A 144179-nucleotide genomic window follows, 5' to 3' on the forward strand; every position below is an offset into this window, starting at 1 on the left:
TTTTTGTCTGTAAAAATAAAACCGTAATTTGTACTTGATTCCAAGTAAGATATAATTTATTCTTACTGGAGGCAAAACAATCCTATTGGGTTTAAAGGAAAAAAGGTTAAAAGTAAATAAGCTTTATCAGAGAGGTCTATACAGTCATACAAAAATGTTTTGAAACCCCTCTTAATTCTCTGGAGTTTTGTTTGTCATTGGCTGAGCATTCAAAGTAGCAACTTCCTTTTAATATATAACATGCCTTATGGAAACACTAGTATTTCAGCAATGATATAAAGTTTATTGGATTAACAGAAAATATGCAACAAAATTAGACAGGTGCATTTATTTGGGCACCATTTGGGCACCCAACAGAGATATTACATCAATACTTAGTTGAGCTTCCTTTTGCAAATGTAACAGCCTCTAGGCTAGACACCTCCTATAGCCTTTGATGAGTGTCTGGATTCTGCATGGCGGTATTTTTTGACAATTCATCCATACAAAATCTCTCCAGTTCAGTTAAATTTGATGGCTGCTGATCATGGACAGCCTGGTTCAAATCATCCCAAAGATGAATGCATGTTAGGGCTCAGGGGAGCCGCAGGGGAGCGCAGGAGTAGACACATTCAGTTTTTTTCAATGGGGCTGCGCCAAACTCAGGTTGAGACGCAACATGCTGCATTTTTTCTGCATTCGGCGCCTAAATGCACCTCTGTGAGTACAGCCCCATTGAAAAAAACTGAATGCGTCTACTCCTGAGCTCCCCTGTGGCTGAACACATAAAAACGGAATGCAGGGAAGCGAAGCTTCAAACGCTCGTCTGTAAGAGCCCTAACATGCATTCAAATTAGCAAAATTACAAGGGTACCCATTTTTTGCACAGACAGTTTTTAAACTGAATAATGCTTCATTAAAAATCTTTGTTCATAAAACACCCCAGATGTTCCTTGGAAACTAAAGACATATCACTGTTATCTTTTTTGTTGTAAATTATTATGCAGGCTGAGAGGTGTTCCCAACATTTTTCATATGATTGTATTCCAGTGTATATTTAAGCTCAATGATCATAATGCACAACACAAATTACCAGTATCAGTGCAGAATTGCACCAGTCAAAATATCATTTAATAAATTGCTTTTGTCTGTATGCACCAATATATCCATGCACCAATATCCCAGTTGCACCTGACTTGTAGAGTAGGGTGCAAGACGCAGCACACTTTGACCCTAAACTTTACACCTACCTTGTGCAGGGTTACATAGTAAAAGTAATGGTCTCACAGACACTGAGACCTCTTCCTCGAGTTATGACTATAGCTAAATGATGAAACGTTTGGCCTTCTTAGTTTCTTAGGCCTCTAAGAATCTAAGAATCTCTAAATCTGGCTGGAACAATGCTTTGTCTTTTAGTGTATCTCTTGGAATTTTGAGAAATGCAACATTCTAACAAGCCATGAAGGGTTTACATATATCCTGAAGCAGAAATGTTATTTTCTTTTCCTGAGCTGCAAGAAAATGCCCATTCCTCTGTTATCCTTTACACAATATTTGGAGAGATTATTTGGATTACAGCAGGCTTTATAAAGATGTAACTCTGAGGTGTCAAACTTTGTATGCTCAGATATAGGACAGATAAGAACAGAAGTTGCTATAGTTTGCACAACATTAGCATGATGTGGATTTAAAGCTTTTAAAAATAAGGATAAACTATAAACACATAATAGGGATTTTGGTGAAAGTGGCCTTACATTTACTGGAACAGTTATGGAATCTCACCTTTAGCAACACTTCTGTTCTAAGAGGAGAACTTTCAATTCAGAGTTTGCTGATATTCACAATGTCTAAAAAAAAATAAAGTATACACCTAATAAAAGCACGGGTTTGGTTGCTGGATGTAGTTATAGGTGACATAAAATGTTCCCTTAAAGGGAATCTAACTAGAGTTGCTCAACCACACATTACTCATTTGTTGCTGGACAACAAATCCCAGAATACTTTAACATATAATTGATGTTTAACCATTTGCCTGGCACAGTTAATTTTATGAACTGTCCATAAAAGCCTCTGCTTTCCACAGGTCATAAATTTTATGATCTTCAGCATTTCTGGCCTAAGAAACACAAAATTAGCTTTTATAGCTGGCCCAGTGTATTTACTCCTGCAGGACATTAGACATATGGAAAGTATGTGGCTGCATTTCCTGAACCTCCAGTGCCACCCCCACTCACCATCTAGGGCCACATGGTGGCCTTCCAGTGTCTCCTGCCTCCTTGTCTGCACCTGGTCTCACACAGTCACACACGTTACACTATAACACATGAGAGCTCATTTACAGATGGTGGAGCAGGGTGCAAAGTACCATAGCGTCAAAGCTGTAGGTTCAGTGTCGGACTGGCCCGGCAGGATACTGGAAAAAAACCCGGTGGGCCTGACCCTTAATCAGCCCAGTTGGACCAGTCCCCTCTCCCAAAAGGATTTGACAAAAAAAAGTTATTTTTAGACGCCGCACTGTGCCATCTGCGCGCAGCACCTATTCACACAGCAGGGCCGAGCGGCGACTTCACACAGGCGGAGCGTGGCACCTATTCGCGCATGTCCTCTTGGCACATCATAGTGGGGGACGGGGGGTCGGAGTCCGACCCTGTGTAGGTTCTATGGTTCTGGACTGATTCATGCTGCGCTACACTACTGGCAAAATCTGGAATGGCAATATGAAACAAAAGTGGCACTAAAATGTTCAAGCATGCTATCAGTGATGGACTCTTAAAGCAAAATTAAACCCTTAAAATTGATGTATTTTATATACTGAACTTATTGCATCAGCCTAAACTTTCAGCTTCTCAATAGCAGCAATGATCCAGGACTTCAACTTGTCACAAGCGGTCACCATCTTGGAAAGTGTCTGTGACACTCACATGCTCATTGTGGGCTCTGAGCAGCTGTTGAGAAGCTAAGCTTAGGGGTCGTCACAAATCATCAAGCAGAATATGAGGTTAGTCTGGAATATAAACTGATGTTACAAACCTGTTGCACTGGTTTCTGTGCTGTTATATAGTAATTATCTGTATTAAATACTAATCAGCCTTATATTGTGACAATATATCCCCTGTGAACTGTATACTTTGAGCCAGTCCCTAAGCCCAGTAACTAGCCCTGAATAAAATTCAGGGGCATGACTACAGAGGAAGCAGATGCTACAGATGCAGGAGGCCAAGGAGTGTAGAGGGGCCCTAATTAGTGAGTCATTTCAATATATCTTAAAGGGGCTGTTTACCTTTCTACACTTTTTTCAGTTCAGTTGTTTTCAGATAGTTCTCCAGAAATAAAGCAGAAATAAATCAGAAATGAATTTCCAATTTCTATTTGTGACCAATTTTTCTAATATTGAAGTTTAAAGTTAAATTTTTCACCTTCTTATGTCTTTCTAAAGCAGCTTGGGGGGGGGTCACCCTTTAATTGAACGGACCAACTTACAGATGTCTTGGGTCCCTAAACTGAATTTCCCGTGAACCCAGTAACATCTAGTTATATCACTGATAAAATTGTAACGGTTGGTCTGTAACATGCTTTAGTAAAGTCAGCCAGAGGGCTTGCTTAGTATGGACTGAAGCTGCTGATGAAAATTGTCAGCAAAGTATATATGAAATTGGAACAGTTGCTTTATTTAAGCTTCTATTTGGTGGGGTGAGAGGGTGCTCACTAGGAACTGAAGTGGTTGAGAACTGACAGCAATTAAAGTATCAAATTGTGAAAGCTGCTCTGTATAACTTACAGGGGATATATAAAGACAACATTATTCTAAATAAATTTTTAATATACACTAATTAAAAATCTCAGCCATGTAAAAGGGAACTTGCTACTGAAAAGCATATCTGTCTATCTCATTCTATACTCTGCATTGCTTGTCCTGACTACTCATACCATTGAAACCTACTGAGTACAGATTGTTCTCCCGACAAGACTCCAATTCCTAAAAGTCTTCAGTGTTCTTTGATTAACAGACACGAGAAAAAGGGAGAATAAAAGAACTACAAAAGCACACTGATTTCAATAGTAAATACATTCACAGACAACTTTAAAATCATCACAAACTTGTAATTAATGTATATTGGAACGTTATTAAGGTTGGCGTCTTTAAAAGAAATGAGCGCAACAAATGCAGATTAGAGCCTGGAGAGCCAAGCATAAAGAGTTGCGACTGAGAAAAATGAAATAAGGGAAATCAAAACTATTTCCTATTCATAACATACATTGTACAAAAAATGTAAAAGAAAAAAATGAAAACTGAAGAAATTATAAATTATTTTCTGTGTACTGTTTCAGTAAGATTTGTTAAAAAAAAGTTGAGGGTGTGGCCAGCAACTAAAAAAAAAAATTGACAGCAAACAACTTATTTCACATGAGAATCAATGTTACACCTCCGATGTCTGTGATTAGTACAATTAAGTGTGAACATACTGCACAGCTCAAATCACACAGTTCTAAATTTCAGGAAAGATAACTTCTCTTTTACTATTAATTATAAGCAAGTTTCCAGTATATGCTAATTACAATTTTCAATTATTTTAATGCTATTTATAAATACTAAACACAGTGTTTGCATCTTTATGCTGTGTATTTTTGCCAGCTGTGAGAAGCGGATTTGCTCCCTGCCCCTGTGCTATTGAATCTGATCAGCTGCAATGCTGTTTGACCTCAGCTTCAGCTCCGCTATGTGTGAGTGACATTGCAGGCTGATCGGTTTCAAGTCAATGGAGCACGGTAAAGGAGAAGATCTGCTTCTCTCAGCCTGCAAAAATACACAGGCTGAGAACAACTGAGGCCTTCAGATTACAATATGCAGTGTCGGACTTGCCCGGCGGGATACTGGGAAAATACCCAGTGGGCCCCGACCCACATGGGCCCTAGCCGGGCCAGACCCCCTCTCCTGTTGCTCGCGACACGCAGCACTGTCTGCGCATGCGCACTGCTGGGGAGCCTTGTGTGCATGTGCACTGATGGGACGCATTATTCGCATATGTGCAGGGGGTGCTGTGTAGGGGGACAGGGGGCCTGTAGGGGGGCCCTGGACTGCAGTCCCCCAGTCCGACCTTGACAATATGTGTCCATAGCCTTATCTGTATGTTTTTGAAGTGTGGGTGGAAAATCGTGTACTCAGAGGAAACCCAGGGAGTTTCCTTGCCATTTGCCTAATGTAAATCTAGCCAACTTTCCAATATGGATTCATTATAGGAGAACTAAAAGTATAATCACTGGTAGGTACCAAATTTTTAGCCCCTCCCCAGTGATAATAATTAATATTAATTAGCTGGTACCCTGACCAGTACTCCTGTTTGTATAATAACTGCACAGGTCCGGGGTATTTTGGTAGACTCTAATTTGCAAGTAATCTTCTTCCTATTCAGTCTTCTTTTCTCTGAGCCCAGGAAGGTGTATGCACAGAGTAAAAAAAAATAACAGCTTTTTACATTTAAAGAGGCTTTTCATCTGCCAAACACCTTTTTCAGTTGAGTTGTTTTCAGATTGTTCACCATAAACAAAGACTTTTTTGAACTGCTTTCCTTCTTTTACGTTTTACCGTTTTCCCAAAATTGTTTAAAGTTTAATGTTCCTGACTCTGGTGTCTCATGTGTCAATCAGACAGCTCAGTGATCCAGGAGCAGATTCTGAACTGTTACACTTTACTACATTTAGTTGATACATTTCTCAGCAGTGTTTTTGAAATATTGGCAACTATTGTATCAATTCTAACAGCTGCCTTTAATGAAACTCAGGGATTCTGCTCAGCAGGGACAAAAATAACAAATGTATCAATTTGGAACAGTTAAAGAGTCGGCGACCCCCCCTCCCAGAGCTGCTTTAGAAGGTGAAAAATGAAACTTTAGAAAAACAATCGCACATAGAAAATATAAAGTAATTGGAAAAGTCTTTATTCGTAGTGATCTATCTGAATCCAACTGAACTGAAAAAAAGTTTTTGATGGTGAACAATCTCTTTAAGTTCAGCTTTTAATTTATTGTGCTTTAATGATGTGATGATGCGGGACCCTCAGGTTTCTAAAGATGACAACGACGAGCTTCTACTGAAATACCCCAGGCTAGTGCAGTTTTCAACTAACAAGATCAATGGCTCGGGGGATCAGGTAAGTGATTTTATTCACTAGGGGTGCTTAATATTTTGGCACCAATTATTATACTTTTTGTTCAGCTTTTAAATATTGAACTTTTAAATATTTCAATATTTCAATATTTCAAATGCAATTACATTTATTATTTAATTGAAAAGTAAGCTGTCCCTTGCTATTCCCTGTACCCTGGTTCTGACTTTTCAAAAAGTAAACAAAAAAAATACAAGGGGGGCACAGGGGGTACTCCCGAAGTCGAAGTCCTGAAGAGCCGAGGTCCCAAAGCCACGAAAAGATGCAAAAGTCACGAAAGGAGCTGAAGTTGAAGTTTTGAAGCAGTGAAAAGACCTGAAGCCACAAAAGGAGCTGAAGTTGAAGTCCCGAGACAGCAAAAAGACCCAAAGCTGCGAAAGGAGCTGAAGTTGAAGTCCTGAAGCCACGAAAGAAGCTGGACAGTGGCGTAACTAGATGTTGCTGGGCCCCACAGCAAATTAATTTTAGGGCCCCCAACATATCCAGTGTTTGTCCTGTTTTACCAATATATGTTCAAATTGCTCATCAATGAGAGCCTCATGGGGCCCCCTGTACCTCCTGGGCCCCCCTGCAGCCGCAGGGTCTGCTTCCTCTGTAGTTACGCCCCTGAAGCTGAAGTTGAAGTCCTGAAGCCACGAAAGGAGCCGAAGTTCATGTCCCAAAGCCACGAAAGTAGTCAAAGTTCAAGTCCTGAAGCCATGAGTTCAGTTCTACGGAACACCGGAACACCCTAGCCACCAAAGTATTATTTTAATACTCTATAGGCCCCTGCCACCAATGTTTTTTTTTTTTTAAATATTTTCTGGGGCCCCAGTTGTTTCTTTTTAACTTGTATGGGGGGCCCTGGCGCAAATATTTTTTTCTAAAAAAAACTTTTATGGGTAGCCCTGGCTCTAAATTTTTTTTTAACTTATGGGTGCCCTGACCAACAATGATTTTTAAAACACTTTTATGGGGGACTGTGGGCGCTGTTTTTTTTTTTTTTTTAACTTTTGTGGGGAGACAAGAAAATTTTAGTGTACGGGCCCCGTAATTTCTAATAGGGTCAAGGTTTGGACACCACAGGGGAGTATCTTCATTAGGCTGTGTGTATGGAGAATTAGGCAGATATCCCCAGTTAGAGACCTGGCAATAAACTGAAAGCAGTGCAACAACATAGCAAAAACCAGCAGATGGACATAACTGTCTTGGCTGGAGCATAGATGCCTCTAATCCTGTTCAATAGTCAGAACCAGAAGTGCAGAACGTGATTAATAAACGCTACTTTTAATTGAAATCACATTTAAAAAACAAAGTACTTGCAGCCTACACAATGTGGGGGAGGTGCTACAGCCAAACTGTTCCCATTTCAGAAAAGATGTAGTGTATGGGTTTAACAGGGTCACACAGATCAGTCTTTCACAAAAGTGACTGATTTAGTTGCCCAGCCAGTGCAAGTCGTTAAAAGGTCCTGCACAACTAGGAGTCTGGAAACATTTGTATCAGGCAGGAGGGGCTGCGTTTCGTTGCGCTCCAGGCCATGTGCAGTTCATGATGAATTAACGGGGGTAACTGTACAGTTAGACTTTCATCAGCAGGGAACGCGCGCTGGAAGTGCTAGGGCTGGAGAAGACCTCCCAGAGAAAGCCCCGCACTGGGAATCACAGGGAGTGGTCCGAAGCGTGGGCGGAACAATGGAAGGGAGCCAATCAGATGAGCGAGACGGTTAGGGGGAACGTTGACTTGATGAGCGTGTGTTCTGGAGATACAATGAATCCTTAAACTTCTGGAACTGATCTAGAGAGGCGCCTGGCCCCAGGGAACCAATACAATCAGTCGCTGCTTTATCTGTGCCGCTGCTGACACGGGGGTCGTTAGATTTGCTGCTGGGATTTACATCGCTACTGAATCGCTGCGGCATCATCATGATACGGGACTTGGGGAAAGTTGGCAAAGTCTCCCTGCTGCTGGATCACATCTGGACTGGGATCCTTCTGTACACTGTGACCTTAACGCCTGCTGACTGTTACAATATAGATGAATCCAGCCCAATGCTTTTTAAAGGGTCGCCCGGCTCCCTGTTTGGGTTCTCAGTGGTTCTTCATAGTAATGGGGATGGGAACTGGTGAGTAGGGATTTTATCATTTCCTCTGCAAAACCTTGTCTTCACAGTACTGAGACTGCAGCTTTGATTTTCTATTTAGGGATGTTACATTGTGTAACTGGGAGTCAAATGTCAACTCATCAGACAATATACACTGTTTATAAACAGGCTTTATTATTTTCCAATTATTTCTCCTTCACTGAACTTGTGAATAAATTGTGACAACATAATCCATTGTATGTGCAGAACATTCCTTCCTGAACCTCTTGTATGTATTCATCATATACAGCGCTGCCATGCTGCTTGCCTCTGTAGAGGAATTGTCCATAAAATAAGGGGCAGTTGGCCAGTTGCTTTCACATAGGGCATAGATTGTAAGCTCATACGCATAAGGACATTTAAATTGATTAATGCTTGATATGTTCACACTTTTGTCTCTTTTAGGATTGTAGTCGGTGCCCCTCAGTCCAGCTGGACTACAAAAAACGTGAGCAATCCTGGTGCTATCCTAAAATGCCGAATTCAACAAAACCCAAATAGGACATGTGATGGGCTGGAAATGGGTGAGTTCTGGGCTGTGAGTTCTGTTTATATATATATATGCTTTATTGGTACAACATAAAGTATGGTAGGGGAAAAAAGGTTTTTATATAAAGTAGGACTGTAGGACCTTTGGCCCATCAGCTGTTGTTATAGCCCAGTTCTCATCATGCTGAGAGTTGAACTTTAAACAGCAACTGAAAGAATTCTAGTTGGATAACACTAAAATAAAGTATTATGGAAGCAATCCTGCTTTGCCGCTATACCTGCCATCTCTTCACTACCTTCATCATTCCACGCAGGGATAATGGCAATCAAGCACTATGTGCACCCCTGAAAGTAATGCAAAAGATATTATCCTATAGTAACAGATCATGTTGCATTGGATTATAATCAAAATAAATACTAAGAAACAACTGCGGCCCCCTGGATTAAAAAAGAGAAAAGTATGCTGCACACAAGACCCAGACGTTGTAGCACAGCACAATGAACTTTCTGTGTCGCATCCAGATTTAGTAATGGCACAAGCCACAAGGAATGTTCCTGTCACTGACACTGCGCCGATTAAGGATTTTCTTTCTCCCATTTGCTATTTTTGTAACCCTATTCTTTTTGGTAACACTTATAAAACTTGTCAGTGGTGCACGCATGGCTACATGCTGTATAATCTCTACCATTCTGGTTTCACTTCCTTCATTTCAAGGAATAAAGAAAGAATGTGATATTTATTTCTTCATTTATCGAAATGGAAATAGACTTATATTAGAAGGCGTGCTGTACTTCTGTGTGGGTAGTTATGCTGTGTTGGGTTATTGTACAGTGAAGGATGAATTTAGTGTAAACAGTGACTTAACATGGATGGAATAAAGTGTAATGATGTGAATATGCAAGCTGGGCAGCTCACTAAAGTCCCTACTAGCTGTTCATATTACATCACACGGTCACCCCCCAAAGAGGTGCCCCTCCTTGTTATTACAACTGCAGATCTATATGGAGTCTCCAGTAGTGAGCTCACATTTCCTGACCATCATAAGGGGGCTCCAAGGAATAGCCCAGCCATAGCTTTAAGCATAAAGTAACTCACAGGTTTGGGGTAGGGAGTTGATATTGATAAATGTTCATTTTCTGCACGGAATTACAAGATACCATAGACTAGTTACACACAGATCTGCTTCCTTCAGGTTCTTGCATTGCTGATTATGTCTAAATAATTCAAGAGGCTGTGACCCCCAAAATAATATTTCACCTGATGAAAGAAAATGTTATTCTAAGCAACTTTCCAGTATATGTTAATTCAGTGGTTGTAAAGTTATAAATAGAATAGCAATTGAAAGGGGAATTTGTCTACCCCTTTCGGTTTTTTTGCCCTCATGGCTCTGACTTTTGAAACACAATGGTAATGCTCATGAATACATTGTTTCTGAACTGAACTAGCAGTACAGAAAGGTACAACCATTGCTTTTAGTTGCAAATATATTTACAAATAATGTAAAATACCATGAAAATATGAAATTAATGTGTATTGGAAAATGTATTAGAATTATTATTTTATTAGTATTATTATTATTAGTATTATTATTATTAGGGAAAATAATTATGACTCTTGAACAATCCATGTGTAATTTATGTCTAGTTCAGATTTATTTTAAAAAAAACTTGCTTATTACCTTTGAACAAATCAGAAAGTGAAAGCCAAGTGTAAACAGAACAGTCAGGATACCCATTGGTGGATCATCTAGCATCTACTAGCCACTTGTTGACTTTTAAAACTTTTTCTGAGTGGTATCCATCTCTCTAGTTGCTGGACTACATCTCTCATAACGGTTTAACCCATGATAATCCACTGGCAGCGGCTGGGAGTTGTAGTCTAGCAACATTTGTATGGTGTAACTCTCCTAAGGAAGGTTATGTCCTCTTTCATTTGTGACATATGAGTAAAGGGTTTCTTAGGGCGTTGGATCCTTGTATGTGTTTGGAATAAACATCTATTCCACGTATCGGAGTGCCGTCCTTTCTTCTGTATGTCTATGTAAAGGGTTTCTTAACACAAGCGTATGTGCTGTTATCAGCAAACTGAAGAGCAAATGTCTGACTTCTTGTTCTGCTTCAAACTCCTGAGCAAAGCAGTTATCAACCATTTCTGTTCTCTCAGTCAGCTGACACAGCACCTGCAAGTACAAGTAGGCATGAGAGTTTTGGGGGAAATGGATACACGGGTGTTTCATTTTTGAATTTGCTGTTTGCCTTTAAAGCTACTCACCCTTGTGAATTTGTGTTGCTTTGAAATTGTGCCGCAATGCCAAGGATCTGCCTAGCTTCACAAAGCAAAGTGCTAAGATAGTTTATGGGCTTTATACACAAAGTCAGACAGCAGCGGGCACCCTGAGGCATGTGCATTTACACTTTGCTAAATAAGGAATTCTGAGACCTATAAATCACTAGAGGTACAGCACATTGCTATGCAGTAAACAAAGTCAGTAGTGCAAAGAGCCTTGTGAGGCTATCATCCTCGCCTGCCAAACAAAATCTTGCATGGTAGTTTTTTTAATCCCTATATTTACAGGGGAACATGAAATATTTTTTGCTTCTATTAGTTTTTTTATATGCTCCTTTCCATGACCAGTTTTAGGCCTGTTTGTTCAGTCCTATGAGCAGGTTCGGACTGGAGTAATGGGAGCCCGCCAGGACTGCCACATAAAGGCCCCTCCAGGCAGTCACTGGGGCCCCCCTCCCGGCTTCCCTCTGTGCACCTCAGTGAACGTCAGTTCGGGCGTGGAGGCGCAGCAGCTTAAGTGTTTTTTTCAAGGGGGAGCCTGATCGGGGGAGCATGGCTGGGCTGGCTGGGCCCATGAGGGCTGACGCCCACCGGGTTTTTCCCAGTGTCCCGCTGGCCCAGTCTGACACTGCCTATGAGGCATGTTTGTTGCACCACCTCAGAGTGCATCAGATTCTCTGCACCCCAAGGTCTGCACTGTGTGGTTGTGCTTCTCCAGAGGGAGAGGCAGAGAGCTAACAAAACTGGCAGGGAGTTTGTGTCAGGACCAGGGTTGGACTGGGTGGCCCAGGGGGTCTGTCTCATGGCACCCCTCCAGCCCCCACCCGCTGTGCAGCCGGCTTGAAGAAAGAAGGTCACGGCAGAAGGAAGCAGCGCAGGGTGAAGATCTGGGTGGCGGGGCCCACAAGAGCTGGGTATTTCCTGTTATTCCTTGTATTATATCTGTCTCTACCATTAGAGTCCTATTTTCTGAAGCATTTTGGCCACTCACTGGCCATATCCCTGCCAAATTGGTCTGTATCTGAGGTAATTTACAGTTGTAGGCCTTTTCAATTGCTTTGGTTAACATTTGATTCAGATGCAAATTACTGTAGCCAAAATATGGTGACTCCCCAAAGCATGTCTTAATTTGCCATATCTGGATGACCTGAGTAATTTTAATGGCGTCTCTCTAATTACAATGGATTTAAGTCTCCTCTTTAGGGTTACCCCTATAAAGTAGGACACTTACTGAATGCACATGCTACAAGTTGGATGCATGACTGCACAGAAATCCCTGATCAATGCCTCCAGCTTGCAGCATGTGTATTCAGTAAGTGTCCTACTTTAACGGGGTGAGGTGGTAACAACTCTTGAAATGTATCACCAGACTTATGTGTGGATAAAGCAGAGTTGTCAACTTTAAAGGGGACTCCGCCTGTTATTTGCATAATAAAAATATTGTTCTTTCATTGTGCTGGGTTGTTTTGTTTTTTTGGTGGAGTTCACCTTTAAGGAGTCATGTTTGTGGAATGATTTTAGTTTTCGGCTCTTTGTGGCTATTTAACAACATTGGCATTTACGGGTAAGTCTCTGTTGCAGGGATACTTCTGTAACTGTTGCTGCTTTTATCTAGACAGTTGATATCCTGGACATAAGGTGCCCCAAACTACATTCTATCAGCCAGTAGTGAAATCTGCCCCGTCTACTCACTTACTTTCTTCCTTACCTTATTGCCCCTGATCCACTTCTGATCCCTGAGATACTGTATGTTGCTGCCTCTGCTTCATTGTCAAAATAAATACAATTTGGTTGCATTTGTCTGCTGAACATACTGATATGTGCCACTGAAATGGAACCACTACAAGTTGATTTAAAATGTGTGTTTTAATTGTATTTTAAATCCTTATGAAGCACACCAAATCCTTAAAAGTCAGTTACAGCCCCTAAGTTCCATTTAAATTAGGTGAGCCAGAGGCCTTTGATATAAGATAGGGTCCATGACTGATGTCCATGTGTAACAGAGCTACAAGCATGACAGTTATCTGTGCCAGCTTTAGATTAAGTGATCTTTCAACATCCTTTCCCAGCACACACTTCCGTCTTCCTATTTATCAGGTGGCTAAGAATTCCTATTCCTCTTTCCTCTAACAACAATAACATCCTTCCTGGCGATTTGCTTTTGCAGTGCTACAGTTATAGATCACTAAAGAGGTGGTTTGTACACCGGAACTAAAATATTCATATGTACATTTCATTAACTGTACTGAAAACCATACATAACAGGGAATGTATAGCACAGCTTTGGATGCTTTATGTATCCACTTACAGGTTGGCGAATCTCTGGCATTTAAGAAGTTCCAGAAAACTGCCCCACAAATGTCTAAAACATCACTTACAGTAAGCAGTGACTGCCGTGTGTTAGAGTCATGCAGCTAGCATATAAGTGATAGGGTAAAAGGGTATAGGTTATTGTTCTGTGGGGAAAAATAAGTATTTCTATTAAAAAACACGTATAGGCTCTGTCTTTTATAATAGTTGTGCACAGTTGCGACTTGCACCTTGGTTGTTCCAAGGTGTAGAACATCTATAACCGCTTTCACATGCAGTTCACTTAGCAGAAATATGAAAAGGTTACTCTGAAATTATCATCTGCTAAAGACGGGAATAAAGTAAAGCATTCCCTTGGCCAGATAGCATAAGACTTGGTACACAATTCTGCTAAGATGATACAACCACAGTCTTGGCAAATGGTGCAGTTATAGACAAATGGTAGTAGATGGAAGTGCTTAAAGGGATACTGTCATGGGGAAAAAACATTTTTTCAAAATGAATCAGTTAATAGTGCTGCTCCAGCAGAATTCTGCACTGAAATCCATTTCTCAAAAGAGCAAACAGATTTTTTTATATTCAATTTTGAAATCTGACATGGGGCTAGACATATTGTCAATTTCCCAGCTGCCCCAAGTCATGTGACTTGTGCTCTGATAAACCTCAATCACTCTTTACTGCTGTACTGCAAGTTGGAGTGATATCACCCCCTCCCTTTCCCCCCCAGCAGCCAAACAAAAGAACAATGGGAAGGTAACCAGATAGCAGCTCCCTAACACAAGATAACAGCTGCCTGGTAGATCTAAGAAGAGCACTCAATAGTAAAAACCCATGTCCCACTGAAACTCTTTCCGTTACATTGAGAAGGAAAAACAGCAGCCTGCCAGAAAGCATTTCTCTCCTAAAGTGCAGGCACAAGTCACATGACCAGGGGCAGCTGGGAAATTGACAAAATGTCTAGCCCCATGTCAGATTTTAAAATTGAATATAAAAAAATCTGTTTGCTCTTTTGAGAAATGGATTTCAGTGCAGAGTTCTGCTGGAATAGCACTATTAACCGATGCGTTTTGAAAAAAACATGTTTTCTGATGACAGGATCCCTTTAAGTGATTTTTTTCATGCATTTCTCCACTGATTTTTGTTGTCTCAATATTAAAAAAAAAATTTTGTTTAAATAAACTTGCTGTTTTTCAGGTTTTTTTTGTTGTGGGTTGTTTTCCATAACCAGAACAGTTAGACCTGTTTTGTTTTCTTTGTATAGAACATCTATGGACAGTTTTAAAATAAATGAAGTAAAATTCTCTGTATCAAACTGCAAAGGATCAGCACAGACCACTTCCCAGCATTACAGTCAGGGTCGGGCTGTGTCGTCACGCACGCAATGTTTTTGCCGCTAACGCCTGGCAAAGGGAGGTCACGGCAGGAAGAAGCCACGGAACTGTTATGGAATTTATTAAAAGATCGAAATATGAAAAGTATGCATGAAAAACAAGCGATGAACGATGCACTAAAAAAATAAGAATAGCTTGAAAAATGTTTTTCAGACAATTTCTATTAAAAAAATCCGGAAACCTCTCAAAGCTCCAAATTGATCCAATAACATCAGCACAGCTCCCATTGACTTCTATAGGACCTCGACAAATCGTACTTGACAGAGTTTTGTATTAGAGATTTTTGTGTTTTTTACACTTAATAAATCTTACATTTTTAGAACCTTTGGAACACCACAAATTTTTTGAGAATTGTGCATAAAAAAAACACAATTAGATTGTTAAAGTAAATGGGTCCCGTAGAAAATGAGTGTTTAGCTTATTATCTACTCAGAATTGTGAGTGGGAGGAAAACAAAATGTCTTTGGCCTCTGTGATCATGTATATATTATATATAAATACTGCATGTATGTAGTAAATTAACCTGGTCTACATAAAGTAAAAATAAGATCAGTATAAGAAGACAAAACACATAGCACGTACTGGTTTTATACCAGCATAGACTGGTTTTATGTTCAGGAGAACAAAAGTGGGTACTCTTTGGCAGTACAAGTATGTTTTTATTATATAAAAGAGCTCAGAGTCATCTAAGTTTGTAAGAGATGGAAACAAAAGTCAGAATATATTTCAACAGAAGCACAAATTGTTGTTCTGTCTTTCAAAGTAACTGTATATTTCCACCTTACTCAATTGAAGATTGTTCTTTCTTTGCAAGCACATAGAATTACTTTATTCCATCTTTAAAAGCGTTAATTTAAGCAGGCAGTTATTTTGTTCAGTTACATTTACATTTACTCTTTTGTTAAAGGAACAGTTCAGTGTGAAAATAAAAACTGTGTAAATAGAAACATAAGTTTCGTAATGGTAACAAACTGAAGATAACCTTTCTGTGGGTACTCGGAAAGTGTGAAGAAAAATGTAATTTCATTACTACATTCTTCTGGCTTTTAAAACAAGTCAAATACAAAGGTTTCTTTTTCATTTTTATTGAATGAGTAGAGTACAACAGATACAAACACAGTTCATTTATTGGCTTTAGTCTGAAGATTAATGACATGTTAGTACATTTATAAGGGTATACTGCAGCAATATTAGAATTTATCTATCTGGAACTTAAGGCACTTTATCAAGGCATTTCTTGAGCATTAAAACATAATGAAATGAATGCTTTGCGGTATGTTTGCAAGGGATGGTGTCAGCAGGCACTTCAACATTCTGTGCTGGGTAAGGAATGTTGGGAAAGATGAAGATATAAGAAGAGTAAAAAATAACAGTGTAAGGCTGACAGGATGAGATGAAAGAAGTAAAGGGGAAATGTAAAGTGATCGTACTGGTAAGATATAGACAAAGAGAGTGATACACAGAGAAACAGAAAGAGTGGGGGGGAAACAAAATGTCTTTGGCAACTTGAGTAAATATTAAAAGAGAGAATGAGAGGTAGAGATATCAAAAGAGTTGGAGTTTATAGGAAGTGTGAGGCAAAGATATAGTTAGCGAGGGGAAGAAACAGAGTGAGAAACAAAAGCTACATGCACAGTAAAAAAAGGAGATATGGGAATAGTAGCAGAGAGGAAACAGTATATTTTGATGAAGAGATGGGATGTGTGACAATCAGAGAAAGAGGAAGAAAGAGTGAAAATGACAGGAAGAGATAGTCCATGTAAGATCCAAAGGAAGTGTGCAGTAATGTGCAATGCCATTAAACAAATTTGAGAAGAGAAAAGTTGAGAGTGAGAAGCTGAGAGTTTATGCCATGGATGTGCATTGAATTGAATTATCTGTATGTGCTTTATTGTGGGTTTTGTACCCAAGCATTTAACTTGGTCTGGATCTGGATTCAAAGCATTCAGCTCAATGGCAATGGCGTGGATGCAGTGAAGACAGAAGGGAATATATAGAGGTTTAATATCAACTTATCAATAGCAACTCTTATGCCACATTTTGCCCTCCTCTTTACAACTGTATCTGATGGACTATACATATGTGTAATTAAAGAGAGGAAGGAAAATTATAATTTTCTTTTACACATTCACCCAGGACTTTAAAGCACCCAGAAGGGGTAGAAATTTATTTAAAGACCACTGCATGGTACTTATCTGCTGCCTTTAATCAGCAACTGTTGGACTGCAATTCCCAGCACTTTGCGTGCTAAAGGAGAAAGCTGATTATTAAATATTGCATCAGAGAATGCTGCATACATTCAATCTCCTGTAATGGGATTCTTTGGGGCAAATTTACTTACCTGCGACAACACTTCACCAGGCGTAAATTCGCCTGGAGAACGCTAATTCGCGAAGATCTGAAGTTGCACACAGGTTGCCGAACGCTTGCGAAGTTGCTCTAGTGAAAATACGATCAGCAGTTCGAAGTTACGCTAGCGTTGGCTAATTAGCATACGACGTGCAGTTAAAGTACAATGGACGTATATGCTGCAGCAAATACATTACACTGTACAAGGCCAGGGAACCTTAATAACATTATATAGATTTGTTATAATGCCCTACACATGTGCCCACAGTTTAGTTTATGTGCCATATGTTATCAAATGTGGGGGGGAAGGAGGGTACCCCAAAAAAAAATTCGCTCTTTTTCAACCTATCACCCTGTTAAAAGGAAAAGACGCCAGCGTTTTTTGGGACTTTTTTCCAACTTTTTTTTGACAAACTCTTATCTACTCTATTGCACTTCACAAGGTCTGAGGTGGCGAAGGCAAGTCTGGCGATAGAGGTAACAGTCAGTAAAATCAAAAACGTAGTGAATTTGCGTAGTAAGGCTCTTTCGCCAGAGCGAAAATTCACCTGGCGTTAGAGTGCGAAGTTGCGCCAGAGTCTATCTTCTTCGCTAGTGTAGTTAGTAAATTGGCGACGTGCCGAAATGACGTCACGCTGGCGAATTTTCGCCAGCGTCAGCCACTTCGCCCTTTAGTAAATTAGCCCCTTTTTGTATAGGATAGCCCATAAATGAGTACAAGGCACTAAATGGCAGATTAATTATGTTGAATAATTTGCCACACATTGCCGTGTAAAAAAAAGGAGTAAAAATGTAGTCATTTTTAATGTGCTTTTACTTTGAGCAATTTCCACTGGAACTTAAAAAAGGTCTAAAGCCATGCCAAATAATGGCGGCAAATCTTGCATTCACATGGCGTAAAATGAAACACACCTTGATAAATTCACCATTTATTTTACACAGCTTTTTATGCCTTCTTTTGACAAATTTCATTTTACACAGCGTAATAATTAGGCCCCTGAGTAAATATTAAGTTTTGATTTTGTTGTTATTGATTATGCTGTATTTCTTTCATACTGAGCTTCTACATGATACAGATCTCCATACAGTTTTAATTGAAACTGATGTTGCCTGCCAAAGATACAATTGAAAATGTGCACAAAATACTTTGTAAGTTGTCAGTTTATAAATACGTTTGTTTGTTTTAGGTAATAACATTTATGAATATGTCCTTTCATGGTCCTTGAAAGACACATTTTGGAGGGTATAACACAGATGTGGAGATTGTATAAAAGTATGTTGAAATGTAGAATATCATGGCCCAACACAAATAAAACATTTTAGGTTATTTAAGAAAGTGCTCACAGGCCACTGTTTTATGCAGATTCCTAATGAATGTAATGGGAAGAGATCAGAAAAATAATATAGCTGTATTTTGTCTTTGTGATTTTTTCTGGGAAAAATGCCATATAAGTGATAAACCTTAGGGGAGCCAATGCCTGACAATGACATATAAAACAGGCGAGTTCTTTGCACTGTTTAGTGTAATACTAATTGCTCAATATAAGGTGAAATTTCTATATCCCTTGCATGGAGGTCTGTTAGATAAGATCAGAACTCTATGATGTGTTAAAATTAATTGTTAGTGAGGGAGGCGGCTCAATTCTTTTTGCTTTGAACATACTTCCTGCAGTGGTTTGTGTTACGCATTAGAGGGGCTGTAAAGAGGGATGTATGTCACTTTGTGAAGTTTCACTAAAACAGCTTAACTGCCTGTTACATTAGGAAATGCAGCATAGAATTTAACAGCACATTTATTGGCACAAATGCTTAGGATAGTTGTGCTCATCATTCATTTCCAAGTAACCAAAGTACTTGTAGCTGCCCAAAATCTAATTCTATACTTTCTCTGATATTAGACTTTTATGGTCTCATTTACATCTGTTGTTTTATATGTCAGTCCACTCTGGCATCTATTTTTCATGAGAGGATTACTTGCCACCAATTGATGCTAGCTTAGTTAGGATCAAGTAAAAAGTAATGTTTTATTACTAAAGAGAAAAGGGAATTTAACATCTTTAAATGATTTGCTTAAAATGGAGTCTGCGTAAAGACAGCCTTCCTGAAAATCTAGTTTGCAGATAAGAGATGTCTTACCTATACTCACAAAGCTGCAGAGAGCTTAAAGTGATACTGACATTAAATAAGACTTTTTAAAATATGCATTTATATTAAAAGTTACCTATGGGTCATGTTGATTTATTTTCAGGTTTATTTTAGTAAGTAATTGTTCGTTGAAGTTCCTAAACCTGACTGTTTTGCTAGCCTGACTGTCCCGTCTCAGCCTGTCAGTTAAAGTTTCTAATGCTAACAGACTCCTGCTGCATAAACATGGCAGCCCCCTTTATACAGGGACATAGGCATCAGACAGGTAATGTAAAAGCATTATGAAAATACTTTATGGCAAATTTATAAGTAGCTTTCAAAGGCAATATTATGCTAGATGTAAAAAAAAGTTTAATCTCTGGTGTCAGTATATCTTTAAGTCCAGTGACTTGCATTGAAATCAAGGTGCATGTTTTAGTGACCTCATAAAATGCACTGCCTTTTGCTATTGCAGAATTGCAGCAGGTGGGAGAATAGAGACCTGCAGGCAGCTACCCTGTAAATAGAATGCTGTCTGTGTTTGGCAGAACTTTATTCAAGATGATGGGTTGGGGTGTTATGTAGGCTTCTCCCACACCCTACTCACAGAAGAGACCCAAGCAGCAAAAGGACAGGGCTGGCCTCTGCTTACTGATATTGTTCACCTTGCGCCTGATTTTTTTTATTTGGCACAAGTTTGTGTGGATAAAACTGAACAGCTGTGTTTTTTAATGTTTTTTAAGTTTGATATCCCAGAGAGATTGCCCTTCCTCATTGAATACTTGCAACACACCAGATATCTGCTGCAAAGAAGGATTAAAAATGAGCTAGTTTGAGCAGAAAGTCTAATATAATACCAGTGTTTCAACTTGGAAAAAGGTTGGCAGGGGAAAATAAATAAATATGTGTTTCCCCCCACCTCACCCACTGAAATAATACACTTTTTACAGAAGTTGATAAGATGTGATTTCTGATAGGACTGTACACTTGTGCAACTACATCACACTGTCCTAGCAGCTTCAGGAAGAAGTATTCTTTTATGGTAAATACGTTGGGGGCAAGAGCAGAGCCATGTGGGTGGAAGAAAATGCTGGGAGATGCACCTAGCCAAAACACCCTTGGGAGAGCACTGATAATACCCTATACTGTATGGGTTTAGATATATAGACTTTCTTATATATTTAATATATCTATATTTATATATCTTTTCAGCAGCTAGGATTGCTAACTGGCTGGTATTTTACCAGCAGCAAGTAAGCTGATGCATATCTTAGAAGAAGAAACATAACATAAAGGCCAGCTGGTATTTTTAATCAGAAAAGGTAGCAACCCTAACACCTAACACTACCTCACACAACTTGTGGTGGAGGATGGGCCCAAATGCAGGTAGTTATGCCAGTGTTTGTGTCTGGCAGTTGATTGCTGGTAGGAATCACAGGCTTAATAAGATTGTTCCTGTAAAGTATGATATTTTTATTAGCTGATTAATTCACTAGTATTCCATATTTACAGCCAATGCTACAGACAAGAAAAGTATAACTCTAGCCTGTTGCTGTTTCCTTTGCTTGTACATCTATTCCCATTTGTCATCGGCAAACATTTAGTCTGCCAAGATTTTTGTACCAGTGGAAATAAGTGTGAAACAACTGTCCATACAAGCTGTCATTAACTGTAATGAAATGACCAAATTCCATTGTGTATATTCCAATTACAGTCAAAGACAAGTTGGCCTCTTAAGTTTAGGTGTTTTTCTGGTAGTGCAGAGAGAGCACCATGTGCACAAGAAGCAGGAGTAAATACTATAATAAAATAAGAGCATTGATATTTCCTTGGAATGTTATTGTAGATCAGCAGGGAGGACTAAAATATTTACAGAAAAGGGCAATTGGATACAGCGGGACACAGTTGAAGGTTGTATCTCATTCGAGGCAGATTGTTTTTAGTGATGGTTGCCAGCAAGAGAAAGTTTCCAGCCAGCTATTTAACATAATCAAAACAAAAACATGGGGTAAATAAAGTGTCAGTTTGGAGTGGTGTGTCTGATATCTGATGAAAGGGATGGAAGTGACAGTATCTTCTGCATCCGTCTCAATTACAGATCCTTAGTCAGATAAAACTTAAAAGAGTCTGTAAACAAAGTGTGCTCCTAACTGAGGCTGATTGCTGTTTGAACCATTCTTTTAGACAGTCTCACACCGAGCAAGAAGGAAGGATAAAGAGAGCTGAAGGAAGCTACGCAATGGATTCAAATGAATTCTAAAAATACAGCCTTTTCATAAATTCAACATGCTTTGAATTTATTTTTTTTTTTAGAAAGGCAGCTATTTTAGTCTTTGTTTTGGGGGATTTTTTTAATGAATGACTTTTTACTTTAAATATTTTTCTAGGCCTTTGAGGGTTTGCCGAGCTTCAAGGGGTGCTTCCTTATCTAGTAATGATAGTGACATTCTGGTATATGTAATCTGCACATAAAGCTGCTGCATTTTCCTTTGCCAAACCGACAAAGTTTGCAGCTGAATTCTAGATACATGCACCAATGTACAACTATCATATCTTGTCGATGCTATATAAATAAATGATGATGATGAATTATCATGTCTCCCATTAGCAGGCAGTCCCTAGTGTTATAGATGCCTAACCAGGTCCTAAAATGCAGTTAGGTGGGGGGACTTGTTCATATTCCTGCTTAAAACTATGCCCCTTGGTGTTCACATAGTGACCGGTAGATGACAATGTCTAAAGTCCTGGGTAGCCATGTGCTCAGGGTCCATCTTGTGCTAGCTCTGGCCTGAGCAGGCAGATAGAGCTCAAGTGGAACCGAGACAGGTCAGGTATAGTAAGGATAGGCTACTCGCCTTAAGAGGTCACTCTAGTAGTGACAGACAGACAGGCTATGTAGCTGAGCAGCTTGAGGCTCCTCCAAGGAATGTGAGTGGGATTATGATCCTGGGTACTAATTGCCCAGAAGTAGGGACTAAGTGTACAGACCTAGGGATGTGAGTTCCCCTCAGGTTCTACTTAGGGAAAAGGCTGAAAGCTGGGTGTACCCCGAGCAGCTATTGTGTACATGTTCCCATCCCTGTGGGGACAGCTACTGACCAAAGGTGCTGTAAGTATATGCCTATCCACTGTGCTGTTTCATCCTGTTTGCTCTGTATGTACACTCTATTGTGGATGTTCTTGTACAATAAATATGTTCATTGGTAAAGTTAAAAGAACCACTGGCCCAATTATCGAACCCTACATCAAGTTACAGTTACACTACACCCTGCCTCCATACCGTTTGCTAGGGCTAACTCCCTAAGAATTAAGGTCACTTATGGAGCAGAATATTGGGAGTGTAGCTTATAGATAGAGAACGGTGCACTCAATTTACTATAGTGCTACACAAATATTGACAGATAAAAAAGACGCTGCTCATTAGAGCTAATTTAGAGTTAAATTGACTGTATGATTTTGGAGCGTGCTTATGGGACTCTGCCAGCCTGCCCTAAATAAACGCTGCTGAATAGTGCAAGGTCCAGGACAGTTGCAAATGTGCAAAAAAAAAAAACTTGGTGGTTTGAGCCTGTTTATTGTCCTTTTCACCCTGACCTACACTTTGCAAATCAGGCCCATAATCTTGTGGGTAGGATTTTAAAATCACAATGCAGAAATGACTGACTTGTTTCTTTGTTGGCACAGGAAATGGTTGGAAACCACTGAACTGATGTGTCAAGTTATCTGGGTATTTGATGATTCATGAGCAGAAAGGAATAACTGTGAAAGGTGAATGTGCCCGATCATTTCTTCCCCAGTTATTCTAAATACCTTCTACCATACAATGTTGCTTTCCGTTTCCTAAGTGTGGCTATTACATAAAAAGATAAACCATAATCACCAAGTGAGTGTCAGCATGAAGGGCATTTCACTCATCATTTATAAAGCCTGTTAATCCAACAGATAAGATCCAAGAAATAAGACAATTAGGAATTCAAATAGATTTGACATCCTACAAATCTATTTGACCCTCTAAAATCCTTGCACTATCTTTGGCATCATGTTAACATGCTGCTGGAAAAGAGTCCATTGCATAAATGCAATAAATATTCAGGATGCTTCTATTCTCATATGCCTTTCTATTTTAAACAAATCATTTTGCTATAGTAAAAAGTCCTATTTTATGATGTCTGCATTGACAAGATATGGGTTTATCTATCATGCTCTCTGCTTTCCCATGATGTGTTCCTACATCAAATCTAAAACACCTGCTGCAAAAGAAAAGAAAAAAAGACTTTCCTTTGTATTCCTGCCTACGCCTGCTGTTAGAAATGGTTAACTGGCAAGAAGAACAGTTAAATAATAAATCATTTCTGGCATGTTTTCAGAAACCCCAATATTTTTGCCACTGCATCCATGGCAATGTATTATAGAGTTTTAATAACACATAGCAATTGTATCCATCCATATTATTCGTGGTGATGCCTAAACTCAAGTCTCTTTCTTATGTTTAGCCAGATATAATTTGTGGTTTCTTTCAAGTTGCTTACCCAAGACTTTCTTATGAACAATAATAAAGCATGTGGCTTAGCTTTATAATAAACAGAACTTCTAACAAAGATTTTCTTCTTATTCTTGCACACATATAGCTCTCAACTGTTAGCACACTGGAGTCTATGCTTTAGTTAAGTGCCTTATATTGGACAGTTATATGGTATATCAGTTGATCAGTCATTTGGTTAGAACAGTTTGTGGCATTTGCTCTCACATGTGAATGTTGTAAATTACACTGAGCTCAATAACCAACAAGTGGGACAATTTTATCTGCACTACTCGGGGAAAGTGTAGCCTGTGCACACAGACAAAAGTTGGGCTGGAATGATCATACTATATTTAACAGTTGACCTATTGTGAATGTAGCTTACCTGGAGTGCTAACGTTCTGTTCAGGTAAAACTTAAGACATTATAGACAAACAGTATTAGACAGTCTAATTAAATAAACCTATGTTCCACCGCAGAGACTGATGGAGTTGCTTTACATTCCTTAAAACTGTATTTAATGAAAGAAGACAGACATTTCCATTCTAGAATTTATAGAAATGTTATTCCTTATGGATTCTTGAAACGTACTTGCTGTTATTTACATACATTTATGTTTTTATATGGAATCATCAATCATATGAAATAATCTTTATCATCAAACCTATTTCTTAACCCCAGGTTTTGTGCATTGTAGATTTATGCAACGTAATCCTGTTAGGAGGATTAAACCCATTTATATGGAAACACCTTAATGGGCAGACATAGAACCATACAAAACACAGCTTCTGTGAAGTCTTGAGGGACTATTTGTTATGTTAAAATGAACTAAAGTAAAAGTTGCTTATGGTTCGGCAGAGGTGGCAGAGGTCTTATGAAACCAGACCAGAGTTACTGGGAAGGCCAACAAATACATGAAGATAGTGATGTGTGATGTTGGTACCAACTTAGCATACTTCTTGAGCTGTGCCTAGTACATCATTCCTATAGGAAGTGTTTGATAGCAATACATTTCTAAATATATACCAGAGGAGCAGTGTTTCAAGAATTGGTGAGATAAACACTGGCCATTTATTGCTGGTTTAGAAACTCATGTTCTGTGCCCTGTCTTCATTGATTGCTCTTCTGTCTTCTCAATATTTGTTTCATAATCAAAATCTTACAGCCAGTTTATTGCTAGACAAGTTAACATACACAACCATGGATATACCAAGAACAAGTCTAAGAGTAGGACTAAAATGTAAAACGTTGCCTCAGCTAGTTTAATTAGGTCAATGGATGGTTTTCCTGTTTTTTTAACAGATCCTAATAAAAAAAAGAGTTTTACTGTGTTATTGCTGACATTGTTCGGCACAGCAGTGCTAGTAAGTAACTCTTCTGCAAAAGTTATCAGATCATTCAGAAACAGATAATGCTGACACATGACTTCCATTACTAAGAGTAAATGTTAAGCAAAATAATGAATCCCCTGCTGCATGCCTGGGGTCTGAAGGTGGTTTCCTTAAAATCTGCCCTGGCCTTTGTCCTTGTCTACTATGTTTTATACATCTGGCCTTGTATATAGCAAGAGATGCAGTTCATAGCAAATTTATTCGCTCTAACTGAAATGCAGTGTGCTTGGAATCGAGGAATCGAGGAATCATATCAGTGTCAGCAATTAAGATGACATATAAATTAACTTAGTCTTGAAATTCTTGGTCATTTTAAGCATATGCGTAAAGTAAATCAAATCATTGGACAGTAGGGTCAGTCTAAAAACTAGTTAGGGTAAGATTTAGGGTAAATGATTTTGTTACCCTATATATTCCTGTAAACCCAAGCTGTAGGTCAAATTGGGGTGGAGGGAAATCTGAGATCAGTACTTTTTACAGCCCGAGATTACTGAAAAGCAGTTATTAATACAGTATATCTGTTAACATTGTAATGATGTTCGTAAGGGGTCCATGGCCATAGGCTGATCAGGAAGGGGGCTTAAACACAAAACCCTAAACATCACTGAAAAAAATTACAAAAATTAGCATTTGGAAAATGTTTGGCACACACTTTCATGGGTTAGGTATGACTTTTAGCAAACCTTTAGTGATTCTTAGTGCATGCTTATTCGGCATGTTTCTAACCACAACCTGGAGATATATTCAATGTTCTACGAATATAGTAGGCTTCCTGTTTTCTTCAGTTGTTTTCTGTGTATGCAGGATATAAGGCCAGTGTCAATCATACCAATAGAGACCTCATGTAGGAGAAATTGCAATGCTGCTTGGAGTCGAGTGTTGTAATACAAACCCTATGTGACACAAAAACAAAAAGTCAAAGTAGGTGTTTGACACCTGGATTCTTATTTTAAAGATCATCCTAATAAGAAATGTATGAGAAATGTGTAAGTGCTATTTAGGACAGTGTATGGATACAAGAAGAGGCTGGTGATCATTTGAATAAGTGATATAAATTTAAGGTTATAAATGACACGCTCAGGAATGTTGGGAACACTGGCATAGCTATAAGACAGGGATCGCCAACCTTTTTCACCTATGAGCCACATTCAATTGTAAAAAGAGTTGGGGAGCAACATATGCATGCAACAAGTTCCTGGGGTGCCAAATAAGGGCTGCGATTGGATATTTGGTAGCCCCTAAGTGGACTGGCAGTCTAAAGGAGACTCTGTTTGACAGTACACCTGTTTTTAATTTAACCAAAACTTGCCTCCAAGCCAGTAATTGAAAAATAAGCTCCTGCTTTAAGGCCACTGGGAGCAACATCCAAGAGGTTGAAGAGCAACATGTTGCTCATGAGCCACTGGTTGGGGACAACTGCAAGAGAAAGCACAAATTGCATCAATGTTTGATGTCAATTATAAGAAGTCATCAACCATCTGTCAAACATGTGATAAAGCCTCATTCACACAGGGAAATGTGTTGCAGCTGCAAACTGGTTTCAATGGTAGATCAAACTGTGATAATGTGGGAGCTACTACAACATAAAAAATGAAACCTATTTCTAGATGTAGTAAAGTTTGTAATGTAAACCATTTAAGCCTCGTAACATGGGAGGATTACAGATAATATAAGACTACATTCTATTTCCACACATTAAAAGCAAGTATGTGTATCTGTTTATATGGTTCTTAAATGCAAATTATCATGTATTTAATCTTAATGAAACAAATTGTATGTGGTACTAAACAGCTACTGGTGTATGCAATTAATGTATTAAAACTAAACAGTCTATACATGATTAGGCAATGTCAGACATATTTTAATAATATGGCTGAAATCTGCCTGTGTATTTGAAGTCCAAGTGACCAAATCCTTGGCAGAAAGTTGTGTAGATTCCTGTATACTGGTTGCTTAATCCCTTTGCTGATGGTAATACATCACTCATATACAGACCATTGGCTGAGCTTATTAATAGGATCATCTATCTGACCAGATCAGGGCTTTTACAGGCCAAGTTGGCTCCTATGGCAAAAAGTCACATTTTAAATTGATTTAGCCATTTAGCTGTAGGGGTAAATTTAGCAGATCGACTAGTATGTTTCCAGCATTTGTATTACAGATTTGCAACATGAGTTCTTACTAAACTTATGTTGAAATGTTGGTCAGTGGAGAATTCTATGCCACATGTAGTGATCTTTGTGACTTTTCTGGGGGGATACGTTGGTGAAAAGCTAGTGTAATTTTAGGCTGATAATCACACGTGTGTTTCATACTTACTATCCTTGCTTTAGTCTTTATTGTGATTCTTTTGTGACAAATGTAATATGGGCCCATAACATTGCCAACTTTTTCCCCCTAGGAAATCAAAATGGAGCTAAATGTGGCAAGACCTGTAAGGAAGAGCAAGATAACCAGTGGCTGGGTGTTAGTTTATCTAGACAGCCAACAAAAGATGGACAGATATTGGTGAGTAACACTGGTACACATGTGATTAATGAAAGAACTTTGTATAAGGGATAGCTTATTTTTCAATGTTGGTAAAAATGCCACTGCTAATACCAGCTAGTGTGGCATATCAATCCTCATGAGGGGATGGTGCAGTTGTGACACCCAATACACACCTCATACACAAGGAACAGAATGGACAGATCTTAGTAAATAGTACTTCACTTATGTTTTGTCATTGTAAGTATAGAATCAACTTTCAACAATGGGCTTTTCACATTCAATATCAATAACCACACCCCCCTCCCATACTGACCTTAGGGTCTCATATACAGAGAGAGAAGGTCGTGAAACACATTTGTAGGGCAAGTAAAAGTTTGGCCACAACAAGAAATAGGAATAACAACTGCAACACAGGAAACCTATAATTCAGAAACCTTTTGTTACCTTTGGTTACCTTGGTACAATTTTGTCGTTTTTATTTCTTGTATCTGTACACAGTACACTTTATTAAGGATTGTTTTCTTCTTTCAACTGCAAACGTACTTTCACCATGGTTGGGGATCCAATAATAATAATAATAACAAAATCACTAAACAGAGTTCTGATTCTGAAAACAAGTTTGAATGGCATTTCATCATACGTAGGTGGGAACTTACAAGATAAAATGTGTAGTAAAGGTCAAAGTTCCCCCTTTTCTTTTGACTGCAGTTCCTAGAGACATATTTATCAGCAAGTGGCTGACATATTTAGAGGTCACTGCTCCGGAAGTGAAGACAGATTTACTCCTCTCTGCTCTGAATCTGCAGGGAAATTGTTTCAACACTTCTGAACTGAAAGATTTTCTCATTAAAGCACAGGCCCAGCTGCACTTTAGTATATCAGTTGGCAAGGCAAAGTAGCTCAGCCTCTGAAACTAAAGGACACAATGTATATTGTCTTCTAATATGTCTGCCTAGTGGCTTGTAAAAGCATTGAGCCTCCCAAAACCTACTATACACAAGAAGCATTGCAGTATCAAAGTATAAGTTTGGTTACCCCATTGATAATGAGGATTTGCATTCAACTTGGTTAGGCAACCATGATTCCAAACTTCCCAAGGCTTCAATAAACTTAGGCAAGGTTTTTATTAAAAGTAGCAGAGTGCTTACTTAGCTTTAACAAGCAATAACTTTTCGATACCCTGCCCAGAAGATTGCGTGCAACTTGGATCTGATTGAGAACCGGTAACAGATGGATACTGGGTTACCATAGTGCTCTCTAGCTGGAGTTATTTGGGTTGATTTCTGGATTCCCCGAAATAGATAATTGCACCCAAAATGGCAAATTTAAGGGGGAACAAAAGGGAGTTTCAAAATGCAGAATTTTCGAGTTAGAATTAAAGCACAGTGTCTGTTCGTTGCCTTGAAACCTAGAATACAACCCATCCACAGTGTAATGATCTGGACACAGTGTTTGGATAAAGTAATTATGGTTGGCTATGGTCTGGCATAGAACAAGACAGTATGTTTTCTTTTGATTTTCCCATTAACTAAAAATGCAGAGAAAGTACTAGAGATCAGAAGTCATGTATTCCTTCATGTGTATGGAGGGAGCACTTTATCACACTACCTACTGCCTGGTTCTAAGTGGAAAAAGAAAGCTTAGTTCCTATTTGTATAACGTTTTACTCAGTGTCCACTGTTTATGGCCAGCAATTAACATGCCTTAAATTCAGTTTACTTTCCCCTTCAAGATTTTGACAATGTACTACTGAAAGATTATTTCACTTACATACTTTGGAGAAGAGCAGAACAAATGGATTAAAGGCTTCTGTTCGGAACAAAGGCTTTCCAAATGAAGTTTGTTTTCATTACAGCAAAAGAAATCTTTGTGTCAATGTGGGTAATCTGTACAAATATCCCTAACCTCTGTACAGGGAATATTCAGATGAACTCTTTATTCTCAGGACTATGCAAGCCACCCATTATAGTCATACATTTAAAGGCATACAGGCTTTAATTTACACAAACAAATAGCAATGTGCTGCTGTCTTTTAGGGAGGATATTTAAACAGTTCTAATTTTGTATGTGCTTTTTCCCCAAATTATTTTCATGTCGTTTGTGAACCATCATTGATACAGTAATGTACTGTGCATAATGAGAATCTTCAGTTTATGCAGTTGTTTGATATATTATTTTTGGTTATCCATATTCACCAGTTAGATTTGTTCTTTCAAACTGTAAACTTGACCATACACTTTGAGATCTGCTGGTTGGCAATATCACCAAACAAGTGGATCGCTGCCTGATTTGTCCACCAACACACTAGGCCTGATCTGGGTTGGTACTGTAGGCTAATGAAGATTTTCAGCCAGATATACTGTACATAGAGCAAGTCACTGGGAGCCCCCCCCCGATTCATTTATGTTGCTATTGGTAATGACGCTGTTATATTGTTAATGAGCCCTTTTAACTTAAAGCCCTTGATGGAAGCAGACTATCATATGGCTACCAGAACATACTTTTCACCACTGGATCTGTAATATATTTCCAATTCTGTTTCCTATTCTGTTTTTATCACTGTAAGTGGGAATGTGAGCAGGTGTAATTGGGCTAAGGATAAGCAGCTTATCAGAGCACATCATTAGAGTGAACAACTTATTGCCGGCCAATCACAGATGAGTTTGCAAAAAAATAGATGGTCAAGATGCACTGACATGACCATTGGCTGTAGGTGTTAAGAGTTGTGCTTCAAACAGTAGCTGGAAGCCCCAAGTTGCACAAAACCCATATAAAGTGTTTCTGTCAAAAACTTTCCCTGACAGCATCCAAAATAACTACTATACACTGCTGTTCGTACCAACTGCTGCTGCCAATACCAATCGCAATACCCTATAAAGACAGATCTGGTGTAGAATGTGCTGTTTTTACTGTTATCGTTTATTGACAATTTTGAAAGCCAAATGTTAGTCATACTATATTACAGCTTGCTTCTCTGTCCTAGGCATGCGGTCACAGGTGGAAGAATACACATTTCATGTTAAGTGACCACAAGCTTCCTTATGGTGTATGTTATGGGATTCCTGCTGATTTCCGAACTGAGCTGAGCAAGAGGATTTGCCCATGTTATAAAGGTATCCATACATCAGTGATCCCCAACCAGTAGCTCGTGAGCAACATGTTGCTCTCCAACCCCTTGGATGTTGCTCTCGGGGTCCTCAAAGCAGGTGCTTATTTTTGACATTCCAAGCTTGAAAGCAAGTTTTAATTGCATAAAAAGTAAGTATTGTGCCAAGTAGAGCCTCTTGTAGGCTGCCAGTCCACATAGAGTCTACAAAAAAAGCCAATCATAGCCCTTATTTGGCATCCCAAGGGACTTTTTCATGCTTGTGTTGCTCCCTAACTATGTTTACATTTGAATATGGCTCACAGATTAAAAAGGTTGGGGACCCCTCCAATACATGAACAGAAGTCAAATTTTAAAATTGTTATAAATAAGCAAAATTGTTGGTTAAGACAAGATTCTATCTAAATTTAAAGGAGAAGGAAAGCTAACGAAGCAGTTTATTGGCAATAGATTAGCCACAATAGTGCAAGCTATAACACTATATTTATTCTGCAGAATGCTTAACCATACCAGGGGAAATGGCAAACATGACATGTTTCAATACCCTTTATCAAGTATTCACTTGATAAAGGGTATTGTACCCGAAACATGTCGTGTATGCCACCCCTCGGAATTAAGAAGGAGAGAGGAGCAAACTGAGCATGCTCAAGCCCTAGCCTTGGAGGTTTATGCTGAAAACAGAAAGTCTGATACAGAAGCCCATGTGTACACAATAGAAGGAAATAAATGATGTGTTTGGTTTGACAGAGGACTCAGAGCAGCATTATTTTGAGGGTTTACTGGTGTATTGATATAGACCTTTTGATGAAGCTTAGTTTTAGCCTTTCCTTCTCCTTTAAAGCTAAATTGGGGGTAATTTACAGACAAAGTGGCCTTGCTGTCCTCTGCACATTGTGCTGGATCTTTAAACCAGAGAGCAGAGCTGGTGGGCAAACATCAGCCCTGTACCCGCAGGTGGTAAGTACAGAGCTCCTTTGCATCCTGTTTCCAGCTTCAGGATGCACAAATTAGGAGACAGGTTGGGGGTGTAAGGTGGAATGCACTGAATTAATGATGTGGCAGCACTGTGTTCATGGGGGGCAGGTCCTTGTGCTCCATTTTAAAAACCTGCATCTGTAAGCGGCTGGAGCCAGGAAGCTAATTTCTCCCTCCAGATCATCTATAAATAAGGAAGACCTCACTTGTACAGAATGCTGAACTTTATAGTTATGTACCTTTTCTGAACCTCATCATCTAATAAATAGGAGCTAATACAGTCATGTATAGGTAGCAACAACTCTGCTTTGGCCTGAGCAGATGAGAAAGCAAGTCTCACAATTAAAACCTGACCTCACAGTTTGATAAAATACTGTCTATTTGTGCTAAAATCAAAAATAGTAAAAAAAAAAATATAGTAAAATGTTTTTCCTATTGCAGATCATGTTCGAAAGTTTGGGGATAGATATGGTTCTTGCCAAGCTGGGATTTCTACCTTCTATGTAGAGGTAAGATTCACATATCAGATAAAGCCCTTTGCAAAGTAGTAACTTACACACCGTGCCAAACTCCATATCACCCACTAAAAATGTAATTTAACTTATTGCTATAGGCTTATTTGGGTCATGTACTATTGCCCCGGTGCATAATGAATGCTGCTTGCAATATTTATTTTACATTTATGTGATATGCTAGCATCATTCCTACACTGCTGACTGACCGATTGTAACAATTTCGAGATAAGCAAATGAGTAATTGTAACAATATAAGATAAGAGGTCCCTTGGGAAAAGTTAGACTCGCAGCTTAAAGGGCAATTCACCTTCATTAGCAAAACTGTAATAACTGGAAAAAAAAATTTTTGTAAAATGAACATGGTAATTAGGGGATGTGGCCACAAAAATGGGCGTGGTCAAAAAATTGTCACGATACGTGCAGCAACTTTTTTGTCCCTCTTTTTATTTCCAAAATGTTGGGAGGTATGTAAATGTGTTAAGTTTTGTAAATCTATTAAGTTTTGCAGAAGCTCTGTAGGCAGTGGCGGAACTACAGGGGGTGCACCAGAGCCCACACCCCCTCAGGCCCACCAGCATAATTGTGAATCTACTATAAAGATCTCTATTGGAGGGGGTGGGGGCTCAGCTTCACGGCCTGCACCCAGGCCCCGCACCCTGTAGTTATGTTACTGCCTGTAGGTTTTAGTCGGCAAATGTTTTCATTCAAATTTTCAAGATCTTTTTAATTCAAAAGCATTGAAAATTTGAGTTCAGATGAATCGAAAATTTAAATTTGCCTCAGTTTCCTCAAATTGAATTTTAGTCAGTCCCTAAGTATTTGGCTGGATCCAAATCTTGTAAAAAGTTCTGGAATTTAGCCAAAACGAGGCCTGGATTTGGTGCGTCCCTAAAATGGAATGCAGATATCCAAAATTTCAGAATATGAAAAAGTACAATGTATTTGCATGCTTGTATTGTTGATAGAAAACATGTGCATAACCTGGCAATGGGAAGAAATATTTTAAACCTTACAATTGTCAGAATGGTCTCCAAACTATTCCCTGCTGTATCTACAAGAGCAGATGTTGGAGTTTATATTACACCTGATGGTGGGTTTGAATAGTAAACTACTAAGTCCTTACATAAGTGTGCACCATTGCTTGTGTGACATACTGTATTAATTGTTGCATTGTTGCATTAATAGTTCGCCACATCTCTGGGCATTGAATCCATATGAATCCTAAGCATAGGTTATGTTCTTCCTTTTTAGGATGTAATCATTATGGGGGCTCCTGGATCATTCTACTGGACAGGATCTATATTTGTTTACAATACTACTGAGAACACAATCAAGTCTTATGTGGATTTGAACAATGCTGTGAAGTTTGGGAGCTATTTAGGTAATTTTTATTCTTTTTAGCTGTGAGATTTATTTTGTTTATCTGGTAAGTAGAATATCTAATGAGATATCTATGAGAGCTGTCTTACCTGTGCCTGTATTGACAACTTTGGGATTGGAAGATGGTGCAATATGAGCCTAGGCTTAAAACATAATTTAGAGGACAGACAGATATTATGAATGCACTAACTAATTACTTAAGGTTGATACAGGGGCTCGGGTGCAGGTCATACAGCCATCCCCCTCCCCCCCCCAACAGCAATTTTCACTGAGGATTTACGCACGCGAACCACCGGGTGGCCTGAGGGGGTGTGGGCCCTGGTGTCGCACCCCCCCACACCCCCGATAGTTCCGCCACTGCAGGGGCTTGTATTTTGGTGACCATAATGACTGGAGATGCTGGAACTGTTTTTAATTATAGTATGGGATATGTCTTGCTTGTGGCACAGCAATCAATGGCAACATTTTAAATGCCTACAGCTTGTTTCAAAACAAGAACTTTTTTTTACAAGAGAATGAAAGAATAATTTAACTTCAAAGAAATGAATCCGTTTAGTACGTTTTTCCACCCTTCATTATGTCCCCTAAGTGGGCATCTGATTTTTTGCATCCCTGATTTTTTGTTCCCCCTGAAGCTGTGTATGCCTTGGATAGGTGCTACTGTTTCTTTAGTTGAGCACAGACATGGAGCCCTTTTATTGGAGCCCTTTTCTGCATGCAGCAATGTTTGAATCAGCCAGAGTTGAATGCAGAAGTGCTGGTGCAGGAACTTCACCTTCTGACGTTCATTAGGTAAGAATCAAAGGAATAAGTGGGAAGGGCCGCAAGGTGCTGTGGAGCCCTGTATGCAACACCTTCAGTGCCTATGTGCTGCACCCGCATTGGATGTGACTTAAAAGGCACAACCAGAATGAGTGCATAGAGCTCAGCTCCCCCTGCACCAGTGCCACTGGCAAGTGTATTGTCTATTGCACATGGAAAGACACAAATATGCACCCATTTGGAATCATAGAGATTGAGAGAAATAATGGGAGCTTGCCCCAAGCATTGGTAAGAGAGCTCTTAAATGTCAAAAAGCAAGATAAATTAGAAAAAGTCACTAGTAATAATGAATATGGGGGCACATATTTCATACAATGACTAGCTAGTCACTGGTAACAATTTTAGGCAATAGCTAATGATTTTACCTGGTTAAAATCATTAATTTACCTGGTTAATCATTAATAAAACAAGCACCAAACCCTTTACCACAGTTCCCTCATTTCATTAATGCAGTAATAAATAACAATAAAGTAGATAGCCTATTGTGATGTATTTGTTTACTGTTGTTTGATCTTCCTGGAACCTCCACCCTGTATAGATACTAATTATAAATATCAGTTAGAATGGGTGATGGCATATTACAAGTGGTAGCTCACAGTTATATATATTTGTGAATGTCTACATGTATGAATACTTGCAGATTACAGAACGTATTGTTTCTCAGGAACCAGATGGGTTAAGGGAAGTGGTTACATTCTGTAACCACCACCTGCTTTGACATTGTTCTGTATATTAGCTTGTCTCTGAATTCCTATGGTTAAATTCCTGCAAGTTTTTGATTACACTTTGGGTTTCCATTGTGGAGGCCTGTAAACATGTTTATATTTATTGTGTCTTTTTTATGTGCTATGAATGAGATATCATTTGACTTAAGAAAGTGTTTATTATTTCTAGGGTACTCAGTAGGAGCTGGCCATTTCCGGACCCCAAATGGTTATGACGTTATTGGAGGAGCCCCACAACAGGAACAGACTGGTAGAGTAAGGGCTCTATCTCCCTCCATTGCTTCTTTGAAGGAGACATATTCTGTCTTTGACATATCATCTTTGAATGTATTTTTGTTATGCATGCTTATTACATATGGGTGCTTCCTTGTTCTACAATATGGGCAGCCTTCCTGAACAGGGACATTACAATGCTATTTAAACCCAAACAAGGATTTATGAGTTAAAGTCGAGACAGTATTTGCCTTTTTTATTTTTTATTTACAGTATTGACATTTTTTATCGCTCTTAGGTATATATATTCACTTACGAAGAAAAACAACTGACTATTTTATTTGAAGCCGGAGGTAAAAAGGTATGCGTTTAGATTGTTTTTGGGGGAAAACCCCTTCTTTTCACTCCCATTTCCATTCACACTCACGCTCGGGTATCTTTGTCTTTCTTAGCTTGGCTCATACTTCGGGGCTGCAGTGTGTGCTGCGGATTTGAATGGCGATGGCCTGTCAGACCTATTGGTGGGAGCACCCATACAAAGTACCATTCGAGAGGAGGGGAGAGTTTTTGTCTACATGAACACTGGTAGTGTAAGTATTTCTGCATGTATTATTTTCTGGAAAACTTGATTTATAGAGAATGAACCTGTGTATAATGAGCAGCAACACAATTGAAAATTGAAGTTACCCCTCCTAGCTGCTCAGACACATCCAATAGTATTTGCAATAGTATTTGCATTAAGCTGATACAGAGTGATTCATCTATATTGTCTCCATACATTTCTCCCTAACTACTTTTATATCTGAATGTTGCTTGTGGGTAAATAAGGTTGGGGCCCCTGTTATTGGCTATACAGTTAATACCATCAGTTCTCTTCTATTAGTAATGAATAGAATGTATATTTTGTGTAGGAAGTTATCATTCAGTGTCTGACGTGATTGTCATTTCCCCTGCACTATTCTACACACTGCAAGGAAATCCTGAACTCAAGAATATACAGAGGAAGAAGGCAATAATAGTTTTTAGCTATTGTAACAGTTTCTAGCCTTATAATATTGTGCAAATTGGGTCTGTGCACTCCCCAGGAACAGCTACAATCATTGGTATTTACATAGAGAACATAGAGAGTGGAGTGCTTTGATTTCTATACAGTATAATATAAAGCCAGAGTCATTTTACTTACAAAAGTAGCATCTCAAATCAGTCATGTAAGTAGAATTTTACATTCACTTTTCTAGTTATCTGTAAATGCTCAGTAAAACATTGAGAGGGAAATAGTCTGCATTGGGAGCAGTTTTTTTGTTCATATATGTTATTCATTTACAGAGAATAACCATAAGTTTTTGAATAGCTTTCAAAAATACTGAACATGTTGCGAAGAACTGGTAGAACACTTAGAGGCACATTTATCAAAGGTCAAATTTCAAATTCATGTGAGGTTTTTTTAATAAATTCGAATATACTCGAAATATGACTGGGAGGTTAGTTAATAAAAAAATTAAATATCTAAATTTCAAACGAATATTACTGACCTCAAAAATCTAATTAAATTCAAATCGAATTCGACTAAACTCGAATCTAGTTTTTTCTCAGTTTTTGACTTCAAGTTCAAAAACTTGAATGGCAGGAAGGCTAATAACATCTTCAGATTGGTTACTGGACCTCTCCTCTCCCATTGACTTATGCATGAACTCGGCAGGTTTAAGGTGGCGAATAGTTAAATAATTTCCAGGGTATAGGTTTGATAAATCTCAAAATTAAAATTAAAATTCGAATCGATAATTCACAATTTGAATTCTAGAGTTTTGACCAAAAAAAAATTTGAAAATTTGAATTTGTATTTCCTATTCGACCCTTATAAATCTGCCTCTTATTTTGTTTTATTTATCAGACAAATAAAATCTCTCAGGCATATCTGAAAGCAGCATTGTTTTACTTGCGCTAAAAGTAAGGTTGGGAGAAGCAAAGTTCCTTGGAATTCAAAGGCAAGGCTAATATACAGAGCAATGTCAACGCAGCACTTCCTCTACGTTTAGATGAAGATGCCTTGTTCTGTCAAACCATGGCCTATTACTCCCAGACCATTCCATGTGATTCCCCAACCATGTGCCAGCTCTCCAGGGTGTATAAATACAGATGAATCCTGGCAAAGCCTTGCAATTGATTCCACGTGTTATAAATGAATGTCAAGACCTGTGTATCTTGCTGGCACTTTATCATAATAGATGATGAAGATGTTCTAATCAGAGTCTGTCCTGGTTCTGCTTTAAAGTTCAGTGCATGACTTTCAGCGTACAGGGTATTCCATGAAAACTTGATTTACTTTCATTGATTCCTGCTGTTTTTTTCACAAACATGTGGAGTGAGTCTCCTCACTTGTAATGCACTGTTCACGTGTAAATATTTACTGTGCATGCAAGCAGCTGATTCCAGAGTTTAATTGTTGAATTGATTCAGTTGATAAATAAGAGCAGCAAGTGCAAAGTGTTTCCTGAAAGTGAACAGGGTAATACAATATTTATATGTAAAAACATGCTGTAATGATATGTTCTGGAATCAAACAGGCTGAGCTGAACTAGAGCATTTTGACAATTTTTTCTACTTTGAAGGTTTCTAAATAGGGCAGTTATTTATAGACTTCTCCTCTTGGCAATGGGCCATGCAACAATTGATTCTCTTATACTTGAACTGGTGGGATAATAGAGGCCGAGAACTTTCTGCATTAAATCTGCTGTTACTAAATAACACAAATATTCAAAAATGTATATTCATATATATAAATAAATATATGTATATAGAGGATTATGATATGAATAATGGTGTCCTTCCTGTCCTAGTACATCCTATTCCATAATGGTATTTTATACAATGAGTTCACAACAGGAAATTGCCTCTGTACCACCAAAAAGGCAATTATCTATTAGTTGAGCTACAAAAGGTTTTCTACTCAAGTGGAAATGACAGACTTGTTTGGTTGTTAAAATTTCCTGGTATTTTATTTTGCTTTGTAAAAGTAACACATCGGCACTTTGGAAGTTTATTGCCTTTATTTAAATACTGCACTGCTTGTTTGTACAATGTGTTGAAATGTGTTTATGATGCCTTAATTGACTCTTTTTTCTCATAAGATATTCTCCACCAACTGTTAATTATACAGCTATTAGTGAATTCTGTGGCCCTTATTATGTTCAGCTCTAAAGTGTTTTCTAATACCTCTTCTAAATCTCATGATGAAGTGCATTATCTTTCACATGCTTATACTGAATAAAGGAATAGTTTTGTGGAAGTCTGCCCCATTAGATCCTTATATCCACCAAAAGATTGACCCACCTAACCCACTAAAAAGAAAATGTACCTCCTGCTACACAGTGCGGATATTAGGTGTCACCTTGGAGTTACATGACGTGTTGAAACTTGCAGTTTTATGCATGTATATGGTCCTTGGAGTCTTCTAATATCCATATATATTCCCCTAGGGGTAGATTATACCCTTCATAATGTCATGTAAGGAGCTGCATTGGGAGATATAATAAATATACTATTGCTAATGATTATCCTTTCTTTTTTTAATAGGGAGCAATGGAGGAACTTAAGTTTGAGCTTTCGGGCAGTGACTTATATGCAGCAAGATTTGGAGAAACCATAGCTAATCTGGGGGACATCGATAATGATGGCTTTGAAGGTACATTGTTTTAGTTTCTTCACCTTCAGGCTTTCTAATTTCATGATCCGAGACATGCCTAGTAAAAAAAAATGTTGGTGTGAGGGTGGGACACAAAGAGCATTTTGATAGATAATGGGTCAATTTTTGGAACGGTATACTCCCCCTTTAATAGTGTAGGTGTAAAGGACATCTACATCACTGAATGTGATATTGCTACAGATCTGCTCCTCATACTATATAGGCAGTTTGCGTGATCTCTTTGCACACGACCAGTTCTAGATAGATGTTACCCCTGTCCAGGCAGTACTGCTGAGGCTTGACTTGTTATCAAAACTAATAAAATCCTAATATTTCACTATAGGTTACTTACATAGCATCACTTGATTCTGTGTAGGCACTATCTTCTGATATCTTGGTCTTGGTGTTACAAGGGGATTCCAGTCTCTTAGTTAATTGGCTGTTCCCCTGCTTTGCTCCCCACGGCCTTAAAAGGGAAGAATAATACATATGTAATCATTAGGTGGTGGAAGTTCAGGAAATAAAACTATATACAGAACGGAACATCGTGGTTCTGTAATGGTCTGAATCTTTGGTTTTCAAATATAGAAAACAATGAGTCAATGAAAAATATTCATTTAGAGTTCACCTGGAAAAACACAGGGGCCCAGACATAGAAACTGTAGCCCATGATGCTCAATTTCACGTTAATTTGATGTAAGTACTTGAAAAAAAACTGCTTTCAAAAACACATTTGAGTAAGTGATTCATAAATCTTTATATCTCTCTATATATGAATAGCAGCATGTTTACTGGTGTCTGGTTTTACTGTGCTTCATGCTCAGCTGATTTGAAAGCTCTCATTTCCAGCCTGGCAAGTCTCTGTCTCATTTTGGCTTGGCCAGCAGAATGAAATGGCTTCATTTTTATTTGTATTTTTTCTTCATCGTGATTGGAATCAGATGCTCCCAAATTTCCCCTGCTTTTTTCTGACATAGGCTCCAGTTGATATTAGCCTTGGAATGTGCTATTAGTCTAGAAGTAGAAAGCCCCCCCGTTGCTCAACTTTAACAGCAGGTATTTCAGATACAAAAATGGGAATCAGGTGTAGAATCTGTCATCCCCTTCAGTCCCAGTCTTAGAGAAACTTGTCTGAATTGCCCATAGGACGGTACTGGGGTAGCCAATAAACCTCTCAACTGGGCATTGGGAGGATGTGATTTTGTTCACTTCTGCCCAGGGAAAAAGTAAATTACCCTTGTGATGTTTACATGGAAATTGGGAAACACTATGGGACATATTTAAAAAGGGGTGTAAAAAATATGATGAAAAACGTGTATAGTTGGCTTTTGTGTATTTTAAGTCTCTTACGATCTTGCCAGCCTTATCACACACTAGCTTTGATAGTGATGGCTGCTCATCTCGGCTTTGTGTGGGTTTAATTGTGCACATCATTCGCTAATATTACAAACAGTAAGGAGCAATGGAAAGAGGAGGGAAGAATTTTGTCCTCAACTATTCTCCAAATGAGGGCAGCAGCAAACAAAACAAAACATCTGGGAGCCGGGCGTAAACCTTAGTTGACACAATGGAATTCAACTTTTGGCATATCCCAACATATTGAGCACTGGAACTTCATTTTTGTTATTGATAGGAGCATATTTGTTTGACTGGGAAAGGTCACATGATTTTATTTTTTAAACCTTCTTAGCAGCCAAAGCCCACTGTCACTTACCAGTTCTGACACTCCCATTTGACTTTACAATAATTCTTGAGTAGTGCTGACATTTATACTACAGCTGGTAATGATGGTCCAGTGATACTGTCCTCCCTGATCAGCCATAGGTGAGCTTTAAGTAACTGGGCTGGGGGTGGATTTTAGTGCCAAACAGGAACAAATCATTAAACAGAGGCTTCTTGGTTGGTTTGGTTACTGATTTGTTTTGATTGTGCTCGTACAAATTAGAAACAAAATAATAATCACTGATAAATCTTTGATTTATGTTATTGCACTAAGCAGGGCACAATCTGAAACTGAACAAGTATGTTTAGCACAGGCCCTATTCGTTGCACTGATGCTGTAAAATGAAGTATACTGTCCCTTTAATGCAAGAGAATTAGTGATGTGCGGGTCAGGTTTTTCGCGACCCGGACCCGCCCGATATCCACCCTCCCACCACCCATGCCTGACCGAGCCAGACTTCTGGGTAACTTTTATAGACCCGTGCCTACCCTCCCCGCCAATGATGTCACAAAAGGGGTGGGGCGAGCAGGCGCGCGGATATAAAACCGGAACCCGGAAGGCAGCAGTGTAAGGTGGCGGGAGGGGAGAGCAGAAAGAAGAGCTCAACCCGGAAATGGGCGAGATCGGTCCGAACCTGACCACGGATCCCACGGGTATCGGGCTAGCCCGCACATCACTAAAGAGAATGTTCCAGTGAGAATTTTTTCATGTAATAATCAGTATAAGCATTTAACACCCAACACCTAAACAACATTATGTTCACCTTTATTATGTTTGACTACAGTGTAATATCGGCAACAATTTACAGATAGCAGGGAAATGACTGACGCAGCGCTGCTAGACAGGATTCCCGCTGGGCCACTCTCTTGCATTTGTAATTAAGTTTGGGCTGGCTGCTTTGGAGAGCTGGGGAGTTCAGCGAGGGAGCTTTTATGAAAGCTCATGTATTATTGAATGGACTGTAACTATCAGTCTTTAATTAAAACAAAATCATTTCAAAATGAAAACACTATGATGTACTGAGCTAAAGGAAAGTTCATTTCATGAATGACATCACCAAGGTGTTACTCTGTGATAAGCAATACTGCCACCTTGTGATACATGTGTGTATAACACCACCACGGAAAGCTTTTACCGGGCTCACTTTTTCCATGTGGTTGTCATCTACTTAATAAGCAGCATAGGGCTTAAAGGATAAACTTACATTGTGTTCATACACAGATGTGGCTATAGCAGCACCGCAAGAAGGAGACCTTGAAGGAGCAGTATATATCTATAACGGAAGGGAGAAAGGAATAACACCCTCATTTTCCCAGGTATTTGTGGGTTTAATGAATACACACGTGTGAAGCTGTTACAAGAACGTGTCCAAAAAAGCAGCTGTATGGGTGTGTGCTGTGTCTCTCTGTCTCTTACTTTCTTAAAGCCCCCCCCCCAAACCCATGAAATGGTGAGAATGACTTTAGTTTACAGGTGTAGTTGAAGTCCACCTTGTCTCCAAACGATTTGTCGAGGTGCATGGTTGGTTTAAAAATGCATATGATTAGTATGACTATGAAGATTTTCATTCATCCAGGTCAAGAAGCTGCTCGGATGAGTAGTGAAACATCTTCACTGATTACTCAGCAAGTCCAGTTGTTTTTAGATTTACCTATACTAGATATATGCTTAGTAAGGACCAGCACTCTCTTGTAGTCGATCTAAAGCAAAAAAAACTCTTTATTTCACGTATCACTTGTGTCCAACATTTCAGTACACATTAGGACAAAACATTGGACACAAATGTTATGTGAAATAAAGTTTTTTTTCATTTTAAATCTAATAAAAGAGTGCTGGTAGTTACCAACTATATATATATATATATATATATATATATATATATATATATATATATATATATATATATATATATATATACATACACATATATATATATATATATATATATATATATATATATATACATACATATATTTAGAGAGAGAGAGAGAGTTTATATATAGGGCATATATCCTTGCACATGAAGAGCTGTCTTGCCACTGCTAATTGTACCAACTGGTTATCCTTGGTAATCATTATCAATATAACGTTATTTAACATTAAACATATTCAAACTTTAACATATGGGTTATGTAATTAAAGGCACTAAGTTTGCCCAGGGGCAATAACCTATAGCAACCAATCAGCAGGTAGAATTTGCTGGTCACATGTTTAAAAGCAAACATCTTATTGGTTACTGCTCCTGGGCAAACTTAGTGCATTTTATTACTAGCCCACTTTTTGAAGGCAATGTCTCAAAAACAGCTGATTTTTCTCTCTTTTGTTCTAGAGATTACAGGGAAGTAAATTTGGGTATGGATTGCGCATGTTTGGGCAGTCACTTTCCAATGTACTGGATATAGATGGCAACGGATATCAAGGTAATGTATAAATTGCCTTGGGTCTAAAAAAATGTAAGACTCAATAAATCACATAATAATATTCATATTACTTTTGTATGAAGAGGGCAATAATATTTAAAAAAAGGCTGCTTTACTCAGCTTTTTGGGACATTATAGCATATGCAGTTAACAGACATACCCTCAATTGGCATGTAGTATGTACCCTGGCAATGCTTACAGTGCTGACAGATTGGACAATATTATTATAGGGACTGAAATGTGGCTTTTCCACACAAACTATCTACTAAAGGTCACTATTCCATTAGCGACTTTGACTTTTACTCATGAGAACAGCCTCCCACTCATATGTATAACACAGCTTTACAGATACAATAAATGAAGATGTGTGTTCTGAATAATCTACACCTGTATTTTCTAGTCTAGGGCAATTCCCAGAATTCAGTGCAGTAGTTTCTCCTGTTATTCCTGCGACTCTTGGGGGCAGATTTATGAAAAAAACGGAACAATATGTTCTGGTTGTCGGGGGAAAAATAATCACAAGGGGAGGTACATTTATCATGGGTCGAATTTCGAATTCATTTGAGTTTTTTAAAACCCCCATAAATTAGACTAATCGAAATTTATTACTAAAATCAAATTTTAAAAAATCGCCTGAATTTAACCAAATCGAGATCAAACTCGATTTGATTTTTTTTATGAAAAATTAAGGAACATATTTATCAAGGATCAAATTTAGAGTTTATGGGAGTTTATAAAATCTCCCATAAACTTGAAATTGAAAAAAAAATGACAAAATATATTCAAAAATTCTAATTTTTTAAATTCGGGTGAATAGGATCGACCCGCAATTTGATTCGAGTTTTTTCACCAAAAGTATACCAAATTACTCCAAATTGATTGTAGGAGGTCCCCCATAGGCTAATACACCAATTTGGCAGGTTTTAGATGGCGAATAGTCGAATTAGAATTCTTAAAGGGACAGTACATGATAAATTTTGAAATTCGAATTTCAAAAAAATGTTTAAACTAAAATAAACTCGAAATTCAAATTTTCAGTTCGATCCTTGATAAATCTGCCCCTAAGAGTGGGTTCATCACAGCATCTAAATCTGTGGGAAAAGTTGTCAACTGATTTTTTCCAATTATAAACAAAGTTGATAAATCACGAATGGAGCAAAATTGTGGTGCAGGATAAAGAATTTTCAGCTGACTTGATTGATAAGACACAATTGCCATCCACCTTAGCCCCTAAGTCTAATTAATGTACTTTCCCAGTCTGAGAATACCAGCTCCCAGCAGATGCAATGGGGAGTCAGGTGGTGCAGCAAACCCGACTACTGAGTCATGTGACAGATGAGGGAGAATTAGCATGTGTGAATTGTCGCTGCCTGTGAGTGTAATGATGTACACAAGAGCATTTGCATTCTGGGTCTGTGGGAAAATTCACAAATTGCACAACTATGACCTTGATAAATCTGGGCATTATCACAAGTGTTTTTTCCATCCCTCCCCCTTTAACCCTCCAGCTTAATGTTGCTTAGAGAAAATCATTTTGCTAGGATTGTTTTGCCACCAATATGGATTCATGCAGCTTTAGTCACCATCAAGCACAAGCTACTGTTTTATTATTATAGAGAAAAAGGAGATCATGTTAAAAAATTCTGAATTATTTGCTTAAATGGAGTCTAAGGGGCAAATTTACTTACCTCCGAAATTGTGCCAGCAACGGCTTCGCTGACATCACAACACTTCGCCAGGCGTAGATTCGCCAGGACAACGCTAACTCACGAAAATGTGTCCAGGGTTCCGAACGCTTGCAAAGTTGCGCTAGCGATAATACGATAAGCAGTTCGAAGTTACGCTAGCGATGCCTAATTAGCATACAATGTGAAGTTAAAGTACAATGGACGTATATGTTGCAGCAAATACATTTACACTACACAAGGCCAGGGAACCTTAATAGAAATAAAATAGAGTTGTTATTTTGCCCTACACATGAGCCCACTGTATAGTTGATGTGTCATATGTTGGGAAATGTAGGGGGGAAGGAGGGAACCCAAAAGAAAATTTACGATCTTTTGCAGCCTATCACCCTGTAGAAAGTAGAAGACGCCAGCGTTTTTTGGGCCTTAAATAATCCTATCTACTCTATTGCACTTCGCCTGGCCTGAGGTGGCGAAGGCAAGTCTGGCGCAAGATGTAACGTTCAGTAAAATCCGCATCTTTTTGAATTTGCATAGTTACGTCTATTCGACAGAGCTAAAATTCGCCTGGCGTTAGAGTGTGAAGTAGCGCTAGAGTCTATCACCTTCGCTAGCGAATTTACACCAGGGCCCATTATTAATCGGCGATGTCCTGAAATTATGTCACATTGGCGAATTTTCACCAGCGTTAGTCACTTCGCCCTTTAGTAAATTTGCCCCTATGGGAGATGGATTTCCCATAATTTGGATATTTCTGGATAACAGGTACCGTATATACTCGCGTATAAGCCGAGTTTTTCAGCACCCAAAATGTGCTGAAAAACTCAAACTCGGCTTATACGCGGGTCATACCTTTCCGCGGCCCCAGCAGGACTGCCTGTGACTGCCTGTGTCGCCGCCCGGAGCAGGTCCAGGAGCTCCGGGCGGCGCGTCCTTCCCTGCCGGCGTTCGCTTTCAAAATGGCGGCGCCCATGGCCGCCACGTGGGTAGCGGCGCCGGCCGCTACCCACGTGGCGGCCATGGGCGCCGCCATTTTGAAAGCGAACGCCGGCAGGGAAGGACGCGCCGCCCGGAGCTCCTGGACCTGCTCCGGGCGGCGACACAGGCAGTCACAGGCAGTCCTGCTGGGGCCGGGTCACGTTTTACTGTGACAGAGGGAAGGACAGAGGGAAGAGCAGCAGACGTGAGTGCCGGGGTGGGGAGAGCGACGGGGTGGGGAGAGCGACAGATGGGGAGGGCAGGGGGGGGAAGTGGCAGAGGGAAGCAAACATGAAATGGGGGTGGCAGAGGGAAGCAAACATGAAATCCGGGCGGCGACACAGTCAGTCACAGACAGTAACAGGTACCTGCCCAGTGTCCCCCAATTGTTGCGGCCGGGTCACATTCACATTTTGAAATCTGACATGGGGCCCCTAGGCTTATACACGAGTCAATACATTTTTCCAGTTTTCTTAGGTAAATTAGGTACCTCGGCTTATACACGGGTCGGCTTATACACGAGTATATACGGTACCTGGATAATGGATTGCATACCTGTACTAATTCTGCTATGAGCAAGAGAACACATTCATTTGCTGTAGGTGTCAGTACTCAGTGGTCATTGTGGGAGATGCATGGCTTTTAGCATTGCTCAGTTAGCTGTGGTGGGAGCATCTGTACAAAGGAGCTTTGCCTAATGATGTCCATTAATCTGTCCTCTCTTTTAACAGATGTAGCCATTGGTGCTTTCCTGTCTGACTCCGCTGTGCTGCTCAGGTGAGACCCAGAATGGTTTCATGCGCAAGGAAGAAATAAGAGGCAATTGCAGATAAAACAATATAAAAAGCTTTCTAGTGATCGACCCCACAGTGTGAGCTAAATGCTATTTATTCAGGCACTCATTTATTTTCTGTATTTAAAACCCTACATTTGCTCTCAGCTACACAGCATGCGGAAAGATAAACATTCCATATCATAATTGTATTATACCTACTGCATAGCTCACAAATTACATTTACATAGAAATATATTGTGTGCAATTAGACCTAAATGGCTTTTTTTGTTGACTATAATTGTATCTTGATAATTACATGTTTCTGTCTTATAACCATAGGTTAATATCTCCTGCAAGATAATGTTATTTCATGTAAATAGTTTCTTCTAGGTAAGAATCAGTGGGAAGTCATTTTAATTTGATTCTTTCAATTGACTTTCCATCTTCCACATATTTAAGCATTTACAGAAACACAAAATCATACTTATTACCTAATAAAATATAAATAGGGTATATTTTTCCCTTTAAAAACCAAAGTAGACTTGTGTGAGTCTGAACTTGTTGCTGAAATAAATGCAATCTCGAATTTCAATATATTTGCCGCACGTGGAGGCTTATTTACCAGCAGTCTCATTTTAGTGGTTTTAGAGGTTTTTGAAACCACAACTAACCTAACTTTCTCTAAAACCACAATTGTCAACGAATCTATTAAAAAATTTAAAAACACGAATGAGTATTTGTGATGAGTATTTTCCAATCCAACCTATGGGTTAACCCAGCCCACACATCAGTTGTATACAGTATAATACTGCACACTCATGTGTGGTGATGAGCGAATTTGGGGCGTTTCGATTCGCCCTATAATTTGTGAATTTCTCATGAAATTTGTGAAACGGCGCTGGTTCCATTTTAACGGACTCCGGTGTCCATTTTTTTTTGACGCCGGCGAATTTTCGCAGCGGTTTCACAAATTTATTCGCCAGGGGGAATTCCCCGCAAATTTGCGCCTAGCGAATAAATTTGCCCATCACTACTCATGAGCAGGGGCGCTGGGCCAATAGGCTCCTGGTAACTTTAGGAGCTGAATTTCTGGTTTTCAAGCCATAAATTCAGCACTTCTAGTGCAGAAAGTGCAATTACAAGTGCTTCTCTGCGCTAGAATCGTGGACTCCCCCGTGGGGGAAGGGGAGGGTGGCAGCAGCATGGTAGTGCCTCCTTCTCATGAGTTTACTAAGGGGCAGATTTATCAAAGGTCGAAATGAAAATTCGAATTTAATTTTTTTTTTATCTAATTTGATCTACTTTTTGTGTACTTTTACTAGGGAATAGCCCAAATTCAATTCAAATTTGAAAAAAATTCTTAAATTCAAAATTTATCATGTACTGTCTCTTTAAAAATTCGACTTTGGCCATTTGCCATCTAAAACCTGCCGAATTGCTGTTTCAGCCTATGGGGGACCTCCTAGAACATATTTGGAGTCAAATGGACTTTGAAAGATCAAAGTTTTTTTCAATCGACCTACTCGATTTTTTTTTTAATAAATTTCGAATTTTTTTTTAAATTCGAATTTCGAAGTTTTTCAAATTCGAAATTCGACCCTTGATAAATCTGCCCCTAAGTGTAGGTTTATTTGATAATAAAACTAGAACAAAAACTGAAGTGGGCTTTCTCTTATTTATACCTCGACTGGTAATTGGTGTTTCTCAGTTTATAGAGGTACTAATGAATGCTATTATGTCATGAAGTATAAGCAATAACACTTGTGCGCTTGTTTATGGCAGAACCAGACCAGTGATCATTATTGATGCGTTTCTCAAGTTGCCAAGCACTGTGAATAAGACTAAGTTTGAATGTATGGAAAATGGAGTTGCTGTTGTGTGCATGAACGTCACCGTTTGCTTTGCCTATCAAGGACTCGACGTACCAGGTTACATAGGTAAGATTCCTTGTTTATATCCACAGGGCCTTTTTTGGTTTTACATTTCCTTCTGTGTTTGTCTGATGGAAACATTAATACTCAACAATTATTTTTTCCTTATTACCCTAATTTCTGTGAGTGTTACTTGCTCAGATTGCAGTTCTGACTTTTCCTAGGCAGCTGTTTGGTCACACCCTTCATTATCCAAATTATCCACATTTCTGTGTTTTTGTTGATCCAATTAATTGTACTTTTGCCTTTCAGTTATGTTCTATAATATCACATCGGATGTAAGGAGAAAAAGTGGTACCCCTGCACGATTTTACTTTGTTTCCAATGGAAGCTCAGATGTGATATCAGGGACAGTCGAAATCCGTCAGAAGTCTGCCAACTGTAAGACTCACCAAGCATTCATGAGAGTAAGATAACTATAGTTTGATTATTTATTTGCTGGATAACAATTATTTGGGAGTATTTGAGAGTATAGATGCTGTCTCGTTGGCTAGGTGCTAGTGATATAACACTTTCACAACTGAAATGATTTCGGGAGTCTAAAGGAACATCCCGTAACTGTACATGAGGACAACTGGAGTTTTTTTTTTGCCTTGGGATAAAACAGCAATCCTGTGCCTTTAAATTAGAAATGCCAACAGTAAATGACAACTTTGATGCTGTATGTGTATTGTTATACATAAAAATTAGTATGAACCATTTAAGGAGGTAATTAAAATAATAATGATATTATGATGAACAACATGTGTATGTTAAAGTGCATCAAATACTGTATCTGAATGGATTTGAACATGCCTAAGCGAAAGAGTTTGCCTTTAATGTTGCCTCCAGTGAAACATAGAAGGGGATATATTCATGTGAGCAGTGTATTGCGAGGGAGCAACAAGGCAGCGCAGCTGTTAGACTCCTGATTGCCTCTGTAACGCTGTAAATATTCATAGCGTGTATTTTGTGTTCAGCTCAGTGAATTTTCTGCTCGGGAACAAGCAGACATAATTTAATGTGCATTAACATTGTCACATAAAACACTTGCTAAATTCTGTGGGCATTTCATAAAATCTGAGGATAGAATAATTAATAGCTAATTAGTTTAATGAACGTTATATACAACAGCAGCTGCATAGAAACCCTAGCAGAGAATTGCTGCTAATTAAAGAGCATGATTTGGTTAACCAAGCTTTGAGATATCTTTATTCTTCTGGTTGTCTCACACAGGTCTACAGCTTATCCGCCTCTCTAGATAGTAGGGGCCATTTACGAACTGGAAGATAGGGCGCAAAGTACAAAACTGTTCACAATCCACCATTTTTATGTAACGCTACACCCTTCCTTGCAGTGTAAATTAACTGCCAGATGCCACCCATATGCATGTAGGTATCCCTGTTACCCATCAAGTAACTTGCTCATTATTTAGATGTGATTTAGGGAGCAGCAGCAGACTGCATCTGGGCCCTGTACATTCCCCCTGTTCTATGTGAAAGGTAATTGCCCAGACCTTGCCATTGCAATTACATTTCAGGTGATCAGTTCTCGGAAATGCTCACTGCATTCACAGAGTTCTTAATTCTGGTGATCATGGAAAATCACGATTTATTAATCCTGATGGTTTACTCATCTGGAAGGCATTCCCTTGTCTTTACATTTTAGAAACATTTGATGACATGCTTGCATAGTTTGTATAAGGTAGATTTGTTTAAGTAGGTTTATTTTCTATATTTGTCTTATTTAGAAGGACAACAGGGATATATTTACTCCCATACACATGGAATCATCCTATTATCTGGGGAAACACATTGTAAGTAAAAGGAGTGCAGATGATTTCCAGCCTCTTCAGCCAGTTCTCCAGCAGAAAGAAGGAAAAGGAAATGTCATAACAAACAAGGTAAGGCTGATGTAGCACAGTTGTATGTAATGTAGCAGCTGCCAGTTACTATTACAAAAACAACTAAAAGTATGTTGCTTCCTTTCTGTTATACCTGTAGGGGGAGCATTATCCCCATATTGGACGCAATGATTCGGACAAGTGTTAGCACTTGGTGCTGCTGCTGAACAGCGCTGTTTCCTGACACCCATTGAAATTGATTGTGTTTCACTATTAGAAACTGTCAAATGCATTCTGACCAACTGATAAATATGTCTGTTTGATGACACTTTCCTGACTGTCAGGATTTTTTTTCTTGACACTATCCCTGCTGCTTTCTCCTGCTTGCCGCTCACCAGTCTTTTCCTTCCCCTATAGATCAATTCCCTTCCAATTATGCCTTTCCTCCAATTATGGCAAAGGCATCTTCTACCAACCCCTAGTTCTGGAGAGAGTATTCAGGTTTTCCACATAAACAATTTGACCTTCTTTTAACAATGTTGCACTTGTTAAAGCTGCATAATCAGTGATACATCATACTGGCATATTCCAGATATGTGGTTCGCAACCTCCTATGTGTTCCAACATTTGCTCAGTGCCCTTGATCTGATACTCAAGCTACAGGTTATTGTATTGTATTATTTAACCGGTTTCCATTCCAAAAGAGCAATGGGAGCACTGCGGGCACCCTGAATCTGACATTTTTTGCAACAAAATTATCCAAATAAGTATGTTCTATCTAAGACAACAAATAAACCTTTACCCCAAACGTGTCTTCTGACTCCCCATAAACTGCCTTGCTACCCCTAAGTTGAAAAACCCTTGGCTTATGACATCACTTGTCATTGCAGAATAGTGTTCATACTTATTAAAAGGAAATGATGTATTCAGTTGGTTATATAGAGGTATTATATAGTTAAACACATCATTAGGTAGAATATATTTTGAGCTCTATTAGGTCAGTAGCTATCATGACCACATGGGATTAACAATGCCTCATAATGAGCCTGTGCCTTTAAGCATAATAACTCAGGCATATTGATAAATAGGAATATACAGAGAAGGGAATTATCTGATATGTGTGCTAAAGAGATTACATTCATCTGTTCCAAAATCCTAATGATTTGTCATGTGAGGAACAGCCTGGCGAAATATCCATAAATGACAATACAAAGCACTGTTTGTACTTGTCTCTGCGCAACATTTAATAAGCAGATGGTTGTATATTATAGGGGACAGATACAGTGTGTTCTGGTTTGATATCTCCCAGGAAAACAGGACTCACTGATCTTTATTGTGAAATGTAGATATGTAACAGCAAAATCTAATGAGACTGTCTCAGTGCAGATAACACCCACCATTTCTCATTTAGTTGCTATATGAAATAGTTCAAGATGCTATACAAGAGGTAGGTGCCTGTAGACTCGCTGTCACCCATTTTAGTTATATACAAAGATGTATTTCTTAGATGTGTGTCAGATTAGATTTCTAGTAAAAAAAAAGAAAACAGAAGAAAACAGAGTGCACTTTCTGGGCACATGGAGGGTACTTATCACATTTATGTGAGTAGGGGGTTATAGAAGGTATCTGTACTACTGCCTCTTGTAACAAGTATAATGCTCAGTGAGTGGTGGTCATGTCTTTCTTATCACTATTTTACTAAGTAGCAGGACTGAATTTCAGGCCAGCTATTGTTGATGTTGCTCAGGAAAGACATCAGAAACCTCAATTGGTCTTTGCCATGTCTTTTCTGAGCAGCACAACATCAGAACAGTTCTCTGTTTTTCCGACCTTGACATTATAGTCTGTGAAACTGACCAGTTATAGTAATAAACAGCTTAATAAGTTAGGAACGGGAACATTTGAATGTAAACTGCAAGAGTGCTTAGGAAAGCATCCTGAGGTATTTTACATGCTTGCAAAATTCTCTATTAAATTGTTAACGCCGTTTGTTTTCTAATGCTTGGATATTTACATATTCTGACAGGTTTATTTTGCAAGGTACTGCAATTTACCTAACTGCTCAGCAGATTTACAGATAACTGGAAAACGCTCTTTCCCCAAGTAAGTGCAAAAGGAATAAATAAAGTAACTTTATATTTTTTTTTATTTCCTTGTCATTATAAGATACATCTTTTCCTTCCTGTTCCACGTTAATGTATAATGGTAAATATTTTAGCATGGACACATGCGGATTGTCCAATGGTTCTTAAGTTATATTTTATGCAATTTTGTATGTCTGATTCTGCGAGATTCAGAGAAGTGACAATTCTGGTGATTTCACACAATCTATGCCATTTGCAGACCAGTCCATAAACATTCCTGCTGTAAACTGGATTGTGAAAAATACCTTCTTCTGTATATTAGACGAGCAAGGGTGCCTTACTGTAGAACTGCTGAACCTGATATACCCACCAACTATGACACCTGTTTAATGACCATTTGGAACTTTTCTTATTTTGAGCGAGCTTTTATAGAGAAAAAGTGCAGTTTTGGGAAATAAACTTGGGACTTGGTGGCACTGTATGGTTATAAGATTCATGCCATGACAATGAATGATCTCCTCCGAGAATAATCAAGGTGGTTTAGACTGAAATGTTTTACTATATTAAGTAATTGAATTTATTATGCTTAACGTCCTTCAAATATTCATTGTTTCCAAAGATTTCTCTATATGTAGAATTAAATTATCATAAGGTGTTTCCCACCCTATGGGTGCTACACATCAATGAAACGCTGGACTCTAACTTAACAAACTGGCATCTCTCCCTATGAACAAAGATCCATGTCTGATCAGCAACCACTTTAAGGCACATAGGAAGCCATAGAGAGAGAGCAATGGCATACTGTATACTGAGAATATCTGAAACTGTTATAAAGCAGAAAAACAATGTTACAGCTAAATAGGATTATTTTTAACAGGTGCCAGCAGATTTCAATAAGTAGCACTAACAAGCCTGGAATGTGTAAAGTGTTTAACAGGTTGCATTAGAGTTGTTGTCATTTCTTAATTAGTAAATGCTAAATTTGCTGAACTATTGGCTCTTTTAGAGAATTTGTGATCTGTAACTCAGATAATCTGGTAGTAGAATATAAAGGATCCTAATCTGGTACAGGGGAATATGTAATTGTTATACAATCATGACTGTTTACATCTTTATCAAATAGTCACCATTATTCATAAAAGCAAATATCCTCTTATGATAAATCATGCAGTAATGATGTGGTTAAGAGGTTCAGAACGACTGACATCTCTGTGAGCAACTCATTTCCTAAAAAATATTTTAAAAGGGATTTCCAGCTTCTAATGTTGGACCAGAAAGTATGTTTGAGCACAAATAGCAAACATCTGCCATCCAAGGTCCAGCAGAAAACCAGATTATCCTGTCATTTGCACCCTGTATGAAAGGTAATAGTGCCATATAAATATATTTGTTGATTGCAAAACAATGGCTACACATCTACATAAAAACAAAATCATGCCAGTTACATGAACACAACGAGCAGGAGTTACTCCTTGTGGGTGTGAAGGCCAACCCTGTATTCTGCTTAAACTGAATGTTAGCAGCACCCACTTTCTGAAGTGGTAAAGCATTAATCAGCTTAGGGGTGATTTACGTCAGTGTTAATAGTCGCACTATTTTGTTGCGACTTTTTCCCGCACCGACTTTTCCGATCAAAATTATTGGTAAATTAAGGGGATTCGGGTTTGGTCAAATTTTTTTGTATCATAGTGAGAAAAAGTTGAGTTTTAGTAAATATCCCCCCCAAGTGTCTAATAGTACATTTACACTACAGATGGAGCAAGCTCTGTTTTGATGTCGTTCACTTGGGACACTAGGGGGCAGATTTATCAAGGGTCGAATTTCGAGTGTTAAAAAACCCTCAAATTCGACCCTCAAAGTAAAATCCTTAGAATTCGAATATCGTTACTTCAAATAACTAGCATCCAAAGTGTAACTAAAATGTATTAGCTAGGCTGTTCCGCAAGGTTGTATACACAGTAACAATTAGAAATAGAAACAGTGGAGTTGGAGCCGTGCACTCAGCTAGCCAAGTACATCAGGTCCCGCCCCCCAGCAACCCAGTTCAGGACACCTGCTATGATCCAGTATACTGACAATGCTTACTAAAATATAACGTTTATTATTTCCTTTAAAATACAAAGTATATAGACGCATCAGGCGTAAACCCCAAAACACCCCACCACCGCACTGACAAACTCACTGTATACATTTACACAGTGCTGGACCATGTCCATAAAACACACAATTAAACATCGCAAAAGGTGGACAGATGGAAAGAGCTTAGTTTGATTCCAAACAGTTAGGCTAAGCAGTGCCATGCAAAATGCTCAGGTAAGTAACCAGCCATATTACTTTGCCCCTCCCTTCCAATCCCATGCTGGACGCCTGCCTGTCTACGTAGGGAGAGATAGGAGCTGCTCTCACCATCCTCCACCTATGCCGCCTTGCCCTACGCGTTTCGCCGCGTCACCGGCTTCCTCAGGGGCATAAGTGAGTTGCGGTCGTGGAGTCGCAGTTTAAATACAAATCTTGCCGGTATCTCCTAGGGGAACTTCCGCTGTATTGCGTCATTAGCGGAAGTGCGGTTCAGCTTGGTTGCGATCCTACTGCGCATGCGTGTAACGCGCCAGTCACCTCTATGATCCACCATAATGCAGATGCTACTGCGCATGCGTGCTCGGCGCAACTAACCCGAGAATTACCAGGAGCATCTATTAATGAAGAGACTACTCCGGCCCGGGATATATGTATATAAATAAATCAATGAACCGCTTGGTATGCATTGTCAAGCATATTACCCTGTCAGTAATATAACTAACTGTAAAGTTAGAATAAAGTATAATAAAAAATTGCTGTATATAAATCTATACGTGGGGAAATAAGGTAAGTATATACACACAGGAGCCATTCAATAAACTACTCCACGAAGTCATAAAAAAGGTGAAAAAGTAAATCCTTCATTGAGACCATTGGGGGATTTGCTATTCATGGCATAAATCCATCTAGCTTCGGCTTGCAGTAATTTTTTGTTTACATCTCCTATTCTTGACGTTTGTTTTAATTGTTCTACTGCCGAGAACTGCATTACTTTAATGTTGCCATTATGACATTCATTTATATGTACTGCTATCGAAGTATTACGCTTGTGTTTTACATCCCCCACATGCTCCAAAATCCTCCTACGGAATTCACGTAGCGTTTTACCTACATATACTTTTCCGCATGCACATTGCATTAAGTATACTACACATGTGCTTTTGCAATTCATGTAGTTCTTTATAGTGTAATCTACATTGTCCCGTGATTGCATAACATTATGAGTTTTTGCCACTAAGGGACAGGCTGAACAATCGCCACACTTGTAACAGCCCTTCATTTTAGATGTTAGCCAAGTAGTCCTTGAGGCTTGAGTATAGTGACTCCTTGTGAGTTTATCTCTCAAGTTTTTGCTCCGTCTAAAAGTTATTAGTGGTGACTCACCAATCACTTCTCTTAGTTGTGAATCTTGCTGCAATATATGCCAGTGTTTGTTCACTATGTGTTTAATTGTATTGTGTTCTGCACTGTAATCACCAATCAATCTGAATTGTTTAGTATTATCATTACCATTCCGCCTATTCACTTTACTGTTGGAATCTTTAGAAACCAAAAGAGATTGTCTGTTCGTATCTAAAGCCCTTTTGTAGGCTTTTTTTAAAGAATTGTGGCTATATCCCCTCTCTCGAAACCGCTCATATAGCTTTTTGGCCTCAATCTTGAAATCATCCTGGTTGCTACATATTCGTCTGATTCTCAAATACTGTCCCACAGGAATCCCTGTGATGGTTTTTTGAGGGTGTTGACTGCTTGCATGAAGTAAACTGTTAGTCGCCGTCTCCTTCCTGTATAGGGTTGTTGCTAGGTTGCCCTGTTGGTCACGAAAAATTTTAATATCTAAAAAGTTTACCATTTCTTTGTGTATTTGTGCTGTCACCTTTAAATTAATGTTGTTGTTATTAAGTTTATCAACGAATGTGTAAAATTGTTCACTGGTACCCGACCATATAATGACTATATCGTCTATGTAACGAAGCCATAGCGATATCAGTTGTGCGTATTGAGCCAGTTGTTCACTGAACACATAGTTCCGTTCCCACCATCGAATATCGTATTCGAAGGATTTTAGCGCAAAATGTTCGATTGAACGATCAAATAAAAATAGTTTGATCGAACCATAAAATCATTCGAACTGAACGATTTTAAGCGATCGATCAAAGGATTTTTATTTGACCCAAAAAAACTTAGAAAAGTGCTGGGGAAGGTCCAAATAGGCTAACATTGGACTTCGGTAGGTTTAAACTGGCGAAGTATGAAGTCAAAGTTTTTTTTAAAGAGACAGTTCTTCGATTATCGAATGGTGGAACGATTTTTACTTAGAATCGTTTGAATCATTCGATTCAATCGAATTTGACCAATTCAATGGTTTAAGTACCCAAAAAAATACTTCGAAATTCAAATATTTTTTTATTCGAATTATTCACTCGAGCTTAGTAAATCTGCCCCTAGGTCACAACATGTCACTGTATTCATTTCAGTGGAAAAGGTTTTGTAATAAACTATATAAATGGAGCCAAATTAGCCTAATTTCCTTCTAGATGAAATTTGCTCCATCTGTCACTGTATGCAATATTCTTTGCTCTGAAGATGAGATTGAACCGTTTGTTGTCAAGAGCAGCAGTGGTCAGACTTTACCAACATAGACTAACATGGGCTTCTCTCCGAGTGAAGCTTATCTCACAAAAATCTTACATCGTAAGGGCATTAAGATTCTGTAAAACTGCTATTGGAAAAGGAGCAGTTCTATTGCAATAAAGATAATCCTTATTGCCATGGTTATTAACAGTCAGATGAGCAGTCTAACTGAGATGTTTGTGGACAGTGCATGCCTTCTCAGATGAAGCTGAACTGGTAACTTCAATCTCCCTTTTGGCCACCTTTAGGACATAGGCTATGTACCTAAAACATGAAGTTCTGCTTGTATAAGGAGAAAAAATACAAGAATAATATTTGTTAGGTATTCCCATCCGGCACGTGGAGATACATGCATTTGTTATCATGCTTAGTAGGGTCTTTTTGCGTATAAAAGGATAAAATAAATACATTCTAATGTAATTGCTACAGCGTTAGCAACATGTTTCTATCTAATGTGCTGTTGTCTTGGAAGCGAGCTGGCTATGCTGTGCCTTCAGCATCTGTTCCTTGTCTCCTTGCCAGATTCTTGTCCCTCAGGTGTACGCTGACTAATGAATTGGTCCGGAGCCAGAATATTCTGGAAATGACTCTTTCATTGCAAGTTTCACTGATATTGTAGGAAATACATTAAATACAGATGTGCGTTCAGTGCCTGATTGTTCCTTTTCTTGTTTTGCCACCCAACTGGTTCAATTATTGGATTGTCTCTGGGAAATCTTGAATATTAGCTGCTTGATAAGGTTGTACATAAATATGTTTAACAGAATATAATTATTGTTATCTGTTTTGATAGTTAAATAGACATAGAGGTTCTGATACTAATCTCATAGTCTATCATTTAGTTTAACTGCAAATGATGAGTGGTTGGTGCTGTTCTCATTTAGATTTTTAGATGTGTATAATGGATTGTGAGCTCCTTAGGGCAAGGACTTCATCCCAACTGTGTACTGAAAGTTCTAATCTCTTAAGCATAGATGTATCTTTAGTTACTGTATACTCATTACAACTATACCCATGTCTATGTTGTTTGCACCTTGTAAAGCACCGCTCACGATTGTGGTTCTATATAAATAAATTATACATAATCAGGGGAATGTAATAAAAGTCGCAAAGAGCAAAACAATTCGCACCAATAAGACTAAAAATCCACATCTCGCAATGTAATATTGTTACTTAAACTGTTATTGCATTGCGAATTTTAATTGCGCATTGCGAATTTTAATTGCGCACTCATAAGAAGTGCTTGAAGGTGTTGTAATCTTTTGGAGCAAACATAACGACTTTTTCAGTAAGAAGTTTTATTACATTAACTGCGCATTGGCGCAAACTATAAAATTCGCAAACGGTCTTTCACTGTCGGAAGTGGTTGCTAAACAGTTTCCGGGCTCGCAAAAGCTATATTAAATTCGCACAAAGCAAAATTTGTTCGCGCAAAGGCATAACTTTTCGCATTGCGAATAGTTTTTCCGTTAGCGATTTTTATTACATTCCCCCGTATGTGTATACTCCATTTTTTTTGTGTTTTATCACTTACCTTTTCTATCCTGCATTTCTCCAAGGCCATTTGAAGGTAAAACATATCTTGCTGTGGGTGGCATGAAGAGCTTAATGATCAATATTACTCTCTTTAATGGAGGAGATGATGCATTCCAAACTGTTCTTCGGCTGAGACTCCCAAAAGGACTTTACTTTGTCAAAGTTTTTGATCTGGTAAGATGGTGAAATATTACACAAAAAAAAACAATAGGGTTATAAGGTCCCTTATGGATCTATTTGTATATGACTATCAGGGCCGGACTGGGAGTAGAAAGCAGCCCTGGCAAAAAAAAAAAAAAAGATCAAAGCAGCCCACACATTAATGCGTGATGGTGTTTTACTTATACACACGCATATTTTATATATGTCAGGACATAGGCAGCAGAAGATGTTTTTGTCTGGGATGGGGCAAAGGGAAAGAGTTTTGGTGGCGTGCGTAGCGTGGCAAAATAGGCCACGCCTGTCGTTTTAGGCCACACCCACTGAAATCCACCAACCTCTACATTTATTTTTACAAGATTTTTCGGAGCACCATAGCAGCAGCAGCAGAAACATTTGCTGAATGCCTTATAACTCAGAGCAACAGCATAATATTAAGATTATTCTGCAGTAGACTAATAGTAACCTGGGTTCTATGTATAGGTTATAAGACCTAATTTACAGTAATAGAAGAGGACACTGGACCCTCAAGCACATTATATAGTGACTAGGCAGTACATTATACATTAAATGTTAGGGTACTGGTACTCCCATAAGATTATACAAGATGCAACAGGGACTGTCACCCCAAGCACAATATGTCATGAAAGCAGGGGGCACAGAAATCGAAATCACAATAAATAGAGAGAGGCAATAGATACTGCTATCCGATGCACATTGTAGACAGTGAGAGGTAGTGGGGGCTGACACCACAAGAAAAGCAAGCAGAAGGCAACACCAGTTCTTTGCCACTTGAAATTATGAGTATATTTTCATCGGTTGTTTTGCTGAATACTTGCTGCTCCCAGTTATACTATGAGATTTTGCAAGTTCTTTCTGTGCTTCTGTTTTGAATTTTGGCAGACAACTGAGAAACACAGCATAGTCAATAAGACAGTGATCTTAAACTAAAACTGGGTAAAGAAGAGCAAGTGTGCCATTTACTCTTTCTAGATGTGCCTCTCCTTCTATTCCACGATTCTTTATGTCCAGTCTCCTTATTCTCCATGAATCTCCATACCTACCTCCCACACACACACACACACTCGTGTCAGTTTTTCTTTTCACTCTAATGATTTATTTGTAGTTCAAGCTCCGGAGTAGCATTGGTGGTTCACTGGGCTCTTGTCCTTACACTATTCTGTAATCTCCTTGGTCAGACGCGTGCTGTGCCTGCGTGCACCTCTCTCAGTGCGCAGAACAAGCCTGGGCCAGGAAAAGCAAATGATCACTGAACGGAGAGTTCAAGCCACTCACTGAACCACCAATGCTGCGATCCCCTGGCATGGCCTCCTGGTTCTGACGCCTACAGGTTTACTTGAAGTGTTTAATAGGGCAGCAAGTGCCGCATCAAATCAGGCAGTGGGCGGCCCATTTAAATACAGGGTAGAGCGGCCCCGCGGGCATTTGCCCGAACAAACAGGTTACCAGTCCGGGCCTGATGACTATCACCACTTGCTGCAGACTTTAACCCCTTAGAGCTAGAAGCTTTACCGGTTGGTCTTCCCTGGTATAGAGAAATGAAAAATGAATTCATAAGATACTAAATAAGCCCTGGCTTTATACTCATCACTTGAAAAAGCTTGAATACCCTGCCAAGTTCTACTTTTCATGATATACACAGCAGTATAAGCAATGTGCTGTCCCACTGGCTGACAAATGTATCTGAACAAAGAACATTGTGATGCAGTCATTCTCCTGCTTATTGGTAAATTTCACTAGATGGTTAGGCATTATGACAGCCTCTTCTATAATGTCATTACTGTGTTTTTATGTTCAGCTTGAGAAAGAGATCAACTGTGCAGTGAATAAAGAGGAAAATGAGCAGACAAGGCTTGACTGCAGTGTTGGCCATTTCTATGTTGATGCATTTTCTAAGGTATGTCCAGAAGCATAAAGTAAATATTGCAACATTTTCCAATATTGTCCTCTGGCTACATAAATGTGTCCTGTCCCCCCGCCTCCCACCAACCACATATGTATTGATATGTATTTTATAAAAACATTACCTGTAAAGCTTCAAAATACAGCAATGTCATTGTCTTTACTGCCCCTTCTTTCTCTTAAATAGACATTCTTCCAATCCCCATGAGAGTTTTACACTGACCAGTATTCCCTCACTTTGTGGGTTTGTGTAGTGGGCCCCTGATGTGGCATTTTAATAATTTTTTACTAAAAGAACAACTGCATCATTTACAAATCTTAAAAGATTCAAGTGCTGGGGCCCTAAAGGGATCGAAACTACGTCACATAAGACCCATCCATGGAGACCTTGTTCCAGTGGGATTTCAGGGTAGTGCAGATCTGTGGGTGCAACACAGCACTGTACTGAACAATAGCCATGATATGGACAGGTGCTCCTACATTTCATTGGAGCTCCCTTGCTTGTGCATCTGAATAACATACAAGTTAGGAGGCATCCATATAATGGCTCCAGTTCATCCATTATAAATACAATGCTGCAAAACAAAAGAAAACACCATTCATGGGAGAGTTGTATGTCTTTCCTTTACATTTAAATACCTATGCCTATAGATTCTAAGCACAGGGGATGGTGCAAAGTGCAAAAAAAGTTTTTTTTTTCAACTTTGCACCTTGCCCTGTGCTTTATAAATGAGGCCTAATTTCTTTTAGTAGATGGCCATATCAATACTTACTGCAGTGTTGTTGAGCATTCTGCCACAGCACTGCCACTTGGCATTATAAAGTGGTCTCCCTAGTCCCAATTTGAAATCATACATCTGTTTGCACAGTCTGTGCAGTAAATAAGATGCTCTGTGACTTCTTAGTTTAATACATAAGTGCATATCGTAAATATTGCTGCATGTTGGTGGAGGGGAAGCGATTTAACATAGAACTGACTGATGTCGGCCACAGTACAATGAACGTGTTTGTTGAACTTCTTGTACTAATTTGTTTTCTCGGAAAAGCTTGCATTGAGCCCAATTAATAAGACGTTTTCCACTATTACCTGGATTGTTGTTTAGTTCAGCAGAGTTAGTATTTATTTATCTTGCCAGGCAGGTGCTGACACCATGGCTTCTCTACTTCTAAAAGACTTAATAACTCAGCTTGTGCTACCATAACAAAACTAGCAAAAGCATTACATAGGGTTTTCCGAAGGGGCAAAACAAGCAATAATAAGAATTTATAAATTCTTTAAGATTAATCTGAACTATTCTGCAATTCTAAAGATAATGTTAGAGTATTTCTTTATTAACAATAAATGGTTGTAAATATTTCCTATTAATTCTCATTTAGAATAAAGTGGGATTATATTAGATACAGAATTATATGTTAACCTTGCTTTTCTACAGCAAGAATTCTCATTTCTCCTGGATTCCAGCGCTCTTATTAGAGCAGAAGAGGACCTAGTCATTAATGCTACTGTGGCCTGGTAAGTGGATTCCCAATATACAAACGTTATACATAGTTACATAGTTAATTTGTGTTGAAAAAGACCAAAGTCCATCAAGTTAAACCCTTATGATTGTTTAAGAAATCATCCAAGCCCCTCTTAAAGGAGTTAACACAATACAACATCCCAGCAACACCCAGCAGGACATTCCACAACCTCACTGCCCTCACAATGAAAAACTGCCTATGCTGCTTCAAATTAAAGTTCTATCCATCTGTTCTAAAATGGCCTCTGGTGCATTGATCATTTCTGTGGGAAAAAAACTCTCCCACTACTATCTGTGTATAATGTCCTCTAATGTACTTGTAAGGAGTAATCTCTCGGTCTGCCACTGCCCTAACACCTGCATGAATACAGCAACCTCACTTTATAATAGACCCACATTATAGATAAAATGACTGCAGAGTCAGAGTCTTTAAAAAAGGGTCCAATACAAGCTCTAATCTATACCTAATTAGCTTCTGGGGGAGATAATTGGATTAATTCATGCATTGTAATTAGAAATTGCTGAACCTCTGATTCTGTTCCATATTAGGGCACTAGAGAGCCCATTTTATGAAGGGCAAGTAGGGGTGACTACCATGGTCTCTGCATTGTGTGGGGCAGTTAAATGTGGTGCAGGAACAGATCCCACTTTGTAACACAAAATTCATAGCTGAACAGACACATCAGCAATAGTTTACCCCATGCACCATCAAAACCAGTTTGACTTTCTTGATTTACAGTTCCTATACTAGCACTTATTTGCTTTGTTTTTTTGTTTTTATCTCAAAAGTGCAAATGAATTGACCCAAGACACTATGTGGAATAATGAAGTCAGCTTCATTGTACCAACCAGATATGAGATCGATCTCAATGTATTGGGGTGAGTTCATTTCATTGCTTCTTTTACAAGTTGTTTGTGGGTATTAGCAAGTAATATATTTTTTAAACTGTTGCTTAATGTCAAGTATATTGCACTAATGGCGTGTAATATCCAATGCACTAGTGAATATAGCATAAGGAAAGCGTTGAATTTCAATATGGGACAATAGATTATTTTGACACCCCCATGCTATGAAAAATATTTGATAGTTGTGCGTGGCTGACCTTATCCTCAGTACAGACAGACCGCACCCCTTCTGTCTTATCGTTGGTGGATTATAACACCGTAGGTGGGCAATAAATAGCTGTCTGGCAGGTTGGCCTGGAGGACCATGGTCTATTAAAAAGATTCATTGACGTTAGCATGGAAACATAAACAAATAAAAAATACTTATCCTTTCACCCTCCCCCCCCACACAATATTTTGTCCCACTTATAAAATAAAAAATGTAAAAATTATAGTGGCCCTTTAAAAATTTGTCAATGGGAACATAAAACATGACGGTATGGAAACTTTCTACATTGACATCAAAAGTAACAGCATACTGGTAAATAAATTACATTGCTACAAAATCAGCATTCTAAAGAATTCTTAATTTGCTGCCAATAATTTCTCTTCACAGAACTGTTTCTCCATTTTCATTTGTCTTTGGGCCTCGTGAAGATAAACCAGATGACTCTTGTATAATGGAAGAGATAGAGTACACTTTCAATGTAAGAACAGTTTGTTATTGCTCTACATACAGTTAGACCTGACTCTGTGCTATGGATTCAGCTAATAATTCATTTTGAAAAGCTCTAATGCAAAAAAAAAAACTGGATTGAATTTTTTTGGGGGCAAACCTATTAAAATTCATATTCAAGGTCTTTGGCATGACAAAGCCATGAGAAAATCATGAATTTGAATATTTTTTTTAATTTGGGGTTTCCAAACTCAAATTTTTTATATTTATCACTTGAAAAAAATGCAAGTCTTTGTGGTGCTGCCACTGGTAACTCTGTTGCTCTCTTTCTTTTATAGGTCATCAATGCTGGATCAAGTCTGGTTCCAGCTGCAAAGCTTCAGATATCGTTGCCTAACACATTTGCTCCAAATGACATAAAGCTGTTTAATATTTTGGCTGTAAAGGTATGTTAAGTACATGTGTAGTTACATTTCCCCACATCCCACTTTGTTATCTTCTACATAGGGATTGTATAATCACAAATGTCAATTCTATGTTACAATGAATGGTTGTAAACCACACAATTAAGAACTGAGGAACGAATAGGGTTTTCCACTTACACTAATGGATGCACAAAAACCAATATGAACAAATATAAAGGCATTTATGCCCTTTGTATGAGGCAAACTCTGTTGTTACTAGTGATGGGCGAATTTGCACCGTTTCGCCGAAAAATTCGAAAATTTCGCTCGAAATTCGCAAAATGGCGCCAGCGTCTCGTTTTTGACGCCAGGCATTTCGCGAATTTATTCGCTGACGTCGAATCGTGCAAATTCACTGCGAATTCGCCCATCACTAGTTATTACGCCAACCCTAGTACTTTTAGAGCGCTGTGCATTGTAGGAGAAATCAGTGGTAAATAAACAACCCCCCTTCATTCAGTTTATAAACCTAGTTGGGTGCTGATTCACAAAGCCTGGTCCAAAATAGTGGGTAGGTAAATGTAGCTCTCTGGGCTCATTAGTCCCACTGCACTGGACCTAATATTTTGGTCAAAATAAATCCCCCCACTTTGATGAATTTAATCCAAATTGGAAAAAAAAGGTTAAAAAATCCCAAATAACCAATCCTTCATCAGTGGTGGGGATTTGCATTTAAGTCTGCAGCACAGTCACTTTCTCTCAGACAGAATGTATCACAGCGCTATTATAATATGTTAGTCAGATGTTAGTAATATGGGCGAATATCTCAATGGACGGACAGAAGAATTAGGTCCCCATATCGCATACGCAATAATGATAAAAAGTAGATATTAATCTCAATAAGGCATACTTTACCATACCGCTCCTAGGGACCTGTCCATATTTTGCATAGATGCTCCACAAAACCCGCAACTGTAATCATCAGCGGAGTCTCTTCCACATGGCTCGTCTTCGCTGTTGCTTTACTCCGCGACACTGATTAATTTCTATTAAATTTTTACTAAAAGAAATGAAGGAATGAACTTATATATTATTCTACAATTATTATTGAATAATATTATTTTACCCTCTGACCAAGCAGCTTCTGGTATCAATCCTGTAGTCAACAAACAGGCTTTAATGCAAAATGGATATATCTAACAATATACTCAATTCCTGTAGACAACAGTTGGCGAATGCTATTTTGACAACTCTACAAGGGACTGTGAAACACCAAAAAACACTCGATCAAAAATTGGTGATCTATTTGCATTTTTTTCAAGACCAGACAAAAGATGGTTGGTAAGTATTAAATAACAACTGTATAAATATTTGCTAGTTTATTTAAAAGGTTTCTAAACCCAAAAAATTAAGTAATATAAAGTTCAATTTGCAATTTATCTTTGTTTTCTATTTTTCGTGTTTGTTGAGATATTTGCATTTTTATATTGCTCCCCAGGTATGCATAAATGCACCTACAGTATAAAGACTTGAATGGGAAACATTTTATAAATATAACAGAATGTTATAATAATAATAATAATAATAATAATAATGCTTATTTTCTTAGTATTGCATAAAAGATGACCCTTCTTGCCTACAAATTCTTTGCCTCTTTGGAGACATGGAAAGGGAAAGCAAGGCCACTGTGGAAGTGCAACTTGAAATCAGTCATTCACATTTAGAACGTGTAAGTTAATGTACAAATAACTGTGTATGTATCAAATGTTCCTTATACAGTATGTAGGCATTTATGTTTAATGCAGACATTGTGTCTGGGTGTAGTCCAATAGATAGAACCTCTGTTTACAATGGGAGGAGTGGCATTGGTTTAACCTCTGCATATAGACAAGGGGAGAAATATAAACCTTGCAGAGTTCAGGTTAGATTATATTGCTGGATCCTAGACAGCAGAAGAGCTAGCTACTAGTGATGGGCGAATTTGTCCCGGTTAGCTTTGCCACGAATTTCGCAAATTCAAAGTTGATGCCGGTGCCCATTAAAGTCAATGGGCGTCAGTTAATCGACGTCGGTGTCTAAATTGTCACTGGCGTCAATTCCGTCACCAGCGGCAAAACACAAATTTGCGAATTTATTCGCAGGTGGCGAAACACAAAAATTCACAGTGAATTTGCGCCTGCTGAATAAATTCGCCCATCACTACTAGCTACATCATTTTATACAAGGTAATTGCATAGCCATCTATTTGCACCAATATGAGAGAACTGCATTATGTATGTCACCTGAATTTCTGTACAGGAATGGGACCTGTTATTCAGAATGCTCGGGACCTGGAGCTTTCTGAATAAGATATTTTCATGATTTGGATCTTCGTACCTTAACACAATAACATAGTATGTTAGGTTGAAAAAATACACACTTCCATCCCATTCAACCTTTTAAGTCTATATAAAATCTGAGTAACTGCTAGTTGATCCAGAGGATGGCAAAAAACCCAGTTTGAAGCCTCTCCAATTTGAGGGGGATAAATTCCAGTTCCTGGATCAACTTGATCTATCTCATATAATTCTGTATTCCATCACTTGCTAAAAAGCTGTTCAACCCTTACTTTTTTTGGTTTGGAGTGAACACTCAGGATTCAGATGAATTCTGCAAAAAAAGTGCTGGCATTTTGCCAAATTCCAAAGTGAATCCTGGATTTGGTACATTCCAAAAATGAACATTGATACAAATATAGCTTTACGTTTTTTCTTGTAATATATATAATTCAGTTTGCACAGCTTGTTCTCAGATTTTATTCTTGCTTTAGCTCATACAATTTTTTGCCTTCTTTTGTTACTATAGGATGAAGCTATGCTAATACAGTTTTTTACAACAGCTCAAGCAGGCTTTGAAGACAGTTTTAAGATTATCAACCTTAACCAGGATCATCATGCATATGTAAGAACCAATCAATAACCAGAATCTGTATGTGTTTGTTGAAGACTCTCTGACTTTTGTTCTTAGTTGCTCATGGAGAGGTAATTGTAGGAGAGATAATGCTTCCCTAAAGACGATTTGTTTCTTACAAATCCCACACTTAGAGAAATTGGCCACATAAAACTGCTCTGTTATATCATAATTGAACAGACTGGGCCATAGCCATCAGATGGGGGGGGGGCAAAAAGAATTAATTTTAAAGAAGAACTAATCCCTACAAATAAATATGGCTAAAAGTGCCATATTTTATATACTTAACTTACTGTACCAGCCTAAAGTTGCAGCTTCTCAATAGCAGCAATGATCCATGACTTGTCACAGGGGGTCACCATCTTGGAAAGTGTCCGTGACTAGTGATGGGCGAATTTATTCGTCAGGTGCGAATTCGCGGCGAATTGCCGCGATTCGCCGCCAGCGAATAAATTCGCGAAACACCCGCGAAAATTTGCGGCAAAAATTTGCCGGCGTCAAAAATGGCGCCGTTTCGTGAATTTTTCAACATTTCGCCAATTTCGCGCGAAATTCTCAAATTTTTCGGCGAAGCGAAAGGGCGCAAATTCGCCCATCACTATCCGTGACACTCACATGCTCCGTGGCTCTCAACAGCTGTTGAGAAACTAAGCTTAGGGGTTGTCACAAATTATCAAGCAAAAATTAGATTGGCCTGTAATATAAACTGATGCTACAGGGCTGATTATTAAATTCTAATGCTAGTTGCAATGGCTTCTGGGCTGCCATGTTATCTGTATTAAGTACTAATCCACATTATATTATGAAATTTATATTAAATATTAATTCAGTATATAGGTTAATGGTCTTTAAAGCCCAGCAAGTGACAGCAGCAAAGAGCATCTGCAGTGAATCAGCAGAAAATAAGATGGGGAGCTACTGGGCATATTTGGGAGCATGGGGGCTGGTATAAAAGCCCAAAACATAAAGTTCAAAATTTCTACCCTACTTCTTTAGTTAAGCTTAAAGGATTCTGTCATGATTTTTACGGCTTACTTTTTATTTCTTAAATAAACTGTTTACATTGTAAATAATTCACTCTACTATTAAAATTTTTATATTTGAACCAACAAATGTATTTTTTTAGCTGCAATATTGGTGTGGAGGCAGCCATCTCAGTGCATTGTGCCTGATTCTGAGCTTTGAGAAGGAGACAGCACTTCAGGATGGAACTGCTTTGAGACAGCTATTGTTTCTTGTCTTCCCATTGAAGTATACAATAACTTGGGTCGTGCTCTCTAGCTATACCACAGGAGAATAGCAACCAAGCAGGAAAAAAGCTGGGGTTTTCCTCTTTGGTGCTATTCTCATGTCTACTACCAGGGGCTAGGGATTTTAGCAATGCAAACAAATCTCTCATCAGAGGTGTCAGCTGCTATCTGGTTAGCTGCCTATTGTTCTGTTGATAGGCTGCTGATTGGCTGCTTGGGGGAGGGAGGGGGAGATATCACTCTATCTTGCAGTGTAGCAGTAAAAAGTGACTGAACTTTATCAGAGCACAAGTCACATGACCTGTGGGTTCCTGGGAAACTGACAATATGTCTAGCCTCATGTCAAATTTCAAAATTAAATTAAAAAAAATCAGTTCCTTTAAAAAAAGGATTTCAGTACAGAATTCTGCTGGAGCAGCACTATTAACTGGTGTGTTTGGAAAAACAACATGTTTTCCCATGATAGTCTAGTATTGGTGGGTGGAGTTAGGTAATGAGGGCAGGGGAGACCTTTTTGAGGAGGTGTACAAGTGGGTGCATGCAGGCATGGGGCAGGCTGGCAATGTGCTGGGCCTACAGTGCTGGCATGGGAGGCAATACTACTTGACTTAGTTTTGTTGGCAATAATACATTTGCTTCACTCTAGCTATAGTAGCTGTATTGTATCATCTCATCTGAAAATAAGTATAAAGTACAGACCACTGAATATATTTATTAGTGATATTTTACACATTTTCTCTTTCATATTTTAGGTTGTGTTGGAAGCCCTACATAATCTGAAGCCCAAAAAGCATGTCATCTATATGATCATTGGAATTAGTTTACTATTAGGAATTCTTTTATTTTCCTTATTGACATATATTTTATGGAAGGTAATGCAAGTTTTTGTTCTCTCTCTCTCTCTCTCTCTTTATATACAGTCTTATATACTGGAAATATGTCAACAAAGATTTAGGTATTTTTAGGTATAAGTCAAGCTATTTTGTGGCTGGCTTATTAAACAGGTATGGGACCTGTTATCTAGAATGCTTGTGACCTGCGGTAATTTAGATCTTCTAACGTTAAGTCTACTAGAAAATCATGTAAATATTGAATAAACCCAATAATCTGGTCAATAAGAATTAATTATATCTTAGTTTGAATCAAGTATTAGCTACTGTTTTATTATTACAGGAAAAAATTAAATAATTTTCAAAAATTGGGATGATTTGATTATAATGTAGCCTATGGGAGACATCCTTCTTGTAATTCAGAGCTTTCTGGATAACAGGTTTCCGAATAACGAATGTTATATTTGTATAGTGAATTATGTACTACCTATTGTAAAATATAAGGATATTAGATGTCCCCAAGGAGTTCCCTGACCATATAAAGACACAAGGCAGCTGACTGAATGCTTGGAACATGGTATGGAATTCCAAGGCGGTTTGTAATATTTTCATATTTTACAGCAGGGGGAACATTATGTATTATAATATACCAGTTTCAGCGAGTCAAATGCAAAAACGACATCACTAAGAACCAATTATAACTGATGACAATGCTAAGTGCGGTTTATAGGATATATTGTGCAGGATATTTCTACCCTACATATGCTTTGTGATTAATGAGCACTGCTTTGTGTTGTTTCCACAACTTTCTCACTATATGATTTTGTGTTGCAGGTCGGTTTCTTTAGAAGAAAATATCAGCCCATTGGCACAGAAGAGACAAGTAGAAGAGAAAGTTGGAACTATTTAAACAAAGATGAAAAAGAAGTAAAATAAGATAGATATATTTATCGATGGAAATGTGAATTGATGAATGAAGAGAATTATTGAAGATTTATGAGTACTGCCCATTTCAGTGGTAATTTATGAAGGGCTGACCTGCTTTTTGAGGACGAGTTTCTACTTTCAAATGAAAATGCACCGTTACCTCTTAAATAATACGTGTATACAAGGAACCAGGGATCTCAGGAATTTAATGAAAACAAATGTTTTGAAGAACGTATGACTTGAAGACATTTGATACTATGGAGTTTCCCAAGAACCCACAAAGATATAAAGACAACACCTTCCTCAATGATCTAACAGTGCAAGTGCTGGTTGGAAATGATTTGCCAAATCAGTTTGTGGTTCTTAGACTTTATACCAGCACTGGCCACAGGCATACAACCAGATGGCTACTGATTTCCCTATGCATACTCTGATCAATGAGTTAAGTATGTTAAAAATGTATTGAGTGTTATGAACTTGATGGATATCACTCTGAACACTCCACTGCTTGATTTTTTTTGGCTTGAAAACACTACTTTTGCAAATTCATATCCTGCTGGGCCTTCAAGACACCTGCAGCCTATCTAGGCCATGAGCTTCTCAGTTCCAGCATTACTAGGTCTGCCCATGAAAGTTACATTACCGGATTTACCACTTAATTCTGGAGTTTTCTCACAAGTGGCTGTTGCAATAACTAAATAGTTACTATGCAGTTACTATGCAATGGCCTTTAAGGTGGAAATAAGATCAAGTCAGACTTAAAAAATATAACAGTGGTATATTTTATATCTTTATCACTTTTGTGCCATGATAAGTCACTCTTACAAATGCATGCACTTTTTGATGAAAAATGTCATCTGCCAATAACAATTCAAAATGTACAGTTTACTTTTTGGCCTAACTATGACTTATATTTCTTGAGTCATTATTATGAAGACTTTCAGTAGCTGTTGTGCACTCATTGTACAGGTGGGTAATGTGTTTATATCTAATATAATCACATGTAGAAATGAACAAAGAAAGAAAAAGCATTACATTTGTAACTTTACATTATTAACATTAATCATGACTAATGGAAAGTATTACTGCCATTATTATGGCAGTAATAGATCCAAGTTGGCATTACATTCCTTTAGATTAAGCAGTACTAAGTCTGGGTACGAAAAAACGACAAGCATTGTTTTGTTCTTTTTAATAAGAACTTGACTCTGTACCTAAGTTTCTATATAATTCAAAAATCTTAGACCTCATCAAATTAAGGTTGAGAATAAAATTGCCAATCTGTGCTCCTATCCAGGGGCGTAACTACAGAGGTAGCAGACCCTGCAGCGGGCCCAGGAGGTAAAAGGGCCCCATTAATCCCTAATTCATATACAATTCCAACAAATATTGGTAAAATTGGTTACCCTCTAGACATTTTGGGGGCCTGAAAAATAATTTGTAGTGGGGCCCAGTAATATCTAGTAATGTCACTGCTCCTATCAGGTCTCTATAATGAGTCACTGCTCAGTGTTTTCAATGTGTGATCATTGAAATATATATCGGAATCCTCAAAACATGTATGTGAATCCGAATAAGCATTTTTTTTTATACCTAGAAAAAACCAAATTATAATGAAGTGAAAAAGCATTATTTATGGAATCTAGAATGAAACCTTTCTGCTGTGTGACTGGAGTTCAAGGTATTGGGTGAATATCAGTGGCAATTGGGTGGGATGAGCATCAACTGGACCAGGGCTGTCCAACTGGAGTTCTGCAGGCCAGATGTGTCCCTCCAGTGGATTTATATGGCCCCAAGTTTACTCAAGTGTTCCCTAGACTTATTTGCATGATATTTTTTTTACATACACCTGCCCCTTGAACATGCTGTATGACAATCAGACCTCTACCTGTAACATATTGCAAAGCACTGAACTAGACTATATCCTGAGCCTGAGAAAAAAGGGTTTAGAGATTTTTGCTAAAATATTTATTTCAGAGAACAAAAAAAATCTATTTCTAATCCCACTTAAATGTAACTGCTGATTTATTTTGTTTTTGTAAAAATACCTCACACAACTGAAAATAAAGAAAGAACAAAGCAGCGCCTGTGAGATTTTTAAAACAAATGTTTGCTGAAAATAATCGGAATATATTTTTTCCTAGGGGTAATAAAGCAAAAGGGATAACCTAAACATTGTGGTAATTTAAGAAACTGTATAAAAAATCCATAGGTTTATATTTTGCTGTCTGTATATGGTAATGTGCCTTCAGCTCACTGAATGTGCTCTATTTTGACTTTCACTTTGTATTGCATTTGTGGTATACAGTGCACAGAAAACGTGCACCTATTTGCACAGAGTCAGCAGCTTCAGGGGAGGTTGGGGGGCACTGGGTAAATGTAACTGATATACTGTATGTAAAGAAATGTTACATCCCAAATGGCACATTTGATTTACAGGGGTGGAAGATATGGAAATGTCAGAAAATATAATTTAAATGAAATGAAATATTGGAAATGAATATCAGATTTTTGAAGTGTTATGGATTGCAAATAAATTATTACTGTCTGTTTCACTTCACTGAAACATTTACAGAATAATGGAAAAAATAGCAAAATTTCACTAAACAATTGGAGTCATTGGGCATTTTTTCTTGTACCTAATACATTGAAGTCAATGCCCATTTTTTCTTGTGTCAAACTTACTGGAGTTAATGGGGGGGGGCAGGTTCTTGCCCCAATTCATTGGAGTATGGGTGATTTTTTTATTCTTGTCCCCAAATGAATTTCATCAATAAATGTCTTTCTTGTGGCAAATGCATTGGCAATGGGCATTTTTTTTTGCACTAAATGCATTGGAGTGAATAGGTGTTTTTTCTTGCATCAAATCCATTGGAGTCAATGGGCGATTTGTTTCCTGTGCCAAATGCAGTGACGCATTTTTCAATGCATTTTTTTTTATCCAATGTTAGCATTGTGTTTTATAAATTTTAGAAGATTTAAATGATTCTGCTATATGATTTCTAATAATTGGCCTTAAGTTATAAGGAGCAATAACCTTTTGCCAAAGATATACTGTGTTACAGGAATTGTACTTTATCATTAACACAGTTTTTTTCTTGATTCTTTCATTTCCTACTTTATATTTCCTACTTTGTATATTTTGTAATTTTTAGAAGAAAACGAAAGGAAAAGAAATGCTTATTTAAATATTAATTTCTAAATAAATAAATCTCCTGATCCCCTTGGATTCATAAGAAATCAGCCCTGTAGTGGTAACAAAGAATCGGCTATAATAAAAATAATTTCTTGAATGAATAAGGACAAAAACAAATGACAGGTAAGTGACTTGAAGTCCTTAAAACCCCTTGTAGCTCAATAAATACCTTTATTTACATCATAAGGAACATCATATGTGAACTATAGTTCTGTCAGTGAACTAGAAACCATGGAGGTGCTAAGGTGGCAGTGAGTGTAGCTGTGCTCTTACACAATGGATCAGTCAGTGCAGTGAAACTGGGGGTTAAAGCAATAGTAAAGGTTTGGGCCAAAATGTTTTCCAAGGGTACCAGTATCTGTTTATGTTAATTGGAGTATTTCTAGCCACTCTATTTCTACAGTCATACAAATATCTCCATAAATACAAAATCCATAGAGAATTGCAGCACTCCCAAGTAGTAATTTCACTTATTTCACTATTTCACTTTAGATCTGGCACAGCAACGTTTTTCGGACCTCCCGGTCCTTTTTCAAGCTGACAAAGTGCCAGATGTAAAGTGAAACAAAGGCAGTTTTATTACTACTTGGGAGTGCTGCAATTCTCTATGGATTTTGTATAACAGGATATGAAGGTGAACACATTATTTTGTGTGCACCCCTTCAAAAGTAAGCACTATTTATGCTTGCATCTACATAAATACGGTCAAAACATGCAGTTATATAAAAATATAAAAACAATAGTTTGATTTAAAAAAACTGCTTTCGAAATTAGATGAGAGAGAGAGAGCAATTCAGAGCAAACTGATCCTATCAAATACAGGTATTCATAGAAATTATGTGTTTCTGTGCCATTATTCTATCACAATTGACTGTTTGTGGCTTTAAATTCCATTTTATTTTTAACAGCTTTGTGTCGTTTATAATTTCATTGCTTCTTTTGTGACAGACCTATTATAAAACATAAGGTAAAAAAAATCAATTTCTCACGGAGTGTTCTTGTTTGGAACTACAAGCAGCTGCATTATGCATTGAACCCATCCAGCTCCTCAATGTTAGTTCCATAAATATTAATTTCTGGATGCAACCTATGAAACAAAGATTCATTCTCTTAAATAAGAATGCTAAATAATTTTTATAATGCCTGATACCATATACAGAAGAAATTAGGATGCACACCTGTTGGTTGCAATTGTGTCCAAACGGTGATTTATTTGAAGCCCAAAGTATACATCACATTTGTGATGGGCTTCAAATAAATCACTGCTTGGACACAATTGCAACTAACAGGTGTGCATCCAAATTTCTTTTGTTATTTACCCACTGACCTGTATGCGAGGGAAGGGTCTTCCGGATAAGCACCCTACACTTACAACAAGTGCTTTGGGATTGGGTCGAGCTCTCCATGTTCGTGCACGATACCATATACAGGGCAATTATTTAAGAAAAAAAAACAGCCTACACTACAGTGTTTAAAACCTCATGTGTTAAGACAGCTACATATAGGTCCAACCGTTTCTGACTGGACTGTTATTAATGGACCTTTTCTGACTGGACTGTTATTAATGGTTTGTATGAAAACAATACAAAGAACAGTGGGCTAAGACATGGCTCACACACAAGAACTTTTGGTTGGATATCACCAATTTTGGTTGTGTGTAGCCAGTTAGGGCTATTGATGCTGGCACTTTGGATCTATGAAGAATAGACCAAACTGCAAAAGAAAACATAGAATCTAAGATGTTAGCAGTTAGGCCTGTAGTTATTATGATCTATGGAAGCTAACTGGTTAAAGGAGAAACAAACCCTTAATTAAAAAAAACCCTACCTTACATAGACCCCCTCCACCCGGCCTAACTGCCCCCCTTTACTTACCCCTCAGTGCAGATTATGTCCAGCGGAGTTTACGGACGCTATCTTATTCTCTTCGATTATCTTCGGAATGAGACCAGTGAAGTGGTGCATGTGCAGTTGGAGCAATTTTCTGTTACGCAACAACTGCGCATATGCCGAAACTCACAAAAATTGCCAAAGCACCGGTCTCATTCCAAAGATTACCGAATCGGCTGAAGATGGCGCCTGTGAACTCTGCTGGACAGAATTGGCACCAAGGGGTAAGTAAAGAGTTATGGGCATTTGCCTGGGAGGGGAGGCAGCTAGGCTAGGGGGAAGGGAGAGGGTGGTCTATGTAGGGTCGGGGGGTAGGTTTTTTTTTTATTAAGGGTTTGTTTCTCCTTTAAACTCAAAGATTTCTTACATGTGATATCTAAATCTTATGAAAGATTATCAGGAAAACAAATACAGCCCACAGAAGGATTATGGCATGATTAAAAAATAAGACAAATTTGTTTTCCATTTTATGTGATTTTCTTGGTAGGAAATGGCATTATGAATCTGAATATACTGAACTCAGTCATACTGATATACTTTTTAAAGGACTAGGAAACCCCCCAGATGACAACCATGCCTGGTTGTTAAAAGCCATACCCCCTTGGGAACTGCCAGGTTTTTTAATTTCTGAAAAAATGCTTATATTTATGTTAATTGCCCCATAAGCAGCTTGCAGCCGCCATATTGTTTCCTTAAACTTCATTGTTTGCATCACAATGTTGTTTCTGCTCATGCAAACCCATTCCCCAGCTGCTTATCTTGATTTGTAACCGGCTATTGTTCGCTGATGACTGGAGCACTGTCCATGTGATTGACCACGGCACCTTTCAAGACTGCCTGCACTGAAGGACATACATGAAAGAGCATAATTCAGACCAATGCATCTGCACATGCAGGTGATCTTGAACTTTGTCATTGGTGTCATTTAGGACAAGCTAAAGAAATCTGATTGTTTCTTAGCGAGCTGCTGGGGATGCATGGACATAGGAGATTTGGACGTGCCTAAACTCTATTTTTATTGTGCCCTTTCAGGTGCAAAAATCAAGGAGAGGCTCAGAATTACCTAACATGGATGTCAGAAGAAAATTCCATTAAATCTCCATTGATATTCAATGCACAAATACCTTCTGCCATATTACCGTTACCATTTGGTTCTGGTGTGCTTTTGCCATAATTGCTGTTGTTTCTTACGGATACCTTTAATTCTTTAACCATGAACGTTTTAATAAGAGCCAGAATTCCATCGTTTAGCCTAGTAAGGTAAGGAATTTATAAAGCAAATCTTTATTACAGAAAGGTGATTTAAGAAATAAAAGCTAAAATCCTTTATTTCACATATACTGTATATAAGCCTGTTACAAAACAACACACTCCGCACATACCAAATTGCATGGGGAACCACTTTAGTAGAGAAGAAAGGCAATTGATTTTGGAATTATGATATCCTGGTTAGATATCTATAGAATTAGGGCTATTGCACACAGAGCATTCTGTTACTACAAATGCCACTACACACTCTGCCAGGGATTGACCCACACAGGCATTTGTGACCTGCAATTGTTTACAGCACATTTTTGTGGATGGTCTTCCAGCAGTGAGGTTGCTGAGTTTTTAGTTTTTTATGAACCTGTTTCCTGGCAGGTTGCAATGAGACTGTCTGGCTCTGGCAGATGACCCACTTTATTTTCACTTCAGAACTATCCAATGGTTCATAAGGTGGGTCTTGGCTGGTAACCTTAGATTATAGACATTTTCAGAAAAACAATCTTTATATGAGCTGCTTGTAGAGTAATACAATCAATGTAATTATACGGGAAATCTTCATATCAGACTACTTGACCTCTTTTTACTGATCCAATAAGTGATCCTAATCCTTTAGAGTGACTGCAGAGCAGTTCTGTGGGCAGTGGGAGCCTGCAAGCTATTTCAGGCATATTTACAAAAGGTTTCAAATCAAATTGTCAGTGTAAGCTGCTACTGACCTGGTATTGGGTGCCAGTCCTCTGGGGCCATTGAACAAAGGCACAGGATAGCCATAATGCTTTCATTTAGCAACTGACCTTGGATGTGTTGCCATGGATCCTTGCTGCCTGCACAACAAACTTTTTTGTATCTGTTTTCATCTAAAAAAACTAAATTGTTTATAACACTTTATACTTACCAGTAAGCAGCTTTCTCTCTTTTTTTCCTACAGTTAAACAGATTTGATTTAAATAGTTACTTAGTATTTAAAAGCAAACATTTTCATACATATATCTGTTATGGTTAAACCAACCTATCCATGATATTATGTTAGTCATTTACAAAGCAGTACATGTTTATTAATTAAATCCAAGATCAAATATTGAAAAACACAATAGAAACCTGCTAGCTGGAACAAAGAAAATGTTTATATTTAAAATGTATGCTGAAAGTTATATAAAGAAATTGGGGTAGATCTATCAAAGATCTACACTTACTTTTGGTCTGCATGATATCTCACTTCTTCATTTTGAAGAGGTAGAAAGGTTAGTTCACAACTCTCTGGTCTGTGAGATATTAAAGACATTGACCAGGTACACATTATGGAAACAACAGAAACAGTTTACATTAATTCATTAATTAATTCAAGGGTCTTCCAATGTCTTACAGATTCATGGTTCAAAAGTGAAAGGCTAAATATAAGCATGAGACAGAACTTGGTCAATGTGAACAAAGCTGGCCTGAGAGAATACTCTCATGAGTTTTTAGAACTTGGCCATTTATTCTGATCTTCTCGGGCTTCCTCTCAACCAGAATGGGACAAATAGACTGAAGGGAAAAAATATAAAGTTTTTCAATATTTACAATGGGTTTTACTGTAATTATAGGCCAGTGGGGAATGTTTTTTGATAGATCATATTCAAGATAGAGAGGGTAATTATTCCTGTTTAAAAAGCACTGGCAAATGCCATCTCGAATATGTAGTGCGGTTTTGATCACCAGTCCTCAAAAAGTGATATTACTAAAATAAGAGAAAAAGACTATGTTATTAAAGTATATGGAAAGAATGGCCAACTTGTGATTGTTTACACTGAAAAAGAGAGGTTTAAGGTTGCTATGGTTAAATATATGTTATTCCCATATTACACAATGTTGATCCAGGGACTGCTCTATCCATTACTGAGTTTATCACCTCATGATTTTTGTTGTATAAAAGTCAGTCTTAGAATTTGCTTACTTTAAATTCAGAAATGCAAATTTCTTTGGGATGAAGGCATCCATCCTTCCTCCAAATCCAAACATGGCCGAGAAACCAAACTGAAGTAGCTTACTGTTATTGCTAAATGTACAAGTATCAACTGGCTGGATGTTTCCTGGAAAGTCAATATAAATGCACTGGTATTGGTTGAATAAAGGCAAAAAAAAAATCAAACTGGCCATTTAATATAAACTGATACCTGAGGGGATATAATGGCTCCTTACTCTACTACCAAATTTATAATTTAAAAAACTTGCCGCCTTTTCTATCCTCAACAGGATCTGAATCTCTTCCTCTTTACTTCCATAAGCATCATTTGCTGGAAACGTTCAACCCATAAGTTTTCAGCCATACTGGGTTTTAAATTCCCTTTAACAAACACATTCCCTCCTCATTTTCTATTTGCCCATCCCTCTGAAGCAAAGTATCACCTTTTATATTTATTGCACACTCATATGACTCATTCAGCCATGTTTCAGCAGTGGCAATTACATCATATTTCTAATCCAGCACCAGTATCTCTATATCCAACCTTTTATTAGTGAAGCTTCTTGTGTTTGCAAACATGCATTAAATAATGGTAGCAGCTTGTAGCATGCGAATATACAAGGTACATAATGTAGATATCAGGGTTTTAGATTAAAGCCATAAGTGGTTATTATCAAAGAAAAAAGATCCAGAACATGACACTAATACAGAATCGCTGTGTTGTAAAAGAAGCTCAATGTTAAAGGCCATTCTGTTATTAGGGTTGTAGAATGCTTACACAAAACTAAATAGATCTGTGTCACAAGTATTCCTAGTGCAAGGCCAAGAAAGACACATATAGTTTCAGAAACCACAGCACCGATACCATTCTGGATACTGTGCTGACACAGTACATGAACCTTATTTGTCTATTGTAGTGAGACTGTGAGTCTGTCCCTAAGATGGAAATAGTGATACAGTTATGCTAAAACACAAATGATGATTGGATGCCACTTGATCAGCCCCATGGAAGAAGAAATGGTTAAATTGTAACATGCTGTATTGCTAATTGTCCCCCAACGTCCTCACGAGCTTTCAGGACGTATGAGCTATTATTTAATACTCTGTATTGTAATACTCTGAATTAATGTATACCTCAAATAAAGCTGTCTGGTTTATTTCCTGAGTGAATCTGGTTCAACTTAGGCCCAGGGGAAACTTCGGAGACAGGCTCGATTTGAGTAAGTATTTATTCAGATCCAAGAAGGACTTACTCATTGTGGGCGAGAATCTTATATCCCTGGAGGACTATAGAAGAATAAATCCGATGCATAGCATCAAGGTATCATATTTAATAAACAATCAACAATAAAGGTTTAAAAGATCCAGTACTTACCCATGATCATATGCAATGCAGCAGTCACTGCATGCTTAGCCCCATGAAGTGAGTATGCCAGAACATTAGTGGAGCCTAATGAAGAAAAGGGTACATGAATATTCAGTAATTTACATCGTTAAATAGTTTTTTAGGATGAAAAAACTTCAATCCTACAAAAGTCCATCAAGTTTAACTCTAAATGATCCTAAATGATCACCAGTGCACACATATGACACACACATAAACATTTTCTAGAAAGCTGTAAATTAAGGGGCCAAGAGAGCAAACTTTAGGAACATATTCAGCAACCTGGATCATATGGGGTTGAGCTACATGATACACTTCCATGTTATTTTCTTATCCTCTAAGTCAGTTAAGACTCATAGCAGTAACACTGATTCGCTATCTGAATGGTGCCCCTCATGCCTAACTTTATATCACTGGTGGAGGGTGCATCACTAGTGCAGTTATTCTCTCTCCACTAGAAGAGTCATATTTTTGGTTTAATAACCAGAAATTTCACTCTTAAAAGTTACCAGGAGCAGCTTTTTGTTAGATGCCTCATGGCAGAAATGACCCTGATCTGGTTAATTTATCACAAATAAATCTCCAATGTTTTTTATTTCACTATTTCACGCTAACAAGAGAATAAGAATGGCACAGCATTGTTTAAAGGAATTGTTCAGTGTAAAAATAAAAATGGGGTAAATAGATGAGCTGTGCAAAATAAAAAATGTTTCTAATATAGTTAGTTAGCCAAAAATGTACTCCATAAAGGCTGGAGTGACTGGATGTCTAACATAATAGCCAGAATACTACTTCCTGCTTGGTTTCTAATGATTGGTTACCAGTCAGTAACCAATCAGAGGCTTGAGGGGGGCACATGGGTCATAACTGTTTGCTTTTGAATCTGACCTGCATTGACCTGCATTGAATCTGGCCCCCCTTCAAGTCACTGACTAACTTGGAATAAGAGAGCTGAAAAACAGGAAGTTGTATTCTGTTCTGTTATATATCCATTATATCCAGAGACTCCAGCATTTATAGATTACATTTTTGGCTAACTAACTATATTAGAAATGTTTTTTATTTTGTACAGCCTATCTATTTAGCCAGTTTTTCATTTTACACTGTACTGTTCCTTTAAACCTGTGTAAAATGAAAGATGAAAAATACAAAAAAAAGAGGCGTTACAGCCCTTTTAATGTTCACAACTTAAAAGAAGGGGTGAAACGCCAAACAATGAGAAAGCCATACTGAAGATGATCTAAACTGAAAACTGCATGGAAAAATGTCCTTGGAAGAGAAAGCAATTCAGCAGTACAATTAGCTTAATTAAGCAGATGACATGAATATTCATAAGGATGTTAATGTCTCCCACACCAAAGAGATAAATGTGATGTAATGAGTTACCATTCAAGCATGTCTAACATTCCCAAGAAAAGCCAACTAACTCTTTAGTGATTTATAGAAAATATCAAAGAAATGAACAATCCAGTGGAAATGATTTTATTATCCTCTAACTACATTTAAAGGTATAAAGTATAAATGTGAAGCTGTCCGGATTTCTCCTTTACCTTGCAATGACACATGACGAATATACAGTAAATGTAAAATACATATACAAATGTCTACATCTACAAAATGGTGTTCTCAGCAAACCAAATTCTATTTGCTAGCAACTTTGGAGGTGGGGGGACGGTAAACGGAAGTTTTTCATTATAATTACCTTCATGGTCTTTGCTGCCATTGCCAAATGTGTGTGTTGAAGTGTTAAAGGGGTGTAGACTGGCCCCTGGTCTAAGATTAATTGGTGGGCCCCTGGTCAAAGGTTTTTGGGTGGGCCCCTGGTGTCCCAGTCCGACACTGCTGGCACCAAAACCTGACTAATGTATTTTTCTCCATTTTTCTAATTTATTAACTGTAACACATTCCGTAACCTGTCGTACTATAAAATCTAAACCTGACTAATGTATTTTTCTCCATTTCTCTAATTTATTAACTGTAACATGTTCCGTAACCTGTCGTACTATTCTGCTGCTTTCCTGTAATTTATGGAGCTGCTGAAAAGCTATAAAAACTGTAAATAGTCTGAGGTGTTGCTAATTGTTATTAATATGCACAGGAAGTGATTACTGACCTGCCTTTGGATATATCAATTATTTCATTTGCGACATTAGTAAGACGTCATTTATTTGAAATGCAAATTTGATGAACAAATCACTGTTGAGAAAACATTTTAGAAGAAAGTAATGCCATTTATAGAGGCAGTGCATTTACAATTATACAGATTAGTATTTGCATGAAATACTTGGCATTTTCATTGTTTCACATACTGAAGAACAGTCTGCAACACAATAGGCAGATTTGGATATTGACATAATTTAAAGTATTAACTGCTTTTGAACAATATTTTATAAAGTAAAAGTGTCCTCACTGCTTTGGGCAGTACAATTCGGTGCTATGGTTGGGGTGCTAGAGCTTATTAGTGAATCCAAATTAACAAACATAAGCAATGCAAATTAATTTAAAAAAAATGCAGTTATTTTTCATATCCCCCTGTCAGCAATCTGTTTCTCTACATGCAGCTTTGTGCCAGAGTCAGTTATTTGGAAAGACAGTGAGCTCTAATATGTTGTCTAGGCAAAGGGAACACACGCCAGTGTATTTGACTCAACTGTCCATCAAATTCTGACTCTGACTCCTGCTAGACAGAATAAAGAGAGACAGATTGCATAGAAGAGTATCTTGAAGAGTAACCTGTTTATTTGATATATGGGACAGAATTTTTAATTGATTATATTAAAAGGATACTGTCATGGGAAAACATGTTTTTTTTCCAAAACACATCAATTAATAGTGCTGCTCCAGCAGAATTCTGCACTGAAATCCGTTTTTCAAAAGAGCAAACTGATTTTTTTTCCATTTAATTTTGATATCTGACAGGTTTGTATCTGAGAAAGCAGTTCCATAGTGCAGCACTGGCTCTTTCTGAAAGCACATGACCAGGCAAAATGACCTGAGATGGCTGCCTACATACCAATACTAACTAAATATATAACTAAATAAGAATACACTTGTTGAGTCAGGAATGACATTGTACATGGGAGACTGAATTGTTGGCAGTATAAAAAGTGTAATTTAGAAATAAAAATTACACCATGAAAATCATGACAGAAAGTTCCTTATTTCCATGAGATGAAGTTTTTACTAAGTTGCCATTTTTGTGATAGTTCCTCTTTAACCCTCCAATATTTTTTTCCCTGGGGTTCATGCCATAATTAGTTTTTTTTAATCACCTATATAATACCCACTTGTATCATAGTTGCTTAGTTAAATTGTGTTGAAAAAAGACAAAGTCCATCAAGTTCAACCCCTCCAAATGAAAACCCAGCATCCATTCACACACCCCTCCCTACTTTCACATAAATGATATACATACCAGTATCTATACTAACTATAGAGTTTAGTATCACAATAGCCTTTGATATTATGTCTGTCCAAGAAATCATCCAAGCCATTCTTAAAGGCATTAACTGAATCAGCCATCACAACATCACCCGGCAGTGCATTCCACAACCTCACTGTCCTGACTGTGAAGAACCCCCTACGTTGCTTCAAATAAAAGTTATTTTCTTCTAGTCTAAAGGGGTGGCCTCTGGTACGGTGATCCACTTTATGGGTAAAAAGGTCCCCTGCCATTTGTCTATAATGTCCTCTAATGTACATGTAAAGTGTAATCATGTCCCCTCACAAGCGCCTTTTTTCCAGAGAAAACAACCCCAACCTTGACAGTCTACCCTCATAATTTAAGTCTTCCGTCCCTCTAACAAATTTAGTTGCACGTCTCTGCACTCTCTCCAGCTCATTTATATCCCTCTTAAGGACTGGAGTCCAAAACTGCACTGCATACTCCAGATGAGGCCTTACCAGGGACCTATAAAGAGGCATAATTATGTTTTCATCCCTTGAGTTAATGCCCTTTTTTATGCAAGACAGAACTTTATTTGCTTTAGTAGCCACAGAATGACACTGACCAGAATTGGACAACGTGTTATCTACAAAAACCCTAGATCCTTCTCATTTAAGGAAACTCCCAACACACTGCCATTTAGTGTATAACTTGCATTTATATTATTTTTGCCAAAGTGCATAACCTTGCATTTATCAACATTGAACCTCATTTTCCAGTTTGCTGCCCAGTTTCCCAACTTAGACAAATCACTCTGCAAAGTGGCAGCATCCTGCATGGAACCTATAGTTCTGCACAATTTAGTATCATCTGTAGTATCACTTACATCAACTTTATGTAAAATTGCTCATTTTGCTGTTCTGATCACTTTTGCACACGGTATTGCAACACCACTGCTAAAATCATGAATGCATAACTGGAACACCCCCTGCTGTGCTGTTGAGCAAGGGCCAGACAGAATGGCAGAAGCTTACTTCATGGATGCAGGAAGCATCGCCTCTCAATTTTACAGGATAAGAACTAAGCAGATTAGTGACTTTTGCCGTTCTGTCCAGCACACACAAGGCATCCCTCATATTAGGCATTCATAATATTAGCAGAGTAAAACATAAAATATATAATTAACGACCAGGGGCTTGAAAGCTAAAAAGTGGAAAGGACCCCCCCCCCAACGATGCAGGAAATACGGAATAGGTTATGGTGGACTATTGAAATGGAGAAACTAACTGCTCTAATGAATAATAGATTACACAAATTTGGGGAATATCTGGTTATTTCGAGAAGGCTTACTGCATAGACAGGTTTAGCGTTTCAACCACCAAACTCCCTACCTGCTTCCCCCCCAGTTTTCTCCTCCCCTTCCCACATTATAGTTCTTCTCATGTATAAATATGAGTGTACGATTTTTCACTGCTTAGAAAATAAGTAACTAGCATAATCAGGATGTGAATGTATGTCAAGATGCTCTTTATTCATGCCCATACGTTTACATGTGAGAAATACATTCCATTGTATGTTTTTTTCTGTCAAGCTTTTAATAAACACAAAGTTAAAAAAAAAAAAAAAAAATATATAATAATAATAACTTATTATTAAAGTGGACCTGTCATCCAGACACAAAAATCTGTATAATAAAAGTCCTTTTCAAATTAAACATGAAATTTAATTTCTATTTTTTATTAAAGCATTCATAGCTGTTGTAAGCTCATTAAAAATCTCAGCTGTCAATCAAATATTGTGTGCCCCTCCTCTATGCCAGTGGCATAGAGGCGGGGCAGAAAATTACTTTCACTTTCCATTCAGCACTTCCTAGATGTCACTACTCTACACACATTTCCCGTTCTCTTTACCGTTTAATTGTGCAACCAGGGCATGGGGATGGACATCAGGTCCCCCATTCTGGTGCACAAACAAGATTCTGAGATGATGCAAGGCTTGTCTTAATAACAGTGTCCACAAAATGGATCCTGCCTGCTTGCTATAATTATGAATTCCCACACTGAACAAGATTCAAATAATTTATATAGTGTAATTAAAGTTCATTTTGCTTGACTAATGTGATAAATCGGACTTGGAATGGTTTTTTTTGGGTGACGGCTCCCCTTTAATGTTTACTGTATAAATGTTTTTTTTTTATTAGACGACAGAGATCCAAATTACAGAAAAATCCCTTATCCAGAAAACCCCAGGTCCTCAGCATTCTATATAACAGGTTCCATAACTGTATTTCTTCAATTAACTAAACTAAAATACAAAATGCATGTCGCAAGTTATCATATATTAAACACAAATATATAGTGAATAAAGTACGCCCTCTTGTAAAATATAAGGATATTATAAGTTACAGAGAATTTTTATGATCATATAAAAACACTAGGCCAAAGGCCGAGTGTTTTTCTACAGGTCATGGAACTCCGAGGTAACTTCTAATATCCTCATATTTTGCATCTGGGGGTACTTTACTATAATACACAAGTTTCAGTGAGTCATGTGACAGAAATGACATCAGAACTCACCGTTTATAACTGATGACATCAGAACTCACCCTTTATAAGGCTATAATTTACAAGATATTCATAGCTTTTGTGTATTACATAATTATAACAACTAGATTAGCTACTGTATATATAAATTGAGCCCTATGCACAAAGTCAGCACAATGTAGAAGAAATCATGAAAATTGTACTGTTTTTAGCTGAAAAGACAAATTTAGCATCTGCAAATGCTGCACAATCCTAATACTGTGTGATGCATCCTTTGGTAAATAAGAAAACTAATTAGCAGGAAATCACAGTAAACACGTGCATACAACTTTGATTTACTGTATCAGTGTGGTTTTTCATAGGCATTTTTATAATTACCATGTACAGTATGTATGAACTGGAAAATATAAAGGTAATTTTAGATTAAACAAATTTCTGTTTAGGGAAGTGCTTCTACAGAAACAGTATTTTAACAGAACTCAGAACATTAACTGCATACAAAATACAGACATTTTTAATTGTAATACACACCAACACTCTAGAATGCATAAAGTATCAGTAATGCTAGGGACATATACAATGTACCAGCTTCAGCTCAGTGATTTGGCCCCAGCAAATGTTAAATTCATAAATCTTCTCTCATCTTCTTGAAGAAAACACACAAAGAGGGCACATGCAAACATAAGTTGGGAAACACTTAGTTACACTGTTCATAAGCTCATTTCTACAAATCCTTCAAAATGTTGTATCAGGTTTTGGCAGCTTATATACAGTACATCATAAGTTTATATCTAATGAGATGCAGGCCCCCCCCAAAATGTAGTGCAGGGTTTTTGGCACCCCCAAGTGTAACAACACTTTCCTTCTCCTTTAAGTACATACATACATACACAGGAATCGGTACATTTTTGGCAACACCAACTCCAGAGACCCAATATTGCTTCCGACTCCAGGACTCCGACGTTGCCCCAAACATGAGATGAAAAGCAGCTTTCTGCTGTGTGCAAATTGCAGCTCCCCCACAAATACAGAGTGACTGCATTTACAGCAGTGTTGTACTGGTGATGGGGCAAGTAAGGATACTAAAGGTGGCCATACACGGGCCGATAAAAGCTGCCGACAGACCGTGTCGGCAGCTTATTGGCCCATGTATGGGGCCCCCCAACAGGCTTCATCGGATGGGACAAAAAATCCCGTCGGATCGTGGCCGCATCTATCCGTTGATGCGGTCCCGCGATCCGACCGCCCGTTAGGCATCGTTAGGATCCGATCGTTGGGGCCTAGGGCCCACGATCGGATCAGACCGATATTGCCCACCTCAAGGTGGGCATATCGGAGGGAGATCCGCTCGTTTGGCGACATTGCCAAACGAGCGGATCTCTCAGTGTATGGGCACCTTTAGTTGCCCATCATTCAGACATGCAAATTAGGGAGCATCAGATGACACAGTCTGCAACAGGGTTGTGTCCTTATCATGCTGCTCACTGCACTGATCCAAATAAAAAGTGCAGAGAGCAGTATTCTCCAGGTGCAAATGCTTGGTAAGTGGGAACTCATTAGCTCTAGCACTTGTGTCCTGGGCAATGATAAATGACCCCTACTCATACAGGTGGAAGCAGCCATTGATCTCTAGGGGCTCATGTCTAATGGCCACAGACCTGCTGACCAAAGCAGTTGCTATCTCTATTCTACATAAACTGAGAAAATCTGTCCTATTATGAGTGCCACAGCAGATATATTTATCTCATGAGTTGTTAAGCAAAATACCACTAAAACTTGGCTTAGAACCCCTTTAAAGGGGAACTATCACAAACATTAAAATGTAATATAAGCTTCCTCATACTGAAATGAGAAACATTCTAAATACAATCAATTAATTAAAAAAAATTCTGCATTGTTTCTAAAATAATCAAGTTTATATTCACTATTCCTCTCTCAGCATCTGTTTCTCTTCATTCTGTCTTCATGCAGCAGTTGGGTGTCAGATGAATGATCCATTATGTCTTATAGGAGGGTTTCCTTTCCTAGCAGATGTATGTACAAAAAAAATCTAACAAATAACTGCCTTTTGTACAAATCTTGCATGTAGAGAGACAGGATTTCTGCTGATTTTAATAGAGTGAGCTCTAAAGGAGCCCCCCTATAAGATATATTGGATCATTCATCTAACACCCAACTCCTGCATGAAGACAGAAAGAAGAGAAACAGGTGCTGAGAGAGGAATAGCGAAAATAAACTTGACGGTACAGCATTTTCAATTGATTATATTTAGAAAGTTTCTTATTTCAGTATGCTGAAGCACATATGAAATTTTCATTTTCGCGATAGTTCCCCTTTAAGGAACAATAAGGGCTCTTACACACGGCCGTTCCGACCTGCGCTCCCCTGCGTTCCGTTTGTTGGCATTCAGCCGCAGGGGAGCGCAGGAATAGACGCAAGTAATGATTTGAAATGGGGCTGTACTCACTCAGGCGCGTGTAGGCGCCGAACGCAGGAAAAATGCAGCATGTTGCGTCTGAACCTGCGTTCGGCGCCTACACGCGCCTGAGTGAGTACAGCCCCATTTCAAATCATTACTTGCGTCTATTCCTGCGCTCCCCTGCGGCTGAACGCCAACAAACGGAACGCAGGGGAGCGCAGGTCGGAACGGCCGTGTGTAAGAGCCCTAAGTAAGATATATTTCTCTTTGAAAAGCAGCAGAAGGCCACAGCAGATGTGAATAATCAGTTACCACAAAATGAATTGCCATTACCAGGATCAGAAAATGTTCTGTTCTACAGTGATAATGCATTAAATATAAACAGTTCATTTGTTTCATACCCATCATATTCCTGGAGTTCACGTTCTCTGCGTAAGGCAAGAGCATGGTCAGCATATGTTGTTTCTGCAATGTAAGAAAAAGCAAAAATACTGACATATCTTCTAACACATCCCTTGCAATTGTTTAGCATACACACAGTGAGCATATGGAATGCGCCATAAAATAATCCTTTGTGCTGGAGCATAAGCATTTTAATCAGAAGAGAATGAATGTTAAAAACAAAGTGTTACTTTCATTGCATTTTTTATCTTGATGAAACAGAACTGAAATTAACCTTCTACTGTGTAACACAATCTTTCCTCCTAAAAATATGATCTATAAACACCCATATCACTAGAAATACACTGTTTAATGGCTGTAAATAAAAGCCTATCAAATACAATTTGAGAAATGACTATAAAGTGGCATGCATGAAAGTGGTATCCCGTATATCCAAGTGAAGTGCTATGGCTGCACATAAGAGCATCAGACATAACCAGTGTTTGCACTTGTGTTAACGAAACTCTGTTTAAATTACTCTGTTTCAGAATTCAATCCAACAAGCCTGTTGAGATGTTTGTCTTAATAAAGCCCAAAACTGTTAATGATCAATCAGAATGGATTAATCCATAATGCTCACTGTCTTGCAATTACAGGTATGGGACCTATTATCCAGAATGCTCGGGAGTTTTCTGGATAAGGGATGTTTCGGTAATATGGCTCACCGTACCTGAAAACATTTAAATATTAAATAAAGCAATAGAATGATTTTGCCCCCGATAAGGATTAGTTATATCTCACTTTGGTTCAGGCACAATGCACTGAGAATAAGGATATCATTTTTAAAAATGTTAAAAAACTATTTCATTAAAGCGGATTCTGTGAGAGATAGCCTTCACGAAATTCCGATCTTTCTGGATTAATGGATCCCATATCTGTACAATGCAATGTAGATGATAACAACAAGGGATGCTGTACTAGGATTTTGATTTGGGTATACTGAGGGGCTGATTCACTAAGGGTCGAATATCGAGGGTTAATTAACCCTCGATATTCGACTGGGAATTGAAATCCTTCGACTTCGAATATCAAAGTCGAAGTTTTAGCGCAGATAGTACGATCGAACGATCGAAGGATTATTCCTTCGATCGAACGATAGAATCCTTCGAATCGAAGGATTTAAATCCAACGATCTAAGGAATATCCTTCTATCAAAAAAAGTTAGGCAAGCCTATGGGGGCCTTCCCCATAGGCTAACATTGACTTCAGTAGCTTTTAGATGGCGAACTAGGGGGTCGAAGTTTTTTTTAAAAAGACAGTACTTCGACTATCGAATGGTCGAATAGTCGAACGATTTTTACTTCGAATCCTTCGATAGTCGTAGTCGAAGGTCGAAGTAGCCCATTCTAAATTCGAAGTTTTTTTACTTCGAATCCTTCACTCGAAATTAGTGAATCGGCCACTAAGCAAAATGGAATACTAAATGTCCCCTTATTATTATTATTATTATTATTATTATTATTATTATTATTATTAAAGTGTCTCATGTAATTTTTGCTTTTTCACTGGATATTATTCTTTATACAGTTAAATTTAAGATTAAGATTTATGCTGTAGCTATTGCTAAACCGTATAAAAATTATTTTGCATTTTGGCAATACTGTATGTAGTACAGAGCAAAGGCTATCAGCAGAGAAAATTCTGCTAAAATCCTTGGAAAATGACACTGCTGCAAAAACAGTACATTTGGGAGGTTTGTTGCTACAAACCTAATAGGCAGAAGGTGCTAGAGAATATGGAAATCCTTGTGCCAGCAAAACAAATAGACGAATAGACCGTGGCTTTGATTATATGCAACATTCACACCTTTTAACATTAAAAGTGATAATCTACATTAATAAATATAGGCATGAGATGCCTTATCTGGAAACCCGTTATCCAGAAAGCTCTGAATTACAAGAAGGACATTTCCCTTAGTGTCTACTCTATAATAAGCAAATAATTACATTTCAATAAAACAATTTCCTTTCTTTCTGTAATAATAAAACAGTAAGTTGTCCTTAATCATTACAAAGCTAAACAAATCCATATTAAGCAATCGTATTGGGTTTATTTAATGTTTAGATGAATTTTAGCAGACAGGTTAAGGTATCCAGGAAAACCTCATGTCCCAAGCATTCCCTGTAGTAGATTCTATACATGTACTCTTAAAATATAAAAACAAATAAACTAATTAGAAGTGAATATCTGCATGATTACGATTATAGCTTGGAACAGTCAACAAATTTGTTTTAGCAGCTTTGAGTATAAAAAGCAGCACAAATGAATTTTCTGTTTATTCAACAACTTCACCAGCAGGTGTCAGGGTCAGCAAATTAACCAGTTTGAGATATGAGCGCATTTGGCATTAACGTCTGGAAGTCACAGAAAGCATCACTCTCTATGTTGGTGCCGTTTTACTGATCCATGTTCTTTGTTGTCGTGTAGTAACACATGAAGGCTCATTTACTCACTGCAAATGCAGTGAGAAAAGTGCAATTCTGAGCACCATCTTTCCCAGTATTGCAGTGTTCCAGGGTCTGGCGTAATTGCAACCAATTTGCCACAGTTATCACAATGGTGCATATGCTTCATCGCAAATCAGATTAAGAAGCACCTAATATTTTCAAAGTCTGTCTGCCATCATTTCTGGTGTGCAGTGTGCGCCGTATTCTTTTGGCACAACTGCGCTGCAGTTAGGGTTGCCACCTTTTAGTCCGGCAGCGACCGGGCAGCAGAGCCGGGCCAACCCGGGCAGGCACCTTGGCAACCTGGAGGGCCACGGTGCCGGCTCTGTGCGCACTCGACTGCATGCGCGAAATTTCGCTCCAGCACACATGCGCAAAATGTGTGCGTGCATGCGCAGAAAAGCATTTATGCGCAAGACACCAGCGGCAGTCGGGGAGAGACGGGACCGGACATGGGGTAGGCGACAGAGCAGGTACGTGCCTGGCGCCCCCTCAGCTTTGCACCCTAGGCACTTGCCAACTCTGCCTACCCCTAGTTCCGGCCCTGCCGGGCAGAGGGCAGGGTGTGGACACAGAGGGGGCAGACTGTGATGTCGGGGGTGGGGCTATGATGCTACAATCTGCGTTTGGCCAATCGTCATGTCAATCATAGGGAATCTGGCCTGGTTTTCCTAATTGAGAAAACCGAGCAGGCAGTTTTGACCGGGCAGCCCTTCAAATTACCGGGTTGTTTGGGTCAAAACCAGACAGGTGGCAACCCTAGCCGCTTTATTTGATGCTACTGAGGGAACCCTGGAGCTAGCACCTTGCAAGAAGATGGAGGTAGCTCCAGGGTTCTCCAGTGTCAATGGGTGCAGCAGTGTCTGATTCTGAATGGAAGGCAGAAAGGACTAATCAGTACCAAGCCCAGCTATAAGGAAGTGGAAGGAACCCTTTGAAGCAAACACCTTTAAATGGTTTTTCACCCACTGTGCTTGTGGTCATAAATGAGCCCTAAAGTTTATTGGACTGGTTGGGATATGTATGGGCAGATTTATAAAGGTTGAATTTGAATATCGAATTTGAGTTTTCAAATTTTTTATGGCAAAAACTGTCAGATTCGACTAGGGAATTGTTAAAATTCAATTCGAGTTTTTTTAAAAATTAGAATTCGATATTCAAGATTTATCACTACGCCTTTAAGAACTTGAATTTGACTATTAGAACCTAATACTTGCCGAATTGATGTTTTAGTCAATGGGAGACGTCCTAGGATCAATTTGGTTGCTTGCAGCCTTCCTGACATTTACGTTTTTTCGGAGAAAAACTCAAATTCAATTTTTAAAACACAAATCAAATTCGATTCGAATTTTCAGGTCGATCTTATTCACCAGAGTTTAGAAAATTTCATTTTTTTTAAATAAATTTCGAATGGTCGAATTTCGAAGTCATGGGAGTTTTAAAACACTCCCATGAATTTCAAATTTGACCCTTGATAAATCTGCCCCGTAATGCTGACATTAATTAGATATATTTTTAATTAAATCTATTGGCTGCGGAAAACAGGTTTAAGTTTAACACATGCATGCAGTGACCATGATGTGACTGTATTGCCACCCAAAGACCAAAAAGATTAATAGTAATTTGGGCACAAACTGGACTAATCTGGTTAATAAACTATTGGGATAAACTATCATACCTCAAAGGCAGCAGGTAGCACTTCAGGTTGGCTGTATCCATGCCAACAGAGATCCTCTGATCTGATCTTCAGATCCACACACAGGGGAACAGCACTTTCATGATCTGAAAAATATATATATATATATAAATGACAGAAATGTTTTAGTAGGCAAAAAAGTCACCCATAAACTAAAAAAAAGTCGTCAAAGTATTTAATGTGTTTCACAAATTTTTGTGCAACAGATTCACTCATTACTAATTCTCATTGCTGTCTTATATGTAACACAAGCAAACAGCAAGTTATACCAACAATTGAAGTAATTTTCATTGCCCTGCCTCCTCCAGGACTTTTAATTGGATTACTTACGCTACAGTATCAGGTGTCAGAACAAAACACAAATCCCCAATAAAATGCAGCAACCAATTACATTAAAAACAGATGACCAGTAAATGCTACCTGCTCATTGGTTGCTATGAGTTACTGCACCTGGGCAAACGTAGTGCCTTTTATTAAATAACCCCTTAGAATATAAACAGTCAAATCACTGCTTTTAAAAGAAATTATATTTACACACAACTTTTGTTTTCGTATGTTTTATTGTCTATTGGAATGTTGCTTATAATTATATTTTCTTTCATTATGTAAAAAATCTGATTTTGGGTAGAATCCCCTTGAATGCAAAGAGGCACTGAAAAAAAACACCTAACAAACTAAACAGATTCAGTATGTAACCTGATTTACTGTACTTTACACAGACACAAAGCTGCCGGGGATTAGCTGAAAGTTCAAGTTCTCTTTGTTGCCTAGTGATACATTTTCTCTCTATTCAGTTAATTTATTTACTGAAACAACTTACCTGTAACATCTGTCTGGATGTCAGCAAGCTTGAAGAGTGGTGCAACGTGCTCATATTAGAGTTTGGAAGCTTCTCCTTTATGGCTGTGTGAGTTAATTATTATCTTCAGAGACTTTGGTCTCTTTGGAAATCCTAAAAAGTAAATAGAAAAGAGCATTAGCCTGCTTTACTGAAAGATACTAATGTACCACCTTTAGCAGAGCACTTCTAGCACTTCTAAATAAAACTGCTGATTTAACAGGGGATATTTATTAAACAATTAACACAACAGTATGGTTTTTCCATGTTGTGTGAATACTAATAATACTAATATACTTGTATTAATACTTATAATAATATGCCATTAGATCTGTTACAAGATTATTGGAGTGCTGCTTATATGACCAAAATACAAATAACAGAAGTCCAAAATACTGCCGCACACTGCAAATTGTATAATTTTCAAAAGTTTATTTTATTGGCTCAAAACATGTGAGCAGACAATATGTGGCAATGTTTTGGGCCTCACAGGACCCTTTCTCAAGCCTGTGAAATTGCATACTGTTCTGTGTTAAATAGAGTAAATTGTGGGTGGGAAAACAGTGGGGGTGCGGGGCGGGAACAACAGTGTCCATTAGTGATCATTGATCGTGTTGCAAGTGTCCTGAATGTGTTCCAATCCTTTCCATTTTGGAGGGCTGAGCCAATGTATCCAAATCACAAGTCCCATCCAGATTCCTAATAGTGTCCATATTTGTAAATGTGTCCAAATTGGATGCAAAGTTTCTTTTCAATAAGTGTCCTTGTGTGAACAAATTGTAACAAACTTTAAGTGAGTCAAAAGCGAGTGTTCCAAAAGAAACTAAGTACACCATTAAAATCTGAGAATCTTAAAACGTTACCTTATATGCACATTGTGTTCTGTGTTTCGTTCTGTGACTGCTCAATCTATTCAGAAGGTAATGTTCCGATACATAATCAATATTCAATAACCTTGAGAAAAAGATATTCCAATTAGTAGTAAATAATACAAATTGCCTATACCATTTCAGTAACAGTAAGTTCAATATCACATTGTCTGTTCTCCTACTGGTATACAAACATAGCCAGAGTGTAATCTTTATTTAAATCCCTAGGCCAAACCATATCCAACCTATGAATCCATTACATTTCAAGTTTATATAGTAATGTCAGCCTATTTCCCCCTCAACTAGGTATTTCGGCAGAGTCAATTATCTGAAATCTCAGTTGACTCACTGTGTGGCCTGCCTGTTTAAAGGAACAGTTCAGTGTGAAAATAAAAACTGTGTATAGAGATAGGCTGTGCAAAATAAAAAATGTTTCTAATATAGTTAGTTAGCCAAAAATGTAATGTATAAAGTGACTGGACGTCCAATATAATAGCCAGAACACTACTTCCTGCTTTTCAGCTCTCTAACTCTGTGTCAGTCAACGACTTGAAGGGGGGCCACATGGTAAATTTCTGTTCAGTGAGTTTGTAATTGATCCTCAGCATTCAGCTCAGATTCAAAAGCAACATATATGACCCATGTGGGCCTCAAGTCTCTGATTGGTTTCTGCCTGGTAACCAGTCAGTGTAAACCAAGAGAGCTGAAAAGCAGGTAAGGTAAGCAAGTAGAGTTCTGGCTGTTATGTTACACATCCAGTCACTCCAGCCTTTATACATTACATTTTTGGCTAACTAACTATATTAGAAACATTTTTTTATTTAGCACAGCCTATCTATTAAGCCGGTTTTTATTTTTATACCAAACAATTCCTTTAAAGTGTGCGGGAACAGGTAATGTAGTTAACCCACTTCGTATAGTGGATTTATGTTTAGACATTCTGTCTTTAATCTTTTGGGTTGTTTCTCCCAAAATACCAATAACATGATAAGGGCACCATCAGGACCACAGGTACACACAGCTACCAAAGAATAATGTTTAAAAGGGTTGTTCCTCTTTATATTAACTTTATGATGTAGAGACAATTTGCAACTGGTTTCTATTTTTTATTATTTGTGTTTTTTTAATTGTTTAGCTTTTTGTTCACCAACTCTCCAGTTGGGAATTTCAGCCTCTTTCTGGTTGCTATGGTGCTATTTAAAGGAAGTGATTTCAATGAGAGACTGGAATATGAATATGAGAGAACCTGGATAGATAATAATAAATACCATGAAGTAACAACATTAGGACTGTAGCCTCACAGAGTAAAAGCAATGTTAGCAATTTTGGCTGCTGGGGTCACGGACCAGCATTTGAAAGCTGGAAAGAATCAGAAGAGGAAAGCAAATTATTCTAAAAAACTATAGAAGTATAAAAAGTAAAGAATGAAGACCAATTGAAAAGCTGCCTCTAGGTGAACTAACTTAGCACTTTTTTCATTTTGCAAGACCTGTGAGTGAAGCTTTATATGATGTTTTTTTTATTATGGCATCCAGGCAATGAGCTTATACAAATTTAGTGCAAACGACATGCTGGTAGATATCAGTGGAATAACTTCGAGTAAACCTAAATAGATCTAGTTAGACAAAGGGGGAACTTCAAGGCCAGGCTTGATTTTAATTATTTATTCAAATCCAAGAGTGACTCACGGTGAGTGAGAATCTTCTATTCCTGGATAATTATAGGAGAATATACACAACTTCAAGGACTTATAATGATATAAAGGGAAAGATGTATATACAGGTATTGTATTTCTAGATCTATATGCTGAATACATGTTCCATCTATCTGTCTGGAATCCAGAACCAAAAGTGAAAAAGTCACTTGCCAACTTAACCACCTTTGATAAGGTAAATTTATAAACATATCAGTTTAAACTTCCATTCATTTTATGTGCCTGGAAGATAGATATGTTTAACGTCTTAGCTATTTCTAGGAAAAGGGTGGGTTAAAAAGGCTACGTTAAAGTGTATTTAAGTATAATGGAAGTGCTACTGATTTGGCCAATTAATCAATGCACATTCCCTGGTCCCCTGTCTCATAAGTATAAATGCAAGTGCATGTGTTTACATGTGGCTTATCAACTTTATGATCAACACTTTGTAACTAAAAACCCTTGTTTTTGTAAACAAAAGCACTTGCATTTATACTGAATTACTTATGAGACAGAGGACCAGAGAATGTGCATTGATTAATTGGCCAAATTAGTAGCACTTCCATTATACTTAAATATACTTTAACTTAGCCTTTTGAGTGCTCCCACAACCCCCCTTTTTGTATATTTCTAGGAAACATCTCTTGGAAAAGTTCTCATAAAATTCCTATGCTATTCTGTGGTAGTTCAGTACCTTGGAGAGCAGAGTTGGCTGCAGAAGTTTTTATGCCTTTATAGTTTCAGCAGCTCTTTGCACCTTATTACAAGGATTGAATCCTTTTTTTTCGTCATCATATTGTGAAAGTGTTATGCGTGATCTGCACAAATATTCACTCCTGTCACATTGAGTTTTACAGCAAACATCACATATGAACTCTCGTTTGAGTATATCTGCTTGAAAACTTTGTGTATGGTTCAGAAATATTAGAAATATAGTTTAGCAGCCATTACATTTTGAGCTTGAATAGGGACGTATACTCATTTGATTACTGCTATTTTTATGATAAAAAGGTTTAACTAAAGTAGTGCTTCATGCAAAATTATGAATATTGGCACAAAAGGTCATGTTTACCCGATAATACAGTGGTTTTAGATGGCATGTTCATTGTGGACATGGTGGAGAATATGCCATTTGCATTCAATTCAATTGAAGAACGTAGGAGAACTTACTCGTACAACATAGAAAAGGGAAACCTGGAATAACTGTCTACACAGGTTATGTATAAAGTACAGGGAAACCTTGCACCATACTCCACTGTTTTCTGCCCCATTCTGCAAAGGCACAACCAACATATTGGTGTTTGGCACAAGTATGGACAGGCAAAGAACTATCATAGAATTAGTCATGTACTTTTACTCTGATCCTGTTTCTTGGGTACTCAAATGTTGGCAAGGTTAAGAAGTAGGATGAAATAAAAGTAGCAAGTACAGATGTGATCGCTTCTGACGAAGTGGCGAGAAGCTACGAAACGGGTAGAGCGTATGATCCATAAGGTTGGGATATTTGTATTTTGACAAGAATTTTTAAAGATGGACTATTAAAGGTCATATTTTATTAATCATTTATCTCCTTTGTTTGCTCCATGTGTGATTGAATATTACGAGTACCGATATGGGACCTATTATCCAGAATGCTTTGAATTTTGGATTATTTGATAATAATGGAGTCTATGGTAGATGGCCTTTCTTTATTTCGGAGCTTTCTGGATAACAGATTTCTGGATAACTAATCCCATACCTGTACTATAAATCTGCAGGAAATGAAACACAAATCTCTCCACCAACACACATACAAACATGCACACAATGGATGCAGTTAAAAACGTCATGAAAAAATTATCCTTTTCTCTGGAACAGACATCTATCAAACATAATATGATTTCAAATTAGAATAAAACATATTAAAAAGCAAAAAGGAACAACAACATGAAAATAAAACAGCCAGTGAAAGCATGTTATTCCAATGCACATGATCAGTTTACCTATAACTACTGTTTGTTTTAAAATAGGCCTTTCTTCATAGTAAGATAATAACATTATAAATGATGACCATTCAGCTAGATATTTTAATTGGTTATGGGAACCAGGTAACAGCATTAAAACAGAAGAGGAAGAAAGAAAACAAGGGAAACGATTTGAATACAAGAGCTGAAACTGACACCCAAATAGGCCTGAGGCTAGTGAATTTCTGGCCTGCTAATGAGCCTATGAGTCTATACACTTAGCAACTTAGCAAGGGTGAACATTACAGCAGCACCCCTAGCATAATGTGATAGTAACTAAGAGGAAGGTCTGGGTCAGAGTTCAAGCAAAAAAACAGTGGGATGAAGAGAAGAAACCTGCCCTCGGGGACTGGATGGGAACCGCCTCTCAGTAGGGATCTGATGAGAGAGCTTCTGCACAGTTGGCGAGGAGATTTGATACTACAATTTTGTGGATTTGTAGACCCGTTATCACTTAGGCCACAGCAGGAGCAGGTGCGCAAGAAATTCACTACTACTACCCAGCCCCATAAACCAAAGGAGATAAAATGGCAACATAATTAATTTTAACAACCCACTGTCATTTGCCCTTTTAATTTTAATATATTTCCCTTTGCAAAAATGGCTTCAATCATATTAGCATTAAAACAAAACAGTTGTTGTACTGTAACCCTGTAACTACCGGTTATTATTTCTATGATCTGTTTTTAGAATATGCTCCATTGCAGAAACAGAGCTTTTTTCTTTATACACATTCTTTATCTAGTAATAAGAACATGATTGCAGTTCTCTCATCTGGTTTAATCCTCCTCCTTCATTAATACAACAGTGACATGTGATGCAGTGATTGTTAAAAGAAACTGGGCGTTCAAATGTCTCAGGTTATTAAATAATCGAAACTTTGTGGATATTTTGTTTCATTAAAATGTATTGCTATGCTGGAGCTATTTACAGACATTATACATCATTCACCATCAGTTTCTGCCCCAGTGGAGCTTGCAGTCTAAAGTCCCTATCCTATTCACAAACAGAAGGGTCAGTTTGATCAGGAACCAATGAACCAGCCTGTATGTTTTTGAAATGTGGGAGGAAGTTTACAAAAATCAAGGGAGATTATACAAACTCCTTACAGTCAGTGCCCTGGCTGGACTCAAACCTAGAATGCTAGTGATGCCAGGAAGCAATGCTATGCATTAAGGGGCAGATTTATCAAGGGTCAAATTGAAAATTCGAATTAGAATTTTCAAGTTTTTTTTATGGCCAAAACTGTAAAGTTTTTTAAAAATTCAAATTTTATTTGAGATTTATCATACTCTGGCCCTTTAAGAACTCAAATCTGACTATTCACCACCTAAAACCTGCCGAATTGCTGTTTTAGTCAATGAGAGATGTCCTGGGATCAGTTTGGAGTTGTTTGCTGCCTTCCTGACATTTGAGGTTTTTTTTCAGAGACAAAATTTGATTCAAATTCGATTCGAGTTTACAGTCAATTCTAATCACCTGAGATTAGAAAAATCAATTATTATAATAAATTTCGATTGGTCGAATTTCAAATTCATGGGGGTTTATGGGAGTTTTAAAAAAAACTCCTATGAATTTAAAAATCGACCCTTGATAAATCTGCCCCTAAGTGTTCAAGAACCAGCTCTAAGGAGGTTCAAACCAACCAAACACAATCAGAATTAAAAGATATGCATTTACGTGCATTAGTCTAAGCACTTACCTGACTCAATGACTAGTTGAGCTCAGTTCAGTAGGGTTCCAATGTGTTTGCATGTATCATAGCAACATGGGCGAATTATATGAATGACTGGTTTACTTAATAGCTTCTCCAGAGATGATATGTAAAGGAATTAGTTACATTATTGACATGAGCTGTCTATGTAATCAACAAGGCTGCTCTTCTCTGATGCCACCTGGACCCTCACTAAAGTCTCTCTCTCTCTGTGTCCTGAATTCCCCCAGGAAGAAGATGATATCTGTATTTTGTTTTCCTAACTGCTGCCCATTTTGCTCAGCTCTGATTCTTCATTGCAGAGGTTTGCCAAATATAGACTGCTAGTTAACCTCAATCAATTGCAGAAAATTAACAGGAATACCAGTAATTAAAAGCTCACTGGATAACAGCACTGTATCTTGATTAAGTTTAAGTACAGCATTAAGAAAGATTTATTTGGGATCTGAAAAAAATAAAATACCCCTTTTCCCCACTTGCATATTTTATTAATCTAGTGTAAATCAAAAAGAGTCAAGTTAATATTAGCAAGGCTCTATTTGACAACAGCTTCTACTGTTTACACCAACAAAAATATGGAAAGGCTTTAACAGTTGCTATATGGTACAAGTGATGTACAGCCCCAGGGTAGCAACATTATGATGTTTTTGGCTGATGTCCCTTAATGGCACATGTGCTCAAAACAAAGTTTAAGTATTGTGACAGGGTTGTTGCTGAACTTTAAAAATGTGCATTGTAAGGGCATTGTATGTGCTGCAGAGGGAGCTCTAAAGAAAAAAGGCTCATCTTTCTCTCTAAGTGGCAGCAGATGTTAGAGCTGCTATTGCCTGTAGAACGGGCATGCTCACACACCTATGGATTCTCTTATGTGTCTGGAGAGCCCATAGGTGTCTGGCTGTTACCATGGTGTGAGAGGCCACTGGGACTTGAAAGAGAGAGACAAGGGACCACAGAAGGGCCTGTGAAAGAGGTAACCAGCATGGAAGCAGGTGCTGTGATAGTGTATGTGTGCTGGTGTATGAGAGAGGGTGTCTCTCTGGAGGACAGCAGGAAATAGGAGGCTGAATGCATTCAAGGTATTGCACGTTAGTTTGTTTAAGTGGAGAAACCCATGTAGGCCCAGAGGTGTGAGGGTCAGAGACTTTCATAAGTACATTTTCTGTCTGTCTTGAACTGCTGTTGATAAAGTGCAGAGAGAAATCTGCTTGCCACTGAAATTAGCTGTCCCTGTCTCCCATGACTCTACCAAAACCAGTTTGAGCAAATCCCCACAGTGTGCTTTAGATTTGGATTGATAGTGCAAGAGAGAGCCAACTGCATTGAAAGAGACTGCATCCAACATCACCAGAAGGTGGTGGATGTCATTTCTAGATAAACTGTGAGCAGATGGGCCTGAGCTTGTTGCAACTGACCACCACACAAAATGCAGATCTGCATGTGGCTTTTTTACAATTTGCTCTTTTTCTCAGTTTCATTTTATTAAACTTCTATGGTGGAGATTTACTAAAGGGCGAAGTGGCCGTCGCTATCAAAAATTTGATAGAAATCTCATCCGCAGGGACATCTCCAATTTACTAACAGGCGTAGAAAACAATTCGCTAGTGAAAGAGACCGTCCCTAGCTTAGTTTCGCGCCCTATCGCTAGGGAAATTTTCGCTCAGGCGAACGGTCATTACTAAAATGCGAATTTTACAGAACTTTACTTTCACCATAGTTTCCTTTGCCACCTTAGACCTGGCGAACTGATAAATTGAAGCTACATCCTCTTCAATCTTATATCAGTGACATCATATCCTGTATCCCGAAAAGTCATAAATGTTAAAAAACGCTGGTGTTTTTTGCCTTCAAAAGTCCTCACTAGTAAAGATTTTTGTGTAAACATTTTTTTCCCAACCATTTGAGGGGCATGCCACTTTTTTTTAGGGTGTGCTCATATGTAGGACATTAGAGGATCTCTTTTGTCTTTATTTAGCTTCCTTGGACATTTGTAATAATAAGAGGCCACTTCAAGCATTTGCACCAACTTCTCTAATAAACACGTATTTAAGACCTGTATGTACACAACCTATTCAAATTGACCTAAGTGTAATTGTACTAATGAAGTTATGCTCGGCAGAATTGAATTGATCGCCATTTAATGGTTGCGCTGAAGAATTAACGCCACCGAAACTTCTCAAGAGTTTCACTACTGAGACGCAACTTCACATTTTAGTGAATTAGCGTAGTGGTAAAGAATTTGTGCCTGACGAGTGTGGCGGATCGTCTAAGTGTGGCGGATCATTGGCTGGTGAAAATTCACCCTTTAGTTATTATGCCCCATACCATTGTGGTTTCCCAGCAGTATATTACATAAAAGAATAATCTGAAAGTAGAATAATTGGGGAGCAAAAAATAAAATTTCAAAGGAACTAACCAAATCTCTCAATAAGCCAATAGATACATTGTGTATAATTAGCTATTACACAGCATTAAAATCCTCTAACATGTCAGCTAGCCTCTACCTCTAAGATTTCTACACTACTGGGGCTTCTTTCCAGTTCTCTTTTAATGTGTTGAACCTGCAAATCATACCCTGTAATGTGAGGTACATTCATTAAATAACAATCCAAAGAAACAATACAAACCTTAAAGTCCAAGTTCAGAAAACTAATATATTAGCAGACTGGCAGGTCCACTTCAATGTTCTGAGTCACTATAAGTGGATATGTATGGAAAACCTATATTCAAAAATTATACAGGTTGCCCAATCCTGAGATAACTCCTGCTTTTACACCCACTTGTACTTGCTATTTATGGCAACAACTAATAAGTAAGCCTATGGTAGTAAAACTCATAACTATAAAAGTAAAAGAATATCTATTTTATTAAAAAAAATATGATGGTAAAACGATAATTTGTGTTTATATTAACATGAAATACTACAATATGCACCTTTAACAGCTTTAGTTTCCCTAAGAAAAAATAGCTTTTATTTACCAAAGCTTCTAGTTAAAGAATAATCATGAACGATGATGTTATATAATCAGGTTTTCCTACGGCCATTATGCACGACTGAGTGCTAATTCGAGTATAATATTTAAATCCCATTGTACATTTCCAATTCATATTCTATTACTTTCTCTTCAGCATTCAAACACTATGGAGAAGCTGCAGCCAGATAAAGAATGGCCAACTGTTCCTCTCATAGAAACAAACCAACTAATATGTGCTAGTTTAAACTTGATCTATCAGTGAGTCAGTGAACCATGAAAAGTAGGGGTTAATCAGGGTGTTCAGAAAACAAAGGCTGAAGAGACGCTACGAGCAGACTCACATCTGTGCTGTTTTTAGTACCTCTCTTTTCATGGCAATCCGTTCTTCTATTAAAAAAGAAAACAAAGTTCTCTGAAATATTACCATCAGGCATATACATTAGAAATTCAAATCTGAAGGGAAGGGGGGAGGAGATTGTCCAGCCGCATGGAATAAAGCAAGGCTCTCTCTCTCTGCCAAAGTAACTGCAAATAAACTGTAAAAGTTAATGGAAAACTATCACGGTTAATGAATAACTTTAATAATGCCACAAAGCAGTGGTATGGTAACATCGGATCTAACAGTCAATAAAGGAATCAGGTAATTGGTATGTTTGCGCTTCTGTACGGGGAAGGCATTAACCCTTTATTTATACAGCAAACATGAATTGAATCTGACCACCAGGCAGAACTTTTAAAACAAAGTAGGAAAAATAAAATCCTCTAGCATAAATGAAATGTCATGCAAAGATCATTTAAAAATAATTTCAAATAACAGAATTGAGAAACTATACAAAATGATATAAAGGACCTCCCTAGGTTGCAACTGTAATTTAAGCAGGCCATATTGGTGAATAAAACGGAATAACACAATGTGGCACAAACGGGAACGCTCTCTTCAGCTTATACAAACCTTTGATTCTTAATATATGAACAGGGGCCCAGATGGGGAGGCTATCATAGGTGCTGAAACTTAGCACAGCCCTAATTGTCTTTATTTCCCACCCAATGCTTTCCACTTAATTCAGTTAAGCGATGGATGGTTGCAGTTGTTTTCCTGTAGAGCTACAAGATCTAGAGATGGATTAATTCATTTTTCACACAGCCCTTGTGCCTCTACAAGAAACGCATCACACAGGTTCTGATTTTCAGTTTATCTACCATCTAAATAAAATGTGGAATGTAAATGAGCACATAAGCTGGACATGGCAGTTATCCAAGTTATTGGGAGTTTTTTTAAAATACTGTTTCAAACTTCACTTTTCTTATCAGTGGATATTAATATACCACTGTGCTAAGAAGTCAGAAAGAAAGGATTTACTAAAATGTTTTTTTTTTTGGCACAATTCATATACAGTTGAACTGTTGCTATTATACATTTTCACTATAGAAGTTATTTAACAATCCTCTTTTATAAAGAGATTTTAATATTTTTTTCACACAGGTTTTTAAAAAATCGAATAATTGATGAGTTCTTCAACCTAACACATTTCGCCTTGGCTGAAGCCCACAGAATAAGGCTGTGAGTCACTGTCAGATTTCATCTGCTCTAAAAGTGGTCATTCATGGACCAATAAAAGCTGCCCACTAAATAACTCCAGAAGAATTTGCAGCTTCATGGCCCTTGTATGGGGCCCACCTACATCCTGTCCTACTGATATCTGGAGGAAAATTGGAAATAGGGAAAATATCAATCAGGCAGCTTTAAAAATCTCATTGGATGAGAAACACAAAGTGCATTGATGCTTTTCTCTTGCAACTGTTTATGTTGGCCCCACTATATGATCAGCCCTGTTTAGCCTAACATGTGGGTGATGGCCATAATGGGCTCAAATCTGCTTGTTTGGTGACCTCGCCAAATAAACGGTATTGAAAAGCAGTTATTGAGGATCCACTACATTTTTATAAAAACAATATTCCTTTTCCTCTATCACTGCTACTACCTATGTTATAGTTATTTGTTCACTAGTGATTGTCCATCAGTTATGAAAATTAATTCTCACCTACTTAAAAAGTACCCATCCCCTTTCTTTAATTACATTTAAGGCTCTTTTCTCTGCACCACAACTTTCTTTTAAACAGTTCATTTTCTCAACTCTCAATGTCCTCTCCTTGTTGTCATAGTAGATACTATAAATGTCTTCAGATGGTGAACAGAACCCAACAGATTGCATGCTGACCTTGCCCTCAACCACCATATAGGATTGTAGAGAACGCACACCTCCATCAAACATACTCTCACTGGTCAAGGGAATGTCTGAAGACATCACTTTTTTCTCCCTGCCTTGTCCAAACCCCTTCTTATACCTGGACGGCTTAGCAGGATACGGAGAATGGAGACCAGGCCCCTTTTAAATTTAGGGATGTTCAAAACATCTCACTGTTATTTGGCATGACTTTCCAGACTTGTCCAGACTTGCCGAGGACCAAATATGAAAACCAAATGAGGATATCAGACATTCTACAATTGCTTATTTACATTTGGCATTCATAGGACAATGACTAATCATATTATAAATATGGTGCTGTAGTTACATCTGAGGACAGTGATACCTGTACTGTCAGATTTCTGGCAAATGTTCATAAAAGACACCTTTTCACCTGAATGGATTTAAAATTGGCTGATTTATTGTGTTTCTGTAGCAGTTATTGAGCTAAATCTCATTAATACTGATTATGGCTACTAATGATTATTTAGCAACATCTAGTAATACTAGTAATATAATGTTGTGTACAGATCAGGAAATTGGGGCTTGACAAAATATTTAGACCCTTGTTCCTCTCATTTCGCTATATGTAATTTTTACTTAAAAGAAAATCAAAATTTGAGGCAAATTGTGCTGAATCATAGTTCTGATACATTGCAAATCATATTAACAGATTCTAAATAAGCCTAATGGAGATTCCTTAGGATACTGTGTTAGCTGTAAATACTGATCAATATCACTAATTATCAATATCAAGTGAAACAAAAGGAAAAATACATTCCTAATTTGCTGACAGACCAATGGAATATGATATCTCAGATTAGCCATTCTCTTGAGGTCTAAAGTCTGTGGAAGGCCAATCTTGTGAGGTTATGAAGTCTGTATAAAACTGACTACTAATGAACATAATCATTTAACACAAAAGTTTTAGATGTTATTGGTATGGGTGACTTTGTATGGCAGCCATCTCTGTGCCCTCTGCTGCCAGCATGCCGCTCATAGATACAGAATAGATAAAATGCTGTGCTGTCCAGAGTGCTGGATGCCTGGATTCGGATGGCTCTCTCTAAGCACTATTTCATTTACAATCAATCACTTTTGTATAGTTTTTAGTTTTATTGATGTTACTTTTATAACTGTGCAACAGGCCTGTACTTTTTTCATATGCTTACACACTATTCAATTACAAACACATCAGATTAACAGCTTTAGGACTGCAAGAGAAGAGAAAAATGAAGAGTCAGAAAAAAAAGAGACAAAATAAAACTCAAAAGACCATTATAAATACACCACTTACCATTTAAGATTTCCTTTAGCTGTTTGAACCATATCTCACAATAATCCTCACTTTGGTTGTGCAGATGAACTGAGCAATCTTTTCATTTTCGTCCTTTTCTGATGCACAGAAATATTGTGATGCCCAAGAGAGCGCCACCCTTTGTCTGCCCAGCGGAACATCGTTGTTTTAGTTTCACTGAGAAGTCTTTTAAGTCTATGAACACTTCTTTCTGTTGGTGTGTCAAACTTGTGCTCCCTGTGTGAAACATCAAAAACATCTTCAGAATGAATCTGTATAATAGATCCCTTTGTTAAAAATGGCAGGCTAAAGAATCTATTATGTAGTTGGGCCCCAGGATAGAATAGCCAGAATCAAGGTCTATTCTAGAGCATTAAAGGGCACCTATTATCAAAAATTGTTTCCACCAACAGACTTTCAGACAACAATAGTTTTTTTTTATATTAAATACCACTCCCCCAGCGGTAAGCCACCCTTTATGGGCAGCCATGTATTGACACTAAGGGGCAGATTTATCAAGGGTCGGATTTCGTATTTAAAAAACTTCTAAATTGAAATTAAAAAAGACCAACCAAAATGTATTAAAAAAATCGAAGTTTTTTTGAGGGTCCGAATTCAAATCATACGCATAGGAGTAATAGCGCATTCGATCAAATTTGAATTTCTCAAAAAAAATTTGATTTTTCAAAGTCCACCAATTGACTCCAATTAGGTTCTAGGAGGTCCCCCATAGGCTAAAACAGCAATTCGTTAGGTTTTAGATGGTGAATGCTCGAAGGTGAATTTTTAAAGAGGCAGTACATGATAAATTTCGATATTCAAATTTTCAATTTTTTTAAAATTTTAATCGAATTGGGACTATTCCCTATCTGAAGTACAATTAGCTTGAAATTCGAATTTTTTGTAAACTCAAATTTTCACTTCGACCTTTGATAAATCTGCCCCTAAAAGTGTCCCAGCTCACTCACTCGGGGGCTTTAAAAATTGCCTTGTTTTGATGATAGGTTGCCTATATGTATCTAACAGTTTACAATGTAATGCCATGGTCTAAAGTGCATTTTTACCCCCAATTTCCTGGGGGGTCAATGACTGAACTCATGTTTAGCTTGCACCACCTAGAAATCAACAAGGGCTTTATATGAGCCAAAAGTGTGCCATCTTTGATTAGGTAATTCTCTCAGAAGTTGCCACAAAATCTTTATTTTGCACAGTTTGCTTGAGGGCTGGTTCCGCCATGATTGATGATCCAAGTGATGCTTACACTATAGTTGAGTTAGAAAAATGAAACTTTACCTTACTTTGGAAATCTCCATCATTTCTAATAGTGCTTCTTCTATTATTTTTCTATTCATATTCATCTCTCTAGTTCTCTAAATTTTATAGAAAATAATCAGATCTTGGATTGTTTTAGTAATAGTTAATATTTACTGAATTTTTTCATTCCTGTGTATTACATGTGTGATGGTTTATTCAGATCACCAGTAAGAATATGACTATATACTTTAAAACTCAATAAAAATGATTAATCCTTCACTTCCTTTTTAACTTGAGGTGAACTATTTAACCTCAAGTTAAAAAAAACTAAAGAACTAAATAAAATGAGAAAAATTTCCTGAATTATGGAAATATTGTATCCCATAGACTCCATTATAATCAAATAATCCAAATTTTTAAAAAGTATTTCCTTTCTCTATGTAATAATAAAACAGTAACCTGTACTTGATCACAACTAAGGTATAATTAATCCTTATTGGAAGCAAAACCAGCCTATTGGGCTTATTTAATGTTTACATTATTTTTTTAGTAGACTTAAGACATGAAGATCCAAATTAGGGAAAGATCCATTATCCGGAAAGTCCCAAGTCCAGAACATTCTAGATAATAGATCCTATACCTGTACCACTCTTTGGCCAATATATGTAAGATCACGTGTCACATCAAGGCCCCTCCTACACTATTCATTAGCAAGTATGTAGTGCATTTAAAATCAAGTCCCCCAGCAAACAGTGTGAGTAGTAAGACCAACAGTGCACTTACCCTTAGCTCTTGTGAGAAAGCAGGGAGTGTTGACCCCCAGCCCATTAACATACACCTGTAAATCATTCCCTGTTTTAAAGGCTAAGCAGCTATAGGCAAAATTTGGCTACAATTTGAACACGAAGCACAGAAAGAAATCTCTAGCGCTTGGTCTAACCCACGCTTTGGCATTGACCAGCTACTAGAAACACCCTGTGCTAGTGGTTGGTCTAAACCACAACCTGGAGTTGACCAGCTGCTATGAACTATAAAAAGCCAATAATTGTACACAAAGAAAAATTGACAGTTTGCCTTTAAAAGAATTATTACAAAAAATTAACTAACCTATCTAGACTGTAAATTTGCTATGACTTTTTTAGTACTAAGGGCTTGCACACTTACAAAAAAAAATAGAGAAAACAGACAACGGTGGTAAGAAATCTTTTTTTTTACAAGTAGTTCATTTACTCAATAGTTTGCAATATTTTTCAGCCCCTCTGGCAGCCGTGGTGCTAACATTTCCACGAATGGGAAACATGAGAGGTATGTCACAGGTGGAGAGTGCAGTGCAAAGCACCATGCCGTGCAACACATGGCATATACCAACATGGGGTCCCAAAGTAGTGACAGAATACAAACATACACAGTACCTGCTCTGTTTCTCAGTATTAGCTGACATTTAAGCTCTGCATTTTAAACAGGGGTTGATAATTCAAATACCCACACATATTTTCATGTCTGAATGTAATACATTTTTTTCATGTCTAAATGTAATAAAAACAGAATCAAGATCATTGCTGAATTCTTATCCATATACATTACCTATTTGCCCCTTTGTGTGCTGTCAGCTAATCATATACTGGAAAGGATCTCTCTCCCATCTGGAAGCAATAAACTTTTCTAAAAGACTGAACACTGTCATTTAATCCTGTGATTTCTCACTGTGATTTAAATTAGGCTTTGATGCTGTTTAATCATATCACATTGCTATTAAATTAACGTTGGCAAATCTACTGGTCCACCAAATACAATAACTACATGATTAGGTGCTACTTTTTATAACATCATTTTGCAACAAAGTAAGAAAGCACATATGCACATGATAAATCATAGGATAAAATGGAAAATGATAAACTGAAAAAAAAGTTGATATTTTGATACACAATTGAAACATCCAGCTAATACTTTAGGATTTGTGCACCTATCCAAATTTGTGTAATTTTTTTTGTATATCATTCAAGTTAAATAATACTTTGTGAATGACCCTTTTGGACAGACTGATAGATATACAATGTTGCAAATATATAAATCATTAAAAGAACAGTAACGCTAAAAAATGAAAGTGTATCATAGTAAATAAGGTATAATGTAGTGTCGCCTTGCATTTCTAAAACTACTGTTTGCTTCAGAAAGTAGTTGATATAAACAAGCTGTTGTGTAGCCATGGGAGCAGCCATTTAAGCTTTTTTTTAAAAAAGGAGAAAAGGCACAGGATACACATTAGATAACAGATAAAACACCATTGTATTCTAAAAGGCTTGTCTGTTATCTGCTATGTGACCTGTGCCTTTTCTCCATGGCTGCCCCCTTGAATACACAGCAGTTTGTTTATATAAACTATAGTAAAGTTTCTGAAGCAAACACAGAACTTTTACCAGTACTTTTACAGTACATTATATTGTTTACTTTGATACACTCATATTTTTTTGTGTTACTATGTTATTGTTACATATGAATGTAAAACTGCTCAGATTACTCTTCTGAGTACTTTTGCCATTTTACATTATGGGGCAGATTTATCAAGGGTCGAATTTCGACGGGTTTAAACCCTCGAAATTCGACCATCAAATTGAAATCCTTTGAATTCGAATATAGAATTCTAAGGATTTAGCGCTTAAATAGCATTCGATCGATCGATTAAATCCTTCGAACAATTTTTAGAGATCGATCAAAGGATTTTTATTCGATGCCAAACACTTTAAAAAATGCACTGGAAGGTCCCCATAGGCTAATATAGCAAAGCTTTAATTTGGTCGAAGTATTGAAATCGAAGGATTTTTAAAGAGACAGTACTTCGACTATTGACTGGTCGAATATTCAAACTATTTTTACTTCGAATCGAAGTCGAAGTAAATTCAAAGTCATAGTATCCTATTCGATGGTTGAAGTATCCAAAAAATTACTTCGAAATTCAAACTTTTTGGACTTCGAAAATTCACTCGAGCTTAGTAAATCTGCCCCTATCAGTCACAGTCAGCTAGTTAGTGTGAAAAGGAAAGTCTTGTGACGTTGTTCTGCTAAGAAATTATGTGAATAGAGTATAGTCTCCAGGTTTTCTTCTCACAAACATATTTTTCTGACATGTCTGGTCGGCTGAAATGAACAGCATGTGGCGCTGTTGTTATTATAATGACATTAATATAATAATATTACTAATTATTATAATGTCAGTTTAATAACTGCTATCTTGAAAACTAGAAAGAAAGTTAATATATGTATATTTTTCGAAAGTGCTCGGAAGAATGTATTTACATTAACATGTACAAGATACAGGCTTGAAGTTATGCAAATAGTAGACTAAGTCATGGAAATTACAATATATGATCAAACAATATAGATAATTAACTATTAAATTGTTGGATCAGTGTGTTCATATTTACAATGACCCTTGTAAAATAAAAGCCAAATTGTATAGAAAAGATGTACACAATAAAAAACTAAACATTACTGTGTATTTTTAGAATGTAATGTTCTATTTAGCAACCTTTAGGTTAGGGTTATTGTGCAAACCATACAAAATGGCATAACTCATCTAACTAATCAGTTATGCAATATTTATGGAAGTAGTTGTAACTTGCATTATTTAAATGTCTTGAGGAAACTATGCTAAATGTTTGGCTTGTAGGTTGTCATAATTGGTAGGTTTAATGTTTATTTCCAAATAATGAAATGTGAGTGGTTCCTTCGAGAATTCAAATGATCTTTTACGCTATAATATGTGAGTATGATAGTGCCCCACTGTGTAAGGCAGATGCCACCCAGTTTTGTGCCAGAATTATGTCCCTGTAGTTACAACCAGTGTCTTCAGAAAATCAGATACAATATACAAAAACAAATATTTGGTAGAACTGATTTCTGCAAATGCAGTAAATTTCTGTTGATGTGGATGATTATTAACTTTGTACACTAATATTTGCAAATACTAAATAGCTCCGGGTCTGCCAGGTTAAGGAGAGCACTGATGGACAGTGACTCAAGCCACTCAATGACATGTAGCTAATCCAGTGTAGCTTGAAAGATCGTCTTAGTATCATGCAGAAGAGTGCATTTTTACAAACTTTCTGCTTTCAAGAAGCCTTTAATCATTTCACTTTGCATAATGAACTGTTTCACAGTCACTGCAAAGAAGAGCCCTAAATACCATAATATTCCTCCGATTGTAAGTATGTAAGTGCAGGAAGAATGGATTTTTTATCTAATGTCTATGTTACGTTTGCTAGATGTCAGTTTGCCCCAAGATGTTTCATTTATTTAGACCAAACAGCCTGTACAGAGTTAAAAAATATTCTGTACAGTATTTGTTCAGTATTTAGGGCATTTTGTATATACACCTGTCTTGACCTTAGAAGTCTGGAGACCTTTAATGCTACCATAAACAGCAAGAGATCTTGGAAGACACATGCATCCCCATCATTTGTTTCCAATCATTTGGTCTTTGCCCAAATTATTTTGTTTGAATATGTATCTCATAGTTCTTTGATTGGGGATGTACTATCAAGCCTACTGAACCTATAACAACTGCTAGATATCCAAGTAACTGTCCTTCCATGTAGATCAAATCCCCTCTGGATAATCAGGAGTCTTATGAGATATATCTAAAATATCTCAGTTTAAACAATTTTAATTATTTTATAAAAGTATTAAAGTGGTGACATACATAACTTACTTGAAATGCACTTGTGACAAATATCTTGCAGTCAGAGCAGAAGAACCTTAAAAAGGCTTGTAAAGAATGAGAAAATATAACAAATGTATTATATCATAATATGAGACCCCCAAAAAATCTTAAAAGTTTAGTACAGAGACTCATGTAAGTCCAATGGGATGGGCTGCAGCATCAAGAATAGCAGTCTTGAGAAGGGTCTCAAGGTGAACTAAAACTGAGATTTGTTTTTCTATGTGCCCTTTGAGTGAAGCTGATGAGAAGGAAGAGATGACATTTAGAAAAGTACATAATGTGGAGAATAGTACTTTTTCTCACTTTATTAAAAAAAATGTGACCAAACTCCCAAACCCGAATCCCCTTAATTTGTCAATAAAACTTCAGTGCAACAAAAAGTCACGACAAAATTGAGCGTCAATTCAGACTTTTTCAACATATTCCAAATGTCGCTCCGAAAACTTGAATTTATCAGATTACTAAAACTAACAGTACAAACAGCCCAAAACTATAGAAAACCCTAAAGCGAAAAACATTTTCCAGTTGTTAAAGGCACCATCTGCCATTGACTTCTACATGACTTCGACAGGTTTTAGCTGGAGTATTTTCGGATTACGATTTTTAGCAGCTTCAGAGCATAATAAATCTCGAAACGTTGAAGTTTTTTCTCTTTAATAATTACATTTTTTCCCTTTAAATACTCGACCAGAAAAATTTGAGGTTTAATAAATAGGCCCCTTAGTATGTTATAGAATATCCCACTCCTAGCAACTCCTCATTATTTATTTTTTAATAGTTTTCAAATTATCTGACTTCCACTTTTACATCTTTCCAGCTTTCAAATGGGGGTCACTGACTCTGACAGCCAAAAATGACTGCTCTGTGTGCTTACAAATCTTTAAATATCTTTTTGTTCTTTATATTCTAGTCCCTCTCCTATTCATATTCCACCCTCTCATTTAAAGCACTGCCTTTTTGCTAAGGCAAACAACACCCTAGCAACCAGATAGCTGCTAAAATGTTACACTGGATAGCTGCTGAAGAGATGATGAACAAAAAACGAATTAACTGAAAAACCACAAAAAATAAATATTGAAAAACAGTTGAAAATATCAATGTCTGAACAAAATTGAACAAACCTTTTAGAATAAGCAAATTAAAACCCCATTATCAGTACACCAGGTAGCCCTGGTAGCTGCACTGCTGCTCCTCACAGTTTATGTGGAATTCCAAAACACTCACAGTACACAGTGCAGAATAGGGACAATAGAGATATGAGGTAAGGTGCTTAATTGTTGCAGTGTTAACACTCTGGGGCAGATTTACTAAGGGTCGAATATCGAGGGTTAATTAACCCTCGATATTCGACTAGGAACTAAAATCGTTCGACTTCGAATATCGAAGTCGAACGATTTAGCACTAATCCTACGATCGAACGATCGAAGGATTATTCGTTCGATTCGAAGGATTTTAATACAACGATCGAAGGAATATCCTTCGATCAAAAAAACACAGGCAAGCCTATGGGGACCTTCCCCATAGGCTAACATTGAGTTCGGTAGCTTTTAGCTGCCGAACTAGGGGGTCGAAGTTTTTCTTAAAGAGACAGTACTTCGATTATCGAATGGTCGAATAGTAGAACGATTTTTAGTTCGAATCGTTCGATTCGTAGTCGAAGTCGTAGTCGAAGGTCGAACTAGCCCATTCGATGGTCGAAGTAGCCCAAAAAACACTTCGAAATTCGAAGTTTTTTTAATTCGAATCCTTCACTCGAGCTTTGTAAATGTGCCCCTCTATGTACTGTGGATATATCAAAAAATGTGCCTTATGTTTTCATTAGCCACCTCAGCCAGAGATTTTAATGTCAGATTCTAAAAATACGTTAACATCTGCAAAGGTTTAATGTATGCCAATATCTCAGCAAAAAAAATACGAATTCTGTTGAGAGTTGTATAAAAATTAAAATATTAAGCAGATCTTATTTAATACAATAGCAGTTTAACATCCTGTGGATATAAAGCACAAGGCTTTTTACAATAAACTTTTATTCTACAAGCTCTAATAAATCTTCTGGGGAGATTTTGTTCTCAGAATATTGAGCATATTTTAACAATCAAGCGACTCATTTCTATTTTCAGATGTGTGTATTCAAATTTATTAATGCCTGTACCCCACCGATTTGTCACAGTGTGCGGTATATTCAAACAGAATTTAATATTCTTAATTATTAGGAGATTAGATACGTTATTCTCCATTAAATAGTGCTGGATACCCCCATTGCTTGAAAACCTAGCACAGTATAAATCTCTGCATAAAATTTTCTGCTGGAGATTTATCAGGGAGCCTTATTTTTCATTCAGTATTGAATTAAAAACAGGCATGTTTAAAAACTGCAAGCACAATTAGCATCAAGCAGATAAATCCTGCTCTAATCCTGTTTACGGTCTGTATCAGACAGATGTGCCAAGATTGATTTAGACAAGATTTTGGCTTACAGTAATATTTCTTTTTAAGTGCTGAACACCAGTCTATTTTTGTTCAGCCTCCTCTAAATAGTTCTGCCAGTGTCCGGTCGTGCAGTGAGAAGAAGCTGTGTTCTTTTTTTCTTTATAAATAAATGCCATCATTGCTACAGAGCACGACCTACACTAAAGGATTATCTATATATCTTGCAATTCGACAACTTTCCAATGAAGATTCGGCTACTTTGTCTATAATTAAATAAATAGCATTATATATTGAAGAGCAGATGCCACCTAAGTAACACGATAAGGTAGACTTTTGACTTGGTTTCACAGCTGTTTTTTTAAGGAACAGGAACAGCAGCTAATTTTACTGTGATATAAAGTCAAGGAATCAGAGACGTATAAAGCATTAAAGTCAATGATTAAGGTTTGTTTTAAGAGCTGCTGAAAAAAGTTATTACTAGGGATGATTTAATTTTTTTCACCTGATATGCAAGGAACATTTGCAACATTTTTCGAAAATCAGCACTGGGAATTTTTTACCAGAAGAAACAAATCAGTTTCTTCACGCAAATCCTGTAGAATTTAATAGATTTGGCTCAAGAAAATACATGTAAAAAATGCCCACTGACTTTAAAGGAGAACTAAACTCCAAAATAAAAAAAACCCTACCCACTACCCAACTTAGTCCCCCCCTGCCTGCTTCTCCCCGCATAGGTGATTACCCCTGAAAGTGCCCCTAATTCATTACTCAAGCCCCACACCAGATCCCGCCCACCTCATACCACAATTAAAAGACCACACAGACATCAGAGTTAAAAATGGTAAACCCCCCACACACAAGGCAGATCACCTATTCTTGTCACTTCGGGATTTCGGCATTCAGAAGGGGATTTACGAAGAGGCGACACAGCTTCAGAGCTGCCAAGACCCTTCAGGCCGGGGCCCGGTACAGTTGTACCCCCTGTACCCCTCTGATGGTGGCCCTGCTGGAAAACATCTTGGGGGTATTTTATCAACACTGGGCAAATTTGATTATAGGCAGTTACCCATCAAATTGTTTCATTCATTGTTCTACCTGCAGCTGCCTGAAAAAAGCCAAGCTCTGATGTTATGAGTGACTGCCCACGAGCAAATTTACCCAGTGTTGATACATAAGCCCCCATGAGTCTATGTGCACTGCTCCATCAACACTCACAAAAAACCTAGTCTGGTGAGGAACCTGTACATAAAATACAGAAAGCTCAGCATATGCAAAGAAATTTATTTACAGCCTGAATAGATAACTAAACCAAGCTTGACAACTTATGCAGCGAATTCCCAAGGATTAGCCCATAGGATAAGAATATAGAAACATCAGCTGAGTTGTTTTTGTGCAAAATACTCACTTTACTTTATTTCAAGAAAGTGTGATTTCCATCATCAGGTTGTAACACTAAGGGGGAAATAAATTAAAAGTCATAAACAGGAAAAAAAAATGCAAATATAAATAAAGTCAAATTTAGCATTTTGCAATATAATATTCTTCATTGTTATATACCATTGTGATCTTTAATTGAGCAAAGCACACTTTTAAAGCATTCTGGAAGGTGGCATAATCTTTAACAATTTTTGTAACTCTGGTGCAAACTATACCATTTTGCAATCTTTCATTGTTATAAGTGGTCACTAAATATTTTTTTCAGTTCAGTTGTTTTTAGTTACAATTTGGGGGCCTATTTAGCAAACTTAAATAACGCCCGAAAAAAGTGTAAAAAGTTGTGTAAAATAAATGGCAAAAAGAAATGTATCATTGTGTGTGTTTTTTTATGTGAGCGAACGCCAGATTTTACACCATTGTTTCGCACCACTTCAGATCTTTAAACATATATTAAACATATTAAACATTAACATATTAAACATTATACATATTTAAACATTAAAAAACATTGTTTTGCCACCAATATGGATTCATTCAGTTCCATTACCACCAAGTACAAAGTACTGTTTGAGTATTACAGAGAAACTGTAAATTATTTTAAAAATTTGTATTATTTGATTAAAATAATTCAAAGCTTTCTGCATTACAGGTTTCCAGATAAGGGATACCATACCTGTACAAATGATGACTCCTTCCTGTCACTGATCTTCAAGACAAAAGTCACCACTCTGTTTCAATCATGTTCAAAACATGTAAAATAACAAAACTACATGTAACCAATGAAGGAGAATGTCCTAATCAAAATTTCCCACTATGCTAAAATATATTACAGGAATAGGATTTGGGAGTGCATGGGACCGTGGTAAATAGCACTGACACATTTCTGAGCTTTCTGAATAATGGATTCCAAGATAATAGATCCCATGCCTGTACAATATTTAACAGGGACAGCAATGGAAAGAAAAAAAACAGCGAGCCTAATGAAATTTCAGATGCCACCACAACACTAACAGATGTTTCAATGGTCATCTGTGAAAACCCATAAGCATATGTGCTGGAAATCTGAGTCTATGATGGAATCAGTCGGTGTGTAAATCATAGCACTTCCTCTGAGCTACGAGCGGATCAGATAAACACAGTCTATTTCAGAAAAATGAGCAACAAAGGGAATACGAGCTTCTACTCTGACCCATATTATGTACGCTGCAGCTTTGTGGGACTAAATGTAATTGAATGTAAACTGCAAAAAGAAAGTTCTTCTTTAACTCTTAAATATAGAAGCAACCCTTTATTTCCAATTTTCTTTCTTTTACTGCACTAAGATATATTTTGCCCCAACATTAAAGGGGTGGTTCACCTTTAAGATAGCCTTTAATGTGTTATAGAATGGCCAATTCTAAGCAACTTTTCAAATGGTCTTCATTATTTCTTTTTTATTGTTTTTTTCATTATTTGCCTTTTTCATTCCAACTTTCCAGTTGGGGTCACTTACCCTATCTAAAAATATTCTCTGTAAAGCTACAAATATATTGTTATTGCTACTTTTTATTACTCATCTTTCCATTCAGGCCATATCCTAGTCATATTGCAGTCTCATGTTTAAATCAGTGCATGGTTGCTAGGTAAATGGTATCCCTAGCCATCAGATTGCTGAAACTGCAAACTGGAAAGCTGCTGGATAAAAAGCTAAATTACTCAAAAATCACAAATAATAAAAATGGAAACCAGTCGCAAATTGTCTCAGAATATCACTTTCTACATACATCATACTAAACGTTAATTTAAAAGTAAACAACTCCTTTAATTCAAGTCAACAAACTGTGATCTTGTTCCACATTCAGACAAATTATTTATATTTGTATTATATCAGTAGTTGACAATGAGAGGTAAGTGTCTGGGTCTCCAAAACAATTACAAAATAGCTGAACCATGTTGAAATCAAAGCAGGACAATCCTGTTACTTAACACTGCAGCAAGGAAGGTTGGGAAAAAGCAAGATCAGCAGAAAAGAGCTATAGAAATAGGTATGCAGAAAATATGAATCAAATCAGAACATAATCATACAGGTATGAGATCTATTATTTGGAATGCTTGGAACCTGGATTTTTCTACATTAAGAGCTTTCTGTAATTTGGACCTCCATACCCTAGTAAACAGTAAATAAACTCTACAGGCTCAGGTATCGGAGAAATCGGCCCATGGGCTGAACCACTGGATACTGTAGCATACACGTGTATAACAAGTATCCCATTCAACAGGTGATGCAAGAACTGTGGCTCCTCTTAATATCCTCATTTGCAGATGCACTTTAATAATGCGCAGTACAAAAAATAAGACAAAATTTCAACCCAAGCCCTCTCCCAACCTGGCCCACCGTGCTACCCTGATTTATAAACATGCTCTAGTCTAGACTCATAAAAATCATAACAACTTACCCTATATGCACCCACTGGCAGAAAAATGAGTCTGAACAGCTTTTTGAACTTATCAGCACTGGGCATTCAACCTACTCTAAATTAATATTTTGTAAAACAGGTACAGCAACCACACTAAAACAACACTAAATACAACTATAAGCTCCAATAAGAGCAGGCATGGTCTGTTTTGTATCATTGTGACATGACTGTAATGGAACCAGTATTTTAGGGACAGTTTAGAAATGACCCCTACTTAGTTTAAATCCTCCTGAAACTGGTAGGAGATGTAAGAGGACTGCCTATTTCAAAACAAATGGAGTAAAACTGCCATGTGCCTATGAGGGGCTTCTAATCATCTGCTGAAACCTATTATATTCAGTGCATCACACATACAATTTGCAGGTTTATTGTACATTGCAGTTATTATTCGGTATATCAGCAATATTCTACCTGTTTTTATTCTACCTTAGCTGTCTTGACCAAGTAATAGGTTTGCATACCAAAAGAATACTGTTCAAAAGAATCCATTTTTCTATTGATTATTGAGAAATGCAGGACTGAAGTGAAAGGGTTAACAAGTGTGAGATACAAAGCAATGTCTGGTCCCATTACTGAGAGTACTACAGGCCTGCACAATACCATTACAAAGCTCTGCTTCATGCACTGACAGATGTCTTACTTTAGGTATCCAAAACAGACTAAGAGTATCTATTTCAATCACATCTGTTCGCAAAGAGCTGGGGCAGACGTGGATATACACTCAGAATTAATTATGTTTCAGGATCTTTATGTCTTTGTCATAATGTATTTAGGATTGAAACATACTAAAATCCCTTTTCTACCGAGACCACTTGGCTTCTTTAATTAAAATAAAAAGTTTAAAGAAGATTTCTGCAGCATACAATGTTACCTCATACAATTATATTATGCTTTATAAATTATACTAGGCTTTAATAAATCAAGTTTTAAAATAAAAACATGGTGTCCAAATCAATAGTTCCAGACAAACTGGAAGAAAAAAATATGGGCTTAAAGGGTTCCAGAACTAAAAGGGATCTCTAAGCAACTATCCAGTATTCATTTTACAAGTTTTAATTTAGTCTTGCTGTTCTTATGTTTGGATGCTAAAAGGTTTATGGGAAACTAACCCTAACACCCAAGTAGTGCTTTGGATTTCAGAAAAAGGCTGATGAAAAGTGCAGGCTGTAGCAATTAAGTAAGTCAAGAACCACAAAAATAAAAAGAATGGTACAGAGATGCTTATAACACAGAGATGCCTATAACACATTAGGCTTATGACTGAGGGGCATATTTATCAAGGGTCGAATTTCGATTTGAAAAAAACGTCAAAATCCGTATTCAAAAAGACCAACCGAAATTAAGTCGAAGTTTTTTTCTGGTCGAATAGGTCTGTATATTTGGCCAAATTCGAATCGTGCAAATCTAAGTAATAGTGCATTCATTCAAATTTGATTTGAAGTTTTCCCCCCAAAAAAATTCGATTTTTCAAAGTCCACCAATTGACTCCAAATTGGTTTTAGGAGGCTCCCCATAGGCTAAAAAAAAAATTGCTCGAAATTCAAACTTTTTTCATTCGAAAATTAACCTCGACCTTTGATAAATCTGCCCCTAAGTGTCCCTGGTAGACAAGAAACGTGTCAGGCCTTGGTTATTAATTATGGAGAATAAAATGTAAGCATTTTAATCTTTTACAATCATACTCCCGCTTTACTACTTTGTGGGTCCAGGCTTGTGCCAACCTTTCTTGATGTTTTCCTGGTTAGAGAAACAGGCAAGTCAACTACAGCTAGTGTCTTACTATTGGTGTTTTCCTATCTGTTGGTTAACAAGTGGAAAAGATTCTGATTTAGACCCATGTGAATAGAATACACCTCTCACTCACACACACAGAGCACTCAAGTGAGCATGGAGCAGTAGGGGCCAAATCAGAGCTTTTCTGCCAGTGAAAAAACACCATGTGCGACAGTAAACTACAGATGGCCAAACAAGCACAGACAAAGTCATAGAAAACAAATTTTTGTAAAATAATCTGCATTTGTATGATGGCCCACCAATCCCTTTTGTGTGCTAGATATTGATTGTTCAGAGATCATCAGGTTTATGTGCCATATAGGCCAGTGTATAGAGCATTGGAAGTTGAAGTGCTGCAGTGCCTCTTCTTTTGCTGCAGTTCCATTGATGTGGGCCCTCTGCATGAATGACAGAAACAGCAGGGAGGCAGCCATGCTATGTGTGGCCACTCGTACTATAACCGTCTGCTTGGCATGTGACAGCATAGAAAGTCAGTCCACATATGGCCACCTATACACTATATGACCCCCTATCTCCTGCCAACATATCAACTTAACAATTTCATCCTCACACTGGGACTGACTGACTGGCATTCTGTCCAATCTTTGTGTGCACTTTGTCTAGACATGGGCAGGTGAACCAGAGTGTGTAAATTAGGTACCTGTGTGTGTAACTGAGAAATGCTGAGGAAAGAGGTTTCCCTAGCAACCCCAGAGGAATGCAGCATGCAGTAACAGTAGAATCATTATGGTTGCTTAAGCCTACGGTATTACTTACTGTAACTTGTCACGCTGGCTTTTTCAGTCAAGAAGATTGCAGAAGCGAAAAGGGGGGCCCTGGCATTGCAGAAAGACTGGGACCCTGGCTGAGGGGAAATTAGTATATGAATCAGGTAGGTTCTAACTGTAAGCCTCCTGCATGATAGGGAGTCCAGTCAGGGGTTCTGTGGTAGTGGGGCCCGAGAGAGCCCATTATCCTATTTACAATGGTCAGAGTTTGGTACAGATCATGGATGGTGCTGGCAATGGTAAAGATCATGGGTGCGTTCAATCAAAACAAGGCTTTAAGTGATGGGAGTGACAAATGTTAGGGCACCCCCAAGGATTGTAAAGATCCGCTGCTCCTGTTAGCAGAAAACGATACCAGCCCTGCGAGCAAGTGATCCAGTTCCTTCACACATATGCAGTTCGGTTAAAAGCTGGACTCAGGGGCGATCCTGGGCATATTGTTGCCTGAGTTGGCTTTCGGTCTGCAGCTCCCACAGCACTTACATTTTCAGGTCTGGGGGTCTCGTCGCTCTGCACTTGAAGAGCCAAATTTCCAGGTTCAAAACGACTAACTCTTTCCGCCCCCTAGTAACTGCTGGGTGCTGCCGTCTGAGGTTTTCAAGATCGAAGAAGGGAGAAGCTCGCTCACAAGTACCCCAGGAGAGTGCAGTTTTCTGCTAACAAGAGCATGTACCAGGGGTTCAGGTAAATTATTACATAGTTACATAGTTAAATTGGGTTGAAAAAAGACAAAGTCCATCAAGTTCAACCCCTCCAAATGAAAACCCAGCATCCATACACACACCCCTCTCTAATTTTAATTAAATTCTATATACCCATACCTATACTAACTATAGAGCTTAGTATCACAATAGCCTTTGATATTATGTCTGTCCAAAAAATCATCCAAGCCATTCTTAAAGGCATTAACTGAATCAGCCATCACAACATCACCCGGCAGTGCATTCCACAACCTCACTGTCCTGACTGTGAAGAACCCCCTACGTTGCTTCAAATGAAAGTTCTTTTCTTCTAGTCTAAAGGGGTGGCCTCTGGTACGGTGATCCACTTTATGGGTAAAAGGATCCCCTGCTATTTGTCTATAATGTCCTCTAATGTACTTGTAAAGTGTAATCATGTCCCCTCGCAAGCACCTTTTTTCCAGAGAAAACAACCCCAACCTTGACAGTCTACCCACATAATTTAAGTCTTCCGTCCCTCTAACCAGTTTAGTTTTTGAAATGCTTGAATACCTATGTTCAGGAGGTTATAAAATGATTTTGCTATAGGGCCCAATATACACACTATTACTCCCAATGTACAAGCAGAAACTCCTAAAGAAAGCAGCAGTTTTAAGATCTGAAACATCATGCAAAGTGTTGTCTTCTGTCATCAGTTATAATTAGTGCCTAGTGATGTCATTTGTGTCAGATGGCTTGTGTCTATAAAGTACCCCCTATTGTAAAATATAAGGCTATTATAAGTTACCGAGGCGTTTCATGACCATATAAAAAATATATATAAAAATGTATAAAAATGTTTTTATACAGGTCATGGAACTCCGAGGTGACTTCTAATATCCTCATATTTTGCAACTGGGGTACTTTATTCATTATAATACACATGTTTCAGTGAGTCATGTGACAGAAATTACATCAGAACTCACCGTTTATAACTGATGACATCAGAACTCACCGTTTATAAGGATATAATTTACAGGATATTCATGGCTTTTGTGTATTATAAGTTACATAATAAACAAACCATAAATATCCTGTAAATTATATCCTAATCACAGTGCAAAATATTAACAACAACAAAAAGGTGCTGACTAATATAGCCAGCACTCCGGTTGGGGGTAACTAGTTTATTTTTTACAAAAAAATTGCCCCCACCAGTGCTAGGACACTGGCACCGGGAGAGAGCTCCAGGTACGAGCATCCATGTTGAGACACATGCACGCACATAATGAGTTAGCAGTGTCGGACTGGCCCACCGGAATACCAGGAAAACTCCCGGTGGGCCTAGGTATCAATGGGCCTCATGCTGCTAAACATTTGGCCTATTTCATAGCCATTCCCTATTTTTATGAGAACAAAGGCTAAATGGTTGGAAAAATAGAGTATAGTATGTAAAGAAAAGAGACTAGGAGAATAGAGGTTGAGTGAGGAGAGGAAGAATAATAGTACTAAGAGTGGGCCCCTGGTCTAAGATTAGTTGGTGGGCCCCTGGTCAAAGGTTTTTGGGTGGGCCCCTGGTGTCCCAGTCCGAGACTGTCAGTGAGTACTGTGATCTGCTAATTATGCGCTTGTGCATGACGTCAGAAGCACATTTGCTCATGCACTTTGACTGGCATGGCTGCTCACATTGGGAGGTCTCTCCCGGTGGGAGTCTCCTAGTGCAGGCAGGGGGCAATTTATTTTGAAAAAAATAACTACTGTTACCCCCAACCGGAGTGCTGGCTCTATTTGGTTGGGGATAACATTTTAGCCCATCAGGTGGCCTTTAATGATGTAATTTCACATGACTCACTGAAACCTGTGTATTATAATGAAAAAGTAATCCCTTTTGTAAAATATGAGTAGGGGTGCACCGAATCCAGGATTCGGTTCGGGATTCAGCCAGGATTCAGCCTTTTTCAGCAGGATTCGGCCGAACCGAATCCCAATTTGTGGGGCAGGGAGGGAAATCGCGTGACTTTTTGTCACAAAACAAGGAAGTAAAAATGTTTCCCATTCCCACCCCTAATTAGCATATGCAAATTAGGGTTTGGTTCGGTATTCGGCCGAAACTTTCGTGAAGGATTCGGGGGTTCGGCCGAATCCAAAATAGTGGATTCGGTGCATCCCTAAATATGAGGATAGTAAAATTTACCAGCCTGCTACTTATTCATTTCCCTTCTGATTCAGCCAATTACATCAAGATTCCACCCCCATTTGTGCCACAACCCCACTCACATCACTGAACCACTCCCTCATGAACCTGCCATGCCACTTTTATACATGATCTATACCCAGTCAGAAAGCCATAGCTTATATCACTTCCTAACTCAATAGCTGTTTGTGGATTATTTTATAATTAACAGTTATAAACAATTGATATTTCTAAATGATTATTGCTTACCTGGTTTAATATATGTTATGGAATCTATTATTCAGAAAGCTTTGGACCTGGGGATTCCAGATAAGGAATCTTTCCACAATATGGAGCACCAGAAGACACTGAAAAAAGCCAATAGGATTGTTTTGCCACCAGCAAAGAGTGCTGTTGTTTTAGTTACTGCCAAGCTCCATATTTTGGAACTTTCTGGATAATGGGTTTCCAGATAATAGATATTATACCTGTAGTATCAGCCAGTACTTCTGGCTATGCATCTACAAATACTTGTTGATGCTAGTCATCCAAGCAATGGTGTTAAAGGGATAACCAACTTATTCACATACAGGATGCTTAACTAAAGGTTATCTACACCAGGTAGTGACCCCAGCCATCCAGACCTCAGCCATAGCCAACATATTATCATATTTCACGTGAGTTCTAGATTTATATGGGTGAATTTAGTAATGGAGTGAATTTGTCTTAGTGCAGTGGCACATTGCAGCCAATCAAATGTTTGCTTTAATTAAGCCGGCAACAGGAGACAGATTAAATATAATTGCTTATTGGTGCATATTTAAAATATGGAATTATTATTGATTGAATTCTCCCACTCAGTTCACTGAACTTTCTATGGGTAAATAAAAAAACCCTGATATCAAGCCTGGGACTGTACCTCTTAATACAATAGCTATATTTTTCACTTGCAGACTGTACTACCAGTTTATGTGGCCCATTTCCAAGTTCAATAGTTACCCACTACCCAGCAAGGCATATCCATATGCATAATGCAGCCTCTGGCCATTCTAGGTCTGCCTACTTGGGCTTTTATGATGAGTAGAATTTGCGTAGAGAAGATGCTTATCTCCAGCAGCTAGGAAAATTACATTTATTTGCTGATTGGTACAAAAATGTAAATGCACAGGGCTGTTGAGGTATAATCCTACCTTTATTGAACAGTTAAAGCAGGTAAAGCAGCTTAGCACCAAATCCACACACAACCTTAATAAGCTTGAGCTAGGGGTTAGACTGGAACACAGACTACATGCTTTATTTATTTATTCTGTGTTTTTTTTAAATGTGAGCATAGGGCAAATCTGTAAAGTGTATCCTTCACTTGTTTAAAGTACTCTGGTTTAACCAAAAATATCTGGTTTTGATTACTGGTCAAAGTCTGGAGGCATTTCTTTAAAAGAACAACATTCTTCAGGCATATACAGTTGTGCATTTTCTGTTAATTGAAATTCCAGAAGTTAATGTTTTTTTAAATACGTTATAAATAGGTGGATGCAATGCCTTGTTTCACATTTTCCCACAGTAAATATGAATTGCTGCATGCATTTATCCCCATTTTTATAACACAAACATATTCTGCATCACTTTACAGAGATTATACATAATTTTCATAAATCCCTGCCCCAGCGGAGCTAACAATCTAAAACCCCAATTACATCCCTCTAAACATATTAGGCAGAGCTGGACTGGAAATAAAAAAAAGCAGTTGGTCAGGGCCCCCCATAAAAGAAATGAAAAAAATGTTGATGGTCAGCCCCCAAAGTTAAAAAACACATTGGTTGCCAGCCCCCCCCTAAGTTAAAGAAACATTGGTGGCAAGCTCCCCCAATCTCAAAAAAACATTGGTGGCGGCCTCCCAAGTTAAAAGAAAACATTGGCAGGCATCCCCCCCAAGTTAAAAAATCATTGGTGTCCAGGGTACCCTCAAGTTAACCATTGGGGGCCAGAGATTTAAAGGGATTCTGTCATGATTTTTATGATGTTTTTATTTCTAAATTACACTGCAAATAATTCACTCTACAATATAAAAGTTCATTCCTGAACCAGCAAGTGTAATTTTTTTAGTTGTAATATTGGTGTGTAGGCAGCCATCTCAGGTCATTTTGCCTGATCATGTGCTTTCAGAAACAACCAGCACTTTCGGATGAAACTGCTTTCTAGCAGGCTATTGTTTCTCCTACTCAATGTAACTGAATGTGTCGCAGTGGGACCTGGATTTACTATTGAGTGCTGTATTTATCTACCTGTTATCTTGTGTTAAGGAGCTGCTATCTGGTTACCTTCCCATTGTTCTGTTTTTAGGCTGCTGGGGGGGGGGGAAGGGAGGGGGTCATATCACTCCAAATTGCAGTACAGCAGTAAAGAGTGACTGAAGTTTATCAGAGCACAAGTTAAATGACTGGAGGCTGCTTGGAAACTGAAAATATGTCTACCCTCATGTCAGATTTCAAAATTAAATATAAAAAAAATCAGTATGCAGTGCAGGCGTCTGCTGGAGCAGCACTGATGCGTTTTGAAAAAAACATGTTTTCCCATGACAGTATCCCTTTAAAGAAAAGACAATTGGTGTTCAATGGAAACATACCTTTAAAATGTGGTTGTCAGCTTCAGCTCCCATTCAATGGCTTGCAACTTCCGCTCCCAGTCAGTGGTTCGAACTTCGACTACCATTCACAGGTTCATTTCCCATTCTGCAGCTCACAACTTCACTCCCACCAGCAGTCCACCGGGCTAATTACCTCACTGACAGATTGGCTGTCCATGCCTTATATTAGATCGGGAGACAATTACCCTGCTTGTATGTGTTTGGAGTGTGAGCATAAACTGGAATACCTGGAGGAAACCGAAAGTCATGGGCACACATAGCTGCAGGCTCAGCCTGCATATTTTTTGCAGGCTGAGAGAAGCAGATCTGCTCCGTGCAAGTGGAAGCAATTTATATGAATGGGGCAGGGAGCAGATCCACTTCTCTCAGCCTACAAAAATACTATAAGATAATACTATAAGATACTGCCCTGGACTATAGTACTGCATTGCACCAAAGTGCTGACAATAATGCTCATATTTTCATGTGGGTGACAAATCTGTTAATGTGCTGTTACCTTTCACCTACAGTAGATTATACAGATGCTATTGTTTTGTCTAGTCAACTCATTGGTCCATGTGCCAATGAGACTGCAAATGTACTGTACCAATAAAATCCTAATCGCAATACTGCCTTTAGTTTGCTACCCCACTGTCTTTGTGTTATTTTATATACTGCAATACTTTTCCTCATAATGTACACTTCGAAGTAAAGCATCCCACCCAAACTTTCAGTAACTTCAATTGGCCTTCCATGACCTTCCTGTTATAAGATAAAATACAACGTACCTGTTTAATGGTACAAATACAATGCTACCTTATGGTAACTCACACACAGTGGAGCTGAAGCTGAGGTCAGCCTAAACATGTGAAAGGAGGCATCTCTGGGCTGACCTCTGCTGTGTGTGTGGGGGCACACAAGCTGGTCAAATTTAAATTACTGCATGTCTTGCATTAAGGTGGCCATAGACGCACAGATAATATCGTAGAAAGCGAATTTTCGTCTGATATTCGTTGTGTGTATGGTGGAAAAAGAGCCGACCGATATCAGCAGAAGATTTGGATATCGGTCGGCTCGTCAATCGGGCTGGACGGAAAATTTTGATCGGGTGCCTTTGAAGGCACCCAAACATCGGCCATTGTTAGTGCTGAATCGTCAGACACAGGTAGAATTCTATTGTATCTACCTGTAATCTACCTGTATATCTGACACGTGTGTTTTGAAACGAAGAAAGATCGTAATTGTTATGTCTATGGCCAGGCTCTTTGGCCCCACTTAGCCCTTATCCTCTAACCATGATGGCTCTTCTGTCTCCAGCCTTGTAACAATGGTTTGGGGAAGGCCCTTCCCTGCTTTAGCACAACCCTGCACCCATGCACAAAGAGACATCAGTGCAGAATGGGATTGCTGAGATGGGAGTGGCAGAAACTGAGAATATAACTTTGGACATGCACATATCCAGTTACTTTTGCCAATAAAGCTTATGTTAGCAAGAAATGTAGCTTCTGTCAACAAGATTTTTATGAAGGATCTTAAAACATCTCTGCTGAATTAAATCTCCCAGTGTAAATATTGTATATTGTTGCCATATTGTTATTGATCCTTGGTATGTAGTAGGAGATGTCACCTAGTATTTCATAGAAATTGTTCATCACTCACATTAGTCTTTAATGTCATATTCACACCAATGGCAAAAAAGCATTTTTTAATGGGGGAAATACACGTTTTCCTTACTGTTTCTTAAAAATGAAGCAAATGGTTTAGAAGAGTCAAAGTCATTATAATGCAAATTAAGCAATGCTGTTTATGCCTTGCATATTCATTTGCATTTTGTCTTGTTGCAGACAGTCATTTCAGTAACATTTTCCAGCTGGATGGACTGCCTATAGCCATGTGCCCATCATCATGGTTATTTGTGATTTCATGTTTGCCTTGCATACTTCATTTTCTGATTTGGCTGCTACAAATAAACTTAATCCTGTGACTGTCATTGAAGTTAATAATTCTCTCCTTTGCTTACTCTATACCTTTTTGAAGTCATAATGTCCCTCACACTATTCTACATTTCATATTGTAATCTTTCCACCTCACAAGAATAGCTAACATTCTGAAATCCTCTTGAATATTTAATGATAACCCATCTGGCTTGTTTCCCACTATTCACTCTACAGGATTACCCTGAGCACACAGCTTTTTACATTCCACTGAAACCACTATAATTAAGTGGCCAATGATCCTGTGGTTACTAGTTTAACTAGAACCGCCATGCTGATCTCGAGGCTCTCTGCACTATAATAAAATCCTTCACCCCTTTCACATCCTAACCCATTTGCTCTACAAGGTACAGTCCTATCAAATGCTTCATCCTAGAAATTCCTTCCACTTCTTCCACAATTTCTGTCCTCTATTATTTGAGCTGCCCCATAGTTCAGTAGCAACACCCCTTGTATCTCCAGCCAACTGTTGCTTAATTTGTAATTTGAGTATGTGTACCCTATTCTTTTTTTCTCCTTTCTGCACTTCCACCCTTTTGTCTAGAGATAATGGGACTATCACTCCCAAACTTCAGCACAAGCTTGTCATCTATTACATATTCACATACCAGCCCATGTAAAATACATTCCACCGATTTCAGTGTGTAATGGATCGTAATGAACTGTTTGTTGGTTTAGTAATTTATGTAGTGAGCTTTGCTGCTGACTTATTGCTGCTAATTTACTGTTTATATATATTCCTGCGACAATGTTTGACTGGACTGGTATTGAAAGTATATATTATTATTGTGACTTTTTAATTATCTGTATGATGTGATTTTATTGGGGAGTAGTCACAAAACGCATTAAGCCTTGCTCTCCCCTGCCCATTTCAAGTGTTTATGCTTTTAAGTGCAGGGGCTTTCCATCAATGAGGCGAGTTAAAAAAAACTCTCCTCAGGCAGCAGCGACAAATAGGTTACTAGGGGGAGCAAAAAGCTGGTCCTAGTACCTTTAAGAGCTGAATTTCCGAATTTCGGCTTTAATAGTGAGAGAGGGTGCACTTGTGCTCTCCGCACTAGTGGTGCGGCCTTCACCCTGAACAGGTAAGTGGGCAACGTGGGGGCAGCATTGAGCCTGAGCCCCAGAGTTTTCACTAGTTCTAGTAACCTACAGCAACCAATAGGGTTTTTGCTATTTAACAGGTTAACCATACATTTTTACTTGATTCTGGTTGCTGTGGTTCTCTAGGGCAAAATTTACAACTTATATTACCTCTAGACTGAAAACCATGTTGGGAATTCTGCTTTAACACCTGTAAGGCTATTGTTCGGAAGCAGTTAAAAAGTGTGAAAACACAAGCCTCTCCCTTCCACAAAATACTCCTTAGTCCTAGTTCTTTTCTGTACATGTTTAGAAAACATATTCAATGTGGATGTGTAATTGCAAATGTCAGGCATTAGAAGAGCAGGCTTTCCTCTGCTAGTATTAAACAGGGACCCAGCTGGTGATTTGTGGTTCCTCACTGAACTTAATCCCGGCTTTTGTCTGGGTAGACAGCCAGCCTCCATAACCAGAATCTGCAGGAACATTGCCAGTGCTAAACCGTACTTAATCCAGTGGAAATTTGCTTGAAGGGGATTATTGTTTTATTTTTATTTTCTGTCTTTTTTTTTTTTTTTTATAAGAGCACAGCAGAATCTCTTTTAGTGTCATGTTGTGGAACAAAGAATTTCCAGTTTTGCCCATGTCACTAGGATAAAAATGAAAGAAATTGAAACTAAAGATTTACTTGAACTCCAGGTTCTTTCTTCTTCTCTATATATTTGTATTTACATTCAAATAATTAATTCATGTTCTAAGAACAAAGGGTGTCAGTGTATTATGAAATTGGAATGAATATATACAACGCGATTTTCTTTTAAGTTTGATACAGAATTTGGTATAATGGAACCTTAATTTAGAAAAAGCTTTAGAAATGCTCCAAATCTGAATTAACTATTTCAAACCCCTTGTCTCTGCCCTGTCAATTTCCATTATTTTGTAGTCTCCACTTTCAAACATAGATCTGGCTGGCCGATTTAAGAAGTTGAACATTCCAACTAGAACCTGATGATTTCTAATTGCAGATAAAATTGCACTGAATGTCAAGATTTAAGCAAAGTACATTTCTGAAGTATGGTGGAACAGCCAGATCCCCATATAGATTATTTTTAAACCAATTTTTTCTATCCTTTATAGTATGACTGTGACTGACATGTTCAGCAAGCAGTTCTTCAACTGGGCTCATAGCACACATTTGCAACTAATTTCCACAATTTTTAGGCGACAATTGATATGTAAAAAGGCACCATCTATATCTATAATGGTGACATTCAAATAATTCCACCATGCAAACAAAATATGGCATGCATAATATTTCTGACCTTGAATTCATATGTAGCTTGTAGAGGTAACTAGCCACAACCGGGACCCCCCTCAAGAATTGCAGCCGACAAGGGGGGCACCCCCTTAAGACCGGTAGTTACCATTTTCATCTTAGCTATTCACATAATAGGCTCTGTGTAGTTTTTTAGCACTTGGCCAAACTTGCAGGTTCCCTCTGTGTCATTTATGTTACAGATTTTTCTGCCCATCATTCAGTTTATTTTGCCTTCTCGCTGCAAGTTAACATTACAAAACTTACTGCCTTTATGGTGTTGTAATACCTCATTGGTGACAGATGACATTTTCATTATTGCTTTGCTACATATCATCTTTATATATTATAGACAAATATCCTGCAAAATATATGCTTAGAAATGGTTCCTAGTGATGTCATCAGTTAAAATCAGTGCTTAGTGATTTCAGTGTTGTCCATGAAAATATACATTTTTTAATTTTGCATTATAAAATATAATTTCCCTCCTCCTGTTAAATGTGAAAATATTAAAGAGTTCCATGACCATAACCAGCCCTTGGCAAATTCTGATATCCGTATAAAACACAAAAGCCATGAATATTATTATTATTATTATTATTAACATGTATTTATATAGCGCCAGCATATTGCACTGTAAAGTAAATGTGATTATACAACTAAATCACATGAATTATATATATAGAACATATGGAGTTACATACATCACAATCAATACCGGTAGAAAAGGTGAGGAAGGCCCTATGCAGATAGAGCTTACACTCTAAAGGGAAGGGAGTAATACTCAAGGTGTTGGAGTGGGCAAGATCGAATTAAGTGGGTGAGAAATGTGGTACTGTATGTAGTGTTGCGTTTGGTAGTTAAGCAGAGTGAGGGTAGGCTTCTCGAAAGAAGTGCGTTTTCAGAGATTTCTTGAAAGCAGAAAGGTTGGGAGAAAGTTGGACAGACCGTGGGAGAGAGTTCCAGAGGAGGGGTGCAGCCCTTGCAAAGTCTTGAATGCGAGCATGTGAGGAGGTAATGAGAGAAGAGTTGAGTAGCAGGTCAGTAGAGGAGCGTAGTAAGCGGTTGGGTGAGTATATAGAGATGAGTTCAGAGATGTAGAGTTGGGCAGAGTTATGAAGTGCTTTGAAAGTCAGTGTCATTATTTTGAATTTGGTTCTGAAAGGTAACGGAAGTCAGTGCAGGGATTGACAGAATGGCGAGGCAGAGGAGGAGCGGTTGCTGAGGTGTATGAGCCTCGCAGCAGTGTTCATTATGGACTGGAGAGGTGAAAGTCTCTGGAGGGGAAGGCCAATTAAAAGAGAGTTACAGTAGTCTAGACACGATATGATGAGAGAGTGAATAAGAATTTTGGCAGCGTCTTGGGTGATAAATGATCGTAATTTGGATATGTTCCTTAGGTGGAATTGACATGATTTAATAGGTGACTGGATATGAGGAGTGAATGACAGGGCAGAATCTAGGATAACCCCAAGGCACCGGGCCTGGCGAGAGGGGGTGATAGTGGAATTGTTAGCTATGATGGATACTTCCGAGATGTTACTGGTGTTAGTTGGAGGAAAGAGAACCATTTCAGTTTTAGAGAGGTTTAATTTAAGGTAGCATTGCGACATCCAGGTAGAGATAGCGGACAGGCAGGAGGAGACGCGAGTTAGGATTTCTGTAAATTATCCTGCAAATTATATCCTTATAATTATCTGATGTCATTCCTGTCACATGACTCACTGAAATTTGTGTATTATAATAAATAAAGTACCCCCAGATGCAAATTATGAGGATATTAGAAGTTACCTCAGAGTTCTATGACCTGTATAAAAACAGCCTTGTGTTTTTATATGGTCGTGAAACTCCTCGGTAACTTATAATATCCATATAATTTACAAGAGGGGGTACTTCATTCACTATATATTTTCCATTGGGGGATTACATTTTTTCCTGTATAATAACTGGTTATATGCAGTATTATGAATAGGATACTATATAGCATTTATAGCCCCAGTAAAATAAAGTGTTATGAAATTAACCTGACCAATATCCTAAGCAATGGTTGCAGGAGTAGACACTGAGACTGCAGAGAGTCCCAACCTAACCACTAAGCTATATATATATATATACAGTATATATATATATCAACACACAATAACAGCACTTACAATACATACATACAATAAATACAATAAATAATCCATAAATACAACATACCTTGTTTAGAATATTTATGATGTATTTATGGATTATTTATTGTATTCATTGTATGGAGGGGATATCATCAGATGATTCCTTAATTGTTTGATGATTTATTAGTAAGGAATCTCCTAGATGACCTATGGATGGGTGTCAATTAGTGATGATTTCCAACGGTAGTTAGTGATTGGTGGTTAGTGTGTGACTCTTGGCATGCCCTTTGGGCAACTTTGTATGGATATGTAACCTTGATAAAGGCTCTGGACATGAGCCGAAACATTGATTACTGCAATATGTTAAAATAAACCATTTTATTTATTGTAGAAACCCCAGGAGTGCAGTACCGTATTTGCTTTTATCTATTACTTCCCAGGAGCAGCACCCGGGTATGTGCATGAGTATATGCCGATAGGAGTGCGAATCACAAAGACTGTCTTATATATATATATATATATATATATATATATATATATATATATATATATATATATATATATATATATATATATATATAGATATTTATATATATATATATTCCCCAGGTTGGAGTCCTAGTAGTGGGAACTGAATCAACCCCATGTTTTTACTCACATGTAACTTTATAATTAAGAACAATCTGTGTAATCTGGTACAGGTATGGAACCTGTTATCCAGAACACTTGGGACCTGGGGTTTTCCATATAATGGATCTTTCTGTAAGTTTGATCACCATACTTGAAATCTGCTAAAATAATTTAAACATTATACACAATCACAATAGGGTTGTTTTGCTTCAATAAGGATTCATGATGTCTTAGTGGGTATAAGGTACAGTTTATTATTACAGAGAAAAATGTGAATTAATAGATTAAAATGGAGTCCATGGTAGATGGCCTTCCTGTAATTCAGAGTTTTCTGGATAACAGGTTTCTGGATAACAGATGCAATACCTGTTTCTTTTTTTTATTAGGATGATTTAGGATGATTTAAAAATGTATGTAAATATATAAATTTAGTGTATTGCTCTTAATGTGGGTTGACAATGGGCTTTCCTCTATACTATTTGTAGTTCTGCAGCTATCAGAAGCTACAGAGGTCAGGCTTTAAAGGTCATATACTACACCCTTAATCCTAATCGTACAGTAACATGCCAATATGGGTTGATATATTTCCAGGAAATTTAAAGTGCTTATTGAATTATTTTAAATCATATAGTGTGGTACTAAGTGCATAGTTTCAAAATCAGGTTACTAGGTCTATATTTTAGTAGCAGGAGATGTGAGATTAATGATATAATTGTGTTAGCATTACCAGTTTGTTTATAAATTGCAAAACCTTTTTTATTTTTTATTTTAACCATGGAACAAACTAATGCATATAAAATCCAGGTCTGTGCCTGAAATTTGCAACACATGCATATGAAAGAAATTTCACTATTACGTAATTTTTTTAAATCTAAAATTTCCATATAAATATTTATTTTTTTATATTTAGCATTTCTGTGAAAACAAGAAAGTCAAACCAGTGTAAGAATATGCGATTCCCACACAGGGTAGATCAGCATAGGATACATGGAATACTAGATGAGATTAGCTGTACCGTGTCAACATTAAGGGGTAAGTATGAATATGCAACAGGTAGATTCCCAAGCTAAACTCAATACATAAACAGGCTTAATAATGCCAAACAGATGGAGATAATTACACGCAAGACCTGTAGGTGTACCCCAGGGTGAGAGATTTTTTGAAAAGGCTGGTAAAGCCAGAGGAATAAATAAGAAAAGCGTGGATAATGTGCAATAGTGGGGAGGGGGTTAGAGCTCTAAACAAATAATACAAGGTACACTTATGAAAGTTTGGATGATCCTTAAAGTGCCTCCTACATATTGCTGGCAAAATATATCATATACCCATGATTTCAAATCGTAAAAAGCAAGCCTTATATGTTTGTGGTATTAAAAAAAGAGCAAATTCTTAGTTAAAAAGTAATATAATAAAACATTTGTATCTGTATATACAGTGCCTTGGTGCCATGCATTTCCTGTGGCCCAAGATTTATAACAGATGAAACAACTGATGTCGGTCCCTTTTATTTGGCAAAATGCCCTGTCCGTTTATTAAAATGACCCTGGCAGGCATAATTTCACATTCCAATGAGACAGCTTACCCATTATAATATATCATGGAAGAGTATTTGATTTTAAAAGATGCATCACGCTGTCACAGTATCCTGGTATTACTCAGCAAAGCATACTGTGGTTTCAATCGCCGAGTAATAGGAATGTGTCAGATTGCAATAGAAACTAAATGAGGGCTTATTTGACAATCTCATTTCGAGATGTATGAGATAGATAGAAATAGAAGATTTTTGTGGTTAAGTAACTAGAGGAAATCTTGTGGTCTTAGGCAAGTCACTTCACTGCCTGGCAAGCACACACAATCCCCTACTGCCACCTACTACATACTTGAACTGCAGACATATGGCAGTTAGGCTGCTGGTTCTTTTTAGGCCTAAAACTATTTTCAGATTGAAGAGCACCAGTTGCAACACTGTCAAGCATTTTCCATTTAAGTGAATGAGAGGCAGAAGTGCTGAGACAGGCTTTTCTCTGCTGGCTCCAGAAAGCATAATAATTATTCTAGTAAAGTGTTAAAAAGTAAGAAATTGCACATATATGCTACTGTTTAAATTAAAACAATAATCAGAATACTTTTCTGATTGTCTAATACATCAGGCCACATTGCCTAATACGTTAGGGACACGTCTATAAAATACAACAACCAACATTTTTCTTTTCAACCAACAAATTTGTTAAATCCAAATGAGTTGAAATAAATTAGATTTACTTTTAGGAAATTAGAAATGTATGTATTTGTGGCAAACAAATTCTAGACAGATGTTGTACTGCTGTTTGTTATAAAGGTATAGGATCCCTTATCCGGAAACCCGATATCCAGAAAGCTCCGAATTACGGAATGGCTGTCTCTCATAGACTCCATTTTATCCAAATAATCCAAATTTTTAAAAATGATTACTTTTTTCTCTGTAATAATAAAACAGTAGCTTGTAGTTGATCCCAACTAAGATATAAATAATCCGTATTGGAAGCAAAACCAGCCTATTGGGTTTATTTAATGTTTAGATTAATTTCTATTAGACTTAAGGCATGAAGACCCAAATTATGGAAAGATCCATTATCCGGAAAACCCCAGGTCCGCAGCATTCTGGATAACAGGTCCCATACCTGTACTGACAAAGTAATGAATAGTTGTTGACTGTTGTCTTAAATCCAATAGAACAGGCCACTACAAACTTAAGATGGGTTAAAGAATTAATCTTATATTATTTTCTATGCCAGTTTAGTTCTTAATTTTATTCTTTTGGTTGCTAATTAAGAAGCAGTGAAAATTAATTTCTCTACTACTCCCTCAAGATTGTTAATTTTTACATAGCAGCTGTGTACTTAATTATATTATTAAAGAATATACATTCCTTTGAACATCCTGTCTAATTAAAAGCACAACACTGTCAGACAAAACAAATTTGAAATGTCTATTTTATTATGCTTCTTTCAGTGTTAGAATCACACACAGTATTTCAAGACTAAATTACAGCATGGCCAATATATCAAATAAGGAAGATAATAGTAATGTTTACTGTTTTGATTGTTTAAAAATCTGGCTTAAATCAGTTTTATCTCAAAGGAGTCTTGCATAAATCTGCAAAATATAATACATGGTGAAAAGTGGTAAAGGTTTTAATAGGACTATGAGACAAGGTTTGTTATTGCTTGTGAGTCAGCAACAGATAAGGATTTGGGAAAAGAGTCAAATATGCATTTTTTAGGCTTCAAATGGATGAATAGCAAGTGTACTGGAAGGAAATATAAGAGCTGGTCTGGCGGGGGTCTTTTATAGACACAAAGGCAGTTATTTATCAAAATTTTTAATTTTCTGTCTATTTTCTGAAAAACAATTTGACCAAATCCTTACAGACTTTCCCCACTATTTATCAATAAAAGACCCAAAAAAAATCGTAATTGTGTGTTTTTTTCAGATTTGTCGCCAAAAAATTTGACTTTCGGATTATATGCCCACAACCACGAAATCTATGTCAACGGGACATCTGCCATTGACTTTTACATGAACTGGGCAGGTCTGAGTTGGAGTACTTTTTTATTCTGGCTTTTTACACCATCAATGTTTTATAAATCACAAAACAATTTTGCATTTTCCCTTTAAAAGTCCGACCAGAAAAAATCGGACTTAGAATAAACTTTAGAATAAATAGCCCCCAAAGTAACAATAGAGTGGGTAGTAGTGGGTGGGTACAATTGTGTGATTGGTGATAAGTCAATAAACGAGGAAGGTGATATTGTATATGAAAGTAAAAAACCGTGATGACATGCATTGTCCTGATCATATTTTTGCATCAATGGAAATATTAGTTTTTTAAAAAAATAAAATGTTTGCAAGGTGCAGCAATCTGTTCCTTTATTAATCAAGAAGAAAAAATGTTTTGGAAAAAAATACCATGCAAAAAAAATTTGATCATGAAAAAGCACAAAATCGTGTTTTTTCATAAATATACCCAATCCCCTTCTTTGTTTAATATAACAACGCCTTATTATTGTGTTTATTCAGCTAAGCAGCCCAGAGTAGACTGCCCATTTTATTCATCAATAATTTAAAATAATACAATCTAACTGTGATTCTTGTCATTGCTTTCTTCTTTTCTTGGCTGCTCTTTTCCCCAGTGATCTGTTGCTTTCCTCTATGGCAGTGATCCCCAACCAGTAGCTCGCGAGCAACATGTTGCTCTCCAACCCCTTGAATGTTGCTCTCTGTGTCCTCAGAGCAGGTGCTTATTTTTGAATTCCAGGCTTGGAAGCAAGTTTTAATTGCATAAAAACTAAGTATAGTACCAAGTAGAGCCTTTTGTAGGCTTCCAGTCCACATAGGGGCAACCAAATGGCCAATCACAGCCCTTATTTGGCACCCCATGGGACTATTTTATGCTTGTGTTGCTCTCCATCTCTTTTTACATTTGAATGTGGCTCACGGGTAAAAAAAGGTTGGGGACCTCTGCTCTATGGCAACCAAAGAGAGCTGGAAGAACCAAAACCTCTGGATAATGTGATCATATATCAACATGGGTTGATTTATCTGATTTGGTTTCTATTTCAGAAACTAAGAACAATAAACAAATAAAGTTAGCAACATTGCGTTTTTTGGAAAAGCCAAAATTCATAGTATAATTAATAGTAATGAATGAGAAATCATAATGAAATGATAGGTTTAGGAATGGAGGGTACACTTTGTTCTTGTCTTGAGTTTTCCTCTTAGTCTGAGAAAGTGAAACCATCTGTGAATCTGGAATAACGGAGTTTGAGTATATATCCATGTTTCTCAAACCTCTCCATCTGTCCACAAAGCTTTTAATGATGACCCTGGATTAGTATAGGTCATTTTAGTTTTTTTGTCTCCTGTCCTGCAGATGAACAGACATAATGGTATAAATAGACTTTTGACATAAGATACCTTCTAATATTGGATGACACATTAGAGTCTATTAACCTGAATAGGCGGAGAAGTGTCTTTAAGCTCCACACTGTGTTTCATGGCCGATTAATGCTTAGTAATTATAGCTCTAGGGGCTACCAATCTGTATTCTTAAATCCATAGACCATAAAGGTAGAGCCACAATACCACAAACATATCACACAAACAAAAAAAAAGTTTCATCGAAATTCAATTAAATGACATGCAGAGAGCATTATTTATTTAATGTTGTAATCTATGTTTATTATTCAGGTAAAAATAAAATTAATATGATAGTTATACATTTTACATGTTTATTGTAAAGAGAAAGGTGTTGAAGGTGTTATTCTTATTTGACGGATATGTAAACTATTAAAATAATCCAAAACTTTTTGTGTGTGTTTCATAAAAGAAAAAGATAAAGATAAACATGCACTCCCTGTTTCAAATACTCACTGTGAGTAATATGAAAATGAATGTCCGTTTATTGGAGTTGGAAGCAAGGGCAAATGGGATCGGCAGGTAATGGAGGCAGTAACAAATGTAATTGATGACTTACTTGCAGAATAATTCGATATGCTAAAATTGAGTCAACCAACCTTCATGTGCAGCACAAGCTGGAGTCTGTATTGCTTCCTGTAATGTCTATCCAAAATATCTTAGTAATAACATGTTATTAACCAGAGGGTATTAGGTTCACACTTCCCTCTGTAATGTAGCGAAAAACAAAAGCACTGGCAAAATAATCATTTTGATCATAAACACCTATAGTAGCATGTCAAGATGCACCCACAAATAATTCTTGTGTTAGGGCTCACCTATAACTCTTAAGTCTCCTTCCATCACTTTATTTCTCAACTTAAGGCAATAGCCTTCACTTATTGTTTATGAACTAAGCATCCTCTTCCCTAACCCTTGCCCTATGACACTTTAGGGGGGCAATGCTATAAAAAGGTAACCTATATCTAGTAGTCCACGGCAACCAATGAGATGTTTTGCTTTCAAAGAGGATATGCGTAAATATTCCCTGCTGATTGGTTTCCATGGGAGCAAATTTTTGCACTTGATGTTGCATTATTCCCCCTAGATATCGTGTAGAAGTAAAGCTTAACCAAAGAAGTAGGCTAAAAATGTTGTACATTGTTCACAGCCCTTTAGCAGGGAAGATCTGTGCCTCCAAAGATGCCCCAGTAGCTCCCCATCTTCTTTTCTGCTGATTCACTGCACATGCTCTGTGCTGCTGTCACTTACTGAGCTTAGGGACCCACTCACAATATACAGTACACATAGAATAGAAATGTCACAATATAAGGCTGATTAGTAATTAATAGAGATAATTACTACATGGCAACACAGAAAAGAATGCAATTAGCATCAGAATTTAATAATCAGCCCTGTAGCATCATCTTTTTCTGCTTGATCATTTGCGACAACCTCTGAATTTAGCATCTCAACAGCTGCTCAGAGCCCAAGATGGTGACCCGCTGTGACAAGTTTGAAGTCCTGGAGCATTGCTTTGTTTACTTGTAATGTTTGATATTTTTATTAAAAATTACTTTTTTAAATTAATCTATGTATTTAAAAGAAATGGGACTTTGGGAAAAAAAGAAATTTTAAGTTCTCACATTTTTTTCAAAATAGAATTTTGCATTCATTCTTCCTCTTTCCATAATTCTAGGGTTAAATGACTACTCTTGCTCATACCTATTAAGACCAGCTTTGTTCTTAACACCTACAATTAATGTCACCAAACAAGTTAATTTGGAGAATAATAACATTTGCACAAACAACAAGGAAAGGGTGTATAGACCCCTCTCTATAATACTGTATTTACTGCCCTGAACTTCCAGGCAATCCATGACAACTAGGACTGTTTACCACTGTGGGCAATTATGTGTGTGATAATAGCTTCTTTAAGATATTCACATGGGAAGTTTTTTTCCCCAAGCTGGAATTTAATCACATGCATTACCATTAAAAGCACTGATAAAACAAGGAACATTTTGCAAATGAACTCAGGTTCAATGATTTACACTAGCAATAAATCTCAAAATAATTCTAACCTAGAAATATGGGTAATCCAATATCAATAATAGTGAAAACATTTAATTCAAATGCACTGCATGGCTTTGTCTTTCATCCGTAGTCTTTTAATACCTTAAATCCCAGGGATGGGAAGGTGACTCAGCATTCTGGAGCATTATCATTATAAACATGTAGGACAATTACCACTGGTTAATACAATTTGAACGTTGCTCAGCTTCCCTCTATTAAATATCACTGCACTACTAATATTGAGAAATATATACATATATGCAAACAACACACATCTGAATCTCCAAAACTGTCAATTATTATCATGGGGGTTATTAACATTTAGAAGAGACAAAAAATGCTTTATCTTTTGCTTTGTTCCTGGTTCCCTAATTTCTAGATGGATTATGGACTAATCTATTCTAGCTTTGGCCCAACTGAACCCATGTGACCAACCCGGTCTGTGTTAAACTGGCTCCATGGTCTTTATTCCTTTAAATGGAACTAATGGACTAAACAAAAGCATTTTATTTATGATTATAACTTAATCTCTATATGTAAAATATCAGCAAGACAATATGGCACTGGTAAGCAGCATTATCACTGCATGTGTAATGAAGTTGTTGGTCATTTACTTTAGAGAACTAGGGGGCATAGTAGAACAGTGCACAGACAATTTTAAATAGGTACCACATGATTAAGCACAAAAGGAAAGGTTGGATCATAAATCCTTATTTTATTAAAGGGATAATTTGCACAGAGTTTCTAAAATTGTGGGGCTGATACACTAGAGAGACAAGGAGGGGGCCTAAAAGATACTCCGTGATATTTGGGATATACACTTATTTTTGTTGCACTGGATCCACCTGAATAACAGTGCAATGACTGTTGCGACGATATTTCAGACAATAATGAAAAAAAATCCAGTGCTCAGTGACATAGTTGGTAAGGACATGGCCCTGATGCATGCTGCGTGCCCTTCCACTCCTACCTTGCACCTCACAATGATGCACAAGAAGGGGAAGATGCCTACATTCCTCTCCCTGCCTTTTTTTAATCCAGCATGGACTAACCCAGGCTGTGTCAGATTCAAAGTGCAATCCACAGGTAGTTGAGGCTCTGTGGTCTATCCCTCTGTAATGTATACTGTATATATAAGAGATGTGGCTGCTGTCTTTGCTAGGGTGAAAGTGTATGTTCATATAGTGCTAGTGTTAGAGCATCTTATATATAGTAACTGTCACTGACTGTCAGCACATACAGTAAGGGGTATTTGGCATGCTTTATACCATTCTGTCTATGTGCTGTACCTACAGAATCATAAGTAAAGCTTAAAATTTTATAAAACAGTGTTATTTGCATGCTTTAGTTTCCCTTTTAAATATACAAAAGATTGTTTTAACAAAATCTCCCTTTCATGCTGAAGTCTTTAATGCTGAAGTCCAGTTAACGTTTTGAAGAAGAGCTTCAGATGGCACTAAAATGTGTATCTTTGAAGTACCTGTGCTTTGTGGGACACACAAGTCTGCATTACCATTTAAGTCATTTCCATTTAAAAAGTGGTGGGAACTGAACTTCAAATGAACACAATTCTGTGAGCCTCCTGCTTGTATACATTTTAGACCTCTTTATTTGTGGCATGTATTATACAGGTTTGGGACATGTTATCCAGAATGCTCGGGACCTGGGGTTTTCCGGATAACGGATCTTTCCGTAATTTGGGTCTTCGTGCCTTAAGTCTACTAGAAATACATTTAAACATTAAATAAACCCAATAGGCTGGTTTTGCTTTCAATAAGGATTAATTATATCTCAGTCTGGATCAAGTACAAGCTACTGATTTATTATTACAGAGAAAAAGGAAATCATTTTTAAAAATTTGGATTATTTGGATAACATGGAGTCTATGGGAGACAGCCATTTCGTAATTCGGAGTTTTCTGGATATCGGGTTTCCGGATAAGGGATCCTATACCTGTATTGAAATTGTGCTCTGACTGCATTATTTCATGTATTTCTAAAGTACCAATGTACATGGAACATACAGATCACATACAAATAATGACCTTAGTTAAAGAGGGCCCTTCTCATTAGCGTTGATATGTGCAGCATAATGTTATTATCCAAGAAACCAGAGCACTATTACATACTATTTCATCTCTGTTTCTAATTGATCTGTATGGAAATTGCAGGTAATAATTAGGGATGCATCAAATCCACTTTTTGGGATTTGTCTGAATACCGAACCGAATCGGAATCCTAATTTGCATATGCAAATTAGGGGTGGGAAAGGAAAAAGTGGGAAAAACATTATTTACTTCCTTGTTTTGTGAAGAAAAGTCACGTAATTTCCCTTTCCGCCCCTAATTAACATATGCAAATTAGGATTCGGACTCAAGGATTCAGTCGAATCTGAATCCTGCTGAAAAAGGCCGAAACCAACCCTAGTAATAATATAGTAGGGATGCACCGAATCCACTATTTTGGATTTGGCCGAACCCCCGAATCCTTTGTGAAAGATTCGGCCGAATACCGAACCAAATCCGAACCCTAATTTGCATATTCAAATTAGGGCTGGGAAGGGGAATTTTTTTTTACTTCCCTGTTTTCTGACAAAAAGTCACGCGATTTCCCTCCCCACCCCTAATTTGCATATGCAAATTAGGATTCGGATTTGGTTCGGCTGTACAGAAGGATTCGGCCGAATCTGAATCCTGATGAAAAAGGTCGAATCCTGGCCGAATCCCGAACCGAATCCTGGATTCGGTGCATCCCTATAATATAGCTTGTGAGATTCAATTTTAAAGGAACAGTAACACCAAAAAATTAAAGTACTTTAAAGTTATTAAAATATAATGTACAGTTGCTCTGCACTGGAACAATTGTTGTGTTTACTTCAGAAAGACTACTATAGTTTATAAAAACAAGATGCTCTGTATTCATGGGGGAAGCCATTCAAGCACAGGACACACAGCAGATGCATACTGTAGAATACCACTGCATTCTATTACAGAGCTTACCTGTTATCTGCTAAGTAACCTGTGCCTTTTCTATTTTTTAGCTTATTTATATTTATAGTAATCTTTCTGAAGAAAACACATAACTTATACCAATGCAGGGCAGCACTATATAGTTATATATTTATATTTTACTTATTTTAAAACGCTTTTATTTTTTGGTGTTTCTGTTCCTTTAAATTGACTGTATCTTATCCTTAAAAAGTGGCTATAACAGTGGCCATGTGTACAATCCTGATAGAAGCTTTTTCGACCATTG

The 144179-nt window shown here is 37.7% G+C and overlaps 1 protein-coding gene and 1 pseudogene across 1 annotated transcript; one reads left to right on the plus strand and one right to left on the minus strand.

Annotated features, from left to right (window-relative positions):
* Positions 1-7949: 7949 nt before the first annotated feature.
* On the plus strand, positions 7950-71244 carry itga4.S (integrin subunit alpha 4 S homeolog). The gene is given in 28 exon segments (NM_001087975.1): positions 7950-8246; positions 8670-8788; positions 27526-27632; positions 30598-30727; positions 32137-32204; positions 33462-33591; positions 35307-35392; positions 35649-35711; positions 35803-35940; positions 38924-39032; positions 41977-42071; positions 43085-43175; positions 46570-46615; positions 48396-48550; positions 48797-48951; positions 50274-50426; positions 52393-52469; positions 58723-58873; positions 60678-60776; positions 62215-62294; positions 63091-63180; positions 63803-63893; positions 64201-64308; positions 65488-65607; positions 65876-65995; positions 67111-67206; positions 69218-69337; positions 70130-71244. Coding segments are annotated over 28 exon segments (3099 nt in total). The 5' UTR covers positions 7950-8046; the 3' UTR covers positions 70232-71244.
* Positions 71245-74441: 3197 nt separating this feature from the next.
* LOC108702273 lies at positions 74442-106721 on the minus strand (annotated as a pseudogene).
* Between the last annotated feature and the right edge of the window lie 37458 nt (positions 106722-144179).

This window comes from Xenopus laevis, chromosome 9_10S (assembly GCF_017654675.1).
Source record: "Xenopus laevis strain J_2021 chromosome 9_10S, Xenopus_laevis_v10.1, whole genome shotgun sequence".
Classification (NCBI taxonomy): Eukaryota; Metazoa; Chordata; class Amphibia; order Anura; family Pipidae; genus Xenopus; species Xenopus laevis.